This window comes from Artemia sp. Qi Xiang Cuo, chromosome 1, assembly GCF_049724085.1.
Source record: "Artemia sp. Qi Xiang Cuo chromosome 1, ASM4972408v1, whole genome shotgun sequence".
NCBI lineage: Eukaryota > Metazoa > Arthropoda > Branchiopoda > Anostraca > Artemiidae > Artemia > Artemia sp. Qi Xiang Cuo.
The window spans coordinates 36,514,102-36,635,997 of NC_142794.1; the positions used below are offsets into that span (position 1 = coordinate 36,514,102).

Consider the following 121,896-nt stretch of genomic DNA (forward strand, 5'->3'; position numbering starts at 1 on the left):
CAGAATCTAAGTATCAGAGTGAATAAATTGTTTTTCAATGTCTTTTGACAGACACGTTTGATAACACTGATATAGTTTAAGCATCAAATTGAACGAATTCTTTATTAACATTCTTTATCGATATCATTTGTCGGGTACGTTGGATAACATTGACAAAATCTATCTATTATAATGAATAAATTATTTATCATCATCTGTTGTCGGATTTATCATTATGAAAAAATTTTATATAAGTAAGTAACAAACTCTTTCTTGAATTCACCTCTTGGATACACAATAAAGAAATTATAAAAAAAATTGTAATTTCCATACTTCATTTGCATGCAATAGATACCGAGAGTTCTATGACTCCTCCTCGCAATGAATTCTAAGATTTTTGTGACTCCTCCCCACAATGAATTAAGATGGGGTTAGGACTCATCCCCCTAGCCATAATTCCATTCAACCGTAAACGAAGGTGTAAAAGTTTGTTGAAGTACTTCTCTACTTAATAACTATATTAATAGCTTCCAAGATGATAGGACTGTATGACACAGAATTTATCGGTTTGAAATAATCATCTTTTGGTGTTATATTCGAATGTGCATTTTTACTATTGTCTATGGAACTCGAAGGAATTGACTGTTATCATTGGATAGTGAACTATAATATGTTTGAGCATGATAAAATCTTATGGAGTAGTAAATTACGTCGTATAAACAGACTGGGATTCTACGATAGAGTGATTACACCACTTAATAATAGTGGTCAGGAACTGAGAAATGTTCAGTAGGAAGTCAGTAAAATTTGCAGCTTCTTCGGGGTTGAAGCACTCTACGTAAAGGGTAATGTACCTACAGATAAAGCTTTAATTTAAAAGTCTGGCCCAAGGATTCGAATTTCCAATCTAGAAAAATTTAAGTATAGTCAATTTGAAGGGGCTTATCACCGTACTGAACATGAGATCAGGTTCTTCACGCACTGGATACCTAAGGACATACCTGATCGCGATAAATGCATAAGACACGGTAAAAATCTATTCTATATCATGGGATCCTCTTTTCTGGATGTTTAAGAGTGAACTTTAAGTGTTATTTTTATGTAAATATGTGTTTTTTCTCAAAAAAATCTATTAAAATGTTTAAGCAATAAATATCTTTAAGCTTAACCCGTCTTCATTCTTTAGAATAGTTTTATTCATTTCATTAAGTTATGAAGAAATTGTATGTAAATAACAATCGCTTTCTTGAATTCACCTCTTGTATACACATTACAGAAATTTTATTCAAGAAATTATGAAAAAATTCTAAGTAAGTAACAAACTCTTCATTGAATTCGCTGTTTGAATGCACAATACAGAAATTTAATTCAAAAAACTATTAAAAAAATTGTAAACAAACTCTTGCTTGAATTCACCTCTTGGATACACAATATGCAAATTTCAGTCAAGAAATTATGAAAAAAAATTGGAAGTAAGTAAGTAACAAACTCTTTCTTGACTTCTCCTCCTGGATACAAAATACAGGCATTTCATTCAAGAAATTATGATAAATTGCAAGTAAGTAACAAACTCTGTCTTGAAGTCACCTCTTGGATACACAATGCAGAAATTTCATTCAGGAAATTATGAAAAAATTGTAAGTAAGTAACAAATTCTTTCCTGAATTCACCTCCTGGATACACAATACAGACATTTCATTCAAGAAATTATGATTTAATTCTAAGTAAATAACACTCTTTTTTGCGCTTTCTTGAATTCACCTTTTGGGTACACAATATGGAAATATCATTCAAGAAATTATGAAAAAATCGCAAGTAAGTAAGTAACAAACTCTTTCTTGAATTCGCTGTTTGGATACACAATACAGAAATTTAATTCAGGAAAATATGAAAAAAATTGAAAACAAACTCTTTCTTGTAATCGCTTCCTGGACCGACAATACAGCAATTTCACTCAAGAAAATATGAAAAAAAATTTGTAAGTAAGTAACAAACTCTTTCTTGAATTCTCCTCTTGGATACACAATACAGACCATAAAGGCGGGTTGATCTAGGTTCGCTACAACCCAACAATGACAAGCATTGGGACTAGCAAACACCCGCCCTGACTTAGAGTGGTCATACACGCAATCATAGTTAGACAGATATCCAAAAAGTTGGACAGATCTAGGTTTGCTTAGAGTGGCACGCCACTTACTTACTTGCGATTTTTTCATAATTTCTTGAATGAAATTTCCATATTGTGTACCCAAGAGGTAAATTCAAAAAAGCGCAAGAAAGAGTTTGTTACTTACTTAGAATTTTGTCATAATTTCTTGAATGAAATGTCTGTATTTTGTATCCAGAAGGCAAATTCATGAAAGAATCTGATACTGACTTACAATTTTTTCATAATTTCTTGAATGAAACTTCTGCATTGTGTATCCAAGACGTGACTTCAAGAAAGAGTTTGTTACTTACTTGCAATTTCTCATAATTTCTTGAATGAAATTTCCCTATTGTGTATCCAAGAGGTGAAAACAATAAAGAGTTTGTTACTTACTTGCTATTTTTTCATAATGTCTTGAATGAAATATCTGTATTGTGTATCCAAGAGGTGAAATCAATAAAGAGTTTGTTACTTACTTACATTTTTTATGGTTTCTTGAATGAAATGCCTGTATTGTGTATCAAGGAGGAGAAGTCATGAAAGAGTTTGTTACTTACTTACTTCCAATTTTTTTCATAATTTCTTGAGTAAAATTTCCATATTGTGTATCCAAGAGGTGAATTCAAGAAAGAGTTTGTTTACAATTTTTTTTAATAATTTCCTGAACTAAATTTCTGTATTGTGCATTCAAACAGCGAATTTAATAAAGAGTTTGTTGCTTACTTAGAATTTTGTCATGATTTCTTGAATAAAATGTCTGTATTGTGTATCCAAGAGGTGAATTTAAGAAAGCTATTGTTACTCACTTACAAATTCTTCATAATTTAATGAAATGAATAGAACTATTCTAAAGAATAAAGACGGGTTAAGCTTAAAGATATTTTTTGCTTAAATATATTAAAAGAATTTTTGAGAAAAAACACTTAGTTACATAAAATAGTACTTAAAGTTCACTCTTAAACAACCAGGAACGAGGATCCCATGATATAGAATATTTTTTTACCGTGTCTTATGCATTTATCGCGATCAGGTATGTCCTTAGGTATCCACTGCTTGAAAAACCTAACCTCGTCTTCAGGACGGTGATAAGCCCCTTCAAATTTAAGACACTTAAATTCTTCTGGATTGAAAAGTGGAATCCTAGGGCCACACTTTTGAATTAAAACTTTATCTGTAGGTACATTACCCTTAACGTAGAGTGCTTCAACCCCGAAAAGCCGCAAATTTCACTGACTTCCTTCTGAACATTTCTCAGTTCCTGACCACTATTATTAAGTGGGTTAATCACTCTATCTTAGAATCCCAGTCTGTTTAAATAACGTAATGTAGTACCACACTAGCTTCTATAATACTCAAATACGTTAAAGTTCACTACCAAATGGTAACAGTCTATTCCTTCGACTTGCATAGACAATAAAATAAATGCACATTCAAATATAACACCACAAGATGATATCTTCAAACCGATAAATTCTGTGTCATACAGTCCTATCATCTTGGAAGCTATTAATATAGTTGTTAAGTAGAGAAGTACTTTGTCAAACTGTTATACCTTCGTTCACGGTTGAATGGAGTTATGGCTAGGGGGATGAGTCACCATCTGAATTCATTGTTGGGAGGACTCATAAAACTATTAGAATTCATTGCGGGGAGGAGTCATAGAACTCTCGGTATCTATTGCATGCAAATGAAGTCTGGAAATTACAATTTTCTTATAATTTCTGCATTGTGTATCCAAGAGGTGAATTCAAGAAAGAGTTAGTTACTTACTTACTTACAATTTTTTCATAATGACATATCCAACAACGGATGATGATAATGAATTTATTAATTCTAATAGATAGATTTTGTCAATGTTATCCAACGTACCCGACAAATGATATCGATTAAGAATGTTAATAAAGAATTCGTTCAATTTGATACTTAAACTATGTCAGTGTTATCAAACGTGTCTGTCAAAAGACATTGAAAAAGAATTTATTCACTCTGATACTTAGATTCTGTTAATGCTATCCCAAGTATCCGTCAATAGATGTTTATAGAGAATTTATTCATTTTTATACTTAGATTTTCTCTATGTTAACCTATCTATCCGACATATGGTGTATGTAAATTCCTTTTCTTACATCCACGATGTTTTAATAGACATTCTAAACGTTTGATGTGCTAGCTTACTCTAAAAATAATGAACACATAAAAATGTAATGCATAACATATTTTTAATGAAATAATGTCATGTAAAATATTAAAACGAAAAGAAATATATTATTATACATTATTAATATCACTGAACAACTTTGGACATTTTGAATCTGTTCCATAAAATGGTTCACCATTTAAATGGTTCATAAAATGGTAAAATATTCACTAGTTTGGTGTTGCATAGACAATGCAATTTTTTGACTAATCGCAATAAAGTAAAAAAAAATATTTGTCAAGCAATTGCGATTAGTTCAGAAAGAAGCAATAGTCTATTTCTCCTGAAGCATTTCCAGTCGTATGTTTACAGGGATATTAAATAAGTACCATTTTTAAACCCCGCTCATAACTTAATTCCCCTTCCTAGCATTATCTTCACTAAATACTTGCCCCCCCCCTCCCACTCACTTGATACAAAGAAGTCAAAATAGAGCTTAGCCAATTCTTAATTTCATCATTTTTTTATGTTATTAATTACACTGAAAAAAAAATTGAACACCTAAAAAGCCCCGATAAATATTCGCTAGTTTGGTGTGGCATAGACAATGAAATGTTTTTACTAATAGCAATAAAGTAAAAATAAAAAAAATATTTTTAAAAGAATTGCGATTAGTTCAGAAATAAGCAATAGTCTATTTCTCCTGAAGCATTTCTAGTCTTATGTTTACCGGGATATTAAATAAGTACCATTTTTACACCCCCCTCAAAACTTAATTTCCCTTCCAAGCATTATATTAACTAAATACTTTCTCCATTGGGACTTGTTCATTTTCTTGGGTATTTTACGATTTCTCATAGGCTACTGGCCTAATTTGGCTTTTGCGTGTGCCCCATTCTTTTTGTGTGGGTTCCATTGTAACTGAATCCCCGTGTAACTGAACCCCAAGCAACTGAACCCCCGTGCATCTGAACCCTCGTGCAACTGAGCCCTCTTTAACTGAACCCTCATGCAACTCAACCCCTGTGCAACTCCAACCTAACCTAGCTCTTTTTTCCCTATTATTCAATTATTATCGTTCGTATAGTCCAATTCGCAAATGCTATACCCTTTCCTTTTTTTCTCTCCCTTCATACGATCCAGTTTGCAAATGCTATCTAGCGATACATTCCTAACAAACTAGTCTTGACTAAAGGGAATTGTCCAAAAAATCAGAAACCAGTCTGATAGCACATACTTCAAAGAAATGGAACACTAGATAATGCAAGGGTGATAGACAGCTTTTCCTACAAAATCATTCCTAAATACGCAATTCGATAGTTTCTAGTCTCTGGTTAAAAAAAGACAAAAAAAAAAACATGTTATGATGAAAGTGTCTCAAAAACCAGTCTGCTTGCGTTATACAATAGCAATTGTAATTCCAAAACGTGTTTGATCACTTTATAGGCATATAATATAAAAGGTTTGGTCACTTTTTACAATGTGCACGTCAAATTGCACTGCCTCAGGCGTAGATTTTCTTGTAAGTTTCGGACTGTGTATATAGACACTACTCTTTACTATAAAAATGTCAAGCCTTCCAATCACTTTTAACTATTAAAAAGGGTGCTAGGCCTCTCAATTTCCCATTGAATGATCCTTTTTGAATTTTTTACGACAATTCTATCTATAAGAACCTTATATGCCCACAGGGCATAAATTACAACCTTTACCCTGAGGGTTGTGGGGGAGTGACCTTCTCAAAAACATATTTTGTATCTGGAAATCAACTACGCTGAACAAAATGGGTATCTCAAAATTTTGATTGGATGTGGTTGGGGAAATGGTGGCCGTGGAAGGGGTGTAAGTTGCCTTCCAATCGCTTTCGACTATTAAAAAGGGCACAAGCCACTCCAATTTCCAATTGAATGAGCCCTTTTCGAACTTTCTGCGACAACTTCTTCGATACGAAGTGTCCTGGTCTAAAGGAAAAAAAATTACACATTTTGCTAACATCGTTCTTATATGCCCCCAGTGCATAACTTAAAACTCTTGCCCTAAGGGTTGTGGGGGAGTGACCTCTTCGAAAACATATTTTCTATGTACAAATCAACTACGCTGAACAAAACAGCTATCTCAAAATTTTGATTGGATGTGTTTTGGGAAAAGGTGGGCACGGAAGGGGTGTTAGTTGCCTTCCATTCACTCTCGACTATTAAAAAGGGCACAAGCCAATCCGATTTCCAATAGAATGAGCCCTTTTCGAAGTTTCTACGGCAACTTTTTCGACACGAAGTGTCCTGGTCTAAAGGAAAAAAAAATACATTACACCAACATTGTTCTTATATGCCCCCAGGGCATAACTTAAAATCCTTGCCCTAAGGGTTGTGGGGGAGTGACCTCCTTAAAAACATATTTTCTATGTAAAAATCAACTACGCTGAACAAAATGGCTTTCTCAAAATTTTTATTGGATGTGTTTCGGGAAACGGCGGGCGTGGAAGGGGTGTTAGTTGCCTTCCAATCACTTTCGACTATTAAAAAGGACACAAGCCACTCCAATTTCCAATTGAATGACCCCTTTTTGAAGTTTCTACGACAACGTCTTCGGTAGGAAGTGCCCTGGTCTAAAGGAAGAAAATAATAAACAATACATTGTGCCGACATCGTTTTTATATGCCCCAAGGGCATAAGTTAAAACCCTTGCCCAGAGGGTTGTGGGGGATTTACCTCCTCAAATACATATTTTCTATCTGGAGATCAACTACGCTGAACAAATTCCAGAACTTTCTACAACGTTGAAAAAAATGGCTATCTGAAGTTTTGATTGGATGTGTTTGGGAGAAGGGTGGGCGTGAGAGGGGGGTTAGTTACCCTCCAATAACTTTCAACTATTAAAAAGGGCACTAGCCCTCTCAATTTCCAATCGAATGACCCCTTTTGAATTTTTTACGACAACTCTGTCTATAAGAACCTTATAAGCCCCCAGGGCATAACTTACAACTTTTATCCTGAGGGTTGTGGGGGAGTAACCTCCTAAAAAACATATTTTCTATGTGGAAATCAACTACACTGAACAAAATGGCTCTCTCAAAATTTTGATTGGATTTGTTTCGGGAAATGGTGGGCGCGGAAGGGGTGTTAGTTGCGTTCCTATAACTTTCGACTATTAAAAAGGGCACAAGCCACTCCAATTTCCAATTGAATGAACCATTTTTGAAGTTTCTACGACAACTTATTCGATACGAAGTGCCCTGGTCTAAAGGAAGAAAATAATAAATAATACATTGAGCCGACATCGTTCTTATATGCCCCCAGGGCATAACTTAAAACCCTTGCCCTGAGGGTTGTGGGGGATCGACCTCCTCAAAAACATATTTTTTATCTGGAAATTAACTACGCGGAACAAAATGGTTATCTCAAAATTTTGACTGGATGTATTTGGGGGAATGATGGGCGTGGGGAAGGGGGAGGGCTAGTTGCCCTCCAATCACTTTTGACTATTAAAAAGGGCAATTTTAATTTCCAATCAAATGAGCCCCTATTGAAATTTCTACAACAACTTTCTTTATAAACTTTATGTGCCCCAAAGGGCATAACTTACAACCCTTGCTTTGAGGGCTATTGTGGGAAGGTGACCTCCTCAAAAACATATTTTCTATGTGGAAATCAACTATGCTGAACAAAAGGGCTATCTCAAAATTTTGATTAAATGTGGTTCGGGAAATGGTGGGCGTGGAAGGGGTGTTAGTTGCCTTCTAATCACTTTCAACTATTAAAAAGGGCAAAGCCACTCAGATTTTCAATTGAATGAGCCCTTTTCGAACTTTCTACGACAACTTCATCGATACGAAGTGCCCTGGTCTGAAGGAAAAAAATAATACATTGTTCCAACATCGTTCTTATGTGCCCCTAGGGCATAACTTAAAACTCTTGCCCAAAGGGTTGTGGGGGAGTGACCTCCTCAAAAATATATTTTCTATCTGGATATTAACTACGCTGAACGAAATGGCTATCTCAAAATTTTGATTGGATGTGATTGGGGGAACGATGGGCGTGGGGGGAGGGAAAGTTGCCCTCCAATCACTTTCGACTATTAAAAAGGGCAATTTTAATTTCCAATCGAATGAGCCCCTTTTGAAATTTCTACAATTACTTTCTATATAAACCTTATATGCCCCCAGGGCATAACTTACAACCCTTGCACTGAGGGCAATTGTGGGGAAGTGACCTCCTCAAAAACATATTTTCTATGTGGAAATCAACTACGCTGAACAAAACGGCTATCTCAAAATTTTGAATGGATGTGTTTCGGGAAAAGGTGGGCGTGGAAGGGGTGTTAGTTACCTTCCATTCACTTTCGACTATTAAAAAGGGCGCAAGCCACTCCGATTTCCAATTGAACGAGCCCTTTTCGAAGTTTCTGCAACAACTTCTTTGACACGAAGTGCTCTGGCCTAAAGAGAAAAATAATACATTGTACCAACATCGTTCTTATATGCCCCCAGGGCATAAATTAAAACCCTTGCCCTAGGGGTTGAGGGGGAGTGACCTCCTCAAAAACATGTTTTCTATATGGAAATCAACTACACTGAACAAAATGGCTATCTCAAAATTTTGATTGGATGTGTTTCGGGAAATTGTGGGCGTGGAAGGGGTGTTTGTTCCCTTCCAAACACTTTCGACTATTAAAAAGGGTACAATCCACTCCAATTTCCAGTTAAATAAGCCCTTTTTGAAGTTTCTACAATAACTTCTTCGATACGAAGTGCCCTGGTCTAAAGGAAGAAAATAATATATAATTCATTGCGCTGCCATCGCTCTTATATGCCCCCAGGGCATAAGTTAAAACTCTTGCCCTGAGGATTTCTGGGGGAGTGAACTCCTCAAAAACATATTTTCTATGTGGATATCCACTACGCTGAACAAAATGGCTATCTCAAAATTTTGATTGGATGTGTTTGGAGGGAATGATGGGCGTGGGGGGGGGGAGGGAGAGTTGCCCTTAAATCACTTTCTAATATTAAAAAGAGCACTAGCCAGTCCAATTTCCAATCGAATGAGCCCTTTTCGAAGTTTCAACGACAATTCCTTCGATACGAAGTGCCCTAGTCTAAGACCAAGAAAAATAAATAAACAATACATTGTGCCTACACCGTTCTTTACTTAGGCAAAATAAATATACCGGTTACCGGTCAATGGACCGGTAACTTGCTTTGACCCAGATATTGTTAATTTTGATAAGTTAGTAACTCTACTGATGATGATGACCGACTGTGTCATCAAAATATTTAGAGTCTTTGTTTTATATTTCCGTTTCACTGTCTAATAAAAGGACCTATCCCTATTTGGAATTCTTATTGTTTTCGTCATAGAAAAGGCAGTGTGGTCATGGAGAATAATAGTAACGTCGTATATATGGGGATGACAGACCAACATCCGAATTAGCTACATTTTCATTTGCTATTAGAAGAATAAAATGATAAATTTAGCACCTGTAAATTCAGCATTATTTACTTTTTAATTAGAAGAATATTCAGCGCAGTATTACAAGATTCAAGAACAGTTAGTGAACTTTCTAAGTCAATGGACCGGTAACCTGCTATATATATATATATATATATATATATATATAATATATATATATATATATATATATATATATATATATATATATATATATATATATATATATATATATATATATATATATATATATATATATATGTGTGATGGAAAAGTACTGAGTATATTTCGCCAAGTTTTCCAGAAGCGATTTTCGTAACTGAGTCTATTGCACATCCCGCTTTTCTCACTCACAAAACAAAATTGAGCACAGGATCCAATTTATGTTTTTTGCTTGTCATTTCGTTTGGGAGGGATTCCGGAGAGAGCAAAGTCCTTGGGCGGGGCCAGTTTTAAGTCGTCAATGAGAAGACGTTGAAGATAATGAAAGTGAATGAGATATGGTGTGGTGTAATACCAAAATGGAATGAAATACAAAATGCCGTAGATGAATAATATTTGACTACTAATGTGTGCTTTAAAACAGTTAACAAAACCTGTGGGAAGTGCCGGTACCTAAATTGCCTTTCCCCAGCAGTTTAAGGATTAACGTCCGGCCGGCACTGATACAGCTCTTGTGTTTGTTCCCGCTCTCTTCTGCACAGCCTATCACAGAATTAGGGAAAAATTGGACATGATTTGGCTAGTAAATTATTTTCTAGAATTTGAACTAAAAAAATTGCTGAACACACAGAAATGTCGATGCTACCGTATTATTACAACCAAACAAAGCTATCTGTCTAATGAATAAACAATTTCCCTATAACCTCAGAGTCATCCCACTTACCTATATCCGACAACAACAACAAAATGGAACAAGGCATGCTTATAAAAACAGATAAAAGACAATTTACAAAAAAAAACTTTAAAAAAATACGAGGAGTGACTTACAAAAAATGCACTTATAAAAAAACGACAATAAAAAATACGATACATCTTATACAAAACATTATTTTTATCACTTAAAAAGACCCCCCCCCGCCCGTTGGGTGTGGTGGCCACTGGTGGCGGCCGGCAAAAGACTAAGCACTCTCAATCTTATGTCTGTTCTGTCTTTGTAGGGTAAACTTCGAAAGGTTAGATTTTCGTGTTTTCTTTTTTTCTTTGTCTTCTTTTTTGTTTAGCACTGAGGACGACTTGGTGGAGGTTATTGTCGAAATATTTGCTTATTTTGTCTTCTTCATAGTTCGCCACTGGCTGAAAAAATCCTCGTTTTTTCACCCTTTTTGATTTTATTTTTCATTTTGTTAGTTTCTTTCCTCTCTGAGTTTCATTTCTCAATGTTATTAAACTAACTTTATTAAAAAGCATATCATATCAATAAATCTTTTTAACTTCATCTTTTCAACTGCAGAGGAGATTTGATGGCACATGCCAGTGTGAAATGTAAATGATTTTGGACAAGCTTTTCTTTATTTGTCGTACCTCGCAAATTATCTGTATTGCTAGCCGAAACAAATTAGCTGTACCTGTAGGTCCATGAGCCGGGAGGTTCTTGAGCCATGACAGGAAAAATGAGTTTTATTTAGTGAAATGGCAACCCTGAACGAAAAAACAAGAGCGAATGCAGTAGTCTAGCTTCTATTCAGTATGAACAGGCATTATAAATAAGGACAGGCGAGCCCCTATGGATTATTTTCTAGTTATATACTAAATAAGCAAGACGTATTATGACTTTTTCACTGACATTTAACACTTTGTTGAAAATATTTGTTCCTGATATTTATTTTAACACATATATTAATTATAGGCAGCGCTTAAGTAAAGAACGATGTTGGCACAATGTATTATTTCTTTTTTTCCTTAAACCAGGGCACTTCGTATCGAATGAGTTGTCTTAGAAACTTCGAAAAGAGCTCATTCGATTGAAATTGGAATAGCTAGTGCCCTTTTTAATGGTCGAAAGTGATTGGAAGGCAACTAACACCCCTTCGACGCCAACCATTTCCCCAGACATATCCAATGAAAATTTTGAGATAGCCATTTCGTACAACATAGTTGCTTTCCACATAGAAATTATGCTTTTGAGAAGGACACTCCCCCCACAGCCCTCAGGGCAAGGGTTGTAAGTTCTGCCCTGGGGGCATATATGGTTTTTACAGAAAGCTTTGTTGTAGAAACTTAAAAAGGGCTCATTGGATTGGAAATTCACAGGACTAGTGCCCATTTTAATAGTAGAAAGTGATTGGAGCGCAGCTAACCCCCCTCTCGCGCCTACTTTTCCCCCAAACACGTCCAATAAAAATTTTGAGATAGGCATTTTGTTCAACGTAGTTGAACGTTCTGGAAATTAGGTCTTTGAGGATGACAACCCTCCCCGAAGAGCCCTAAGGGCAAGAGTTATAAGTTATGCCCTGGGGGCATATAAGGTTTTCATAGAAAGCGTTGTCGTAGAAACTTCAAAAAGGGCTTATTCGATTGGACATTGAAATGACTACTGCCCTGTTTGATAGTCGAAAGTGATTTGAGGGAAACTAACCCCCATCTCACGCCCACCATTTATCCAAACACATCCGATCAAAATTTTGATATACCCATTTTGTTCAACGTAGTTGAAATTTCTGGAAGTTTGGTCTTTGAGGATGATAACCCCCTCGGAGCCCTTAGGGCAAGTGTTTTAAGTTCCGCCCTGGGGGCATATAAGGTTTATATAGAGAGTTGTTGTAGAAATTGCAAACAGGGCTCATTTTAGTGGAAATTAAAATTGCCCTTTTTAATATTAGAAAGTGAGTGGAGAGTAATTGACCCCCCTCCGGCTTCGGGGACTATTATCTAGAGCCTCGTCTGTACGTTTTCTGGACGGATTCCAAAAAGCCGGTGTGAAAGACAGCCATAAAGAAGACGGTTTTTAGCTAAAAATGTGCTACGTCTATCTAGCCATTTAGAAACGTAATTTTAAGTCTAAATCTATAGATAGACTTTTAACCAATTCTCGCTATAGTCATAGATAATTTTAATTGTTAAATGTAGATGCTGTATTACATTTAGAGATGGCAGACAAAAAAATCAGCCATTTTCCTGTTGCCAAATAGAAATGTTTCTCTTTCATCAGTTGACGGCATCCCTGGAAAAATGAGTAACTACTTTGGATTTACAGGAAATAATCAATATGTGTGAGTTGGAGGACTTAATTTAACTTAATTCACGACTGTATTAGAGTACAACTATATTAATATGTGATAGAGTTCCAGATGATTTTAAATGTCCTGAACGCGCATTTTGGTAATAGGCCTATAGCCTAAGGTTGTCAGTTTTTGAGCGGGGGGGGGTAAAGCTCAGAACACTTGGAAGTTTTAATAATAACCATATTGATGTATTGCTTAGATTTTTAGCTATTCATTGACATATACAGTTCTTTTAAATTCCTCTTTGGTAACAGGATGTGAGGGTTTGAGTTAGGGTAAAAGACCCCTTTTTGGGAAAGACCACTTTTCTTTGGCATTTTGGAAAAATAGCAATGGGTTTTTGGATTGCCCCCTTTTTACTACAGTTAGACACAATGCAAGTGTAGACCCAATCATCTCTCACTAGAGCCAGCCCAGTGGGAGTAATTTGTCATCATAAATATAATGTGTGGTCTCTGTTTTGACAAGCAAGTGAAATGAAAAAAAATATATATTTAATGTTTGGGATTTATAGAATAAAAATCAAGGAATAAAAGTTAAATTTTTAGAATCAGAAGACAATCAGCTTTCTATTAATATGTGAATAATACTGAAACACTAAAAAGATATTTACATCAAGATAGGATAATTGGTATTTCCAAAAAGAGGTCTTTCTAGGTAAGTCAATAAACTAATCATTTTCAGTGAATGATCTTAAATAATTTAATAATAACCATGTTGTTGCATAGCTTGGATTTTTAGCTATTCATTGGCCTATACAAACCTCTTCAACTCTAATTTGATAACAAGATATGAGGTTTTAAGTTTTACATAATTTTGCTCATTTGGATACTGGTCTTTTACCCTAGCTGATAGCCTACATAATTTTGCTTAATTGCACACTGGTACTTTACCTATCCTACGTAAAAGGGTAAAATATTTACCAAATCATATTATTGAGTTACAAATAAAGTGAATATACCACTCAATGCCTTGTTATGCTCTTTACAAATATAAATGCCTAATGATTTTGTTGGAAATAAATTTTAGCCCTCACCTCTATATATACCAATTCAGGGTATATATTGGTCCATTAGGGGGGTGGGGGGAAAGTTTAAACTTACCTCTCATTTACATCAGAAATGAAACTTACCCCCACTCCCCTAATGTACAAATAGGTTATATACCCTGTATATAGGCTAGTGTAAATTGGAGGGGTGGGGGTAAAATTTATTTCTGACAAAAATAATTATTATATTTGTATAAAGCATAGCCTAAGAAAAGGCATTTAGTGGTATAATCACTTTATTCATAACTCAATAATATGATTTGGTAAATGTTTATCAGTAAAAGCCTAGAATTGGGACTGTTTATATAGAAACATGTTAAGAAATTAAGTCTTACTTTATAGGTTAGCCTAATAGCCTACAGGCCTACAGGTTAATTGTAGTTAGGCTAACACATTTTGACTGTAAGTAGGCTACACTAGACAGTCAATATATACAAAATCATATTATTGAGTTAGGACTAAAGTGAATACACCATTTGATGCCTTTTTTTATGCTTATTATGAATATTATAAGCATTTCTATTTGAAATGAATTTCAGCCCCCCCCTATATATGCCAATTCAGGGTTAGGTTGGGTTAGGTTAGGTATAGCCTATATAGGGGGGGGGGGGCTGAATTTCATTTCCGATAGAAATGATTATTATATTTGTAATCAGCATAAAAAAGGCATCAAATGGTGTATTCACTTTAGTCCTAATTCAATAATATGATTTCATATATATTGACCCACTAGACTTTACCCCCAAATCCCCCTAATGTGCAAATATAGTCTGTAGCCTAAATTTGGCTATATATTTTCCATGCAGTTCACCATGTATTGCTCTTGCTTTTACCTATCTAGGCTACTTGTAAATTGAATCAATGCTGATAAAATCAAGTAGGCTAACAAAAAATAATGGCAAATTCAGGTAAAATATTTATTTTTTAATGCTTTTTCTGATTATAATAATTGTTTTGTTCTGAAATTTAACTTTTGCCCTTTACAGGTCCTTAAAGGTGATACATTTTTGGTTGTAGCCTTTAAAAGGGTAAAAATTAAAATCTGTATTATATTATATGTCTATCCAGAATAAGCCTAATATTAGGACAGTTTCTACATTTTAGATACTGTGCTATTAGCTATACACTACTGGGAAATTTGCAGTGTGTCATATAATTTAGCTAAGCAAAAAGTGGAAACATCATTTGATGCCTTTTTAGTTGCAGCAGTAAAATACACTCAAGTGTATTTCATTCAATAATCACTTCTGGGGCTAGTTGCATCTTGAGCCCTTAAAGGGGCCTCAAATGTATTTCATTTTTGTAACCCCACAAAGAGGTTGTTAACACTAGTTAATTTATTGAAAAGTGGTTAAAAATACATCACTAGTTTATAAATAAGTTGTTCAAGAGTAATACATTCCAAAATTATTTATAAAAAAAAATCAAACCTCATTTATTAGGCAACTCAAATATAAACAGTTTTCCTACCATTTCAATTTAAGGGCTTGTTTCAACAACGAAGTTTCCAATTACAAAATTCAGGACTATCTTAATCAATGAAATTTGAAAAGCATACCCTTAAATTGAAAAGGTAAGACAACAGTTTAGGTCCTATGTTTTAGTTGCCTAATAAATAAGGTTTGAATTTTTATAAATAGCCTAAGTATTTTTGGAATACATTACTCTTGAACAACTTATTTATTACCTAGTGATATGTTTTTAACCACTCTTCAATAACATAATTAGTGTTGATAACTTCTTTGTGTGGTTACAAAAACAAAATGGCACTGTTCTATTTACCAGGCTCTTATATATACAGCAATGCATACCAGTCATGAAAAAGACCAAGACACATGATGAAAACATGTTTACAATGCCTTCTGGGACATAAAACAAAGGCAAGAACTGTATTTAAATTGTTGTTTTTTGGGGTTTAGGGGGGGGGGGAGGTACCTAGGTTAGTTTTGGTTATTTATTTCATATAATAATATAATGCAAAAGAAATAGGCCACAGGGCCTCTACAAAAATCTTTTAAATTGAAAAAAATTATAGGCACTTTCACTGTAGTATTTGTCCAGTTCCTGCTTGAACAAGTTTAATGAGTTGGCATTGATGACTTCAAATGGTAGCTTGTTCTAGTGTTGTGTTACTCAGTTCTTGAATGCCCATTGGCTGATATCCTTTTGGAACCTCTCCTCTTGAAGCTTTAGGTTGCAACCACAAAGGTTTCTGTGGCTAAAGCTGAGAATATTGGTAGCCTTGATTTTTTTGTAGGCAATGTGCTTTGCCCCCCTCCCCCTCCTACCCCCCTAATGTGCAAATATATAGCCCAAATTTGTTTCTAAGCTATTATTTATTCATCCTATTCTATTTCATTAGCATTAACCAAATTAGCACTATATAATAGGGCCCTGTTAATAGAACATTACCAATGAAATTACTTTGGAACCCCTTTAAGGGCTTGAGATGAAAGTAGCCCCAGAAGCAATTATTGAATTATGAAAGAGAATAAAAAAAGCCTCAAATGACATTTGCACTTGCATGTTGGCTAAATTATATGATCCACTACAAATCTACATTTCCTAAATTTAGGAAAAACCTGTTGATATTGATGGCTTAAAAATCTACTCAAATAACACAACTGCATTTCCAAAACTATAAGGGGTTTTAGTTGACTCTAGATAGATAGTCTGTCAATTTTTGAATTAAAATCAAGTTGCCATCAAACCATGACTAATTAGAGAAAAAGCCAAGACAGATAGTCTGAATGAGAGACAAAGCTGGCATAAGTCTTTTTCAGAATCATAGGCAGTTCAGTAGCACTGCCTAAATAAAGAACAATGTTGACATAATGTGTTATTTAATTTTGTTTTCTTTAGATCAGGGCACTTTGTATCAAAGGAGATGTTGTAGAAACTTCAAAAAGGGCTCATTCAATTGGAAATTGAAGTGACTTGTGCCCTTTTTAATAGTCAAATGTGATTGGAAGGCAACAAACACCTCTTTTATGCCCACAATTTCCCCAAACACATCCAATGAAAATTTCAAGATAGCTATTTTGTTCAGCATAGTTTATTTCCAGATAGAAATTATGTTTGTGAGGAGGAGACTACCCCACAACCCTCAGGGCAAGGGTTGTAAGTAATGCCCTGGGGGCATATAAGATTTTTATAGAAAGCATTGTCAAAGAAAATTCTAAAAGAGCTCATTCAATTAGCAATTCAAAGGGCTAGGGCCATTTTTAATAGTCAAAAGTGACGGAGGGTAACCAACCCCCTCTCACGCTTACCATTTCCACAAACATATCTAATCAAAATTTTCAGATAGCCATTTTGTTCAATATAGTTGAAAAGTCTGGAAATTATGTCTTTGAGGATGACAACCCTCCCCCCATAACCCTTAAGACAAGGATTGCAAGTTTTGCCTTTGCGGCATCTAACATTTTTATTGAAATTTTTATTGTAGAAGTTTCAAAAAGGGCTCATTTGATTGGAAATTGAGAGGACTCGTGCCTTTTTTATTAGTCAAAAGTGATCAGAGAACAAATGTCTCCCTCCAAGCCTATCATTTCCTCAAACAGTTTCAATCAAAATTTCAATATAGCCATTTATTTAAGCCTATCAGAGGTCTGGAAATTATGTCTTTCAGGATAACAAATCCCCGCAGCCCTCAGGGCAAGGATTGTAAGTTTCACCCTGGGGACATATAGGGTTTGTATAGAAAGTTTGGTCATATAAACTTCAAAGGGGGTTCATTGGATTGATAACCAGACACTCTAATGCCCTTTTTAAGAGTCAAAGTAATCAGAGGGCAGCTACCAACTCCCCTCTACATGCATGTCATATTGTCCTGAAGTGAGTCTAATAAAAATTATGAGATAGCAATTCTATTCAGAATAGTCTTAATATCATATAACAAGGCTTTTGGGGCTGAGACTAACCCTAGAGACTAAGGGCAAGGGTTGTAAGTTATGCCCAGGGGGTATTAAAGGTTTTTATGGAAGGGATGGTTGTTTAACTTCAGAAGAGGCTCACTCTTTCTATATATAATGTAAAACAAACAAAAATTAATAAAAAAAAACATTGCACAAAATAAGTTTCTCCAAAAAAGTAAAGAACTCTATTAAACCAAAAATGAACAAAAATAGAATCAATTTATATATTTGTTTTTAAATAATCTTTTGAATATAATTTGTACTTTACTGAAAAAATTCTTTTTAAATGTTTTCACTATTATAACTTCAAGAAGTCAAAAATAAATTAAGATCTTAAGGAATAAACATCAGCATATGTATATTAAACTGACAATGCACATATTTTTCAGGAAATTGATTTGAATTTTTTCTAGTAAAGTACAAATCATGTTCTGGCTCTTAGAAATTTATAGGGTTTAGAACCCTACTCAGATTAATTACTGCTTGTTTTGGGTTTGACTTATTTTAATTTCTGTTTGTTTTTGGTTTCATTTATATATTAATATTGATTTGTGGTGGTTGTATGCTTGGTAGAGTATTTGATTATATTTTTGTTCATTTTTTGGTTTAATGGAGTTCTTGACTTTTTTGAAAATCTTTATTTTGCGCAAAAAGTTTTTTGATTAATTGTATAAAAATGATCCCAGTTCACTTGTTTATAGATATCCGTCTATCATAGGGCAGAACTCAGGTAGATATTCATGTCAGTGAAAATGATTTTTTTTTTTTTCAGAGAAAAAAAAAACAGAAAATTAAGGTATAATATAGTTTTGTCAAAATTCAAATCAGTTTTGCATACTCCATTAGAAATTGATCCTGTTTGGCAGTGTCTACTCTAAACCACAGAAGAGTGGTCCCTTGATAATACCTGTCTTGTCACTTTTACCAAATGGGCTTATATTACATCTATCCTTGCATTCTCCTAGTTGAAGGGTGCGCCACTGGGCTCTAAACACTGTCACAACCCTCTTTTTACATTTTGTGTAAAGTGTTTGAATTGCCATCTCAACAATGGAGCCATACATATGACATTAAATCTTATTTTGCCTCAAAGTGTGAATTAAGGTAATAGATAGGTCTCCAGACTGACCAAAAACATACTAAATTAAATTGTAGCTTGGAGCAATCTTGGATTTATCCTTGTGAAGCACTAGAGTTGATGATTGAAGTTGTGATCTATTTTATTTAGTGACCAGGTGCAGTTTGGTGATCAATAGCTTCCCATTTGAATTGACCACTCAGCATCCAGTCTTGATTTGAAAATGTTAATAGATTCTGCAGTAGCTGTGTGTCAAGTGAGTTTTTTCTAATCATTGACAATTCTTGAGGAAAATAATTGAGTGTAGAATCTGGATAGGATAGACTGCTTAACAAGTTGCAGTTGATGACCTCCAGTTCTTGAATTAGCACCAACAATTGGAAATAATGCTGGGAGAGTAGCAGCCTTCATTAAGTTAGAGATCAGAATGACATCCCCTCTATTTCTTCTGCATACAAGTGTTAGGAACTTAAGCTTTGATAATCTTGCAGGGAGGAAAGCTCCCACATGCTGAATATCACTTTGGTGGCACATCTTGTCCATCTTCCAGAACTTCTATGTCTATTAAAATAAGGGGAGGCTAGAGACATTTTAACTTTAAGCTTGAGCTAACAAGTCCCTTATACCAAAGACTGATGACTTCCAAGGATTTACTGGAAAGGGTATTGCTTAACCAGCCCTAGGGTTGAGAGTGCAGGTAAAGAAAATCAAGGATCCAGAGCAGGTATTTCTCTTCAAGCTTGACTGCATGTAGCTTAATTGCAAGTTGCTTGTGACAAACTTTGTCAAAGGCTTTAAAAAGTCAAGCAGTATCATGTCAACAGTCTATCCCAGTATCAAGTAAAACAGTGATGTGGTCACATGATTCAAGTAGATTGGTATTAACAGATCTTCCAGAACAAAAGCCATGCTGTGAGCTGTGCTAGAGATTATTTGTTTCACAATGTCTAATAACTGCAGAATTGGTTATGCTTTCAACTTTAACAACTGATGATGTCTAGCTAATAGTTCAATAATTTTTAGCATGGTTCTGTCTACCTTTCTTAAATATTGGAATGGTATTGGCAGTTTTGCAGTCCAGGGGTAGTCTGGATTGATACAATGATAAATTGAATAGCAAAGAGTGTGGTTGGCATAAAACTGTTTGACATTCATGAAGGATACAAGGATGAAGGCAGTCTGGACCAGTAGCTTTGCTCATTTTGAGGGACATAAGTTCTTTAGAACTATTGTATCAACAATCAAAAGTGTTTTCTGTTACTTAGCATACTTATTTCCATAGTTGAAAAAGGTAAACTTTTGGGCTGTTATGCCTAACAAATTCTAGTGCATGACTTAAGCATGAAAAATTTCAATTTTCATATTAGACAAAACTTGCATCAATATGATCAATAATAAGCTGTTTTCAACTGACATTGGCAAATCCTTTGGAAACTAGATTGTAATTAATATATTTTTATTGCTTAGAAAAAGGTTGTTCAGTTTGCAAACATAACTCACATAGTTACAACATGGCAGCTGTTATCAAGAAGTGTGGATATTACATTCTGAATAAGAAGATCTGGATTGCAAAGAATAACCAGATTAAGAAAATTAGAAGCTTGGCCCTCTCTGAAACAAATTGGTTGAGATATTGTTTGACAGAGATAATTATCAGCAAGGGCAGACATAAAAGGAAAATCCCTATTACAAAAATCAAGTCAATCAATCTATTGGATTTCAGGAAGATTAAAGTCCCCCAGAAGGAAAATATAATAATTTGCAAAATCAGACCTTACATGTGAAAGCATAGCAGCTAAAGTAGATTTGCAGTTTGAAATACTGGGAGTACTGAGGCTTCTATACATAACACCCACAATTATTGAGGATGTTTGATTATATATTTTTTATCAAAAAGGACTCAATCCCCTCAATAGTCAGAGATTTAAGATGAATGACATGTTCTGTGAAGAGAGTATCATTTGGTTTGCTATTATATTTGTAGGTCAGCATCATGTCACTATGCCTGTGTCTGAAGACAAGTGTTAGGATTTGTAGTTACTCCAGTCTCTTATTATATGGCATATTTTGCAGACCATTAATGCATTTTGTGGCATGCCTTTGAACAACTTTGACTAGGCTATTGTTACTCTTATAGGAGGGGTAGGTAAGACATGTCCCAAAATCTGGAATAGGACCAACAACAGCCTCAGGAAGACAGACTGAGAGTGGCTGGTGATTGTCAATTTGAGCAAGCCAAGACAAAGGTTTTCGATACTGCTGATAGCCAGTGTTCATGGAATTTAAGTTGGTCATCAACTATAACATCCTAATCTCTTTCATCATGGTTAGTTGGCAGCTGGATGTAAGACTGTGACCCCTTGTCAAGCATCATGTATTTATGGCATAGGTTGTTGTTGCCAAAGTGGAGGGTGCTGCACCTTGTGATGTTAAACTCCAATAGCAGCCAATCATTTGCCCAGGTTAGGATTTTCAGGAGATCAGACTGTAGGCTTTATTGGTCTGCTGTTCCAAAGAGCTTGGAATCATTAGCATAATGTGTGATGTAATTGGTGAATTCCTTTGTCATATCGTTGATGTAATCAAGGAAGAGGGTAGGGCCCAAAACTTTACCCTCAGGGACTCCATTGATGACTTCACATCATAGTGAAAAGACTTTGTCACCTTTATTTGCAAAAAGACAGACCTACTGCTTCCAATTTCTCTTGAAACTCATAACCCATTTGACCATGTCAGTATGAATGCCAACAGCTGATAACTTGCTTTGAGATTTTTGTGTGGTAGCTTGTCAAATGCTTTGGCAAGATCAAGTAGTGTCAAGTCCACTGGTATCCCCGTATCCAGGAGGCAAGTAATAATATATGTCTCAAGAAAGTTTTCTCTCCTGACTTACCCGAGAGGAAGCCATGCTGGTTTAAGGACAGAATGCTGTTGGACAGGAGATATGGCAGGATTTCTGTACTGACTATATTCTCCAAGGCTATGGCCTTGTTGGCTATGGCTTGATATGGTTGGCTTGTTGGCATAGCTCCAAGGCTATGGCTGAAGTCAAGTTGATGCATTGATATGTGCTGATGCTGTCTAGTTAATTAAAAATTGGATTTTAGCACAAACATTAAGATGCAAATTCAAAGTTTTGAAATACCACTTTTCATCATAGGCAGCACAATAGCCCTGCCTAAGTAAAGAATGATGTTGGCACAATTTATTATTATTTTTTCCCTCCATACCTGGACACTTCGTATTGAAGGGTTGTCATAGAAACTTCGAAAAGGGCTCATTGGATTGGAAATTGGAGTGGCTAGTGCCCTTTTCAATAGTCAAAAGTGATTGGAAGGCAACTAACACCCCTTCCACACCCACTATTTCCCCAAACACATTAAATCAAAATTTTGAGATAGCCATTTTGTTCAATGTAGTTGATTTCCAGATAGAAATTATGTTTTTGAGGAGGACACTCCCCCACAGCCCTCAGGGCAAGGGCTGTAAGTTATGCCCTGGGGGCATATAAGGTTTTTATAGAAGCATTGTCATAGAAACTTCAAAAAAGGCTCATTCAATTGGAAATTCAAAGGGCTAGTGCCATTTTTAATAGTCAAAAGTAATTGGAGGGCAAATAATCCCCCTCTCATGCCCACCTTTTCCCCAAACATATCCAATCAAAATTTTAAGATAGCCATTTTTTCAACGTCGTTGAAAGTTTTGGAAATTAGATCTTTGTGGATGACTACCTTCCCCCCCCCCCCCACAGCCCTCAGGGCAAGGGTTGTAAGTTATGCCCTGGGGGCATATAAGGTTTTTATAGAAGCATTGTAATAGAAGCATCAAAAAAGACTCATTCAATTGGAAATTCAAAGGGCTAGTGCTCTTTTTAATAATCAAAAGTGATTGGAAGGCAACTAAAACCCCTTCCATGTCCACCAATTCCCCAAACTCATTCAATCAAAGTTTTGAGATAACCTTTTTGTTCCATGCAGTTTAAAGTTCAGGAAATTATACCTTTGAGCAGGACACTCCCCCCACAGTCTTCAGGGCAATGGTTATAGGGCTTATAGGTTTTTATTGAAATCTTTGTCCTAGAAACTTGAAAAACGGCTCATTCGATTGGAAATTCAAAGGTCTAGTGCCCTTTTTAATAGTCGAAAGTGATTTGAGGGCAACTAGCCCCCCTCTCACGCCCACCTTTCCCCCAAACACATCCAATCAAAATTTCTAGCTTGCCATTTCGTTCAGCGTCATTGATTTCCAGATTGAAATTATGTTTTTGAGGAGGACACTCCCCCATAGCCCCCAGGGCAAGGGTTGTGTTATGCCCTGGGGCATATATGGTTTTTATAGAAAGCTTTGTTGTAGAAACTTCAAAAAAGGCTCATTCAACTGGAAATTCCACAGGCTAGTGCCCTTTTTAATAGTCGAAAGTGATTGGAGGGCAGCTAACCCCCCTCTCACGCCCACCTTTTCCCCAAAAACATTCAGTCAAATTTAGAGATAGCTATTTTTTTTAACATAGTTGAAACTTCTGGAAATTAGGTCTTTGAGGATGACAACTCCCCAAAGCCCTCATGGCAAGGGTTGTAAGTTATGTCCTGGGGGCATATGAAGCTTTATAGAAGGAGTTGCCATAGAAACTTCAAAAAGGGATCATTCAATTGGAAATCGAAAAGGCTAGAACCCTTTTTAATTTTTGAATGTGATTGAAGAACAACTAACCCCCCTCCCATGCCCACCATTTCCTTAAACACATCCAATCAAAATTTTGAGATATTAAGTTATGCCCTGGGGTAATTAATGGTTTTTGTCATAGAAACTTCAAAAAGGGCTCATTTGATTGCAAATTGAAAGGGGTAGTGCCTGTTTTAATTGTTTAAAGTGAATGGAGAACAACTAACCCCCCTCTCATGCCCACAGTCTCCCCAAACACATTCAAGCAAAGTTTTAAGATAACCATTCTGTTAAACATAGTTGAAAGTTCTGGAAATTATGTATTTGAGGATGACACACCTCAAGGGCAAAGGTTGTAAGTTATGTCCTTGGGGCATGTAAGGCTCTTATAGATAGTATTGTCATAGAAACTTCAAAAGGGGCTCTCAATTGGAAATTGAGAGGGCTGGTGCCCTTTTTAATAGTCAAAAGTGATAAGTCTGGAAACTATGTCTTTGAGGATGACAACCCTTCCCCCATAACCCTCAAGACAAGGATTGCAAGTTTTGCCTTTGGGGCATCTAACATTTTTATAGAAATTTTTGTTGTAGAAGTTTCAAAAAAGGCTCATTTGACTGGAAATTGAGAGGACTAGTGCCTTTTTTTATTAGTCAGAAGTGATCAGATGGCAAGTGTCTCCCTCCAAGCCTATCATTTCCTCAAACAGTTTCAATCAAAATTTCAATATAGCCATTTTGTTAAGCCTATCAGAGAGGATGTCTTTCAGGATAACAAATCCCATTTCCCCAAACACATCCAATCAAAATTTCTAGATAGCCATTTTGTTCAGCATTGTTGATTTCCAGATAGCAATTATGTTTTTGAGGAGGACACTCCCCCACTGCCCTCTGGGCAAGGGTTGTAAGTTATGCCCTGAGGCATATAAGGTTTTTATTGAAAGCTTTGTCGTAGAAACTTCAAAAAAGGCTCATTTGACTAGAAATTCAAAGGGCTAGTGCCCTTTTTGATAGCCAATAGCGATTGGAGGGCAACTAACCCCCCTCTCAAGCCCACCTTTTCCCCAAACACATCCAATCAAAATTTTAAGATAGCCGTTTTGTTCAACATAGTTAAAAGTTCTGGAAATTAAGTCTGAGGATGACAACGCCCTCCCCCCCCCCACAGCCCTCAAGTCAAGGGTTGTAAGTCATGTCCTTAGGGCAAGGTTTCTATAGAACGATTTGTCGTAGAAACTTCAAAAAGGGCTCAATCGATTGGAAATTGAAATTGTTATTGCCCTATTAATAGTCGAAAGTGATTGGAAGGCAGCTAACACCCCTTCCACGCCCAGTATTTCCCCAAAAACATCCAATATAAATTTTGAGATAGTCTTTTCTTCCACGCAGTTTAAAGTTCAGGAAATTATACCTTTGAGCAGGAAACTCCCCCCACAGTCTTCAGGGCAAGGGTTTTAAGTTATGCCCTGGGGACATATAAGTTTTTATTGAAATCTTTGTTCTAGAAACTCGAAAAAGGGCTCATTCAATTGGAAATTCAAAGGTGCCCTTTTAATAGTCAAAAGTTATTGGAGGGCAACTAACCCCCCTCTCATGCCCACCTTTTCCCCAAACACATCTAATCAAAATTTCTAGATAGCCATTTTGTTCAGCGTCTTTGATTTCCAGATAGAAATTATGTTTTAGAGGAGGACACTCCCCACCAGCCCTCAGGGCAAAAGTTGTTAGTTAGGCCCTGGGGTATATAAGGTTTTTATAGAAAGCTTTGTCATAGAAACTTCAAAAAAGGCTCATTCAACTGGAAATTCAAAGGGTTATTGCCCTTTTTAATAGTCTAAAGCGATTGGAGGACATCTAATCCCCCTCTCACGCCCACCAAGGGTTGTAAGTTATGCCCTTGATGTATATAAGGTTTCTGTACAATGTGTTGTCATAGAAACTTCAAAAAGGGCTCATTCGATTGGAAATTAAACTGGCTATTGCTCTATTAATAGTTGAAAGTGTTTGGAAGGCAAATAGCATCCCTTCCACGCCCATCATTTCCCCAAAAATATCCAATCGAAAATTTTGATTTTTGAGCCATTTTTTTCACGCAGTTTAAAGTTCAGGAAACTATACCTTTTATTAGAACACTCCCCCCACAGTCTTCAGGGCAAGAGTTATAAGTTATGCCCTGGGGGCATATAAGTTTTTATTGAAATCTTTGTCTTAAAAACTTGAAGAAGGGCTCATTTGATTGGAAATTCAAAGGGCTAGTGCCCTTTTTAATAGTCTCGAAAGTGATTTGAGGGCAACTAACCCCCCTCTCTCGCCCACTTTTCCCCCAAACACATCCAATCAAAAGTTTTGAATAGCCATTTTATTCAACGTAGTTGAAAGTTTTGGAAATTAGGTCTTTAAGGATGACAACGCCTCCACCCCCACAGCCCTCAGGGCAAGGGTCGTAAGTTATGCCTTGGGGGCATATAAGGTTTTTGTAGAAAGCATTGTTGTATAAACTTCAAAAAGGGCTGATTCAATTGGAAATTGAAAGGGCTAGTGCCCTTTTAATTGCCGAAAGTGATTGAAGGGCAACTAGTCTCCCTCTCACGCCCACCATTTCCCCAAACACATGCAATCAAAATTTTGAGATATCCCATTTGTTCAACGTAGTCGAAAAATCTGGAAATTAGGTCTTTTAGGATGATAACCCCATCAGACCTCAGGGCAAGGGTTGTAAGTTACGCCCTGGGGGCATATAAGGTTTATATATAAAGTTGTTGTAGTAATTTCCAAAAGGGTTCATTTGATTGGAAATCTAAATTGCCCTTTTTAATAGTCAAAAGTAAGTGGAGAGTAATTACCCACCCCTCAACACATCCAATCAAATTTTTCAGATAGCCATTTCTTCAACGTTGCAGAAAGTTCTGGAAATTATATATGTGTATATAACGCCCCTCTCACTCCCACCATTTTCCCAGACAAATCCAATCAAAATTTTGAGATAGCAATTTTGTTTAACGTAGTTGAGAGTTCTTGAAATTAGGTCTTGAGGTGAAACCCACCCTCATAGCCTTTAGGATAAGGGTTTTAGGTTATGCCCTGGGGGCATATAAGGTATATATAATCGAAAGGCCTTGTGCCTTTTTTAATAGTCGGAAGTTATTGGAAGGCGTGACATACTTATAGTAAAGATCAATGTGGGTATAATGTATTATTTTTGTTGTTTTTGTCGTTGTTGTTTAGATCAGGGCACTTCGTATCACAGGAGTTGTCGTAGGAGCTTCGAAAAGGGCTCATTCGATTAAAAATAGAAAGGGATGATGCCCTTTTTAATAGTCTAAAGTGATTGGAGGGAAACTAATCCCAAGACCCACATCCACCCTCTCATTTGCCTTTATGTTTAAAAACTAAATGTTGCCTTAAGATTGAATCAAAATTCACTGCGTTAATGCTAATTCCCAATAAGGCATCTCAGCAGTATCCCAAGAACGACTGAGGGTATTATGTTAAAACTTTGGGGGCTACTTCTGCTTTTAAAATTTAACCAATCAAAATAGCGTAAATGTATCCAAGCTATCAAAGAAAGTAAACAGATTTTTTTGCGAATGGCACCAAGTTTTCCATTTCAGGTCAACTAGAGGACATATGGAACTAAATTAAACACTACTATTTGTGTCCAGATTTTTAGAAGGTTGTACGTTGTTAAAAATTGCTGGAAATTTTTTTCGAAGCATACAAATAGCAGGCCAAACTAAAAAGTCTTAAAAAAAACGAAAAAAATTAGAGTATTATTTTCTTTTTCCCTGAAAAGACTGTCAATATAAAAAGAACAGAAATTAATTAAAAAAAGACTTTTCACAAAATAAGTTTTTTCAAAGCACAGTAAAGAATTCCATTAAACAAAAAATTAGCAGAAATAAAATCAAATTATCTACCAAGCATGAAACTACCACAAATCAGTATCGATAAATAAATGAAACCCAAAACAAACAGAAATTACAATAAATAACCGAGTCAAAACTCTTATGCCTTCTCAAGGCCATAACATAATTTGTACTTTACTGAGAAAAATACAAATGAATGTGTATTGTCAGTTTAATATACATTTACTGATATTTAGTGATCAAAATGTTAATATTATTTGATTTATTAAAGTTATCTAAGTAAAAGCGGGGGTTTGTGGGGGCGGCAGCCCCCCAACTGTGCCTCCTAATCCCTGTACGTTTTAAGGTTCGACCTTGTAACTCAGCCTCTTTAACTCTTTAGAAAACGTAGTTTTTTTCAAATAATTTAAAAAAGATCAAAAATTAAATAAAAAAAACAAGTTTTCAACTGAAAGTAAGGAGCACCATTAAAACTTAAAACAAACAGAAATTATTACATATATTAGGGGGTTCGCCCCCTAGTCAATATCTCGCTCTTAATGCTAAAGTTTTTTTTAGTACTTTCAAAAGAGCTATCTATTCTAATTAAACAGCCTTTGCGATTCAGGGGTTTATGATTCGAACAAACTTCGAACTTTAGCGTAAAGAGAGAGGTATTGACTAGGGGGCGAACCCCTCATATACGTAATAATTTCTGTTCGTTTTAAGTTTTAATGTTGCTCCTTACTTTCAGTTGAAAAAACTTTTTTAATTTAATCATCTGGTTGCGACCATTGTTACTATACCACATGTGCTATTAAATAGTTTTTTGCTGGAAGTATGTGTTTGCAATGAAAACGCCATGAGATTGGCACAAGTTTCTGTAGGTGATGGCTAGATTCGTTGAAATGGTCGGGAGATACGGGACCAATGATGCTGTGCCGGACTTCCATATCGTCACGCATTTTTGCATTAAATTCGTGTCATGTTTGTATCCAAAGCAGGCCTTCATTGGTCTTCTTTTATATGAAAATTTTTATTTATTTATTTTTTTTATATTTATTTTATTATTATTATTATTATTTATTTAATCTTTTTAGTAGAAGCTGAACTTTAAAAGTGCAAGTACAGGTGCATTGTGAGGCCACTGCTATATGTTTTACGAGAGACAAAACCCGCCAAGCGGGTTATTTACAAGGGACCTTTATAGAGAAATGGAATGCAAAGCGTGGTTTACATTGTGTTACGATATTTAAACTGTTGTTTTTTGTTTTTTTTTGTTAGGGTGGGAAAAAGATACCTAGGTTGGGTTAGGTTACATATTTAATGTATGGTATGCTTTACCCCTCCCCTTCCTGGCTATGAAGAAGGGCACTAGCCCTTTCAATTTCCAATTCAATGAGGATTTTTTTAAAGTTTCTATGACAAAATTTTCTATTAAAGGCCTTATAGCTTAGAATCTTAGCCCCGAGGGCTCTGGGGGAAGTGTCATCCTCGAAGGCCTAATTCCCTGAACGTTCATCTACGTTGAGCAAAATGGCTATCACAAAATTCTAATTAAACGTTTTTGGGGAAATGATGTGCTTGAGGGGGGGCTAGTTACTCTCCAATTACTTTCAACTTTTAAAAAGGGCACTCGCCCTTTCAGTTTCCAATTGAATGAACCCTTTTTGAAGTCTCTACAAAAGTGATTTCTATAAAAACCTTACATGCCCCCAGGGCATAACTTACAACCCCTGCCCTGATGGGTTTGGGAGTTTGTCATTCTCAAAGTCATAATTTCCAGAACTTTCAACTACTTTGAACAAAATGGCTATCTCAAAATTTTAATTGAATGTGTTCGGGGAAATGGTGGGCGTGAGAGGGGGATTAATTGCTCTCCATTCACTTTTGACTATTAAAAAGGGCACTGGCCCTTTGAATCTCCAACCGAATGGGCCCTTTTTCAAGTTTCTACGACAAAGCTTCCAATAAAAAGCCTCATATGCCCCCAGGGTATAACTTATAACCCTTGCCCTGAGGGGGTTATGATGTTCAAAGACCTAATTTACAGAACTTTCAACTACGTTGAACAAAATGGCTATATCAGAATGTTGATTGGATGTGTTTGGATTAATAGTGGGCGTTAGGGGTGTTAGTTGCCTTCCAATCACTTTCGGCTATTAAAAAGGGCACTAGCCATTTCAATTCCCAATCGAATGAGCCCCTTTTGAAGTTTTTATGACAACCCTTTCTATGAAAATCTTATATGCCCCCAGGGTATAACTTATAACCCTTACCCTGAGGGCTGTGGGGGGAGGGTGAGGTTTTCATCGTCAAAAACCTAATGGTCGGACCTTCCAACGACGTTGAACAAAATGGATATCTCAAAATTTTGATTGGATGTGTTAGGGGGAAAGGTAGGGGTGAGAGGGGTTTTTTTTCGCGCTCCAATCACTTTCGACTTTTGAAAAGGGCATTAGCACTTTGAATTTCCAATATATTGAGCCTTTTTTTAAGTTTATACAACAACGCTTTCTAACGATCTAAATAGTTTTTTTTTTTTTTTTAAACCCCTAGGCCTTCCCAAGGCCAGAACATAATTTGCAATTTGTTTAAAAAAATACAAATGAATGTTCATTGTCAGTTTAATATACATATAATGATATTTAGTAATCAAAATGTTAATATTATTTGATTTACTAAAGTTATAAATATTAAAAATATTTATATTTTGTCAGTAAAGTGCAAATTATGCTGTGGTCTTGGGACGTAGGCGTAGTGGTTTTGAGTCCTACTCATGTTAATTTCTGCTCGTTTTGAGTTCGACTCGGTTATTTATTGTAATTGCTGTTCGTTTTGTGTTTCATTTATTTATTGATGCTGATTTGTGGTAGTTTCACGCTTGGTTAGATTATTTGATTTTATTCTTGCTCATTTTTGGTTTAATGGAGTTCTTTGCTTTTTTTTTTGAAAAACTCATTTTGTGGAAAAAAGTTTTTTAATTAACATCTTTGAGAAGACAAAGTATGAAAAGACATTAAATTGCGTTAAAAACAAAAAACTGGTAATTGCACAAATATTTGTATATATTTTGACAAGGGATTACAACAACTCCAAAACCTTAAAAAAGAAAACCCAAAGTTTGATGCTTAGTAGAAATAATTGTTTTCAGGAAAATGGTCATACTGGTATGTTCTGGCCTAAAAAAACGATTTAGATAGGTCAGAAGTTTGAGAAAATTCATTTGTAGCTTTAATTTTGGGAAAAATAATATTTATGTGAGTGGCATCATTTTTACATACATCAGTATTGCAGTGACGTTACCACACTTTTGAGGAAAAATTGAAGACTTTCAGGCATGGAGAAGTACATTAAAGAGCAAAGAACTGGTTATTGCAAAAATATTTGTATATATTTTGGCAAGGGATTACAACAATTTCAAAACCTTAAAATAGAAAACAAAAAGTTTGAAGCTTAGTAAAAATCATTGTTAGAAATGAAACTTGCTGTAATAATCAAATATTTTTGAATAGATTCATTATGGAAAGACATTAAATCGTCTAAAGAACAAAAAACTGGTAATTGCAAAAATGTTTGTATATATTTTAACAAGGGATTACAACAATTCCAAAACCTTAAAAATGAAAACCAAAAGTTTGAAGCTTAGTAAAAATCGTTGTAAGAAATCGGACTTGCTGTAATAATCAAATATCTTTGAACAGACTGCAGTATGAAAAGACTTTGAATTGCAGAAAGAGCAAAAGACAGGTATACAAATTGCAATATTTGTATTGCAAATGTTTTATTGCAAATTGCAATATGTTTTAACAAGGGATTACAACAATTCAAAAACCTTTAAAAATAAAACTAAAAGTTTGAAGCTTAATAGAAATCATTGTTTAAAATTGAACTTGCTTCAATAATCAAATATCTTTGAAAATACTGCAACTTGAGCTTGTATGTGACAATAAAACTTCAACTCATAGTCAACAACAACCTCAAGGTCCTTATCCTCGCCAACTGCCTCAGGTTGGGTGTCTCCTAAACAACATGGATATTTTGAATTGGTACGAGTTCTACAAGATGTAGAACTTAGCTAGTCCTGCCAGTTATAAAGGCTTCCATCCAATCTGCAATATCTTAGTGCACTTCATATGCCTTTAATTTCAAAATTAGTAGTTGGTGTTGGACTTTGTTGAAGTCTGGCTTGGTTGAGCAATATTACATCCACTGGTAGACTAATGCCTAAGAGTCTAGTAACAAAACCATATGACTCAATTAGGTTGGTATTGATTGAACATTCTTTTTGAAAACCATGTTGGCTTTACTAAGCAGCTGATCTTTTTTAAGGTGGGATACCAGTGCTTTGTTTATGATGCCCTCAAGTACTTTACATACAACCAATGTGATACCTATTAGCTGATAATTGCTAGCAAGGTCCCTTTTCTCTTTCTTGTGTATTGCCTTAATGTTACCTTGCTTCTAGTCATTTGGAAAGGAGGGACATCTCAAACATCACTGCAATTGGTTAGGCAATGTCTTCTGCTATTTCTTTTAATAGTCTTGGTATATTCTGTCTGGTCCAACAGCTCTATTAGCATCAAGCTTTTAAAACCTATCTTTGATCTCATATTAGATAAATGACTTGACCATTTGTTCTGGGATTAATTGCTCTGGCAGGGGTGGGTGGGGGGGGGTTTTGGGCTGCCATGCAAAAAGTGGGATAGCATAGTAGCAATGCTACTTGGCTGTTTTCATGGCCTAGTGAAATTTGTTGTCGGCTTTCGTCTTAAATTACTTTTTTTGCATATGAGAAATATTTCTTGCTCAAAGAAAAGTTGTCAAAACAAGTTGAACTGCTAAAGTGTTGGGAGCTTTGGAATTATGTTGAATTCTACTGGCAGCTTTGGAACTAGGTTTCCATACCTGGTTGTGGGCAGAGTGGAGAAATTTATATTGAAGCTGGAGTTCAAGAGGTTTGCTTTCTCTCTTGTATCTGGAGGTGTTTTACCATTTTCTCTCATTAGGTCTAGAATATCTTGTCTGGGTGGATTAATTGTTGAAACATGGCATGAAAACGTCTTTGGGTTTATTTTCTAATCAGCTATAATCACCTCTTCATTGTCCCTCATAACCTTCCAACTCAAATTTCTGACTATGTTTCTGTGTTTCTTCAACCTGTCATGGTGATCATCACATTTACATTTTGTACTTTGATCACCTGTCTGGAACCTTTAGGATGTGCAAGTACTCAAATTACCTTTTTCCAGCAGTTTAAGGATTAATATCCAGCTGGGACCAATGCAGCTTTTCTTGTTCATTATTGCTTTCTTCTACACAAGCTATCTCCTAATAAAAAAGAAAAAACAGCTTGGTTCACTTATTCTAAGGCTGGTATGGCTTGCAAAAAAAGACAATATTTGAAATAATATGCAAATATGTAATGGAATTTCTCAAAGGAATTAAAAAAGATGCATATTAACTTCAAAGTCCAAATATATATAGAATATATCACTAAGGTAAAGCAGCTTAGATTTCCAGTTAGGGTACCTATAAATTGGGTTATAATATATGTAAGCTAATATGGAAAACGTGTTTATTTCATATTTGGGGGCTATTACCCAGGGTTTAATTTTCACACATCCCCATGAATTTGTTTGTAAACACCTTCTCTTGTTTTTACCTGGTCTATTATTTAACAGTTTGCAGTTTTAGAGATATAACAATCTAGTTGTAACCAATACAGTATTTGGTCATAAAATGGACTATTAGTCAACATGGCGTTCTCATGTTAGAACGACAGCTAACTTCATTTATTATGTTATAAATAAAAAAAAACAAGTTTTTTAAACTGAAAGTAAGGAGCGACATTAAAACTTAAAACGAACAGAAATTATTCCGTATATGAAAGGGGCTGTCCCCTCCTCAACGCCTCGCTCTTTACGCTAAAGTTTTTTATTGTTTTAAAAAATAAAGTTGTGAGACAGAGTCAAACTTTAGCGTAAAGAGCGAGGCGTTGAGGAGGGGACAGCCCCTTTCATATACGGAATAATTTCTGTTCGTTTTAAGTTTTAATGTCGCTCCTTACTTTCAGTTTAAAAAACTTGTTTTTTTTTATTTAATTTCTGATCGTTTTTTAGTTAATGCAGCTTTTATTTGCATAAAAATTTTACTCTTCTTTTGCTAAATGGATGTCTTTACAAATTAACTTACGTAACTAACTTCTATATTCGTATATTTTTCTTCTGACAAAAAATACAAAGTTGTAGATTTTTGCATATATGAGCTTGAAACCTATGTAATAGGGTTTTCTGATACGCTGAATCTGACGGTGTGATTTTCATTAAAATTCTTTAACTTGTAGGGGATATTTCCCCCTCTTTAAAAAGTCGAGTAAATTTTCTCAGGTTCGTAGCCTTTGATGAGTAATACTAAACTTAATAAAATTTATATATTTAGAATCAGCATTATAAACACATTCTTTTAATACATTTATTGACATCAAAATTCCGTTTTTAAAAGTTTCGATTACTATTGAGCCGTATCGCTTGTTTTTTATTTTTTATTTTTTTTGTTACGTATGTGTTATTACGTATATGAGGGGGTTCTCCCCTTAGTCAATACCACGCTCTTTACGTTAAAAGTTAAAAAAAAAAAGTTTTGATTCACAAACCCCTGAATCACAACGGCCGTTTAATTAGAACAGATATCTCTTTTTAAAGCACTAAAAAAAACTGTAGCGTAAAGAGCGAGGTATTGCCTTGGGGGACAACCCCCTCACTTACGTTATAATTTCTGTTCGTTTTAAGTTCTAATATTCCTTCTTACATTTCAGTTGAAAAAAATTGATTTTTTTTATTTAATTTCTGATCGTTTTTTAAATAATGCTTGAAAATCCGGCGCCCCCTTCATAGAAATGTCCCTTACCCCAAAGAAAAATCCTCCACCGAAATATTCTTCAGAGTAACCCCCTCCTCTAGCCCCCCCCCCTCCAGAAAAAATCCTTCCTGAAAATGGTTGTATACTTCCAAATAACCAATAAATAATGCTGGCAAGTCTGGCGCTCCCTTCATGGCAATTTTCCCTCCCCCATGAAAACTTCCTTCATGAACAGATCCTCCAACATAACCCCCGACCCACCCTTCCCTCCCACTACCAGAAAAAAAAAACTCCTGAAAACTTCTGTATACTTCCCAATAACCAATAACTACTATATGTTAACTAACATTGGGTAAAGTTCATAACTTTTAGCCCTCCCTCTGGGAACTTCGGGGGATTAAGTCATCCTAAAAGACATATTTATCTTATTTTCGACCATGCTGAATAAAATGGCTGTCTCAAAATTTTGATTGGACTACTTTGGGAAAAAAATGATCGTGGGAGGGGGCCTAATTGCCCTCCATTTTTTTTGGTTACTTAAAAAGGGAACTAGAACTTTTAATTTCCGTTCCAATGAGCCCTCCCAGAATATGCTAGGACCACTGGGTCGATACGATTACCCCTGGAAAAAAAAACAAACAAACAAATAAACACGCATTCGTGATCTTTCTTTTGGCAAAAAATGTAAAATTCCAAATTTTTGTAGATAGGAGCTTGAAACCTCTACAGTAGGGTTCTCTGATACGCTGAATATGATGGTGTGACTTTCATTTAGGTTCTATGACTTTTAGGGGGTATTTTCCCCTTTTTTTGAAAATCAGCCAAATTTTCTCAGGCGTTTAACTTTTGAGGGGTAGCACTAAACTTGATGAAAGTTATATATTTGAAATCAGCATTGAAATCTGATTCTTTTGATATATCTATTGGTATCAAAAACCCGTTTTCTAGAGTTTCGGTTACCATTGAGCCGGGTCGCTCCTTACTTACAGTTCGTTACCACGAACTGTTTGATTGAATAAATTAACTGACAGGATTGATACAAAGTACTAGGGTATATAGGAGTGCTGTCATTGATGTTGAGAGTAAATTAAAGTAAAGATTACCATCTCCTAGTGTCTATGGTTAATCTAAAGCTTTAATTTAGGAACAGTAACTACCTTCCAGGAAGTTATGATGTTGGTAGACTCCAGGATGAGAATTTGAGAGAAACGTTCTAGGAACAGTTAAATGCTAAATCGGAGAGTCTGAAACTTGACAATGTGGTAGATGGATGTAATAATTTTTGGAAAATAGTATGTGAAGTTGCTGATGGTGTCTTAGGGAAGAAAGTTAGAAACATAGCTAGGAATATTAGTGAAAATGCTTTATGTTTTAAAGATAGGAAGAGGATTTTACAAGAATCATATGAGTGACACATTGTGTGAAGATGAGAAAAATATGGAAAAAGTATTTAAATATGAATTAAGGAGATGTGAAGTGAAAGATGACCATGGGTGAAATTGCCAGAGATCTGGAAGATGCAGCCACATGGCATAATAGTTCAATATTGTACTGACATGTTAACAAATTGAGAGGGAATAGTCAATCAGGGTTTGTCCCATGAACAGGTCTATAATTATTGATAAGAAAAAAGTTAAACAGAACATTTTGAGAATTTGCTGAGTTATGATAGAGTTATAGGAAAAATGTCGAAAAGAAAGAAAAAGCTTATGAAACTTTTTGATGTGAATCAAGATTTATTTTGTAAGGAAGAATTAGTGACAGTACTAAAAGGATTAAAAATAATAATGGCTCAGGTGTTCATAGTGTGGTAAATGATTTTTTTTTTTTTTTTTTTTATTATTATTATTATTATTATTATGGTGATTGCGTGGTTTGAGATAAGCTGCTGAAGATTGTTAATATGATTTTAAAAAAGGGGGGAAGTACCTAACGATTTTAAGAAAACTTTTAATTAAGCCCCTCCATAATAAAGGTGTTTAAAGTGAGTGTGGTAATTATAGAGGCATAGCCTGGTTTCTGTAGGAATCTAGTTACTCTTTGTGATGATACTTTCAGACTTAGAGATGTTGTAGATGAAATTTTAAGAGAAGAATAGTTTGGTGTAGCAAGAGTAGAGGATGCATTGACCAAATTTTTAATCTTAGATTAACAATTGAGAAGTGCCTGAGTCATCAAACCTTTTCAGTCCTCAGTTATGTAGATTATGATCAAGCATTTGATTCAGCTGATGGAAGAGCTTTAGCAAAGATCCCATTATTATTAAATAAAAAAAACAAGTTTTTTCAACTGAAAGTAAGGATCTCAATACCTCGCTCTTTACGCTGAAGGTTTTTAGTAGTCTTGAAAAAAAGCTTCTTATTGTTCCAATTAATCGACCCTTGTGTTTCAGGAGTTGCTCTTAAAGAAATGGGACACAATTCAAACTTTTAGCAGAAAGAGTGAGGTGTTGAGGGGTAGGCAACCCCCTTCATATACATAATAATTTCTGTTCGTTTTAAGTTTTAATGTCTCTTTACTTTCAGTTTTTTTTTTCATTTCTAATCGTTTTTAAATAACCCAGGACATCTGGCCCCACCTCTATGGAGAAATACCTTTCCCATGGATATATCCTGTAGACAATTCAATCCTTGTGAAAATTCATCCAGGACAATTACCCTTAAAAACTCCATGCATAAAATTGAGATGGAAAAGAGAAAGCAAGAAATAAAAAAAAAAGAGAATTTAGTATAGGAATTTTGGAAAAGTCCCCCAGTGTATAATTTCCTCTGACAAGTTTACCCCCTAGAAACTTCCCTGTCCATGGAAAATTTTCCTGTGAAAAATAAAAAAAAACAGCAGAAAATTCTTCCCGCCCTGAAATGTATGTATTATTCCCAATAACAAATACTTTGCATAAACAATGGGTGATTTTTATAACTTAGACCTTTCCCCTGGGGATGGGGGGGGGGGAGGCATGTTATATGCAAAGGCATATTTATTGGGCCTTTCAAATATGATAAACAAAATGGTTATCTCAACATTTTGATCGGACGATTTTGGGGGAAAGGGGAGGGGGCCTAGTTGCCCTCCAATCTTTTTGGGCCCTTAAAAAGGGCTCTAGAACTTTTAATTTCCGTTAGAATGAGCCTCTCATGATATTCTAGGACCACAGGGTTGATACAATCACCCCTAGAAAAAACAAATAAACATGCATCCATGATCTTTCTTCTGGCAGAAAATGCAATATTTTGCATTTTTGCAAATTGAAGCTTGAAACCTCTACAATAGGGTTCTCTGATACGCTGAGTCTGATGTTAGGACTTTCATTAAGATTCTATGACTTTCAGGGGGTGTTTCTCCCTTTTTTCGAAAAGAGTCAAATTTTCTCAGACTTGTAACTTTTGATGGGTAAGACTAAACTTAATGAAACTTAGATATTTGAAATCAGCAAATACATTTAATTCTTTTTATACATATATATATATATATATATATATATATATATATATATATATATATATATATATATGTGTGTGTGTGTGTGTGTGTGTGTGTGTGTGTGTGTGTGTGTGTGTGTGTGTATCAAAATTGGTATCCGATTTTTAGAGTTTCAGTTGCTATTCAGCTAGGCTGCTCCTTACTTACAGTTCTTTATCACAAAGTGCTTGATTTTTTTATATTTTTTTTTTGAAAACCTGTCTTCATGCAAAATGAAAGAGCACTACAATGAGAAAAAGTTTAGCAATGGCTATAGTAGGGTCTGCCATGCAAAGACTATTGATGAGTTTTGAGTTGCATGTCCAAATTGGATATTTCAGTAGGAATTTTGCAAAACAGAAGTAAGTGGAGCAGATTTTCAATTTATCAGCATTAGTAAGAATCTTCTAGAAGGGTACAATATAGAGGATATGGGGGGGGGGAGTGACAGTGTTGGTGCATGCCTAATATGGTATGCCATATAAATACAATGAAGTGATTAGTTTGTGTATAAGAATAACTTTGCTGTAGTTAAGGTATGAAATGAGGTTAGCACTTGGTTTTGTAGTAAATCAGCAGTTAGGCTGCGTTGCTTTCTATCCCCATTAATATGGATCATTTTGAGGGACGTTGTCCTAAGCAGCATTGCAAAGGCAATGGGAGAAAATGGAGTCAAATGGGGAAGTAAAACTCTCATAAACTTAGATTATACTGATGACTTTAGCATCCTAGATGTAAATGTTAGCAAAGTGAATGAATTTTTAGAGGTTTTTCAAGTTTTGGATGCCAGAATAGGTTTAAAAGTTTATTGTTAAGAAGACTAAATTGTTAAAAGTAGAAATAATTGAAAATGAAGAATTGATGTTGCATAACCTGAAGATGAAGCAAGTAGGCAGCTTCAGTTATATAGGTAGTTTTATTAGTAAAGATGGTGTGTGCAGTGAACATGTTAAAAGTAAAATAGCCAAGGCCCAGGGTGTTTTTTTTTTTCACATTTTGAGTAAAGATTGGAATAATAGGAAGATAAGTCTGCAAACCAAGATCAGAATATTGGAACCTACAGTAGTGACAGTGACCAAGTATGGTTCCAAGGCGTGGACACTATAAAAATAGAGGAGGATTGGCTATATGTTTTCCACAGAACTTGCCTATGGATTGTTTTTGTTACCCAACTAAGTGATTATATCTCAAACAGTAAGCTATATGAAAAATTTAGTTGAATCCAGCTTTTTAGAACTATAAAAGAAAAAGGATGAAATGACTAAGACATGGTCTGTGGATGACAGATTGTCAAAGATTATCCTTGTAAATCAGCCGTCTAGGGCCAAATGAAAAGAAAGTCATCTCCAAATGGGGTAGGAGGATGATGGAAAATAAGAACTTCCTAGGAGGGTATAAAGGGGAAGGCTTTGAACACATTATGATGGAGCGTGCATAGCTGTGTTGGCTTCAGGCAGCTTGATGCTGTAATGAGTTTTTAGTAGTAGTAGTACTTTTATATATTTGTATTGGATTAGCAATGGTTCTTAACTACTAAGGTTCGTGTGTTGGCCCTGCAGTGTGCTGCTAAAGCCAAGTTCAATCTCTGGGCCTTGTTATACCAAGCCAAGGTCAAACCCACTTTGCCACCAAAGGACTAGTTTTGTAAATTTATATTGTTACCCTCTTTTAATTTCCCCCCCCCCAAGAACAAAAAAAATCTTTTATTACTTTATATTGCACTTGCTAGCAATAGGATGAATATTGAGTCCGCTAGCTTCGGTGATGATAGTTAGTCCATTTTGGGGTCCCAAGGTGTGGTTCATGGTTTATTGAAGCACTCCCTATCCACTGATGACTTGAAAGCAACCATGCTGGTAGATGTCACTGTTTTTCGCTGAGGGAGTTCCACAAGCTGACAACTCAATTTGGAAAGAATTTGTTCCTTATTCTGGTATTTGCTCGTTTCTGGAAAAGCTTATGAGGGTGACCACAAGTTCTCTTTGAATCGTCCATTTGGAAAAGGTCAGGAATGGTATCCTTAGCATTTTGAAGCTTGTGTGCTATTATCACATCGCCTCGTTTGCGTCTATACGCTAGAGATTGTATTCATTGGTGCTTTGATGCAGCCAAAGGCTGAAGGACCTCTTAATGTGTTTTTTTAATGATCAGAATAACATATTTTTCCACTGCATTGATCTAATTATTGAATAAGGAAGCCTAAAAATGGGATAAATAAATCAAGCAGGAGGTCCTCTTTGTAGCCCTGTCCTTGGATTGGCCAGTCCCTTTCTTTTCGTCGAAACAGACTAATCAGATGATGTGTATATTTCAGCAGACTACATTGCTTTATTTGGCCAAAACAGTGCAAAATTGTCAAAGGCAAAGATGTTAATATACACTCAAAGTAAACAAAAGAGGGGCAGGGGTCTTGAATTGGCAGTCTTCAGCTCTCAAGATTTGTAGAAGTGTTGCAGGCATATTACAAATGCAGGAAAATATCTCCAAGGCTGGTCAGTACAATCTCCAAGGAATTTAGACAAATCTAAATATAGAAACGTAACTTAGTTGCATCTACAGAGTCACGTCCGTCCAATGGGAAATAACTTGGGATTGGCTGGGACTGGTACTATGAAGTTCCCAATCTCTTAAGAACAGAAAACATAATTTTATGAACTATTCTTCCGTATTGAGGGTAGGGGGCTAGAAATGCAACTTGTTTGCCTCTATAAAGGTATATCTACCCAATGGTGGCAGCTGGGTTTCACCTATGACTGGTACAAAAAATTTGCCTGATATATAATAATAAAAAACAAATATTAACTAAGCTTCAAATTTATCATCTTTGAGGAGTAGATATTATTTTCTTTTTATGATTTAAATTTTGATAATTTTTTTTTAAACTGGAAAGGGGTTGTAGTCCAGGAAATTAATTTTCCTTTACAGTTGCCATTTTTAATATGGTTGATTTGATCTTCAGTAGCACTGTATTAAAGCACCCAAAAGTCAATTCGGAGGGTCACAAAGGTTTCTTGAGGTGTGGATTTGGACCCTTGCGAGACTCAAGATCTAGTTGAAGTCCTGAGTATTGATCCTCTAAGCCTATGGAGGATGCATTTGTTTATTTTTACATAAAAATTACCAAGAGAAAACAGTTTTTCTTCTTATAAGATTTACATTTCTAGCCACATTGCCTATCCACAATTTGCTCTATAGAGAAAATGCTAATTTCTTGTTAATTTTAGTGCTCAAAGTACAGCATATCCAACAGCAGCAACTAATTATGTAGCTGCTACTGCTTATGCTGCTGCAGCTGCACAACCCAGATCTGGATATGATCCTTCTAGTTTCACATCAACTGGATATGGAAATACTTCTGGATTTCCAAACGCATATGGAGGTATATATTTTGGAACTTTGATGAGATAGAATTGTTAATCTGTTAAATATAAATTAAGCATACTATCGTTTTAAAATATCAAATGTTATTTAACATCTTAATGTATGTCAAGATATTTTTACAGAGCTGCTAAATCAAGATAGCCAAGAAAATGATGCAAAGAAATAACAATAGGCATATTTAAAAAGGGTCCTATTTGAATTTTAGGAAATAAGACATTATCTCATAATTTTATTCTTGTATTGGCTGCAAGTTTTTTTTTTTTTTTTTTTTTTTTGCAAGACTTTTCTGGTTTTCTAATTGCTGCCAATTATGATATTAATTAAATTGGGTGTGAAGGCTACGCTGAAGCGCTTATGGTTATAGGTTTTGTTTATAATAAATAGATTGGCCTATGTGACTTCCTTCTCTCCATAAAAACTAAAAGTATATGCTACTGTGAGGCTTAGTCTAATTTTAGTTGTTATAATTGCCTAAGCAAATTTCTTCCCATCCGGCAAGAAAAAGACAAAAACAGAGACCTGTTTGCATTTTGAAATGCTTTGGCCCTTACTAAAGTCATTGCTCTTTGCTGACTCAACTCCAAATCCATGTATGACTGGTCATTAAAAGCAATTCAGTTGCCATTTGTTTCACTGTTAGACAAAATAAAATGAATAAAAAACTCCTTCCCCCATCCCCCAGAAAGAAACTGATTGTCTGAAAATACATATGAGAAAAAAATACTGTCAGACAGAAAAAACTAGGTCTGTTTGAAGGTTGTCAGTAACTTGCCCGCGGGGGATGTTACCTGGAAAACAGTAAAAACATCCAGTTAACTTATCTTTAATTTGAGGCAGTATCTTTTCATATATTACCTGAAAGTTAATGTGGATCACTATCCTAGTTTAAAATCATTTCTGGTTACTTGGATTGTACCTCAAAATGCACAAGAATTTTTTTTGTCAGACCTACACAAAAACTAGGTCTGTACAATGCAGGTTGCCAGTAAGTTGGCCATAGCCTGGAATTACTTGGGGCATTAGCTGGAAAACTTATACGAGGCAGCATCTTTCCATGTATTACCTGAAAGTTGATCACTATCCTAGTTTAAATCTTTTCTGGCTATTCAGAGCAGACTATATCTGACTGTCTAAAAATACACAAGAAAAAATGCTGTTGGACGTAGTGAGTGAGTGAGTGATACATATTTAATTAACTTTAACAAAAATTTAAATACAAAAATCAATGTGATTCACCCAAAACCAAACGGTTGACTTAGGGTGAAGCAGGTAAAAAAAATACATACATATAACGTCATTGAAATTCACTATAATAAGAAAGAAAGGAAAAAAAGAGAAAAATAAATAAAGAATAATGATAATACTACAGGGACAGCAACTACATACCATATTCATGCTGTGGGGTCGCACTCACAAACCAACAAGCAATTACTACTTATTTTAAATCAAATCAAGTCCCCACCAAGACAAACAAAACTAGAATTCATACTTACTTAATAATTTTTCTTTCAATTTTCCTTTTAAAATCACTAAAATTTTCTATCTTCTTCATATCATTATCCAAATTATTCCATAAATTTATACCCCTTATAATAAAAGAGAACGTGGACCTGGCAGACACTATAGGTGGAGTATAATAATCATTTTTACCCCTAGTATTTTGGTTATTTATATTCCATCGGCTGTAGAACCAACCGTTAAAGCACTCCAGCACCTGCATCATATTGTACCTACACATTAACACTAATATATAAAAATTGTGAAGACCCGCCGCCGGCAATATCCTAAGATCCCTATAGACTTCTCGAACTGATTCTCTTTCTGATTTTCCTGATAATACTCTAATAGACTTGTTTTGGATAATTCGCACAGGATTAACAATTGAAGAAAAATGTACCCATTTATACAAAAGAACAATACAAAATATAGGGATGGATTAACGAAAAATACAGAAGCCTAAGTATACTAGTTGGAAACATACATTTAAGTTTACGAATCATCCCCAAATTACGTAATAGAATCCGGGATAAAGTTTCAATATGGTATCTGAAACTGAGAGTCTCATCTATAATAATGCCAAGATACTTTACTGTCTTTTGACGAGCAATGATACCATCTTCATATGCTATATGTTCTATCCATGGATAATAATTCGATGTCCGCGAAAATATGAGAAAATCACTCTTAGTAGGGTTCACCTTTAGCTGATTCACTCTCAGCCATCTTGAAGCTTCATTTAGCGATTTTCTTACACTCTCTAGGAGCAATCTCTCTGACTTTTCGATCATCACTAAAGAAGTATCATCAGCAAACATAGGCACTGTAGCCGCGCTATCCTTTTTGACGATCTCACTCATTCTTGTTTCCAGTTTACTTACAGACTGTGGAAGATCATTCACAAAAATTAAAAATAATAAGGGTCCAAGTACCGAATCCTGTGGAACTCCACACTCAATACAATTTTCATCAGAACCCATATTTCCAATTTGAACATATTGTTTTCTACAAGACAAAAAAGAATGTAAAAGCGAAAGAGCTGGACCCCTAATCCCGTAATTTTCACACTTCATTAACAGAATATCTTGACTGACCTTATCAAAAGCCTTTCCAATATCTAAAAATACAGTTGCAACTTTAAATCCATTGTATAACGCCATATTAATAATTCTAGTCAAATATATGTTTGCTTACTCAGTAGCGTGATCTTGACGGAATCCAAATTGTGTAGGAGTAAATATTTTCTGGTCTTCCAGGTACTGGGTAAAATCGAAATTGGTCTATAATTTTCAACATCACCAGTATTCCCTCCTTCATGTACTAATTAAAAAAACTTTTTCCACAAAATAAGTTTTTCAAAGAAAAGTAAAGATCTCCATTGAACAAAAATGAGCAAAAATAAAATCAAATAATCTACCAAGCATGAAACTACCACAAATCAGCATCGATAAATAAATGAAACCCAAAACTAACACAAATTACAATAAATAACCAAGTCAAACTCAACACGAGCAGAAATTAACATAAGTTGGGCACAAAACCCCTAAGCCTTCCCAAGGCCAGAACAAAATTTGCACTTTACTGAAAAAATACAAAGGAATGTGCATTGTCAGTTTAATATACATATACTGATATTTAGTAATCAAAATGTTAATATTATTTGATTTATTAAAATTATGAAACTAAAAAACATTTATATTTTTTTCAGTAAAGTGCAAATTTTGTTCTGGCCTTGGGAAGGCATAGGGGTTTTGCGCCCAACTTATGTTAATTTCTGCTTGTTTTGAGTTTGACTATGTTCAAACTCATATGTTTTGACAACATATTTTCTATCTGGAAATCAACTACGCTGAACAAAATGGCTATCTCAAAATTTTATTAGATGTGTTTGGGGGAATGATGGGTGGGGGGGGCTAGTTACCCTCCAATCACCTTCGACTATTAAAAAGGGCACTAGCCCTTTGAATCTCCACTTGAATGAGCCTTTTTTGAAGTTTCCAAGACAACGCCTTCTATAAAAACCTTATATGCCCCCAGGGCATAAATTAAAACCCTTGCCCTGAGGGTTGTGGGGGAGTGTTCCCCTCAAAAACATATTATTCTATTTGGAAATCAACTACGCTGAACAAAATAGCTATCTCAAAATTTTGATTTGATGTGTTTGGGGGAATAATGGGCACGAGGGGGAGCTAGGTGCCCTCCAATCGCTTTCGACTATTAAAAAGGGCACCAGCCCTTAGAATTTTCAATCGAATGAGCCTGTTTTGAAGTTTTTACGGCAACGCCTTCTATAAAAAATCTTATATGCCCCCAGGGCACGACTTAAAACTCTTGCCCTGAGGGTTGTGGGGGAGTTTCCTCCTCAAAAACACATTTTCTATCTGGAAATCAACTAGCCTACGCTGAACAAAATGGCTATCTCAAAATTAAGATCGGATGTGTTAGGGGGAATGATGGGGGTGGGGGGGGGGATAGGTGCCCTCTAATCACTTTCGATTATTAAAAAGGGCACTAGCCCTTTGAATTTCGAATCGAATGAGCCTGTTTTGAAGTTTCTACGACAACGCCTTTTATAAAAACCTTATATGCCCCCAGGGCAGAACTTAAAACCCTTGCCCTGGGGGTTTTGGGGGAGTATCCTCCTCAAAAACATATTTTCTATCTGGAAATCAACTACGTTGAACAAAATGGCTATCTCAAAATGTTTATTGAATGTGTTTGGGGGACTACCGCGCTTGGGGGGGCTTGATGCCCTCCAAACACTGTCGATTTTTAAAAAGGGTACCAGCCCGTTGAATTTCGAGTCGAATGAATCTGTTTTTAAGTTTCTACGACAACGCCTTCTATAAAAACCATACATGCCCCCAGGGCATAACTTAAAACATTTGTCCTGAGGGTTGTGGGAGAGTATTCTTCTCAAAAAGACACATTCTATCGGAAAATCAACTACCGCGAACAAAATGGCTATGTCATAAAATCTGCTTGAATGTGGTTGAGAGACCGATGGGTGTGGGGGGGCCAGTTGCCCCTTAGTAACTTTTGACTAATTAAAAGGGCACTAGCAACTACAATTTGCAATCAAATGAGCCCTTTTCGAAGTTTCTACGACAACTCCTTCGATACGAAGTGCCCGGGTATGGAGAGAAAAAAGCACGCTACCTATGATTGGTATAACTTTCGCTTATTTAAAACAATTCGGAAACAGTCCCTCTTTTAGACACTGATTAATTGATGAAACTAAAGTTTGAGCAATCACTTCCCAAAATGTTTTCATTACTCTAATTGAAACAATATCAGAGCCAGAGGCCGTACATTTCATACCATAAACAATTTTTTTTAACTTCAGATTCCTGAACTCGGAGTAGATTTAAAGAGATTTCCATCTCCTTAGGAAGGTAATTTTGAAAAGCCTGGTCGCCTGGTTTGTTTATAATCGACTCTTTCACTCTCCATCTAACTGTCAAAAAATGGTTAGCACATTCTACACAAATTTCCTCTGGATTTGTAATACTGGTTCCGTCTTTGCGGAATAATTCCTGAGGGATTCCTCCAGATGATTGTCCTAAAGTGCTTCTTATTACATTCCATGTTTTCGACGGACTTTCAGTTGCTTTTTCAAATTCTATTTTATAATAATCTTGTCTAGCCCTTCGCAGGAGTCTGTTTAGGGCATTACAATAACTCTTATAAATTCGCTCATTTATATCGCAGGGATGACGTACCTTTTTCTCGTACAAATTATTCTTCTTATTTATCGATCTCAATAAACTCGGAGTAATACAAGGCTTCTTTGAAGTTTTTATTCTATTTTTCTTAATATTCTTAGAGCATTTTTCCAGGGATTGCTTAATTATTTGGTAAAAGACTCTAAACTTAGAGTCAATATCCGCAAAGACTGAAAACTCTGTATTCCAATCCTTATTGGCTAGGTCATTTCTACATTTCAGAAATGCATCTTTATCAAGTAGCATCCTCAGCTTGAGACTGCTCTTCTTTGTGGACTTCCCATTATCAACACATACCAAGTAACTTGCAAATACACCAAAATGATCAGAAGTATCACTTTTAAGAACACTCGGACTACCAGACATATAATTTGAAAATATATTATCCAGACATTTCGATGACGTCCTCGTAACACGAGTACTAATATTAAAAGCAGGTATATAACCAAATGAAATCATCAGGTTTAAAAATCGGTCTGTATTTGATCCATTATCCAATAGATCAATGTTAAAATCTCCCATTATAAAAACAGGACTTCGATGTGGGATCTTTTCCAATTGTTCTTCAAGTAATTCATAAGACTCAATAAGAGATCCTGACGGTGGCCTATATACAATCAGAACATAACCACAACGTCCAGACAGCTCTAACTGCAAAATAAAAGACTCAAAAACTTTCTTTGTATATTAAAATATCCTCTCGGACACTTGCCAGTATGTCAGAACGTATATACGCTGCCAGTCTTCCATGTCGGCAAAGTTGACGATTTTTCGTGTAAAGATTATAACCTGAAGTATGTAGAAGTTCCGAATTATAGTAAAATCTAAACTTGAATTCAATCCTTGGCATTTCAAATGGAACACATTAGATCTATCCGAAACATTACTACATGCCATCTGCATTTGGTTTACAAATAAATATTTAGAATCTTCACACTCCGGCCCATAATAACCACCAGGCCCACCACTTCCATCAAAAATTTTATTATACCTACTTTCAAAATTTAACCTTATTTTTTCCAGCCCCAATACATTAATTTGTCCTGGAGGAGACTCTAATCTTTCAGCCAACATCAAAGCCGTATAGACAAATTTGAGTACGACTCCACAGGGGACGTAATTCAATACATTCTAAATTTAAATTTATCACATGCTGCCCAATAACAATAATAACACCAGTAATAATAATGAGATGAAAAAATAACAACAGCAGAAAAAGAATAAAGAAATATTGAAAAAAAAAAAAAAAAAAAAAAACAGCAATGACTCAATACGGTACACCTTGCATATTGGGTGCCTTCTCATATGTTTACCTTTTTTACGCTACAAACAATCAAATATGAACTATATGAACCGTCAACTATGAACTCCTTCAATTTCCCGCCAAAATTTCTTTTTATCACTAATTAATCACCAGCTACTAATCAGCCTTAATCAATGGAAACATGAATTCGAACAGCTATTTTTCCTCGTAAGCTTCACTAATTGCCGCTATGTTGGTTACGAAATGAATGGTTATTTGGTGTGCATAATCAAGTTCAGGAATAAAATCGTCCAGTGAATATTTAGCACGTGTACCATTGGGGCGATTGAAAGTAACACAGGTGGAAAAGTTTTCGAGATCCAAGCGTCTAATTCTAATTTGCGTAGTTTCACCCTTATAATCAACAAATCATTTCTTGCTTTGCGAACTTCAGCTGGGACTTCATCACTGAGGTAAATATCACGGAACGACGACACTGCTTTACCTTTTAATTTCCTGGCATTTTTCAAAATATGAATTTTCGATTTTTTATCTGATACTTCAACACGAATAAATTTCTGTTGCTCACTCACTTGGGTTACCTTGAATTGTGGGACAGGAGCCATTTCCAGTCCTTCCGTAAGAACACTTTTGAAGATATCCTTCGCATTTTGTTCAGATTCACAAGAGACATTCCATACAATAATATTCTTTTCCAGTTTATCAAACTCCAGCCTGGCCAATCTCATACTCAAGTTATTTGATTCTTTACTCCGAGCTATACAATCATCAGCAATTACTTTTACTTGATTCTTTAGAGATTCTTTGACTTGCTCAAGCTGACTCACTCGCTCATCATTTTCAGTCAGCTGCCTTGCAAATCCTGCTTGTGATACCTCCAAATTTGCCCCTTTATCTTCAATTCCCTTAATCCTATTGTCTAAAGAATCTTGTTGTTTTTCCATTTTCTGTTACCAAACTGATAACAGTATTTAGACTCTGCAACTGCTGAAATCGTGAATTTATTTGTAGAATCAGTGCTACGAGCAGTAACGTTAAGATCATATTCACCTTCTCCCCTCCGAGTGTTTTCTGTATCATCTCCAATTTTACGAAGCTGATTTCTTTTACGTTCCATGATTATTTCCAGACAACAAAATTAAATATCTGCTTACCTCATTAAGGACCAATTATTTATTCACGTGGGTCCGTCACGTGCAATTTGCTAAGCCACCGTTAATTTGGGCACGGCTAACACCCCTCTTCATAAAAAGCTCTCAAAATATAATTTAAATTCCGTCAACTTATAATCCTTAGTTTCCGTTATATATTTAATCTGCTTTAGATGTTCACCTATTAGCAACTGAATGACTACTAAACTCAGAGAGAGGTTGAGTTGAGCATGTCTATTCAATGTAGGTTATCTGTAACTTGGCCATACGGGGTGATATACAAGGCAGCATCTTTTCATGTATTACTTGAGCGTTCATTTGGATCACTCCTGGTTTAAAATCTTTTCTGGTTGTTCAGACTATGCCTGACTGTCTGAAAATACACAAGAAAAATTAAAAAAAATGCTGTCAGAGAAAAAAAAAACTTGTCTATTTGATGTAGGTTATCTGTAACTTGGCCATATGGGGTGGTATACAAGGCAGCATCTTTCCATATATTACTTGAACGTTCAATTGGGTCACTCCTGGTTAAAAAGCTGTCAGACATAGAGAACAAAACGTGGTCTATTTGACTCAGGTTATCTGTAACTTGGTCAAAGGATCCGGATACCTAGAAAAGTGATAAAGCAATAGAAAACATCCAGCTAACTCATCTTTAATGCAAGGGTCTTTCCATAAGGTGATGCCAGCGAGTGGCCCAGCAATGTTTTCTGTGCCACTCCTGTTTTGAATCTTGTCTAGCTATTGAGACTAAGATTTCTGCGCTGCACATGTAGAAGCTTGGGCCCACAGTGGTTTAGGGATTTGTTGAGCATGTATAATGAAACAAATAAGAAACATTGGCCATAAAGCTGAACATAAATAAAAGCAGTATGAAAACTAACTGAAGATTAATTACTAATATAATAATATACTACATAACAAATAACATTCCGCATAATATAATTTTGTTTTGTATTGTGTTTATTATATGATAATTTTTATTTGAATAATTCATAAGGCTCATTTTTTATGAGTTATAGTGTAGACTAATATTGCTACGTAATTATTGTAAATTAGTAATCGATAATAGTATTGAAAAGTTGACCAAGTTTTGCTTCTTGGTCTGGCTAATTATTTTACTTTATTTTCTTATAGGTGTGACTTCAATAACTCCATCATATGACTACAGTGCATATGCACGAGCTGCAGTCAATACTGCTGTAGGAACTGCTGTAACAGCTGTAAGCAGCACTAGTGCATACGATAACGCCATCAAAACTCATTATGGATCGTATAATACAATACAGTCAAAAAGTCAGTCATATTCAACACCTTCTGTGACCTATTCAACTAGTTATTCTTCAACTACTGCATCAGCAAACCCAAGTGCAACATATACATCTCAGACTGCTCAAGCTTCAGCTACCCCTAAGCCTTACAGTGGCTATGAGGCTGCTCTTTATAATGCTGCAACTTCTCTTCTTGCTCAGAAGAGCCAGGAAGTCAAGAAAACTGGGGCTCCTATCACTACTGGGTGGACTACTGCTAAGAAGCCTTACCAAGGCCACCAGAAACCATACCAAGATCGATCTCAGTTGCAAAAACTAGGGTATTCTACTCCAAGGCCACCACCAAAGCCACAACAGTTGATGTACTGTGATGTTTGCAAAATTAGCTGTGCTGGACCCCAAGTGAGTGTTTCGTCTATGAATCCTAGTTGTTCAATATTTTTGTGCAAATACACGTACTCTTCGAAAGCAGCTCCAGGCCATGTTGTTGCCATTCAGTTCTTTATTTTTTAAGATTCCTCTTGTATTTTTGTTTTCTTCTCAAAATTATGAAGTTTTTATGGCAGTTTCACATTTTCATCAGCGTTGCCACTTTGAACCATGAAATTAGATAAGCGAAACTAATTAGTTGAGTTTGACGATACTTTTTATTATACAAATTCAAACATTAACAATCTGTTGGTTTCCAAAGACAACTTCACCTTCAAAAGATACTTTTTTATCATACAAATTCAAACATTAACAATCTATTGATTTTCAAAGACAACTTCACCTTCAAAAGATGGCAACGCCAAGTTTTTTTTAATTTGGCATAATTTTTTTTAGATATCATTTTTTCAAGTTTCCTTCTTGTCAATTCAGATTTCATTTTAACTGTCCTTGTGTGTCTGTTTTCCTACTTTTTGGCATATTGAACAGTTCATGGTAGCAAACTGTAAGTAAGGAGTCGATTTTCATGCTGATTCTAAATACATCAATTCATTGAGTTTAATGTTACCCATCAGAAGCTACGAGTCTGAGAAACTGCTTGATTTTCGTAAGGGGGTGGGGTATCTCCCAAATCTCAAGGGATCTTAATTAAAATCACATCATCATATTCAGTATATCAGAAAACCCTATGATAGAGGATTCAAGCTCCTATCTATAAAAATGAAAAATGTTTTTTTTTTGTTTTTTTTTTTTTTTGCCAGAAGAAATATCATGGGTGCCTGCTCTATTATTTTACTTAGGGTTGATCGTTTTGAACCGATGGTCCTTCAAGATCAGGAGAGGGCTCCTTCTAGTGGAAATAGAAAGTTCTAGTGCCCTCTTTAAGTGAACAAAAAGATTGAAAGGCAACTAGACCCCCACCCCCCTCTCCACGGCCCTCCTTTTCTCAAAGACGTCTGGTCAAAATTTTGAGATAGCAATTTGGTTCAGCATAATTGAAAAGTCGAATAACATGCCTTTGGGAAGGTCACGACCCTCCACAGCCCCTGGGGAAAGGGCTGTAAGTTATTGTTAACAAATAGTGTTTTTTATTTGAAAATATATGTTTTTTTGGGGGGAGGGGGGTTTCAATTGAATTATCTAGAGGGAGGGAATTTTTCAGAAATTTGTCATGATATTGACAAATTTCACGGAGGAAATTTTCAATGCATGGGAGGGGGAATATTCTGGCGTGATTTGAAAGACGGTCAGAAAAAAAAACAAGTTTTTTCAACTGAAAGTAAGGAGCAACATTAAAAGAAAACGGAAAGATATTATTCCTTACATGAGGAAGGTAGCCTGTTCAATCCCTTGCTCATTACGCTAAAGTGTTTTAGTGTTTTAAAAACGCTCCTTATTCCAATTCATGGCACCTGTGTTTCAGTAGTTGCTCAAAGAGTTTTGACAAAAAGTGAAACTTGAGCTTAAAGAGCGAGGTGTTGACAAGTAGACAGCCGCCTCAGGCACGGAATAATTTTTATTCTTTTTAAGTTTCAATGGTGCTCCCTATTTTCAACTGAAAAAACTTTTTTACTTTTTATTTAATCCTTATAATTTAGTTACATAGTAAAGGATACTTTCAATGTTAGCTCATTGTTGGCAAAAAAACATTATGGTGAGTGGTGTTATTAATTTTAGATTTAGGAGCTACTATTTTTTTGCAGAGCAACAATGTATTAGGTACTAATGTTCTACTTGTTGTAAACATAAATAAAAGGGCCTGATGTGAGGTTGATTTTTAAAATATTCTAAATTTTTTTCTTCAGACTTATAAAGAGCACTTGGATGGACAGAAGCACAAGAAGAAAGAGGCATTAGCGAAAACTGACCGAATTGCTATTACTGTACCCAAAAATGCTGCAGCTCTTCGTTGTGAGCTCTGCGATGTTGCATGCACTGGATCAGATGCGTATGCTGCCCACATTCGAGGGGCTAAACATCAGAAGGTTGTTAAACTTCATACAAGACTTGGTAAGCCCATACCATCTGATGAACCACAGTTGATTACTAGCAGCGGTGCAATTGTACCATCATCTGCAGTAGCAGCCACCACTGGCATTGTTTCAACTACGACAACGACGGCTGCTTCGACATTAACTACTTCTTCAGCTGGAACAGTTAGAGCCGCTCCGCCCAAAATAAGTTTCGTTGGTAAGTTTCCTCTTAGTATATTTTACTCTGGTTCCATAATCATTGCCAATATTATTTTTTTCATTACTGTCCCTAAGACTAGTGAGTTTACTTGGCAAATGATCTTATCGAGGTGAGATGGTTGAATCGGTATGACATAGGGTAAAGGTAAAAAGAAAGGATAACAAAAGTGACAGACAGTCCCTTATCCAGCCAGAATATCCTTTTATAACTTTTCTTGATGAAAATCTCAAAACTTAACCCTATTGTTATGCCTGGAAAACCCCTCCCCCACATTTAATGTTCAACTTCATTCACCTTACCTTTTCATATTTTCAAATGAAAATATGGAAAACATGGTACAGTACGATATCAATTGATCTTTAAATGTGGTATTGTCACACATTTTAAAGCCATAGTCCCTAAGACTAGTGGGTTTACTTGGCAAATGATCTTATTGAGGTGAGATGGTTAAATCGGGAAGGCATAGGGTAAAGGTAAAAAGAAAGGAAAACAAAAGTGACAGACAATCACTTTTGTGTATCAAAGTAAGTAAGATTTTATCGATATTAAAGTAAGTGGAGAAATGACTGCAATGTTGGCAGGCTTTTTAGTGCCTATATTTGTTGTCATCTGCTATTTGAGTATGAAGATAATAAAACGTAATTCTGATCATTTATATTTGTAAAGAATTCTTGTAAAAAATCCACGGCATGTAAAATTCGTCGTAAAAAAGATCTAATGTTTCTATATATATATATATTTTTTTTTCTGGGAAATACAACGTTTGAAAGCTATGGAAATACATCGGAACCCCTTAATTTAAGCAATAGTGTAATGTCTGGGCAATCGTTCGCTGTTTTAAATCAAAATAAAATTATATTAAACGGAAGGGTACTGAATTATGTTGCCATTTGTACTGAAGGGCAGGTATCTGTTTAATTAATTTAGTTTACTTGAGCAATCGGTTACTGTTGGAGGTGAAAAAATCCAATTTTTTTTATTTTAAACCATAAAAACTGCTTTGAGCGCCCTTTGTGGCGTAACTGTATTGCCCTTTGTATTGGAGGGTAGATGTCTTTTAAATTAATTCTATTTTATGTGTGCAATCGGTTACTGTTGGAGGTGAAAAAATACATTTCTTTTTAAACCATGAATAACCGCTTTGAGCGCCCTTTGTGGTGTAACTGTATTGCCCTTTATTTTAGAGGATAGACGTATGTTCGATTATTTGTGTTTTAGTTTTTCTATCGGTTACTGTTGTAGTTGAAAAAATCCATTATTTATTTTTTTACCATGAAAAACCGCTTTGAGCGTCCTTTGTGGCGTAACTGTATTGCCCTTTGTATTGGAGGGTAGATGTCTGTTAAATTAATTCTAGTTTACTTGTGCAATCGGTTGCTGTTGGTGGTTAAAAAATCCTTTTTTTTACCATGTAAAACCTCATTGAGTGCCCTTTATTGCGTAACTGTCTTGTCATTTTTATTGGAGGATAGAAGTCTTTTAAATTAATTCTAGTTTACCTGTGCAATCTTCTACCTTTGTAGGGTAAACTATACTTCTTTTTTAAACCGTTTTAAAATCATTTGAGTGATCGTCATTTCGTAACTGTATTGCCCTTTGTATTGGTGGGTAGAAGTCTGTTAAATTAATTCTAGTTTAATATTGCAGTAGTCGTATTATTGAGTTGAAAAAATCCATTTTTTTTTTTTTAACATTAGAAACCGCTTTGAGTGCCGCGTATGGCGTAAATGTATTGCCCTGTGTATTGGAGGGTATAAGTGGTTTAAATTAATTCTATTTTGTTTGTTCAATCAGTTGCCGTTGGAGGTGAAAAATCCATTTTTTTTTTTTTCATGAAAAACCGCTTTGAGTGCCCCTTGTGGCGTAACTGTATTGCCCTTTGTATTGGAGGGTAGAAGTTTTTTAAATTATTTCTAGTTTTCTTGTGCATTCTGCTATTTTGGAGGGGAAAAAATCCTTCTTTTTTTTTCCATTAAAAAACGCTTTGAGTGCCCTTTGTGGCGTAACTTTATTTCCCTTTATTTTGGATGATATAAGTATTTTGAATTAATTGGAGTTTACTTTTGCATTCAGTTACCGTTGGATGTGTAAAAATCCTTTTTTTTTTTTACCATGAAAAACTGTTTTGAGAGCCCTGTGTGGCGTAACTGTTTTGCCATTTATTTTGGAGGGTAGAAGTCTGTTAAATTAATTCTAATTTACTTGTGCATTCGGTTACTGTTGGAGATGAAAAAATCCATTTTTTTACAATGAAAACCGCTTTGAGCGCCCTTTGTGACGTAACAGTATGGCAGTGTTTAGTGGAGGGCATAATGCTTATAAATTATGTATTTATTACCTGTGCATGCGGTTACAGTTGGTGTGGGAAAATACCTTTTTTTTAACATTAAAAACCGCTTTGAGTGCCCTTTATGGCGCAACTGTTTTGTCATTTGTTTTGGAGGATAGAAGTCTGTTAAATTAATTGTAGTTTACTTGTGCAATCGGTTACTTTTGGAGGTGAAAAAATCTATCTTTTTTAAACCATGAAAAACCGGCTTTGAGCGCCCTTTGTGTCGTAACTGTATTGCCCTTTGTATTGGAGGGTAGAAGTCTGTTAAATTAATTTTAGTTTACTTGTGCAATCGGTTACTGTTGGAGGTGAAAAAAATCCATTTTTTTTTTTACCATTAAAAACCGATTTGAGTGCACGTTGTGGCGCAACTGTATTGCCCTTTGTAGTGGAGTGTAGATGTCTTTTAAATTAATTCTAGTTTACTTGTGCAATCGGTTACTGTTGGCGAAAAACTTGTTTAAACCATGAAAATATCGCTTTGAACGCCCTTTGTGCAAACTGTTTGTATTTAGGAGGAAGAACATCTTTGAGTGTGAATTCTAGTTTACTTGTGCAATCGGTTACTGTTGGAGGTGAAAAAATCCATTTTCTTTTTAAACCAATGAAAAACCACTTTGAGCGCCCTTTGTGACGTAACTGTATTGCCCTTTATATTGGAGGGTAGAAGTCTTAAATTAATTGTAGTTTACTTGTGCAATCGGTTACTTTTGGAGGTTAAAAAATCTATCTTTTTTAAAACATGAAAAACCGGCTTTGAGCGCCCTTTCTGGCGTAACTGTATTGCCCTTTATATTGGAGGGTAGAAGTATGTTCAATTATTCGAGTTTACGTTTGCTCTCGGTCAATGGTTGAGGTGAAAAAAATCCATTTTTTTTTTTTCCATGAAAAACCGCTTTGAGCGCCCTTTGTGGCGTAACTGTATTGCCCTTTGTATTGGAGTATAGATGTCTGTTAAATTAATTCTAGTTTACTTGTGCAATCAGCTACTGTTGGAGTTGAAAAAATCCATTTTCTTTTTCAACCATGAAAAACCAATTTGAGCGCCCTTTGTGATGTAACTGTATTGCCCTTTATATTGGAGGGCAGAAATCTTCAATTAATTCTAGTTTATTTATGCGATCGGCTTCTGTTGGGGTTGAAAAAATCCATATTTTTTTTTTATACCATGAAAACCACTTTGAGCGCCCTTTGTGAGGTAACAGTATTTCCTTTTATAGTGGTGGTCATACGTCTTAATTTTATTATATTTTCTAGTTCATTTTGGTAATGCATTTGTGTAAAAAATCCATTTTCTTTTTAACCCAATGAAAAACCACTTTTAGAGCCCTGTGTGGCGTAACTGTATTGCCCTGTATATTTGATTATAGAAGTTTTTTCAATTAATTCCGGTTGGCCTTTGAATTCAGGTGCTGTTGGTTGGTATAAAATCCTTTTTTTTACCATTAAAAAAATCTATGATTGCCCGTTATTGCGCAACTGTATTGTCATTTATTGTGGAGGATAGAAATCTTTTAATTTAATTCTAGTTTAATTTTGAAATCAATTACTGTTCGATTGTGAAAAATCCATTTTTTTTAAACCATGAAAAATTTCTTTGAGCGCCAGTTGTGACTTAACAGTATTTCTGTTTGTTTTGGAGTTCAGAATTCTTTTAAATTTTTTATAATCTACTTTTGCATTCGGATAATGTTGGAGTTGAAAAAAACCAATTTTTTAAAACCAATGAAAAAACACTATGAGCGCCCTTTGTGGCGTAACTGTATTGCCCTTTCTATTGGAGGGTAGAAGTCTGTTAAATTAATTCTAGTTTACTTGTGCAATCGGTTACTGTTGGAGGTGAAAAAATCACATTTTTTTAAACCATGAAAAACCACTTTGAGCGCCCTTTGTGACGTAACAGTATTGCCCTTTGTATTGGAGTGTAGAATTATTTTAAATTAATTGGAGTTCTCGTTTGCAATCGGGTAATTTTGGTTGTTAAACAATCCCTTTTTTTAAACCATTAAAAACCCCATTTATCGCCCGTGTTGCCGAAACTATATTTCACTTTAGACTTGATGCAAGAAGTTTTTTCAATTAATTCTCGTATTCTTGTGCAATCAGTTACTGTTGGAGGTGAAAAAATCCATTTTTTTTTAACCAATGAAAAACCACTTTGAGCGCCCTTTGTGGCGTAACTGTATTGCCCTTTGTAATGGAGGGTAGAAGTCTGTTAAATTAATTCTAGTTTACTTTTGCAATCGGCTAATGTTGGAGGTGAAAAAAATAAATTTTTTTTTAAACCATGAAAACCACTTTGAGTGCTCTTTGTGACGTAACTGTATTGCCCTTTATCTAGAAGGGTAGAAGTCTGTTAAATTAATTCTAGTTTACTTGTGCAATCAGTTACTGTTGGAGTTGAAAAAATCCTATTTTTTTACCATGAAAAACCGCTCTGAGCGTCCTTTGTGGCGTAACTGTATTGCACATTATATTGGAGGGTAGAAGTCTGTTAAATTAATTCTAGTTTACTTGTGCAATCAGTTACTGTTGGAGGTGAAAAAATCCTTTTTTTTTTTACATGAAAAACCTCTTTGAGCGCCCTTTCTGGCGTAACTGTATTGCACTTTCTATTGGAGGGTAGAAGTCTTTTAAATTAATTCTAGTTCATTTGTGCAATCGGTTACTGTTGGAGGTGAAACAATCCCATTTTTTTAAACCATGAAAACCTCTTTGAGCGCCCTTTATGACGTAATAGTATTGTCCTTTGTATTGGTTGATATAAGTCTTTTAAATTAATTCTAGTTTCCCTTTGGATTCAGCTAATGTGGGTTTGTAAAAAATCCATTTTTTTTTTAACTTGAAAAACCTCTTTTAGCTCCCTTTGTGGCGCAACTATATGGACGTGTGTTATGGAGAGCAGAAGGCGGTTAAATTAATTCTAGTTTACTTTTGCAATCGGTTACTGTAGGAGGTGAAAAAAATCCTTTTTTTTTTAACCATTAAAAACCGCTTTGAGCGCCCTTTGTGGCGTAACTGTATTGCCCTTTATATTGGAGGATAGAAGTCTGTTAAATTAATTCTAGTTTACTTGTGCAATCGGTTACTGTTGGAGTTGAAAAAATCATTTTTTTTTTTCTATGAAAAACCTCTTAGAGCGCCCTTCGTGGCGTAACTGTATTGCCCTTTCTATTGGAGGATAGAAGCATGTTAAATTAATTCTAGTTTACTTGTGCAATCAGTTACTGTTGGAGGTGAAAAAATCCCTTTTTTTAAACCATGAAAAACCGCTTTGAGCGCCCTTTGTGGCGTAACTATATTGCCCTTTGTAATGGATGGTAGAAGTCTGTTAAATTAATTCTAGTTTACTTGTGCGATCGACTAATGTTGGAGTTGAAAAAAATAAATTTTTTTTAAAAAAGTGAAAACCGCTTTGAGCGCTCTTTGTGGCGTAACTGTATTGCCCTTTATATAGAAGGGTAGAAGTCTGTTAAATTAATTCTAGTTTACTTGTGCAATCGGTTACTGTTGGAGTTGAAAAAATCCATATTTTTTTTTTTAACCATGAAAAAACGCTTTGAGCGCCCTTTGTGGCGTAACTGTATTGCCCTTTGTTTTGGAGGTTAGAAGTCTGTTAAATTAATTCTAGTTTACTTGTGCGATCGACTAATGTTGGAGTTGAAAAAAATCAATTTTTTTTAAAACCGTGAAAACCGCTTTGAGTGCTCTTTGTGACGTAACTGTATTGCCCTTTATATAGAAGGGTAGAAGTCTTTAAAATTAATTCTAGTTTACTTTTGCAATCTGCTACTGTTGGAGGTGAAAAAATCCTTTTTTTTTTTACATGAAAAACCGCTTTGAGCGCCCTTTCTGGCGTAACTGTATTGCCCTTTCTTGTGGAGGATAGAAGTCTTTTAAATTAATTCTAGTTTACTTGTGCAATCGGTTACTGTTGGAGGTGAAAAAATCAATTTTTTTTTTAACCATGAAAAACCGCTTTGAGCGCCCTTTGTGGCGCAACTGTATTGCCCTTTGTATTGGAGGTTAGAAGTCTTTTAAATTAATTGGAGTTTTATAGTGCAATCGGTTTATTCGGTAGGTTAAAAAAACCATTTTCTTTTTAAACCATGATATACAGAATTTAGCGACCATTGGTTTTTATCTTGAGGTCCCTGGAGTTAGGTTTGTTGTTGCCTGTTCATTTAATACTGTTTTTCGTTTTCAATTAGCTAATTTTTTATGTGAAAAAAATCCTTTTTTATTTAACCATGAAAAACCGCTCTTTTCGTCCGTTGTTGTTTACCTATATTTACCGGGAGTTTGGATGGCAGATTTCTTAACAATTATTCGAGTTTACGTTTTAGATTAGTGAATTTAGTATGTTACCAAATCTCATTTTTTTACAATGAAAAACAGATATTAGCGCTCTTTGTGGCGTAACTGTATTGCCCTTTATACTGGAGGGCAGAAGTCTGTTAAATTATTTCTAGTTTACTTGTGCAATCGGTTACTGTTGGAGGGGAAAAAATCCATTTTTTTTAAACCATGAAAAACCGCTTTGAGCGCCCTTTGTGGCGTAACTGTATTGCCCTTTGTATTGGAGGGTAGAAGTCTGTTAAATTAATTGTAGTTTACTTGTGAAATCGGTTACTTTTGGTTTTGAAAAAAATTAATTTTTTTTTACCAATCGAAACCGCATAGAGCTCACGTTGTTGTTTATCAGTATGTCATTTTATTAAGGAGTTCAGATGGCTGTTTATGTATTGGTCTTTTACCATTTAAAATGTTTGCATGTGGATTTGAAAAAATCCATTTTTTTTTTAAACATTGAAAACCGCTTTGAGCGCCCTTTGTGACGTAACTGTATTTCCCTTTTTTTTGGAGGGTATAAGTCTGTTAAATTAATTATAGTTTACTTATGCAATAGGTTACTGTTGGAGGTGAAAAAATCCATTTTTTTTTACCATGAAAAACCGCTTTGAGCGCCCTTTGTGGCGTAACTGTATTGCCCTTTTTATTGGAGGGTAGAAGGCTTGTAAATTACTTTTAGTTTACTTTTGCATTCGGTTACTATTGGAGTGGAAAAAATTCCTATTTTTTTAAACAATGAAAAACCGCTTTGAGCGCCCTTTGTGGTGCAATAGTATTGCCCTTTATATTGGAGGGTAGAAGTCTGTAAATTAATTCTAGTTTACTTGTGCAATCGGTTACTGTTGGAGGTGAAAAAATCCATTTTTTTTAAAAATGAAAAACCACTTTGAGCGCCCTTTGTGTCGTAACTGTATTGCCCTTTGTATTAGAGGGTAGAAGGCTTTTAGATTATTATGGTTTACTTGTGCATTCAGTTAATGTTGGAGGTTAAAAAATTCTCTTTTTTTAAACAATGAAAAACCACTTTGAGTGCCCTTTATGGCGTAAATATATTGCCCTTTTTACTGGATGATAGAAGTACTTTAGATTAATTCTATTTTACTTTTTCACTCAGTTACGGTTGGAGTTTTAAAAATCCATTTTTTTTTTTAACCATGAAATACCGCTTTAAGTGCTGTGTTTGGCGTAAATGTATTTTCCTTTGTTTAGAAGAATAGAAGTATGTTAAATTAATTCTAGTTTACTTTTGCAATCTGTTACTGTTGGGGTTGAAAATATCCCTTTTTTTTTAAACAATGAAAAACCGCTTTGAGCGCCCTTTGTGGCGTAACTGTATTGCCCTTTGTATGGGAGAGTAGAAGTCTTTTCAATTACTTGTGGTTAACTTTTGAATTCTTTTACTTATGTAGTGTAAAAAATCCTTTTTTTTTACCATTAAAAACCGCTATGAGTGCCCTGTATGTCGTAACTGTTTTTTCATTTGTATTGGAGGATAGAAATCTTTTAAATTAATTCTAGTTTATTTGTGCAATCGGTTACTGTTGGAGGTGAAAAAATCCATTTTTTTTAAACCATGAAAAACCGCTCTGAGTTTCGAGGGTGGGTCAACATTCTGTTCCGGGGGTTTTTATTGCTTTTGTCTGTTAATGTTAGTCTAGTTTCCAGTTCTTTTGTTTAATTCTTTATTGTATAATTAACTTTTACTTTTAACCAATTGGAAACAGATCATATCTTCCTTGGTTGCTCCAATTAATTGCCCTGTGGAGATGAGTACAAAAGTATGTTAAATTTATTCTAATTTGCTTTTGCATTCGGTTACTGTTGGAGTTGAAAAAATCCATTTTTTTTTTTACCATTAAAAACCGCTTTGAGCGCCCTTTGTGGCGTAACTGTATTGCCCTTTGTTTTGGAGGGTAGAAGTCTTTTAAATTAATTCTAGTTTACTTGTGAAATCGGTTACTGTTGGTGGTGAAAAAAATCATTTTTTTTTTACCATGAGAAACCGCTCAGAGCTCCCTATGTGGCTTAACAGTATTGCCTTGTATATTGGAGGACAGAAGTATTTTAAATTATTTCTCTTTTGCTTTTGAATTTGGTTGCTGTTGGAGGGTAAAATTAACATTTTTTTTTACCATTAAAAACAGCTTAGAGTGCCCTGTATGGCGCAACTATATTGTCATTTTTTCTTGATGATAGAAATCTTTTAATTTATACTGTTTTAATTTTTCAATCATTTAATGATTTGGTTTTAATAATCTATTTTTTTTAAACAAATAAAAACTGCTTTGAGCTCTCTTTGTGGCGTAACAATATTGCCCTTTGTATTGGAGGGAAGAATTCTTTTAAATTATTTATAGTTTACTTGTGCAATCAGTTACTGTTGGAGGTGAAAAAATCCCTTTTTTTTAACCATGAAAAACCGCTTTGAGCGCCCTTTGTGGCGAAACTATATTGCCCTTTGTAGTGGGTGGTAGAAGTCTGTTAAATTAATTCTAGTTTACTTGTGCAATCGGTTACTGTTGTAGGTGTAAAAATCTTCTTTTTTTTACCATGAAAAACCGCTTTGAGCGCCCTTTGTGGCGTAACTGTATTGCCCTTTGGTTTGGATGATAGAAACCTGTTAATTTATTCTAGTTTAATTGTTCAATCGGTTACTGTTGGGGGTGAAATAATCCATTTTTTTTTAAAAACACATGAAAAACCGCTTTGAGTGCCCTTTGTGGCTTAACTGTATTGCCCTTTCTAGTAGAGGGTAGAAGTCTGTTAAATTATTCTAGTTTATTTGTGCAATCGGTTACTGTTCGAGGTGAAAAAATCCCTTTTTTTTAAACAATGAAAAACTACTTTGAGCGCTCGTCGTGGTGTAACTTTTGGGTACGTTATTAAGATGTGCAGAATTCTTTTAAAATTCTTATAACGTAAGTGTGAAATCTTTGAATTTTTTTTTTTGAAATATCCATTTTTTTACAATTGTAATAGTCACTTATCTTCGGTTTTGCTTCCAAATTATTTCCATGGGGCTTGTAGGGCCGTAATACTTTCAATGAATTCTAGCTTTCTTTTGAATTAGGCTTCTGCTGTAGTGTTAAAAATCAATTTTTTTTTATACCATTAAAAACCACTTTGAGCGCCCTTTGTGGTGAAACTGTATTGTAATTTGTAGTAGAGGGTAGAATTATGTTAAATAACTAACGTTATACTTGTTCAATAAGTTAATGTAGGAGGTTAAAATATCCATTTTTTTTTAACATGAAAAAACACTTTGAGCGCCCTTCGTGGCGTAACTGTATTTCCCTTTCTTTTGGAGGATAGAAGTCTGTTAAATTAATTCTAGTTTACTTGTGCAATCTGTTACTGTTGGAGGTGAAAAAATCCATTTTTTTTACCATGAAAAACCGCTTTGAGCGTCCTTTGTGGGGTAACTGTATTGCCTTTTATATTGGAGGGTAGAAGTCTGTTAAATTAATTCTAGTTTACTTGTGCAATCTGTTACTGTTGGAGGTGAAAATATCCATTTTTTTTACTATGAAAAACCGCTTTGAGCGCCCTGTGTGGAGTAACCGTATTGCCCTTTGTTTTGGAGGGTAGAATTCTGTTAAATTAATTCTAGTTTACTTTTGCAATCGACTAATGTTGGATTTGAAAAAAATCACTTTTTTTTTAAACAATGAAAACAGTTTTGAGTGCCCTTTCTCTAGTAACTTTATTGCCCTTTGTTTTGGTGGGTCGTAGTCTTTTAAATTAATTCGGTTTTACCTTTTATTTAATTTTAGGTTTTTGGGTGTATATTACATTTTTTTTTTACCATTAGAAATCTATCAGAGCTTCCTGTATTGGTCAACAGTATTTCCGTTTTTTTTGTAGTACAGAATGCTTTTATAAATTTTTTCTATTCTAACATTTCTTTCTGTTAACTCAGGGGTTGAAAAAATCCAATTTTTTTTATCACATGAAAAACCACTTTGAGCGCCCATTGTGGAGTAATAGTATTAACCTTTAGCGGTGTGGTTAGAAGCCTTTTAAATTAATTGTAGTTTACTTGTTCCATCGTTTTCTTTTTTATGTTAAAATATATATCTTTTTTAAAAAATTAAAAAACGCTTTGAGAGCCATTTGTGTCGAAACTGTATATCCCTTTGTATTGGAGTGTAGATGTCTGTTAAATTAATTTTAGTTTACTTGTGCAATCGGTTACTGTTGGAGGTGAAAAATCCATTTTTTTTACCATGAAAATATCGCTTTAAGCGCCCTTTGTGGCGCAACTGTATTGCCCTATTGTATTGGAGGGTAGAAGTCTGTTAAATGTTAATTCTAGTTTGATTGTGCACTCGGTTACGTTTGGTGGTTAAAAAATCCATTTTTTTTTTTACTATTATAAACCGCTCAAAGTGTCCGTTTTGGCGCAACCTTATTGTCAGGTGTTTTGGTGTGCTAAAGTCTTTACGTTTAGTTCTAGTTTACTAGTGAATTTAGCTACTTTGGGGGGTGAAAAAATCTATTTTTTTTAAACAAATAAAAAACGCTTTGAGCGCCCTTTGTGGTGTAACTGTATTGCCCTTTGTATTGGAGGGTAGAAGTCTCTTAAATGTGAATTCTAGTTTACTTTTTCAATCAGCTACTTTTGGTTGGTAAAAAATCCATTTTTTTTTTTTTAATATTATAAACCGCTTTTAGCGCCCTTCGTGGCGTAACTATATTTCGCGGTGTTTTGGTGGGTAGATTTAGTTTAGTTTAATTCTATTTCACTTTTGAATTCGGCTCGTGTTGGAGTTGAAAAAATCAATTTTTTTTAAACCAGGAAAAACCCCTTTGAGCGCCCTTTGTGGTGTAACTGTATTGCCTTTTATATATGAGGGTAAAAGTCTGTTAAATTAATTCTAGTTTACTTTTGCATTCGGTTACTGTTGGTGTGTAAAAAATCCATTTTTTTTTTAACATGATAAACCTCGTTGAGCGCCCGTTGTGGCGTAAATATATTGCCCTGTTTATTGGTGGGCAGAAGGATGTTAAATTAATTCTAGTTTACTTTTGCAATAGGGTTCTTTTGGAGGTGTAAAAATCCATATTTTTTTTTTAAACCAAGAAAAACAGCTTTGAGCACCCTTTGTGGCGTAAATGTTTTGCCCGTTGTTTTGTAGGTTAGAATTATTTTAAATTAATTAGAGTTTACTTTTGCAATAGTTTAGTTTTGGTGGTTAAAAAATCCATTTTTTTTTTACCATGAAAAACCGCTCTGAGCGTCCAATGTGGCTTAACTGTATTGCCCTTTTTATTGGAGGGTAGAAGTATTTTAAATTAATTCTATTTTAATTGTTCAATTGTTTTCTTTTGGTGTTTTAAAAATCCATTTTTTTTTTAAACCATGAAAAACCGCTTTGAGCGCCCTTTGTGGCGTAACTGTATTACCCTTTGTATTGGAGGGTAGAAGTCTGTTAAATTAATTCTAGTTTACTTGTGCAATCGGTTAATTTTGTAGGTTAAAAAATCCATATTTTTTAAACCATGAAAAACCGCTTTGAGCGCCCTTTGTGGCGTAACCGTATTGCCCTTTGTATTGGAGGGTAGAAGTCTGTTAAATTAATTCTAATTTACTTGTGCAATGGGTCACTGTTTAAAATGAAAATATCCAAGTTTGAAATGTTTGTATTTAGGCGGAAAACACTTGATTGTTAATTATAGTTTACTTGTGCAATCGGTTACTGTTTGAGGTGAAAAAATCCATTTTTTTTTTTACCATGAAAAACCACTTTTAGCGCCCTTTGTGGCGTAACTGTATTGCCGTTTGTATTGGAGTGTAGATGTCTTTTAAATTAATTCTAGTTTACTTGTTCAATGGGTCACTGTTTAAAATGAAAATATCCAAGTTTTAAATGTTTGTATTTATGCGGAAAACACTTGATGTTTAATTATAGTTTAATTGTGCAATAGGTTACTGTTGGAGGTGAAAAAATCCATTTTTTTTTTTTACCATGAAAAACCACTTTGAGCGCCCTTTGTGGCGTAACCGTATTGCCCTTTGTATTGGAGGGTAGAAGTCTGTTAAATCAATTCTAGTTTACTTGTGCAATCGGTTACTGTTGGAGGTGAAAAAAATCAATTTTTTTTAAAACCATGAAAAACCACTTTGAGCGCCCTTTGTGGTGTAACTGTATTGCCCTTTGTATTGGAGGGTAGAAGTCTGTTAAATTAATTCTAGTTTACTTTTGCAATCGGCTACTGTTGGAGGTGAAAAAATCCATTTTTTTTTTTTTTTTTAACCATTAAAAACCGCTTTGAGAGCCCTTTGTGGTGTAACTGTATTGCCCTTTTTATTGGAGTGTAGAAGTCTGTTAAATTAATTCTAATTTACTTGTGCATTCGGCTACTGTTGGAGTTGAAAAAATCTAATTTTTTTTTTCCATGAAAAACCGCTTTGAGCGCCCTTTGTGGAGTAACTGTATTGCCCTTTGTATTGGAGGGTAGAAGTCTGTTAAATTAATTCTAGTTTACTTGTGCAATCGGTTACTGTTGTAGGTGAAAAAATCCTTCTTTTTTTTTACCATGAAAAACCGCTTTGAGCGCCCTTTGTGGCGTAACTGTATTGCCCTTTGTATTGGAGGGTAGAAGTCTGTTAAATTAATTCTAGTTTACTTGTGCATTCGGTTACTTTTGGAGTTGAAAAAATCCATCTTTTTTAAACCATGAAAAACTGCTTTGAGTTTCCTTTGTGACGCAACTGTATGGCCGTTTGTATTGGAGTTCATAATGCTGTTAAATTAATTCTAGTATGCTTTTGAATTCGGTTGCTGATGTAGTTGAAAAAATCCTTTTTTTTACCATTAAAAACCGATGTTAGCGCACTTTATGGCGCAACTGTATTGCCCTTTGTATTGGAGGCTAGAAGTCTGTTAAATTAATTCTAGTTTACTTGTGCAATGGGTCACTGTTTAAAATGAAAATATCCAAGTTTGCAAATTTTGTATTTAGGAGGAAAACACTTGAGTGTGAATTGTAATCCTTAAGTTTATCCGAGGATTGACAGTCTGGCATGCTAAATGGACACTTTTAGTGCCTTTTGGACACTTTTTCACTCTGAGGGACACCGGGACACTATTGGGTCGAAAAAGGCAGCTTTTTGAGAAAAAGGACACTTTTTGGACATTTTTCCAAATCAAAAACCAAATGTCTTTATTTTCTTCATTTTTTTTATAAATACGACTGCTTTTAATTTGTACTTTACTTTTAAGCTTTGGCAACGTCTTGGGGATTTTTCTTAGATGTTTTTGGGCCCTGCGCGAACACTATTTATCAACCGAAGAGGAATAGGACCTAAATTCTTAAACAATATGGTATGCTAGAACTATCGAATCCATCTTTTTCTTCTATATTACGGTTGACGTTCGTCATCAAGTCGGTCAACTTCAAGGACCCACCTACTGCTGGTGGCAGAGTCACCAAGGCCGCTGAGAAGGCTGGAAAGAAGAAGTGAATGGCCATTCCCTTCTTGCGTGTTCCACGTAAATCCCTGTGACGTGTAGCCGTGTGCATATGGCTATTATTACACTGCTGTCATAGAAAGAAAGGAGTTTCGCAAAAAATCTGTGTTGTGCCTCAATTTTATTTATAGCCGCTAGCGAATGTTTCTGTTTTTTATTCTATACTTTCAGCTGTGATTTTTTGTTAAACGCTAGTTGCCAGTTTCTATCGAGAATAACTAAAGTGAATTTATTTCAATCGGCCTTGTCTTCTCACTTTTTAGTTTTCGAAAACGTCATTTTTGCTCAGGGCTACTTCTAAACAGTGTTGCCACCCTGACCTGAAAGAATTTACTAGATCTGAGAGGAAAAATTTACTAAATTGCATCTGTTTTTACTAAATGTTCAAAAATCTTTTTTGGTGTGTCCAGCTATCACCGCTCACGCACCATCAAGCATAGATTTTTATTATATAGGGATCATCAAAAGGATTTACGTAAACTTATTTCCCTTTTTCTCGTTCTTTTTCTATTTTCCTTATTTTTTTCGTTTTCACAGTATGGTTAAAAATTCCGGAACCTATAAGTTCAAAAATCCTTTTTCTATTATTATTATTTGGATGTACTACTGGATAGGCGTCATATTCCACATGCGGTGCATCCAAAAATTCAAAAAATAGTCTGGAATCTTGGATTCTGGAAATTCAGCTGATGGAGCCTGGGTTTGATTTATCAATGGTTTTCAGGTATTAAAATTCAGATATACTGAAAAACTAAAAAACACTCAGTGAAGAAAAACAGCTACAACTCATATTCACAAAGTACTTCAGGTGATGGTGTTCTGAGAATATGTGATGTGTTGGAAAGTGACGGCTTTTGAAATTGGTCCCCCAGTTTCCGTTTTTAGGTTTGAAATCTAAATCCTTCAATTTTGCAATTTTAAGAGGAAATTTGCCAGTTTTAAAACACTAATTGGGCTGGTTTTTAAATAAGGGATAAGCTGCTTACAAAGAATTCTGGCAAATTTTAAAGCAATTAATTTAGGATTTTTTTTGAACTGATTTTTTTCTGGATTCTCTCTCGTTCGTATTCAAGGGAATCAAAACCCAATACAATCTATGTCCCTTCAAAACGGAAATGACTTAATAGGCTACCGGTTTAGTTGTAGAATTATTTAAATTAAAAAGTACACCTCAAATTGGACTAGGGTTGCCAAGAAAAAGAAAACTTATGTAACATAAAATAATTAGTTTAAAAAATATCATTGTGTCAATAGTCTTCATGTCAGACAAATCATACAAATTGAAAAATAAGAAGAAAAATATGTAGCCACAATTAAAAAAAGTCGTACTTAAAAGGCTTTAATCGTACTCGGGCTCATCCGAATTTAAAGTATCCATAGTGTCGAGTTCTGACTGAAGGGATCTACTTGTTTCCATTTCTTGATAGCCCGAGTCAAATCGCTGGGGATCACCCAGTCATGCACTCCACTTGACCTGAGAACAAGTTGCTTCGTTTTCATCAGAGACGAAACACTCGAGACATTTAACGTATTCGGGTTTTTAGTTTTGATGACCGATAAAATCAAGAACTGTCTCTCTGTTCCAGCAATTGAATGGGGCAAGCTGCAGCGAGTCAGAAAGAACTTGGGCAAGTATGGAAAAAGTTCGTTTCCAACAGCGTCTTTAAAGGGACAAAGCTAACTAACAAACGTAACAGCTGTTATGAGAGTCAGGGAAAATTTTCTGAAAGCAAATTAAGCTGGCATACCAGTCCTGATTTTAAAAAGTTTGCCTTTCAAAGCAAGTATCAAGAAGAAGCCTAAAGAAAAGTAGAGATTTTTAAGCGCTAGGCTTGACGCGAAATCGCAAAAATGACAGAAATGGTAGCCATAATATTTAACTTAATCGAAATCAGGTTTTGTAATGAACGGACCCTAATTGTTTTACTGAATTCATGGAAAATAAAAAAAGTTTTGTTTCCTAAAAATCAAGACTTTTTACTAGATTTCGGAAAATTCACTAGATCTTTTAAACTTACTAGATTTCTTTTTATTTTACTAGATCTAGTAAAATCCTACTGACGATGGCAACCCCACTTCTAAATGTTCAGAAAACGGCAAGATAGAGGAGTTATTAAACGATTTTAAATCATTTGAACAACCAGTTGGCTGAGTGGTTAAGGTGATCGACGTCTTTTGTTTAACTTTAAAACCATGTAGGTCAAAATAGAAATTTCGTTTCTACAGCCGTTCGTACCTTGTCGCACACAAAGATCCTTAATAGCTACCGAAGATCAAAGACTCGTATCTTTTTCGCATAACTTATGAAAATGCCGAAGTGAAAATAAATCTCTGGTTGGTTCTTTCCTTTTCGACTAAAATAGGTAGCGGTATCGATAATCGATATGACATTTCACTCTGTTGACATTCTCATGACGAATTTTTCTCTGCCATCTCTTCAAATTGGACTAGCACTAAACTTAATTTATATGTAGTGTTAATGTCAAAGCTGGAAATACCTGCAGATCTCATGCAGGTAACAGACCGCTAGGTGGCAGAACTAAGAAGGACGAATTTCAAAGGTTTTTTGGCCCTTTTTCACAGGTTTTGAAAATTCTTAGTGGCAACCCTGTATTTTGGCTAATTACCTAGAGCGACACTAAAAGTGTCCATTTTTGGCTGATTTGGACACTTTTGTCCCTAAAAATTTTGGCAACCCTGCTGACAGTTACAGTTCTCAAGCAAAAGAAGTTAAGATGAAAATTTACAAACGGGTTTAAAGGTGCACGAGATTTTACTGACCAATATATTTTATCTTCAACATCAAATTAGTGAGTAAGAACAAAGTGGATGTTCTGTTCAACAAGTCGCTCAAATGTATTCTAGCGTGCCTGTCTATGAAGAAAAGGCGTTTTAGGGTGATCTATTTACTGTAAGGGAGAACAGGAGGGGGCAACACCCCTCGTTTACAGAACAATTTCTTTTTGTTTTTAGTTTAAGTGTCGTTCCTTGCTTTTATTTAAATAAATATAACTTGTTGCTTTTTTTAAGTTAATTTCTGATCGTTTTCAAATCCTGTCTAGACATATCCAAGATTTAAGGGAAGCTACCGCCGTCATAAGCCCACTGCCTGTAGTTTAATTACATATAATCAATACTTTGAATTGATTGGTAGTGTCCTACATTGGTGACGTGAAAATTAGCCTGAGAATTAAGACATTTCACTGGCAATTAATTTATTTTAATGAAGGGTGAGGGGTGCCACACCGCAAAGGGACGAAACCAAAGCCGCGTTTTCAGGCTCAGCGGGTTCGAACACGAGTTGTTGTCGTCTAGTTTCAAGTTTCTAGTTTTTCGTCTAGTTTCAGCGGGTTCGTAGTTTCAACCCCGTGTTTGATGCACTAGATGCACTAGACGAGAACAACCCGTCTTTAAACACGGGTTGTTCTCGTCTAGTGCATCAAGCGTTGTGCATCAGTGCATCAAACACTGGGTTAAAACTTCGAACCCGCTGAAACTAGACCAAATTCTACAAACTTGAAACTAGACGAGAACAATCAGTGTTCGAACCCGCTGAGTCTGAAAACGCGGCTCAAATCTTCGATTTTTTTTTTTTTTGCTGTCTCCTGTTCAAATTGTTGCGAAAATAATTAATGGTAGATGGCCTCTAAGTATTGCAAAACGAGCATAAGTTTCAAATCATTTCGATTAGTAAAAATAACCCGTTTTCCTGGTCTGGTTGATTGGGTTTGACTGCTTGGTTATACGGGGCCCAGAGATCGACCCTGCTGTAGCGACAACCGCAGGGCTAACGCAGGGACCTTATTAGTCAAGAAGTGTCGTTAATCTGATTGCTAACTTACATAACATTGTATGGCCTGTGGTTGCGCAGTGGGTTTGACTTCAGCTGATAGTTTGCTGACTTCAGCTGACAGTGGGTTTGTCTTCAGTAATACGAGACCCAGAGATCGATCCCGGCCGTATTAACGCACTGCAGGGCTGACGCAGGGACCCTAGCAGTCAAGATGCGTCGTTAATCCGATTACTTATTTCGTACCTTGTTTTCCAGCTGGCAAAGGAGCTTCAACTGCCGCCGCACCTGCTGCTGTCAAAGATGCCACTCCTGCAGCTGATGCTGTTAAAGATGACAAAGTAGCCAGTGAAGTTGCTAATGCTGTTCGTATCCTTGAAGAAGAAAAGAATGTTCAACCTATAGGACAAGAATTTGTGGAAGAAGTGAAGACGGACGACGGACGCGTTGTCAACTATCATTGCAAGTTATGTGATTGTCGCTTCACCGATCCTAACGCCAAGGATATGCATATGAAAGGGCGTCGTCATCGTTTGGCTTACAAAAAGAAGGTAAGCATACCTGCTATGTATTCTGCTTTTGGAATTAGGAACATGGTACGTTTGGAATATCGGAATGTGAGCTATTCTTATAAAACTTTTTTTTTATACTATATATATAGATATATATATATATATATATATATATATATATATATATATATATATATATATATATATATATATATATATATATATATATATATATATATATATATATATATATATATATATATATATACTATTTCGTTCTCTATGTTTGTGCCCAGGCAGCAATTTTGACCGAGACCGAGTCTGTTGATTTTGAATTGAAAATCCGGTATTTTGTAGTAGGTATCAAGACATGGCTAATTTTAGAAAAAGGCAAGACGGATAGTCCGAGCAATTGAGAGGCAAATGTTTCAATGGTGGGGGTAAGTATAACTCTCTTATTGGACAAATACTTGTGTGTTAGTTTTTGGAAAGACACGCCTGACTAGTCTTGCTGCCTACTGCAAGTCATATATATATATATATATATATATATATATATATATATATATATATATATATATATATATATATATATATATATATATGTATATATATATTAGTAATTATTATTTATATTATTATTAACTATTACCTTATCGTATTACATTTTTATACTGTTATTTTTATACTATTTTTAACTTGAGAACCTTTTTTTTTAGGATTTAATTTAAATCACTTGTTTTGCTTTTAGTATAGAACGTTTGTGAGGACATTCTAAAAATGAAAAACAATTATTAGTTAATTCTTTTAAGGATTAAGATAAAAGTGACACCTGCTTTCTATATTGATCTGAATGATATTCTTATGAAAAGACGCTATCAAAGTTCGGCTTATAAGAAAAGAGCAAAGATACTTATTATTGGCCTATTTATAGAATTAATTGCAAAAGTGGAATATATGCACTTCAGATGTAAGGTGAATCAAGGCGATCTGAGCTGTTTTTTTTTTTTTTTTTTTTTTTTTTTTTTTTTTTTTTTTTTTTTTACATTCCTTAAATATTTGATTAATACGAATAATTTTGACTTTTGAATTAATGGTTGCTTTTTTAGAATCCTTTTGTCTTAATTCGTGCAAAATAGTTTTTTATATTCAAGCACATAATTTTGTGCAAGAAATATCGAATTAACCATGGACATCACCGGGTGATTGATGTATTAAAAACCAGAACCAAAAATTTATTGTTTTACACAGTTTTCTTTAACTTTCAGACTTGTCGAGAATTTTTGACTTGATAGTTTCGACTTTTTCCATAAGTTTTACCTAACCTAATTAGAAGTACCAGAAAACTGAACAGGATCGATCCTAAAGTCGTCATTTTTTTTTCTTGAGTCCCTTTAGGCAAAAAAGGTAATTGAATGTTTTCTTTATGGCAAGATTTATGGTGTCGTAAATATACGATCAGTTACTACTAACCTTGAGAATTAGGTAATTACCAGCTGTAGGGTCAACCCACACAACAGACTAGAACTCCAGAGACAACATAGCTTTATAGTTATACGTAAACTGGTACAATCGGGGCACATGGGCGCGCCATATCCCCCTGTTCTTAAAACCTATTGTAAGATCTCTGAAACACGTACGTTGTCAAATTATTTGGCCCAATAATATTCAGATATAGCCCTTAACCTGAACTAGTGATGTTTGAATTTTCAATTCTTATATAAAATTCCTTGCAAGTCAATACAACTATCCCAGTACAAACCTTTTCTGCAATATATCCCCTACCTCTCCACAGGAATTATTTTCATACTAGGTTTTTTTCTTCTTTTTTTGTAATTTAGGGTTATGCATCCAGTACTAATATCATTCTGTACTTACATATGGATATTTTACTTACTAAAAATTAAAGTTCGTCCAACCACTTTAAAGCAAAAGGTCAGCGCTATAATAAAGTGAAAAATACAGTAAGGCTCTAGTTAATTGTTTGTTATTAACTTAATCCTAAAATTGCCATTAAATTAAGCAAAAGTTGTTAACAGTTGATTTTTTTTTTTTTTTTTGTAATACAAAAATTGAACATGTTGTTTCATTATCTGGTGCAGTGGAACGTAATAACAAAATAGTTACATTAATTATTTATTAGTTAATATTATTGTAAAAGTAATAACAATTATCATTCATGACAATTACCTTCCGCACCGCAGCCTAAGTGTTAGTTCTAGTGTCCTTCATTTTAAAATAGTTATGTGAATAAGCTCTAACTTACCAACCAGTTTTGAAAGAAAAACCGACCATCAAAAAGATTCAGTTTGACACTTGGTAGTAAAGTTCTGAACTATTACTAACCACTCGCCGCAGCACCAAGCCACCTGAGGCCGACGCAGCTACGCGCGCTCCTCTATTACAATGTATTCAGTGCCTCCCTCTTTATAGCCCCCCAAAAAAAAATTCAGTTTCCCATAAATCTTTCCTTAAGGCCTCCAACCTTATTCGGGGGCGATCTGCTTTTCGTTGGGCCCTAGATGGTTGTTAGAAAAGGATCATCTTGGATAATATGTCATTCTTTATCTGTAGTACGTGTTCTAGTCATGTAAATGTTTCTTATAGCCCTACATTATAGCCCTAGAAACTGGATCGGTACTGAACGGGATCTACTACACGGGAGCTCTAAAGGTGGGGCCAGTAACACGAGTTAACCCATGCCTTACCCAGATTGCATTATTGGTCAGTCTATAGGATCCTTTTATGACAATATTTATTATTACTTCAGGTTGATCCAACTTTGAGTGTTGAAATGAAACCATCGTCTCGTCGCCAAAAGGCTGAGTCTGAAAGAGAACGTCGCCAGAGACTCAAGGAAGAGGCCATGAGAAAACGCAGAGAAGAAATGTAAGTATATGATACTTACTTCTAGTTTTGTTTTTGTGGAGGGTAAGAAAGCAATCGATTTTCTTTCAAGAAAACAAGAATTGGTATATGTATTTGATGGATTTTTACTGGGAAATACGGCAAATTCCTTATTGAGACAAAAAGATTGATTCCTTGATTCCTTTTTTAAATTCTTCAGATAAAAAATGACAGTTTCAGGCCCCAAGTTTCTAATCAGGAAGGGGCAAATAGTTAGTGTTGTTGTTAGTATAAGTCTATTCTAGGACGCTTAAACAAGCCCTGACTGGGTACTAGACTTACCCCCCCCCCTCCATCCCCCCACATACTACACACGGACAATATTTAATAAACTACCTTAAAAGAAAGAACTAGATATGTAGCAGTAAAAGATTAACCCAAGTATTTTAGAGTGGACCCAGAAAAACTTAATGATTAATATTTTCTATCCGAGTAATTGATCTATTTATCACAATTTTTCCTAAAGTGTTTTACTTTACCCCGCGACATACAAGTTAAGTTTTGGGGAGGTACGTGTTGCACCAGTTCGGTGAAGATGTATATATATATCTCATGCGTCTCAGTTTTATGTCACAGGCTAAAATTAACAACTGGAGAACGAAATTACGATAATTTTTTTTCTGCACTAACAATTTCATTATTCCAGAAAAAGTTATTCATAATGCAACTCATTTATTTTATATAAAAAAAAATTTGTTTTAATAAATTTATTTATTCTTTGTTATCACCTTCTGTATTTACCAAAGAATAAAAAAAAATATTGCTTTCAAAATACATCTTTTTTTCCAGAGGGGCACTCAGTGTTATGAAAATTGTAGAAGTCTTTTAGAATCAGTGTTTGAATTTGAATAATTATTCCAGGGTTGCCAATATGCAAGAAGACGAAGGAGCAATGTGGGACCAGTTTCGACGTCATGAAGATGAAGTTAACTACATAGAATATATGGAATGGTGCCGCCAGTATGGTCCTGGTTTTAGAGGACCACAAATGGGACCTCGTATGCCAGTCGGAATGGGACATCCTCCAATGGGCATGATGCCGCCTATGGGTATGGTTGGTATGCCACCTATTTTTCCACAGTCATATGATGACAGGCATGTCAATGCTAAGCATCAGTCACTCTTTCCAGAGGTTAGTTTGTGTTCATAAATTTTCGGTTTTATCTAGTATGCTTACAATATGTCCTCTAAATCCTTCGATAGACCATTTTACGAAATCGAAATTCCAATGTTGTTAAAAAAAAAAAACTTATAAATAATTATAGGGAATGAAAAAGTTACAATTTTAGATGAATACCTAAAATTGTCTTGAAAGATAATTGCCTGGTCGATTCAGCAAATGACGTTATATACTATAAACCAGCCTGATAGTAGTTTCCGAGATATCGCTGTTATTATCTCGTTCAGTCTTCATTGGAAATGTTTCATCCCTTAAACTAACAGCGAGTATTATAATAATCGCTAACTTACGTTTTAACTTACCTTTAGAAGGCAACATAAGTTTAAGGGTTAGCTTACCTTTCTTTTCTAAAATCGTTTTTCTAAAATCCTTTTCTTAATTATATAATTTTCCCTTATATTCTTTAGTGGTGTAATAATTTATCAGCCTTTTTTCCCTTAAAACTTCTAGTTCCATTCCAGCTATCATTGTTAACTATAGCCTAAGGCTGATAAGGCCTTGAATCATTGAGTTAAGTCTCTGAGAATGCTGAGCCACAGCTATGTCAACTATTTTTTCCGAAATACAGGAAAAAAAGTTATAAACACCTGAAATTAAATAAGTTGTATAACATACTTGAAATCGCCCTGACAGGATTCTAGAAGCTCGTCGATGTCAATGGACTTAATTGTGTTCAAAATAACAGAATAGAATGTTATATCAGTGTATTAATGCAAAGAGTATGGGTAATTTGTAAGAGTGGAAACTGGCACTAGTGTCGGCAAAAAAAAACTGTTGACGCTATCTAGCGTTTGGCGACACTTGCCATTTCTTAGTGTAATAATAAGAATAATTAGTGTAATTAGTAAAATTAGGGTATTAATAAGTGTCCAATCTCAGCCAGTAAAATGAATACAGAGCTTGAAAAAGCCAAGCGTTTCCTAATGCTAGATGGGGTTGGTAGTGGGTTTTTTTTTTTTTTTTTTTTTTTTTTTTTTTTTTTTTTTTTGTCAACACGCTCCATTTTTCACTATTATACTCTTCAGGTTAATATAACAAAAGTGTCAGTAGAAATCGGAAACATGTCATGAAAGTTCGCAGGATTTTTATTTAACGTGAGGAAAGAATATTCAGCGGGGGATCAATCAACTTAAATAAACGTCACAAGTAGACGAAGTGTGTGGAAATATGTATATGTAATTTTGGGAAGAATTGCGGAAATCGTGAGTGTGAGAGTGAGGCACGGGTTGAAATGATCCTCTTGTGATGCATAGGGGCTTGAAATATAATATGCCTCTACTGATTTTTTTTTTTCCAAATTTTTTTTTAACCTCTACTTATAAATGAAATCGACCTATGGAGTAGGGCCCATCATGAATAAGGGAGCTGATTGTTTAGTCTTGTTTAGTCTGGGAAGGTATTAATAATAGAATACTAATTGCTCATTTTATGACTTGAAAGTTCAGGGTATCAGTTATAGTAGTATATGCCCCTGTAGAACCGACTGACGGAGATACTAGTGACTCAGAAGAATTTTACTTACAGTTACAGAAGGAAATTTCTACCTGGGACAGGGTCGCAGGCAGAAATGTGATGTCTTTACTAGATTTTAACTCCCAAGTCGGTAGAGTTAGGGATAGATGGTATCCTAGCCTAGGTAAATTTGGTATAGGAAAAGAAAACAGTGATGGCTACGGACGTTTGCAATTTTGTAGGTATAGCAATCTAGTTATAACAAATACGGTGTTTGGTGATAAGATGGGCGATAAGTTAACATGGTATTCACGTGATGGTAATACAGCAAATCTTTTTGATTATGTTATAGTAAACCGAAGACTAGTAGGATCAATACAATATAGTAGGGTATACATGAGTTCTTTTATTGATGTTAAAAGTAAAGATCACCACCTAGTAGTGTCTAGGGTTAATTTAAAGCTGAAATTTCGGAAGGGTAACTACCTCCCGGGAAGTTATGATGCTGGTAGACTCCAGAATGAGAATTTGAGAGAGAATTTCCAGGAACAGTTGAATACTAAGCTTCAGAGTTTAAAATTTGACAATGTTGAAGATGGTTGGAAAATTTTTTGAAAAACGATTTATGAAGTTTCTGATGGTGTCTTAGGGAAGAAAGTTAGGACTGCAGCTAGGAATATTTGGTGAAAAAGCTTTATGGTTAATAGAGAGGAGGGTCATGTACAAGAATTAGCAAAGGTCTTATCCTTGCATGGTATACCAGACAAATTCATTAAAGTAATTAGTGCTTTGTACTGGAATAACACTGCTGCAGTTAAGGTAGGAAATGAGGTTAGCAGTTGCTTTCGTAGTAAATCAGGAGTTAAGCAGGGTTGTGTTCCATCCCCCTTTATATGGATTATTTTGATGGACTCTGTCTTAAGGAGCACAGGAAATGCAATGGGAGACCGGAATCAAATTGGGACAAAAAAATCTCCATGACTTAGATTATGCTGATGATTTAAGCATCCTAGATGAAAGTGTGAGCAAAATGAATGAACTTTTAGAGGTTTTGCGAGTTGAATTACAATCAAGTATTTTGCAGGCATCAAGACATGGCTAATTGTAGAAAAAGCCAAGACAAATAGTCCGAGTGATTGATAGGCAAATCTGGGATATGCCCTTTTTAGGATTGTATAAAAATAATTTCATTTCATTGGTCAATAGATAAGTCTATCTATCACCCGTCCGTCCATATGTTGTTCCTAGGACAGAACTAATGTAGATGGTCATAGAATTAAGGGATGAAAGATGGAATTGATTTTGGGTTGACGTGTGACTGACAATTAATGTTAAGAAGACTAAGTCACTAAGGCTAGGAATAAGTGAAGATAAAAAGGTGACGTTGGGTAACGAAAAGATTGATCAAGCATGTAGCTTCACTGAACTTGGTAGTATTATTAGTAAAGACGGTGGGAACAGTGAAGATGTTAAAAGTAGAATAGCATAGGCTCAGGGTGTTTTTTTTTTTCACAGTTAAAAAAGTTGGGAAGAATAGGAAGATAAGTCTGCAAACCAAGATTAGAATATTAGAAGCTACAGTGATGACAGTGGTCAAATATCGCTCTGAAGCACGGGCGCTCCGTAAAGCGGATGAAGATTTACTATATGTTTTCCAAAGAAATTGCCTACGGATTGTTCTGGGTACCCGGATGACTGACTGTATTTCAAACTGTAGGCTTTACGAAAAATGTGCTTCAATACCGCTCTCTAGGGCTATAATGAAAGAAAGGTTGAGGTGGCTAGGGCACATTGTGCGGATGAAGGATGACAGATTGCCGAAGATTGTCCTTTTCGGCCAACCGTCTAGGGCTGAATGGAAAACAGGCCGTCCTCGTCTGGGGTGGGAGGACGTCATAAAGAAAGGTTTAAAGGAAATAGGAACTTCCTGGTGGGGTGTAAAAAGGGAGGCGTTGAATAGATTGGGATGGAGGAGGAGCGTGCGTTACTGTGTTGGCCTCAGAGGGCTTGGTGCTGCGGTGAGTTGTTAGTAGTAGTAGTAGTAGTAAAAAAACCGTCAAATCTGAAAGCTGAACGAATACATCTTTACTTAGTTCAGTAATACAAATAAAACACATTTAGGAGTTAGGTTTGGATATTAAAAGTCTTAAAGTCACACAAACTGGCTGTGAAAATAAGTCCGGTTATAAATACTATCTGGATTCAAACTAGAATTGAATTTCATCTAGAGGACTCAACATGTTGGATTGCAATGAATTTAGCTACTTTCTCTTGAAAGAAATTCCAAGTAAGAAGAGAAAGGAAGAAATTCAAAGGAGAAGAGATGTTCGTCGCTGCAGCTACTACTACCTTTTGTTCCTTGTTCGTATTCTGACTGAGAAAGCTATAAGCCGTGAGTGAGTTGCGAAAAAAACATCAACACCGTCTAGCGTTTCTTTGCGTCTTTTTCAGTGTAACAAGAAAAATTATTTAATTGGAGTAATCGGTAAAATTAGTGTAGTAATAACTGTCTGATCTCGGTTTCGGAGAAAACAACAATTACAAAGTTAAAAAAAGGCAAGAGATGCCCAAACGCTAGATGACACTGGTGGTTTTTGTTGTCGTCACTAGCGCCAGATCTAACTCGTATAAGTTGCCCATATTCTTTGGTTCGTAGCTACGTCACTTCCGACGATTAGAAGAAACCTAGTTAAGGATGAGGCACTCTTCCTCTATGTAACAGGATGTAAAAATACGTCCTGTGCACTGGATGGACCACCCAAGTCGAGTGGATGGCACGCTGAGCTTGTAATTCTATGTCCTTTGGGACGAGGGCTTGATTCCAGATTTATCAAATTCTTTGGTTTGGTGTGAGGGTCAGTGATTTGACTCTGCAAGCCCTGCCGTCGTGGGCCTTGGAATCCTACAGTTAAGTAAATTCCCACGTAATATCTGAATTTCAGATATCTTTGATGCAGAAAGCGCCTGGGGCTGCTGTAACTACAAGTAAGTAAAGATGTATTCCATAAAGTATGCTGCCAGAAAAAAAAAGAAAGGGGAAAGCTTTTATCTTAACTGAATTCGGGAAAGAGATAAAGTAGGCTACAAGAAAAAAAAAACAGATAAAGTATTCTGCAAGAAAAAAAGAAAGCTTTTACCTTAACTAAATTCGAAATGAGATAAATTAAAATAAGTTTGACTTTTTATGCACCTTCTTTAAAAGTATTAAAACACCTTTACTCTGCTGTTGATAATCGATTTCCTCAGAACCTGTCACCAGTGTGTATTTGCTATTTTTACCGGAGATCTCAACTCTGAATGGGTTGAATAACGTGTGGTGCTCCCCAAGGTACCAAGCTGACTGCCTTTCTGTTCTTGGCTATAATCAACTACATTCTCGTTGACTTTGATGAACGCTTTAAATACGTCGATGATCTGTCCGCCTTAATCAAATCTCTCATGGATAAATCCCAAGAAATAACCCAAGTTCAAAGGTGAATTGAAAGACAGTTTCACTGATCAGTGCAGGAATAATGGACTTCAAATTAATGTCAATAAAACAAAAGGGATGTGTTTTAATCCGCTTAAAAGGGACGGCTTGTCCTGAACCCTGGTTCCCTACCACTTCAACAGTAATTATTCTTGGTGTGACTTTCAGTACAAACTGTTCTTTGAGCTACCATGTTTCTAACCTTGTGAAGAAAGTCAACTACGCTTTGCGATCACTGACTACATTCCGACGACTAGGTTTCCCAATGAATCAGCTCCGAGTAGCGTATATCTGCTATATATGTCCCTTGCTAGAATACGCGTGCCCTGTTTCAGGACCACAGGTGCACAACATTGACTACTTAAGTGACGATCTCGAGGCTGTTCAAAAACGTGCGACAAAAATCATACTGGGCCCCAAATATGACATGTATGTAACTGCGATTGCAACGCTGAAAATACCAACTCCGAGAGGACGGAGATTCTATCTCATGTGCAAATTTAAACAGTCGCTCCTCGCTAGTGAAAAACACAGTACGTTGTTGCCTCCTCTTATTACTCACGCCGACAATACTCAAAACACAAACAAGCTCGAGCCAGTAAGATACAGAATAAATCACATCAGCAATTCTTTTATTCCGTCTTATACAAGTGTCATTAATCATGCTTAGTTTTTTTTCCCCTTTTTATGTTCTAAGAGATAGTGCTATTTAGTTGAAAATAAATACATCTTGAATATTTTTTTAATGTTCTTCCTTTTCCTAGGAGAAAGAAATGGAGTATATGCAAAAGACAGTTACTATGATTGAAAAGGCTTTGAAATTAGTCTCAGATCAGTTTACTACAGAAGACGAGGCGAAGGCAAAGGCTGAGGCGGCTGCTACACCAAAGACTGAGGTGACTGCTGCGCCAAAGACTGAAGCTGTGGCTGCATCAAAGGTTGATAAGCCAAAAACCGAAAAGGAATCTCTTCCAGGACTTGAGACAGAAAAAAAAGAGTACGTTAATTGCCAGAATTTTATTAGTATTTTTCTCAATTATTTGGCATCCGTTTGATATGCCTTTCAATTTTATTCGGGTTAAAGACTACTAATTAAATTGAAATTATGAGGCAATGCATGCTTAGTGCTTGGTAGTATGGTAGTAAAGAAATAAAAACATTTTTGTTTATATAATTGTATCGAAAATTGTTTGCAGTAATTGGGATTGTGGGGGGAACAGGAACTCAAAATTGGAAAAAAGACAAATTTCCTAGATACTAATTCTCGATTGTTTCAGGTGATTAAACTTAATGCCTGTTAGTAAGAAATCAAACGTTTATGTTTATATAATTTTACCGGAATTTTTTTTCAATAATTCAGATGGCGGAAGCGGGAGGGGGGGGGGTCAATATTGAAAAAAAAAATTAACTGCTATTTCTCGATTGTTTCAGATGATCATACTTAATGCCTGGTGGTAAGAAATAAAATGTTTTTGTTTATAAAATTTTTGCAATAATTCGGATGGCGGAAACAGGGGGGTCAATATTGAAAAAGAAATTTTAACTGCTATTTCTCGATTGTTTCCGGTGATCATACTTAATGCCTGGTGGCAAGAAATAAAATGTTTTTGTTTATAAAATTTTACCGGAAATTTTTTGCAATAATTCGGATGGCGGAAACAGGAGGGTCAATATTGAAAAAAAAAATTTAACTGCTATTTCTCGATTGTTTCAGGTGATCATGCTTAATGCCTGGTGGTAAGAAATAAAATGTTTTTGTTTATAAAATTTTACCGGAAATTTTTTGCAATAATTCGGATGGCGGAAACAGGGGGGTCAGTATTGAAAAAAAAAAATTTCACTGCTATTTCTCGATTGTTTCAGGTAATCATACTTAATGCCTGGTGGTAAGAAATAAAATGTTTTTGTTTATAAAATTTTACCGGAAATTTTTTGCAATAATTCGGATGGCGGAAACAGAGGGGTCAGTATTGAAAAAAAATTTTTTACTGCTGTTTCTCGATTGTTTCAGGTGATCATACTTAATGCCTGGTGGTAAGAAATAAAATGTTTTTGTTTATAAAATTTTACCGGAAATTTTTTGCAATAATTCGGATGGCGGAAACAGGGGGGTCAATATTGAAAAAAAAAAATTTTAACTGCTATTTCTCGATTGTTTCAGGTGATCATGCTTAATGCCTGGTGGTAAGAAATAAAATGTTTTTGTTTATAAAATTTTACCGGAAATTTTTTGCAATAATTCGGATGGCGGAAACAGGGGGGTCAATATTGAAAAAAAAAAAATTTTAACTGCTATTTCTCGATTGTTTCAGGTGATCATACTTAATGCCTGGTGGTAAAAATAAAATGTTTTTGTTTATAAAATTTTACCGGAAATTTTTTGCAATAATTCGGATGGCGGAAACAGGGGGGTCAGTATTGAAAAAAAAAATTTAACTGCTATTTCTCGATTGTTTCAGGTGATCATACTTAATGCCTGGTGGTAAAAATAAAAAGTTTTCGTTTATAAAATTTTACCGGAAATTTTTTGCAATAATTCGGATGGCGGAAACAGGGGGGCAGTATTGAAAAAAACAAATTTAACTGCTATTTCTCGATTGTTTCAGGTGATCATACTTAATGCCTGGTGGTAAGAAATGAAATGTTTTTGTTTATAAAATTTTACCGGAAGTTTTTTGCAATAATTTGGATGGGGGAAACAGGGGGGGGGGTCAATATTGAAAAAAAAAATTTAACTGCTATTTCTCGATTGTTTCAGGTGATCATACTTAATGCCTGGTAGTAAGAAATAAAATGTTTTCGTTTATAAAATTTTACCGGAAATTTTTCGCAATAATTCGGATGGCGGAAACAGGGGGGTCAATATTGAAAAAAAAAAGTTTAACTGCTATTTTTCGATTGTTTCAAGTGATCATACTTAATGCCTGGTGGTAAGAAATAAAATGTTTTTGTTTATAAAATTTTACCGGAAATTTTTTGCAATAATTCGGATGGCGGAAACACGGGGGTCAATATTGAAAAAAAAGACATATTTTTTAACTGCTAATTTTCGATTGTTTCAGGGGGTCTTTCTGGTTAATATCAGGTGGGGTTTATTCTCGCCCTTTCCGTGAGGAGGTTGTGGCTTTACCTTCTTTGTGGAGGTATGATATATAGTATCATCTTCCGTTCTCCCATTAGCGTGTACTTCTTGCTTTTAATTTCGATTCAAAATTAAAAAATACTCAAACTATGTCAGAACGGAAGCGATGTAATAGTTTCTCGAGTTTCCTTTTCTGTCTAAAAATTTTGGTGTTTCAGATTGTTGAAAGAGGTGGTAACTGTTCAGATTGGCTTTATAATGCCTGTATATATTCTGAATAAATAAAAATATGTAAACAAATTTTTTCTGATCAAAACAGTTCAGTTCTTGATTCTTTGAATTTTTTCTTTATTGGTCTTGATTCTTATGGTGAAGTAAATCCAAAAATGGATAAAAAGTTCTTTTTATTACAGTGGAGAAAAGAAGGAGAAACCTCAAGCATCTAATAGGATTCTCAAGGGTGTTATGAGAGTTGGTCGACTTGCTAAAGGTTTAATTCTCAAAGGCAATCGTGATGTTCGTCTCATCGTATTCTGTGCCAATGTTCCTACTATACAACTCTTGCAACGTCTTAACGCTTCTGTGCAGCCGCACTTGAAGGTAATTTGTGTTTTTAATTATGCAACTGTTGCTACTTCTTAACACTTGCAACCGCACTTGAAGATAATTCGTGCTATATAGCTATATAGATTTTAATGTGTCAACTCTTTTGTGTAGCCACACTTGAAGCTAATTCTTGTTTTTTAACTGGAAATCTTGCAATGTATTAACACTGCTGAGTGGTCACACTTGAAGATAATTCATGTGTTTTTTTAATATGCAACTCTTGTAATGTCTCAACACTTCTGTGCAGCCACACTTGAAGGTAATTCTTGTTTTTCAACTGGAATTCTTGCAATGTGTTAAAACTGCTGAGTGGCCACAATTGAAGATAATTCATGTTTTTTAACTCAACTCTTTTGTGCAGCCACGCTTGAAGGTAACTCTTGTTTTTTAACTAGAACTCTTGTAATGTATTAACACTGCTGAGAGGCCACACTTGAAGATAATTCATGTTTTTTAACTGTGCAATTCTTGCAATGTCGTAACACTTCTGTGCAGCCACACCTGAAGGTAATTTGGGTATTTTAATTGTGTAACTTTTAAAACGTCTTGACGCTTCTGTGCAGCCATACTTGAGTATAATGCGTGTTTTTTAACCATAGAATTTTTAGCAATTCATGTGTTTACTTGCTAAATCGGAAGGAATTAATAAAAGAATCGCATGGGAAAAGTCGCAAAGACCATGCAGTGTTTGTTTGATTGCTGCACCAATAAGCTTCTGCGGTCCTATTTTGAAATATCTAGAATCTAGTATCTAGATACTAGATCTAAAAGTGTCTAGGAAGCATGAAAGAAATTTGTTTCAGAAGTGTATTATCTCCCAAATACCGCTTTTAGGCTTTAAAGTAACTTATAAGCAAATATAACCCCAACTTGTCGCTATGAATGGGTCATTTTTGTTCTTTCTTGTTGAACTTCTGGTGAACGGTGTCCGGACATGGGAGTGTGTTTGAGCATATGAAGATAACTTATCCGACAAAACTCGATAACTTATCCTAAGCGTTTCGCGAGACGTACTTGACGTCAGGGATTAGGAGGATAGCTACTTTAAACAGTCTGGATTATTTGTCGGATAAGTCACCTCTGCTAGCCCGGTGAGTTCTGAATAAGTGACGTCATGTGTAACCAAAAATTCAATCTTATCAAAAATGGAGAAACTATGTAAGATCATATGCCGAGTACAAAATGGGACAAAAACCGGGAAATCTTGCACAACTGCAAATTTGGTTAATATGAATGCGGTTGATATTTTATCCGCCTTGTGCATCGCGTTTCAGTTCACAATTTGCCCGATAAGTATTTTGTGTTATATTCATTAGCGGTTTTAGGCCTCATAATTGGGGTGGGAGGGCAAGGTATACCCCAGGAGTGTAAAATATATAATAAAAGGAATTTAATGTCAGATAACTAAAAACTGGGGATGGGGGGGGGGGCATGTGCCAATTACACATGTGAAAGTAAACTTTGAAATATTTCACCACAAAAAAGAAAATATATATTTGAAAAAAAGAAGCACGATCCAACATTAAAATATATATATATATATATATATATATATATATATATATATATATATATATATATATATATATATATATATATATATATATATAAATGACTTACATATTTTGGGAGTTTGTAATGTATCTTGTACTTCCTCTGAAGTTTTACTTGCTTTTTTCTTTTCTTTTTTTTTTACAATTTCCATTTTCTCAATTCTGTGGTCAATCCTGTGTTTTCAAAAATTGTTAGTAAAAATCTAGGATGGTTAGAAGATTCATCCCTTTATGCCGGATTGAAAAAATATTAATGTTAATAAACTGCAATGGAAATTTGCTCTTTGATACTAGTAGGAGTGCCTCTAAAGGGGTTAGGGTACAGAACTGACGAATCTGTAGAAGTGTCTGAAATAAACAAACTTCCTGAAAACAGGTGTAAAATAATTTTAAGCATCCCCACTCCCCACTGAAAAACTTTGTTATGCCATGTCGGCTGTAACTTAATCAATCGAGCTATGATAAGCCTTTTTTTTAGTCTAAGAACCATGCCAAATTGGAGTTGAAGGCCGACATCCCTTCAAATTTTTACTTCTATTTAGTTTTTGCTTTAATTTTTATATAACTACATAATTTAAGCTTAAACTACTTAAAAATTAATTTAAACTATTTAATCATTACTTTTAATTTTTAATAAATTTGTTTACTTAAAATATGTGTATAGTTTCCATTTCTTAAGCTATGATGAACTCAGACTGTTGTTTCAATGGTCTTAACTCAAACTCAGATATATCCTTTCCCCATACCGATTAAATTGCTTGATTGAAGGAATTCCGCCTAGAATTTTGGTTGCTACAAACTTATTCAAAGAGTAACAAGATTTGAAAGTCGGTTAAGAATTCTTTTTTCCATTAAATTTCTTGGTACTGTGAACTACTTCATAGGCTACTACTCGTGGTAATTTGGCCGTGACCACGTATATGTGTATTCTGTGAATAGACTGGAAACGGGACTATAAAACAAAAACAGATGAAAATAAGGCAACTATTGTAAAGAAAACTGAAATGTCCGCCATGTAGAAAGAATTTGTTCGATAAGTAAAATAAGCATCATGCATGAAAGTATTGTGAGAAGAAAAAAAACCTCCAGGGACAACATCGCAGTATATAATAAAATAATCAACCACCTTGTACGTAAGTTCATCAAAAGGGGGTGATGTTCAACAAAGACGGTGATGACTGAATGCTCATTGTTGGTATCTTGGATCTATATATTTAGAAACTGGAATAAGTGCCAGTTGTTTTCTAACACATAGCCAAAGAATTTCCACTAGAACGTTTTTTGCTGGGCCACTAGTGTTTACTAAATGCTCATTAGTATGAACGGTGGTATGACGTACTATGTACTGAATTTACGTATTACTTTCAACGGAAAGGAGGAGAAATATGTTAAGAACATAAAATAATGATTTAAGTTTGTTTAATATTACATTTTTTCATCTGAAAATGTTTATCGTTCGACATCATGCATATTTTTCATGTTTAATATTTTTGTGTTATATTGGGTGAATTCTTTTCACTGGTTATTTTTAGAACGGTTTTGCTCGTTTGGACTAGGGACGCAATTTGCTATGGGGCGGAAGGGGGGCAATTGCCCCCCCCCCCCTAGATGAAGTGTAGTGTCTTCAAAAATCTTGTCAATACTAAGATAGGCCTGCATTATTCAATTCAAGCATCCACAGAAACAGATCATTTTTCACTGTTATTTTCACTTGAATTGGAAAAATTGGCTCCAACTTGCCAAAAAACTAGAAATGATTTACAAAAAACAAACTTGAAACGGTTTACAACAATAGACATCCCTCCATCCCCCTTTTGATTTGAAAATATTAATTTAAAGACTAATTAAGACTAAAACTCTTTAAACCATAGCTTGACCTTGCTGTAATTTTAAAATTCAGATTATTGACAAACAAGTAGGAATGTCTTGATAACATCCCTTAAAAAAAATATTCGGAGAGTACTTAATTTAAAACTGGAGTTAAGAAAGATTAGAAATAACTTTAATTACTTTATATTGAAGTTTCTGTAGGGCTTTATACAGTTGGAAAATTTGAAGCCCAAAGCTAAAGTGAATAAATAAAAGTTAAAAAATAAAGGGTTTCTGGCAGTTAAAGAAAAATGTTGCAATTATGTTTTTTAAGAAATATTCACACTACGCAACTATTTCACCCAAATATCCCTATTTATACAAGTTCATTTTAGATTTATAATACTAATATGATGTGTAGGATTACTCATAGAGAACATTATACGCCTACAATTGGCAGTGGCATTGATCGGGGGAAAGAGGGGAGGATCAAATGACCCTTTTGGATATTTTCATAGAAAAAATGACAAATTTTACCCCCCCCCCCCTAAATCTCCGTGGTTCGACACCACTGATTATTGGAGGCATTATGAGTTAGAATGTCTCTATTAATTTAACAAAATTGACACGAGTGACTAACTAATGAGATAAAACTGACTGCCGATATTCGAGGGCTATATAAATAAAGGGTTTAATTCAGAAACTTAGATTTTAGCAATAGGAATAAAACGTGGTAGATATAAAAAGAACAAAAAAATCCCATAATATCCTGTAATTTTGTGTATTTCTTAAATAATTTATCTATTTTGGAACTCTTTTTGGAATGTTTTCCCTGTCTACAAAATCTATCCCACATGCCTGGTTAACTTAACTGAGGTATTTTGCACTATTCATAGAAAAATTTATCAGTTACTATGACCAAGGTTTATTCTTTGCTAGGGAATGAAATTTTCTTGTTTAATATTTCTTTTTATTATTATTATTATTTTATATGTTTTTTTTTTTATTTAAAAAAAATATTAGTTTGTTTTTGATCTTCGTTTAATATTTATAAGTACTTATTTTTTTTATCTAATTGCTATTGATTTAATTTTTAAGATTTAAATGATTTTATATTATTTTTAATATCAATATGTATTATATAGTAAGTTTGATATTTCCGTAAAATTTATGGAAATTTCCATGTGTATTCGGAAGCCACTTATGTAAAAAATTTCTTTAATAACTGAAAGATTCTAGAAATTTAAGGAAATTTGGAAATTCTGTATGAAATTTTTCGTTTCATATAATTCTCTTGTGTATTTTTAGGCTGTGGATCCCGATGGAAAGTACTCAGTTAAAAGTGATCCTAGAACAGCTGCTTTGATTATAACCAGAGAATCACCGGAATACGTTGTCTCTGTTCGTCTTACTTTGACTTCGCCAGTTCTTCGTGAGGGACAAGGTGGTATGTGTAAAACAACCCACTTGGCTTTCAGATATTTATATTTTATACCACTTTCTAGTAGTAGGGCTGGGAATTCGAATAGCTTATTGATTAAAGGCAGCGCTATCGCGCTGCCTATGATATCCTAGTTCCTTCTTATTTTCAAAATGCAATTCCTTTTGAAGTGTTGATATTTTTCCCTCGCAAACCAGTCGATCCAATATTTCTTCTGCCTTAGGGGAGACGGTTGAATTAGAAGAATCTGTTATAATTGGATTGTATGTGCACAAACCTACAAAAGCAGCAACGTACAAAAACCAACAATACCGATCTACAAATCTATAATATTAAAGCATCTAGATCAGTTTAGAAATAAAGTACAGAATAAAACATTGGATACATTCATCAATGATAAAATCAATTGCTTCTACTTTGTATGTGTCATATTTTCTGCGGTGCACCAGTCGTAATCTAGGTTTATTAGTTTCTGGAGTCTGAGGTGCACCAACAGTTTCTGAGGTGCACCATTCGTAATCCAGGCGCATGGTTAGTTTTTAAAGGTTTATATTCCTGTTGCACTAGGAAATTTTTTAAAGTTAATATTAGTACCAAAATCCAATGGGGGATCTTCGATTGGCATTGTATTTTCCAAGCTGTAACTTTTTCTCTGTAGTCTACTATGAATGTTAAATCATCTTTTTTTTTACAAAATGGAGGTAAGGGCAAAAGCATTTTATGTTCTAATTTCAGTAAGCGGACAATTTCCGGATTAAATAGTAAATAGACAAAACTTGAATAATTTTTATTTTTGCTAATTGTTAGAGTTGAGTGACCCCCCCCTCCTCTCCATTTCGATTTGGAGTTTTTTCCGTACATTTGTGTAACATTTCTAGTATAAACTACCGCCCTAACAAAAGTATCTAATTTGCGAGATTAATCTGTCACATAATCTTTTTCTAATAAGAATTCTGAGATATGGATAATGTAGAAAAAAGTAGTGAAAAATTTAAAAACAAGAAATTTTTGTATGTTTTATAAGAAGAAATAAATTCTGTAAAATGTAGAATTGAAATTCAATGCAACCCGACTTATCGCGGCTGCTGCGTGTACACCTGCGTGGCTGCTGCGTGTATAATCAATTTTTACCGAAAATGACTTTATATGTGTCTGATGCAGTTTATCATGCTGCGTCGTCCGGTGACAACGCAAAAATTCTACCTTAATGGCAAAATGAAAAACACTTTGTAATATCTCTGATAATCTAATTACACCTCGTAATATCTTGTATATCTCTGATAATGTCTCGTATATCTCTGATCTACGTAAAAAAAAAATGAACGAGTGATATAGAATTATTAGATATTTCTATCTAAACAATTGTACCATCATTTTTATCGTCACCTGAACAATTTGATTTTCTCCATTATACGTGGTTTATTTTAAAAAACAGTCTTAAAATCCACAGGTTAAGAGAAGTTAAAAGTTCAAAATGTAAATAATTTTGAGGTTTAGCAGCCACAGAATTTTATATTTATCTTTTTTCTATTTAGAAGTATTTAGAGACTAATAAGAACTTATGATTCCTGGTGACATAAGTGAAGATGTAATTGAGTTAAGTAATGTAATTTGATAAGTAATAGAACTAATTTTTAAGTAGAAATGTTCAGATTCTAATTAAAACTTATCACACCTGGCGAGATAAGTGGAGATACGCTGAGTTAAATAATTCAAACTGATTCTTAACCCTGTAAGAATGATTTGTCACCCGTAGTCAGAACAGGAGAACTGTATATCCAGAACAAAAGTTGTAGAAGTGGATTGAATATAAAGCGTTATTGTGCACGATTATTCTTCCTTAGAAATAGTGTTCTCAGAACGATTCTAAGATATCACTTTATGTTTTCTAATGGATACCCTGTGTAAGAAATATTAAATAATATTTGAGTTATGTACATTCATTTTTCCCTCTCGTGTGAAAGATCTTATAACGGTAATTGTGGTATGCTGTAGTACTTTCAGTAATGACAGCATTTCAGAGTATGTCATGCCTGCAATTCGGGTTGGGAGGGGCCACTACTCCTATTATTGATCCAAAGGGTGCCTGTCTTCTGAAATTTTTATTTCAAATGCACATTTTTTTGCCTTCGTTCTCAAATTTTCTCTCTTTTTTTCAGAAAAAGGGAGAGTTTATAAAAATTTATAATTTATAAATTTACAAAAATTGTAAATTGTATGGAATTTCTGGGTAATCCTTTTTCAAATTATTAAATATATGCATTACTTATAATTATAAATAATATGGCTATAACCTATCATAGTCTATAGCTTATGTTCCTAAATTTTCTCTTTTTTTTTCAAAACTGTTAATTTTTTGTGTTGTGTTGGAATGATCTTTTAACTTGTACATATGTATATAATGATAGTTTTTTGTTATGTGTAAACATTTTTCTTGTTTCTTTTTAGGTGTTGGAATTGGGACGGCCAACCAACCCAGTTGTGTGGTTGGCTGTCCTCTCCTTTACCATTGTAAGGCAATAGTGTCTGTGGATCAACTGCTAGGTCTTTAATCACTACCCAAAAAAGCAGGATAAAACCCACTTTGCTCAAACCTTCTCTTGTTTTCATTTCTTTTGGTTTTGACTCTTTAGTTAATTCATGGTTAAAATTCTGTTTATTGGCTCCAGGAATATGTGCCCCAAATTACATCCCACTGTATAATTTTCTTAGTTGGACCCACTTTGAAAGGAAATGCTTTAAATTTAATGAACTCCCTGAAGAACACAGTTTTTGTAATACCAGTAACATTAATAATAACATAATAGAATGTATAATAAAAAATTAATTTTAAAAATTACAAATAAATATAGTAATAACATATACATAAATAAATGATAAATATTATTATGTATGTAAGTAAGTAAGTATGACGGAACTAGACCCTTAAGGTCCAAACCGGCGGTGCTGGTCTTCGTTTCGTGGTCCTTCAGCCAGGAAGTACAATGGGGGGCTGGGGGTGAGCCCTCCTGTACTTTCGCACACCCTTCCTGCTTACCTTCCCAAGATTTTTCCAGGTACCCATTTAAAGCTAGGTCGACTCTGGCTAAGCTTACAGAGTCACGCCACTGATCCGCGTTCCAAACCAAATAACTGGCCATGCCAGGGATCGAACCCGTGCCCTTTGGACAAAGAATTCTCAACCCAGCGCACGTCCACTTAGCCAGGACGGCTGTATGTTACCGTGAATGTCCGAAATCAGGTTAATGTCAACATTCACCAGTGAACGTTAGATTAGGTTTGATTATGTTAGGTTAGGCTAAATTAGGTTTTAAATCTCAGAAATGGATTAAAAACAAAACCTAATCTAACCTAACCAAACCTGTCATCATCAAACCTTCCATTAAATTGAAAAAGTTGACTGGTAACGCTGATTAAATTCAATGAGAAACAACGGTATTTCTGACATTCATCGGTGAATGCCTACATTCACGAATATCGAACATTCACGGTAACATATGTATATATATATATATATATATATATATATATATATATATATATATATATATATATATATATATATATATATATATATATATATATATATATATATATATATATATATACTGCCCTGGCACTCGGCACGTTGCAGGCTTCTATTTATGGATTTTCATTGTCGCTTCTCTTCTAAACGCTGACAATTTGAGCCTTTTCTTGGTGTCATGACGTCCAAATAGACCTTAAATTAGTAGTGCCTTTGTAAAATTACTTTTTTTTATCACACCTTTAACTTTTGCCTCAGCTTGTCTTTTGTCATTATGAAAGACATACCGCCGAACCTTTGTATCTTTTAATTATTCATGTAGTGGGACAAAAACTTATTTTTCTTTCAACGATTTATCTAGTCCAGGTTTTTGATTAAAAGTTATGGTAGGCATTGATGACCTTATCCATGTCAAATCCAAAACCAAATAATCATTGCTATCATTTTCAATTTGTTTGGTTCGTTTTACCTGGGTTGTCTCGTCAATATGAAATACATATCGCCGAACTTTTTTTTTTTTTTTTTTTTTTTTTTTTTTTACAAAGGTATGGTAGGCATTGATGACCTTAACCATGTCAAAATCCCAAATCCAATCATCATCGCTATTGTTTTCAATTTTGACACGTTTTGATTCTCAATGTCCAGGTTTTTCATTGACTCGCTCACATGCTCTGTATTGCATGTCTTCCAACCGCGTGTGTCTTGGCTCTTCGTTTTTTACTCGCTCGCATGTCTTCTAACCGCGTGTCTTTTTGCTCTTCATTGATTACTTCAGACAATTTAGCCATGGCCTTTGCTTTAGCTACCTGTAAAGGTGTTGTCGCAATTGATGGTGCAAATTTTCGTTTTTTAGGCCTTTCCAAGACATTATATTATATAAATAACTGATGCGTTGGAAACTCAACAATCTTATTTATGTCATATAAGAAAATGCTTATATGATGTACTAACATAGTACATGACGTTATTTGCAACAACCAAAATTAACTCTCTTAATGAATTTTCTCAGACTTCTGACTTATCTAAATCGTTTTTTTATGCGAGAATATCCCAAGATACCAATTTTCCCGAAAAAATATGGAGCTGTTTTCGAGGAAAAATACATAAATATACAATTATTGCTCGTTTGTAAAGATAGCATATATATATATATATATATATATATATATATATATATATATATATATATATGGGTATTGAAATTTATAAGACTGTCTTTAGTTTCATTTTCTGTTGTTGATCTTTTATTATTCTTTAATTTCATTTTTGATTTATTTATTTTTCTGAAACAACGGAGGGTATCTGTCCTTATTAATCTTTCATGCTTATATTCTGTATTTATAGATATTTGCACGTGTAAGTGCCAAAGATCTAAGCAAAAAGTACCAAAACGTAAACAAAATAATTTTTCCCTACTCAATAGTCGTCCTGGAAACTTATAATACCTAATGCTGCATATGTTTACTGTTGAATCGGTTTGTTCAAAACGCTAAATTCCAAACTTCTGGTTTTCTACCATTTTAGTCAGCCTGACGTTGACACATGGGTGATCGGAAATAAATCCCAGAGGTTTTGTGGTCTTTTGCCCTATTTTGCGCCTTGTTAAGAGCCTGAGGGTGACCTATCGGGGAACGGAAATGAATCCCAGAGGTTTTATAGCCTTTCACCCCATTTCGCGCCAGTGTTAAGCAGCTTGATGATAACAGATTGGTGAACTTAAATAAAAGATAGCATATATATATATATATATATATGGGTATTGAAATTTATAAGACTGTCTTTAGTTTCATTTTCTGTTGTTGATCTTTTATTATTCTTTAATTTCATTTTTGATTTATTTATTTTTCTGAAACAACGGAGGGTATCTGTCCTTATTAATCTTTCATGCTTATATTCTGTATTTATAGATATTTGCACGTGTAAGTGCCAAAGATCTAAGCAAAAACTTATAATACCTAATGCTGCATATGTTTACTGTTGAATCGGTTTGTTCAAAACGCTAAATTCCAAACTTCTGGTTTTCTACCATTTTAGTCAGCCTGACGTTGACACATGGGTGATCGGAAATAAGTCCCAGAGGTTTTATGGTCTGTTTATAATCTCAATTCTTTCCAATTGGGAATGTCTTGTCGTTCTATTGTAATGTTAATCCCTCTTCTTTTTTTTCAATAAGATAAAAATACTTCTCAGGCAAATTCAATTGTGTTTGAGTAGGCTTTCTTCAAGGAGTGTGACAAAAAGTCCAACTTCAGCGAAAAGACTGAGGGATTGAGGAGGGGGTAGTCCCCTTCATATGAAGAATACTTTCTGATCGTTTTAAGTTTTAATGTCGCTCCTTACTTTCGGTTGAAAGTTCTTTTTATGTATTTAATTTCTGACCGTTTTCCAAATTATGTCATGAATCCCCTCCGTGTAAATCTTCTCGGAAAATTTTCTCCCTGTAGAAAGTTCTCCCTGAAAAACCTCCCCCCCCCCCCCAAAAAAAAAAATAAATAAACATACATTTTCCAATAACAAATACTATATGTATTTGTGATTTTGCCCACTGTGAACAGTAGGCAAATTGTGTAACTTACAGTTCTTTCTCGGGGACTATGGAGGGCCTTGTCATTCCCAAAGGCGTAATTATTGGACATTACAACCATGCCGAATCATATGGTTATCTCAAAATTTTGATCACATGTCTTTGGGAAAATAGGGGCATGGGAGGCGGGCTAGCTGCCCTCCAATCTTTCTTCATCACAAATGGGCACTGAAACTTTTGATATCCATTCAAATGACCCCTCTTCGAATCTTCTAGGATCATTGGTTCGTATGATCACCCCTGAAAAAAAAACACGTATAAATAAAAAATAAAATTCCAAATAAATAAAAAAAAATACAATTTTCCACTTTGTTCTAGATAGGAGCTTGAAACCCCTACAGTATGATCCTCTGATATGCTGAATTCAATGGCGTGTTTAAACAATGAATTAGTCGCACAACATAGGATATTTTCTGTCTGAGCTAAATACAGCCAAGGAATGTGGGTCTTTTTTGCTGACAGGGATATGCAAATTAATTTGGTTGAATATTTCAGATATGTAACCGATAGCCATCCTTATGGAAAAAGGAAATAACTAAATAAAACTCACAGAAAATACTCGTGATTCCAGACAAAAATAAAAGAGCCTTAATGTCATCAAATCCCAAGGAATTTAGGTCAACTTCCGCTAGGGTGGTTGTAATACGTCTCATTAAATGTTCGTTAATTCTTATTAAACTTCTGTGAACTTCCTTTAGGGTGGTGGTTTTGAGTCTTAATTTTGTTCTCATTTTTAGTCGAATAATTTTTAAATATGGGTTATTTTAATGGGTTTTAATTAGTTATTTTTGCTAATTACGGCTATTGGTTATATAGCCGAAATATTTCTCTGAATCAGTTCGCCTATCTCTGCTAGTACAAAAAGTCCTTATTTCTAGGAATAATTTTGATCTGTAGTACGGGAGCGCAGAGTGAAATTCGTAATGGCAAACTACGCATATGAATTCCCCTGGAGTTGATCTATAGACTTAGCAGCTTTAATATCACAGACACTAATGCCTCATCTCTCAATTCCAGCTGAAAAAGAAGGAACTAATAATGCGAGCCAAGCTAAGACGCCAGCTGTGAACGTCAAGGGCGCACTTGATCGCCAATCCTGTTTGGAAGCATTGGCTTCGCTTCGTCATACTAAATGGTTTCAGGTGCGACCCTACGGACTTTAGACCTAGTTCCTATCTAAGCTATTTGAACTCACATGTCGTATAAATGTTCGGTACTAAGCTAATCCTAGGTTAGATAATATTAATTTTTGGATTCGGGGGGCTTCGAAAGTGGTCGTACTAGGGGTTTTGTAGATCAAGCCAAAACACATGATCATCACATAAGCACTGCTCCTGTGTGGTTTTAGAGAGCTTTTTCTAATCATAAATACAACCATATATGGGGTTTCTGTTTAGTCTGCCCTAGCCTTATAGCAGCTTCTTGGTAACATTTTTGCGTAATGTTGTTAACTGTGAGACGAAATATTTGTGTCATTTCGGTCTGATTTCTTATTGTAATGTAGATCATTGGCAGCTTATACACAGAATGAGGTTATTACCTCCAAATTCTGTCGGTTTGAGGTATGAAGTCGATCTTGTTCGATTTTTTGCTTCTGATAAGTAATAACTCAATAAATGAGCTTTTTGACTCCAATTCTCGTGATTTTTTTTAAAATAACCATTTTTTCAATTTTCAAATTTGCTTTGATTCCTTTTTGAAAATGGTATCCTATTAGCTATATGAATAGCTTGCCTCTTTTGAAATCGTATGTAAGGCTGGCAGTGCTTATCGGATGAGTGAAATTAAATGGTCAGGTACTATGAGACGAAAGAAAAACTTTTCTCTTTTAAAAAATTTTAAAAGCATATTGTCCTACCCTCATTTTTTGTTCACTCTTTTAACAAATTTTAACTGCGTATTTCTTGGTACCGAAATTTTGTACGTCATTATTTTTGAGGGTGACGTCATTATTTTCGAAGCTCCGTCAAATAAGATTTATTTATTTGCTTTCTGCTTCTCTTTTTTGTTATTCTCTTTCTATATTGGATCACTGTTATTTGTGATACAATGTTAAAGTTGTTTTTCGGAGCTTTTTAGTTGTGTCACCCTCGAAGAACGCCATGTTAGTGGCGTGGTACGACCACAAGATTATACGGAGTGCCGTAGCTTTGTGTTCTTATCATGTCATTCTTTTTTTTTTTTTTTTTTTTTCACTTACCTATGTCTTTTGATCAGTTTACTGGTTTTAGGCTAGAGCTGTTGGTCTGCCCTGCTGCGTTTTGGTCCTGAGAGTTCTTAGAGACATGTCGATGCGCATCCCTGCTCTTCGTCCCTTGAAGCACTGGGTATGTTTTTTTTTTTTTTTTTTTTTTTTTTTTTTTTTTTTTTTTTTTTTTATGTATGTATGTATGTATGTATGTATATACAGTGTTTGAGGTTTTGCTTATTTAGAATCTGGAACTAAAGCTGGGCTCTGGTCGAAATCTAATTTTGCTTTTGCATTTAAAGAAGTTTCACCTCATGAGGGGGAGTTGTATTTGTCAGAAGAGCCCCCACCCCCTAAAAGAACTTGGAAACTTTTACCGGGAACTGTATAATTTGCTGTTTAAGTCCCCACTGATCCCTCACTGTCTTTCACCAGAAGAAATTAATATTGAAGAGACGCGTAATGTGATCCCATCCCTCCTGATAGATAGATTTTGCGTGTTAAAAGAAGTATTGCAGTAGATGCATACTTACATGGAGGAAGTTGTTTGTAGGATTTACTATTTTGATAGGTTTAGAGATTATTATGTTCTGGGTTTTACATCGCCTTACGAATGTCTTCCTGTGAGCGAATCTTTGGTTTACGTCCGCTTTGGTTTTGAGCTGAAAGATTCGCTTCCCTGACTGGGAAATTCGTCTTTGAAATAAAAAAAAAGTTTCCTGATTTTGCACTATTGAAAATGAACTTTTAGTATCCTTTTTTGGATAACTAGACAAGTAAAAGAACTAAAGCCGAAATGGCCCACCATGACGAAACCAAAGAAGAAAAATTTGTAAGACTGTGGGTCTATGGCCAGTTGGACAAAGAAGAAGGCGAATCACAAAAACATTTTGCCTGTATCCAACAAGGCGTCCTCGGGTTGACAAAGGAAGAATCTAAATCCCGAACAACTTTAAAAAAAGAAAGAAGTCAAAGATTAAAAAAATAAAGAAAAGTCAAACCGGTATATTCAATTGCTACTCCATGAGCAAATCGTGGAAATAGAATACTTGACTTAACGCTCTTGCTCAGCAGGGTCGCCAGCGTAGATGGAACTGGCTGACAGCGCTGTAGTTAGAATAACTACAGTTGAATGAGGCGCTTCTAAAAGAACTGATTGTTGCTTCTCCTTGTGATTGCAACTGGCTGTTGAACCATATTTCTTACGATATCCTTCTTTAGTTTTAGCAATAGGCTACAGGTTCTTTTTAGAATACTACTCGAAAATATTGAAGAATTTTGCTATAGATAGATTAAAAATGAATGTCTAACAGCTTTAAGCTAAGATCATCTTGCCAATATTGGAAAAACATAATTAAATAATGCACGAGCTCCAATAAACAGCAACACTGAAAATAAAAAAAAAATGCAAGTACTGCTTAAGGGTCAACACCCTAAGATATAAAGTGATACACAAATGAAGTAGAATGTTTTTCTGTTACTGAAGTCAATTTCTCTTGAAGTAATGGCCTACTGAAAATCTTTCCAGTTAAGTCTAGTGTGGTCTTTAGTTTCCATTTTGCATCGGTAGGGAGGAAGAATGTGACGGAAAGAGGCACCTAAATCAATTCTGATTTTTTGTCTTCTTCTTCTTGAATTCGTTAGTAGAAAAGACAGATCGTGATATAGCTGCAACCAAGTAAAGACAGAACCTGGCCTGTAGTGACCAAAATTAAAAGACCTGTTGAATTACAAACCAGTTCTCATGGTTAAAACTAAATTCATTTTATTTGTAGCAAGTTACATTGTAAAATAAGCAAATATCAGAGCCTGTCGTTGCGACAGACGTAACAGAGAAAAAACCCATGACGTACACGTTCTTGTGAGTACTAGGGAATCCGCTAATCAACGTCAAATGACCGAATTGGTATTTAACATTCAGCAGCTCTAAATTAGAAGTACCAATTGATGCCCTCTCTGGGGCATCAATAGAGAGGAGCCGGGAAACATAAAGGATTTAAAACATGTAAAAATTGGGAAAATTGGTCTAGAGGAATTTCAGTGCGAAGTGCATGGTAAGCTTGTGTCGTCTTGTTTCCAAGGAACTCGGGTGAAGCTGATTTGCGCCATCTTCACGAACAGCATCGATTGTGACGGTGCTTTTTGCTTACTACAATTTGCTTAACATACTTCTGTCTAGTACTCTAATCATCTGTGCAGTTGGTTGTTTGGGTTGAGGGGGTGAGGTATTGGTTTAGATCTAAATTATTAAAATAGAATTTGGATGGCTAAGTGTAACTTATCTAATTATCTTTTTCTTTTTTTGAAGTTTGTGAGTCGTGAACAGTAACTAATGCATTAAAAAATGCTGCATTGTTGTGCCACACTCAACACACATCGGTTAATTCCAGTGTTTCCACCATAAAATTGGACTACAACCTTAACATTATTCACCACTTAATTCCAACGAAAAAAGTTGTACTTCAAGACGTTAAACCTCCTTCAGAGCCAGGAATGGCGCATAGGTCGTGTACGAAATCTCTTCGGAAATTACCCGTTACATGTCGAGTTAGCGCTGACCTCGAAAAGTCCGGGAATAAATGAGCCACTGAATATGCTCATGTCTCTTAGCGTTTTCTCCAATACGTTGTCATTCGAACGCTATCGCAATTTAGATCTTAAATATACAAAGGGGCTAATCGTTCAAGGCTCTCTGAAAAAAGAACAATTGACGAAAATGGACTAAGCGATATAACGGTAAATCCGTATTTCTGACCCTTTTAATATCTTGATTCTAATTATGCTGAAAGGAATCATTGAATTTCAAGTGGCAATGGTTGACCAAATGATAAAGCGATCAAATTAACAGACTGAATTGTGGAACTTTCTTCTATCTAATATGGTACTACAACAGACTACAACAAATTCAGCCCACATATATTCAGAACGGTTAACATTAAAAGGGCTATAAAAAACATAAAAAAGGGCTAACGAGATTGTTCTGTACTTACCGAAATAAAGATTGTTTAAAATTTTCTGGTTTCCCTTGCCTCGTTGCTGAGGTTGCCATCCTAGCTGAGTGGTTGGAAAGCTAGACTTGAAATCATTCGTCTATGGAGATGGAGACTCGAGTCCTGGTATCACTGGTGACTTTGTTTGGAACGGGCGTGACTTTGAGCTCAGCCAGAGTCGACCCAGCTCTAAATGGGTACCTGGAGAAGTCTGGGGAAGGTAAACTGGAAGGGTTTGTGAAAGCACGGGATGGCTGGCAAGTCCAATGCCGTGTTCTTTACCTCTTCTTTTACCTCGTCTGGGAACGAAATTTATTGCAAAAATTATTTGTTGATACAGCACCTTCGCTTGTCTAATTAATTCTGTTTAATGATTTTTTTTACGGTAGAATAAATTCAGGAGTATTGAGTGTATTTGCCCCTTTCATGGTATAGGCTTTCAAGTATCCTAATGCCACATTAGGTTAGTTTTTGCCAATGAGGAAAGGGCAATTCTAATTATATTCCCGATTATATATCATCATGCTAATTCCCATTAAAAATATGGCTGTTTTTTTTTTTTTTTTTTTTTTTTTGTTGTTGTTTTTCTACAAGCTTTTGGAGTTATAAAATTATAGTGTCATTTAGGTAACCGTCGTCGCTATCACTATTAATGCTTTATGGGAGTTTTGTAGGGATTATTGAAAGCTTCCTTCGACACAACGTTATACGTCTGATGTTCATTTTCATGTGGTTGTAGGAACTTCCAAGCTAATTTGTCGTTTAACACAGGAAAATGACGTTCAACCAGCCGTAATTATTGACAGGTGTACGAAGGTCGACGCCAGCAAATTCGAAAGGTTGCCCTTGTGATTTATGTATAGTCATCGCAGACGGTGGTCGAAGTGGAAATTGGTTTCGTTGTACTGTACATCAAAGTTGACCTTTACTGGAGTTGAGCATACCTCGTTTACTTTAATTACGCTGTTGCATGTAATTCAATAACAGCCAGGCGTGTTCCATTGCACATACCCTCTGAAATATCTAAATTGCGTATTGGCATATTTAATTCAAATCCTATTTCGTGTTCGTTATTTATATCAAATGTAAACTATTAAAATTTGATTTAAATCCTTTTAGGAGGGTTCTTTCCAATAATACAGAGATATTGATAGAAGGATAGAGATTTTGGCAGGATTTAACTTTGATTGGATTTGTATTCTTCTGGGAGACGATCGACAATCTTAGCATCAATTATACTTATTTTGAGCCGTATTAAAATAACATGTTCCTTCATTCCAACGTAATTTTGGTTTGCAAGGTGATTTCTAAATACTTTTTCAATTAGATTACCACTGCAAATTATATCCTCAGGTAGTTTCATTTCGTTAATTCATTTTTTGGACAATTTCCATTCCCCATCCTCAGGATCTTTCCTTTGCGAATGCTTCCTGCTCAGGATCGACACGCATATTTTTTTATTCCAAAAATAATTCTGAAACACTTCCAGAGATGCCTTTTTTACGACAAATGAAAGTGTTTCACTACGGCTGCTTTGGAGTTGAACTGGTAAGCACTGAGGGAAATCACCACCAGCGAAAAAATTTTCTCCAAACGGCAAGTTCGGATTTGCAATAGACTGTAATAGCTAATCCATGTTTTGTAAACCTTACTTTGGTAACTTTGGTGCCTCATTCATTAGGAAACCATCAATTTAGCTAGTTCTATAGCTTTTACTGAACAACGTTTAATTCTGGAAAGTTGTCCGATAAAAGCGGAAGTTTCAGGTTAAATGTCTCGTGTGTTGTTTATCCAACAGGCAATAGTTAATGTGATTCAGCTAAACGTACACATTTCACTTTTTTACCACAAAGTAAATGATACAAGGTTTCATACACGAAGGTTTACCGGTATTGCCTGGTCCATCTATTAAAAAAAAAATTCTTTCAGTATTGTTTGAAAAATTGGCTGCACTTAAAATACTGTCCATAGTTTGTTTTATTTCCCATGCACAATTTGATACATGCGTTCTCCAGCAGTAGCTGACTCATCAGAATTTAGAACGTCCTTGGTAAATATTAATGTCGTGCATACCATTCCACAGGGAAACAAAAATTTCTATATTCCGTTGCTATCGTATTTACCTTGAATACAATGAAGTACGTTTGATTGCAGGATCCTGGGATTTAGTATGTCGTCGTGCTTGCAGAATAACATCTTTAGCCAACTGATTTTAGAATTTTAGCCAGGGACTTTTGATCTGCGGGACATCCAAAAACAAGGAACTAAACGAAGAATATTTTCACTGCAAGACATTTTTGACAGTACGGATTCTTGTAGACCATCTAACCACGGTTAATCTTCCACCCGAGGCCATGAGCTATGCGAGCTTGTTTGTGTGTAGCCTACCGAATGTCATTCACACCACGGAGATCTTCAATACTTGTTGGCATCCTTCATATGATAGAGAAGCAATAGCAAATGGAAGCATGCTGGTTGAGCCATATAATATACGTTGTGTATTCTATCAGTGACACGCAACCGACGGATTCGGGGCTCGAATATACTCGTTTTGATCCCATTTAAAATGGTTGGGGATTTGCCAATAGTAGTAATAATTCTGGTTTGTTTGCATTTGCTTCAACGCCTTGTTATGTCGAATATCATTATCTTGCATACGGTATTGGCCATATAAATGAATATTCAAAGCTTTAACGATATGACTCTTTGGATTTCGCGGTCAAGTAACCGCAATCATGCTTCAGTTAGTGTAATGCAGCGACCTTCCACGGAATTATTGCTAGTATAAAGATAAAGTACCGGTAGACCGGCGGCTTCGCTGCTGGTCCCCAATATGGCTACGCGGCGGGCTTTTATATATTGATTCTCATTATCGCTTGTCTTCTAATCGAGACCACTGGAAGACATGATTTCTAATTGTGAATCGGCAGGTCGATTTACATCATCCTCCATTTCTCGGATTTTCATGTAACCATCGGTATAGTTGTTTTTTTTCGCAATATTCCTTCCAAAAGATCTATTAGGTCATGAGAGATCCCATAATTTAAAGGACGTGCAATGTGTTCTTCAACCGCGTTTCTGGAACTCTTTAGAGAGAAGGTGACGTCCTATAAAGATCAATGACGTATATATATATATATATATATATATATATATATATATATATATATATATATATATATATATATATATATATATAATACTCATGGGAGTATTGGAAATCTACGGACTGATTGTAAAATGAGAAATACTCGCTTTGGGTACATTTTTTGTAATGTCGCACTGGGAGCTTCAGGTACTTTTCAAGTATATAGGTGAATATTTTGTACAAAGTGATATCAGAGAAATTCGATAACCTGTATTGGGTTATATTGCCTCCTTACGCAAAATAACTTTACTTGGTCTTATTTTTTCTATTCTGTTTCACTGCTATCTTCAATTACCAACTTAAATTATATAAGGTAACTGTTTCGTACAAAATAATACCAGGCAAGCGTAGGAACCTATTGAAGATTATACAGGCCTGATAAAGGCAAAAATAATTTTATTTTGAATAAATTTTATCTCAACCAATATTTGGAGTTATTAACTTTTCAATTATGAAGGTAGATGGTTCGCCCCCTCCTCTCCCGATCCTTTTAGAAAAGATATTTTGATAGGGGACTTGCAATCCTTTTATTATTTCGTATTCGCATTTAATTTTGTTTCTAAATGACTAATAGTTTCATATGGTTTGTAGATCTCTGTTAATTTTTTGAGTATTAATTTCTTTACGCACTCCATAGTCCATTTTATTTCTCGCAGGAGGTAGTGTAAGGCTATTTATTTTATTTGTTTTTGTTTAGGCTCTGGAATTGATTGCTGAAAAGGTTTTGTTTAGCGCTGGCGCCCCTCTTAGTCCCGGTGCGGCTCTTAGAAGAATACTAGAGGCTATTGCATCTGGATTTCTTCTCGAAGGTAAGGATTTTTCAGACATTTATCTTTTTTCGTTATTTTTCTGATTTTCTTTCTCTACCCTATCTCATCACGATTTTTCTCTAAAAGAATTTCTTTCTTCTTTTTTTGTGAAAAATTATTCCTGTATTCTAGTGGGGTTCTTTTACTAGAAATCCTTATTCGTTTTCAAATATAATTTTTAATTTGCCTTTTTTTTTATTGTTATTATTATTATAAGCAGCCGTAAAGCTTGTCGGAAGAGAGGCGAAAAAAAAACAATGTATACTCATTTGCGAGGATTGAGGAAATGTTTTGTCCCCTTCTTCCCAGCAAACATTTTTGAAGTTCCTTTACCCCCCCCCCCTCCCCACCTTCCTCACTCCCAAAAAACGGCACTTCTCATGAAAGTCTACTCAAACAAGGTAGGATTTCCAAAACTAGGGAAAAAAATTTTCACCATCTTAATTACACCTACTGGCTGTTTTGTATCGCGAGAAGTACTCGCTTGGTTGCACATAGCCTTTGTAAAATACCAAAGATTACTGATTGGTTAGAGTTATGGACGGACACTTACCTATTATATTGGCCAATCATCTGACACTTCTCGATTATATAATATTTTGAATAGATTGGAAACACAAGTTATGGAATTTCGTGTGTGGATTCAAATGTTATAATATTTCTCTTATTCTTTCTAGGCGGTCCAGGTCTACTTGACCCATGCGAGAAAGAGCCAACGGATGCTGCAGGAAATTTAACGAACCAAGAAAGGCTTGATATAACCGCTTACGCTCAGGTATTTTATTTTTATATTTCTTTATACTTTTTTTTCTTCGATTATAAGTTGTTGAAAAATATGATGAAAAAAGTTGGTGAAAATGTCAATGGAATGATAAAATTACTCCCGAATATAAATTCAGCAGAATAGTCATGCAGAATAATGTTTGGGAATAAAAAAAAATTAAATAGAATATAATAATATAAAAATAGAATATAATATAATAGATATATATGATAAAATTACTCCCGAATATAAATTCAGCAGAATAGTCATGCAGAATAATGTTTGGGAATAAAAAAAAATTATATATATATATATATATATATATATATATATATATATATATATATATATATATATATATATATATATATATATATATATATATATATATATATATATATATATATATGGATATAAATAATAGTAAAAGTAGAATACATCAGGACTGCATTTAAAACCAGGAATTGAATGATAAACTAGACAAAGTTGACGATTAGGAATAATTAGTTCTTCGTCCGAATTAAAGTTTGCTTTTAAAATGCATAGAAGGACAACTGGTATATTTATAGGCCTAATGGAGTATTGATCAGGCATAGGAAAAAGCTTCGGGGGAAAAAATCTACAAAGCTCTGTATAAACTGATGACGTTTTAGACTCATTACGCGTGTTTTAGCATCCCTAAGATCAATATTTGGCAGTTTTCCTCCAAGGTCAGGTTTTGGCAATGAAAGGCCCATTTAAACCTGTCATGTCTGTGAATATACCAACTGATTGTGTCCTCGGCCCTTTTTAAATGCTTTGCTTCAGCCGCAATAATCATTTTTTTATTAGTGCTAATTTATCTGTTTTCCCGTTCCTAGCCGTAGTGTAAGTGTTAAGTACCCAGCAATCTGTTTCAAAGGGTTACTTGTACCAGTCAAATCGAGTATGATCCGAAATTAAACAATCCAAGCCAAGCCTTGTTGAAACATTCTATCAATTTCTTAAAAGATTTTAACAAAATCTGCTCGTTATAAATACTTCCATATACCATCGTCTTTTTAGGTCAATGAAGACAAAACCCCAAAAATCTTTTCAAAGTGGCTGCCCAATGTTACAAAAGGATTTTTTTCCTGGGAGGTGGGTATAACAACATAAAAAAACGCGTGAAAAATCTGTTATATATTCATTTTTGTTAAGTTTTTACGAGTCGGACAAACATTTTGTGGGGGGGGGGGAGGGTTCGACGCCCCTCCCCCCTGGATACGGCTTTGGTATAGGGGATCGCATTTCCGAGGAGGGGCATACGAACAGACACCGTTTTTGCGTTTAAAATGAATTAATCACTTTAAATCTGCAAGTAAAGGGGAACTTTTTTTATCTTGGAGTCTGTTACTAACAGAATGTTTGTTTCTAGGGTGTTCCAATTAATGTACTCTATAAAATATATCTGTATTTCAATTAATAATATGCCTATAAAACATAACGTTTTAAATATGTGGTATTATCCTAGGTAGATCTGGTATTTTACTGATTCTCAGAAGCTTTTTAAATATTGTTCTGAAAATATTATTGAAAAATTTAAAAGTGATAAAAACGCTTTTTTTCGTTTCAAATTCAAATATGCCATATTTTATAGGGGTTTGGTTCGAAAGTTGAATGATTGTCAGGCACTCCTGAAAAGGGGGCGTTTATTACAGCTCATAAGCCCAATGTTTTTCAGTGACTAAGGCAAAAAGGGAGCAAATGTGCCATATTTTATAGGGGTTTTGGTTCGAAAGTTGAAAGATTGTCAGGCACTCTTGAAAAAGGGACGTTTATTACCGATCATAAGCCCAATGTTTTTCAGTGACTTTAAGACCAAAAAGAGAATAAGACACCACAGATAGTATGACCATAAGGCAAAAAATAAAAAAGTTAAAAAAAATTATTCTTCATAATGAACATCTACTTTGAAAATTATCCAACGCAATCGATATATTTTGAAGCACTGTCATTTATTCAACCCACTACTTGTCTATATGAAGTAGGAAACTGCTTGTCTTTCTTTTTTGAAACCGTAATCTACTGCTAAAAATTTTTTCTATCACAAATCTTTGGATTATTGAAAATGAGGAGTTTGCACCAAAAATTATACCAAAGATAGCTTGCAAATATTGGATAAAGATCCTCCTGAGCCATCGCTGGCGCATAGGGCGTTGAGTTCGCGTTTCAGTTGCTGGGTGTTTTTACAGGGACAAGTAGCAAGCTTGTCGTCCAGCCCTTCTGCGGCGGGGATCGAATCTGGTGCTCCGGATTGGCAAGCAGAGCATTAATCCACTGTGCTACAACAGGTTGAACCAAATATATTGTTGCACTAAATATGGCTGGAGTCATGCGTAGGAAAATTAAAGCCAAAGTTGCTAAACTACACACTTTTTGTTGCTCCAACCAAATCCTACAGGAAAAATGTTTGTGGAAAACTCGAAAGGGGTCACTCACTCACAAATTAGAACTTCTGTTTTCCTTATTAATGGTCAAAATCTATTGGCAGGCAGTCAACAATGGGGCAGCACGCATTTTTTCCATGGTTTGTCCCTTCTCTGCTCTCTTTCCTTTTGTTTACTTATAATTACTTTATAGTCCAAACTTTTCAGGGGGGTAATAACCCCCCCCCCCCCTGCTGTCGCCGTGTACACTAACGACTCAAATGTCTTATGTAAACATTTTAGTGAAATGAGTGAACTTTTGGAGGTTTTGAGGGTTCAGGATACAAAATCGGTTTGAAACTTAATGTTGCGAACAGGGCCGTATCCAGGATTTTTTTCCTATCTAATTTTTGTGTAATTAATTTTCCTATCGAAAAATTGTGTGCAAGTTTGTTATTTGACTCATGAAATTTTCCCTACGTGCATTCAAGCCATTCACCTTCTGTTTCCTGAGCGTAGATAAGACTTAATTTCGTAGAACTACAAACTATTATTAAAAGGCTAGAGTCCGACTACTAGAAGTTGAAGTAACGGGTATAGTTGGAGGGTGAAAACTCTTAAAGACAATGGATTTGCGATGCAAGTTGTAATTTAATTGGAAATGATAAAGATTGTGGAAACTTTAAAGAAGTTTAATAGAGAAATTTCGCTGGAACAACGCTGTACATGATTATCAATTGCCCGTTTAAGCTTTCATTTTATTTATTTATTTATTTTTATATGCTTATTAAAACCAAAAAACTTCCTGGTAGAGGATAATCTTTGATCGAAAAATGATAATAAATTTTTATCTTGAATTAGTATTATTAGATTTAGAAGAGCTTTGAGTAGAATATGAAATTATATTTTCCCTTTCTTGCTAGCTAATGTCTGGGTTATAAGGGGATATTACTTGGATATAACTGGGTTATAAGGAGTATCCCTTGTCTCTTTTCGAGCACTCTAACATATTCAATGCACTGCTTGACTATATATCAAGCAGAAAAACCAACTGTCTTTTCTTTCAGCCAAATGCCATCGTGTGCTAAAAAAAAAAATGAAGTCATAAATTTTGATTAATATTTTATTCAATTTTTTGCAGAAAATAAATTGTCGTTTCTAAATTAAAAACGCCAAAATTGCCAGTCTAGCAAGATAAATTAGTTTTTGAAATCAAAATTAATTTTTAGTCTATATGGATGATAAAGCGAAGATAATATGACGCGAAATTTGGACAATAAGTGATAATAATATAGTCGAGAATTTATGATTTTAATGTTATTTTTATTTAGCATGCTCTGCGTTTGTTTGCTTTCCGTCAAGTTTACAAAGTCCTTGATATAGAACAGCTTCCAGCTCCAACTAAGCCGAAGGGAGGCCGAGGAGGCTATGGAAATCGTAAAAGGAGGCGCGAATCAGCTGGAGATGCTGAAGAGACATCTGCTGGTAAGCTTATCCTTCTCTTGTTGACTCTCCCTTCCTGTATCCCTCAATTTTATTTCCTTTTCATTGTTTATTTTTTAACTTACCTTTCTTTGTTTTTCTTTTTTTCATTTGTTACATGCTTCATTCTTTTCTGTCTGCTTTTGTCATCTTCTACAGCAGGCACAAAAAAAGATTTGTTTGTTTGATTTCTGATAAACAAAGTTGAATGTTGTTCACTTTTAAGATGCAAGTTTTCTTTTCTTCTGTTTTCACTTTTTCACTTTTTCCACTCAGTTAATGTTTTTCCTCCTTTTCTTGATATATTTTGTTTACCTGTTTACCTGATATACCTGATTTACCTGTTTACCTGATATACCTGATTTACCTGTTTACCTGATATATTTTGTTTTTTATAATTCGGTTTCAATTTAATTATAGACGTAAAGGCAGTGTGGTCTAAGCCATTATTTACATGTCATTCTATTCAGTAGCATAGAATGAAATGAAATGCTTATTTCGATAAGCAATCGTTTTAGACCCGTAATTCTACAATCTGTGATATCTGTGAATCTTCCAGAGTACCCAAAAAAATTGTCCATTGATGCAAGTTTTTGCCCAGGCCAAGGGTGGTGGTTATGTTAAAGAAGTTGAAGTTGGATTCAACTTTTGAACACAATTATCTATCAGAAAACATTGTACTAACCGAAACTCGTTGGAAATACAAGTTTAAAAAATGTGTTGATAGTAAGTCTTTACTAGTCAAATTCAATTTATAACAAAACTTATTTATATCCTAAATTTTGTGACAACGGGATGGGTTCGATATACAGTAATCCACATTCCTATCTTCTCCATTGAAGAGTTGCCGGGCACATCATATGTCATATATATATATATATATATATATATATATATATATATATATATATATATATATATATATATATATATATATATATATATATATATATATATATATATATATTCATTTTAGCTCGCATTAACCAAGGGGACAGCAATGGAGACACTTGGATAATTGTAATTTTTTGATTCAGTGTGGTGATTATTTCATTGGAATTTAGCTAATTCATTGGATAACAGTCCACTGACTGCTATATCTCAACTGAACTTTTTTGGGGGTGATCTTGTTGTGAATTTTAGAACTAAATGACCTTTGGCTTGTTGAATTCTGTAGACTGGTACAAGGATGTATCAGCAATCGTTGAGCCACTCTTGAGGTTTATTTTGTAGTCTCTGGATGATTGACGAAGTCTTTTATTGACCCTCTCTTTCAGACGTTTTTATTGTCTATAAAATGGCGTCTTCCGAAATGATCTGAAGCAATAATCTTCCTTCGTGAGCAAAAATTAAAGGTAACTGAAATAGCAAAATATAGAAAGATAATGAGTATGGCACAGTATGAAATCCGTGGTTCTAAATAAAAAAAGAGGAATTTGTTGGGTAGGGGCGCGGAGCTGTGATCACCTTTTCAGTATTGCAGTGAATGTATGTTTCAACAAAAAGTCTTTCTGACAGGGGTTGAGGTTGGGTTCTAATTTCCAAGAAGATCCAAAATAATGCAAATTGATCCAACTAATAATGATTAAACAATATATTCCCCCCCCCCCCCTAAATAACTTGCCTTTCCCTACTGAAAATTGTGTGCAAGTTTGTTATTTGATTCCTGAAGTTTTTCCTACATGTATTGAAGTCATTCACCTTCTGTTTCCTGAGCATACGCAAGTATACGCAAGTACAAGTAATACTTATTTTAATATTAGTAATAACAGTTATTATATTATTTGCATGGGGTATGGGCATTTCTACACTTGCTAATATTGGGCAGTGATTCCCAAAGTAGGTGCTACCGCTCCCTAGGGAGCGCTGCAGGAAACGGGAGGGGGTGGTGATGGGCACAGGTGCATTTGCGGGCTATGATTAGCTGTGGGGCGCGGTGAAAGCATAAAAGAAAGAAGAAAATAATCAGAAAAATGGTAACACTTATAACACATTTATAAATAAAATAATGTGAGGTAAGATTTATTAATGTGTTCAGTTGTTAACATGGCTTTGGTGTTGTTATTTTTTCACTTAATTTATTTTAACTTATTCTACCTTAACTGATTTATAAATCGGCCAATATATATATATGGTGGTAATAATAATATAAAACAAAACAGAAAAATGTAATACGTAAAAAATATCTGTTGTATTTGAAGACTAGATGACTAAATTATAAGATTCTTACTAATTCTTAGAAAAACAATCCTTACTTCATAATATGCAGATTAATCCTAGGTAACATATTTTGCAGGGGGAGAACCATTATCTTCACTTCTTTTCTTGTATTTCCAGTTTTTCTATCAGATTTTCCAATTTTTATGTCTATTTTCTTAGTCTTGAAAATCGTTTATAAACAAACACCCAAGTGCACCCATGTGAAATTTAGTGAAAACGCCCAAGTGAAATTTAAATACTTGGTGAGTATTATTATTTTTTTGTTGCAATTATATGTGCTTCACAATTAATGATTTCATTTGTATATATATTTCATTAAATACCTCCATAAAAGTTTTATTTTTTCTACAGATAATAATGGCTGAACCAAATAAAAAATACAAACAATATAATATCGAATATTTGAAATATGGTTTTATTGAGCCGCCTGTAAATATTACATTGCCAATGTGTTTGATTTGCCAGAAAACATTATTAAACGAAGCTATGAAGCCTTCTAAACTACAAGAACATTTGACTAAAATTCGTGGTGATAAAAAAGATAAGGATTTAAGTTATTTCCGTACACTAAAAGAAAAATTTAGCCAACAACCGACAGTGGCAAAACTCTTCATCCGCAACCTCACAAGATGGCAATGGCTTGCTTGCTTCTTATAATATTTCACTAATGATTGCCAAATCGGGAAAACCTCATACTATTGGTGAAGAACTAATAATACCGGCTATAAGTGAAGTAATACGAATTGTGTTATACAAGCCAGCATTTGATATTATAAAAAAAAACTGAGCAATAATAGAGTGCAAAGAAGAATTGATGAAATGGCACAAGATGTTGAAGATTCTTCGTGTGGCTATGTAAAAACATCTAGGTTTTTCTATTCAGCTTGACGAATCAATTTTGCCAGGAAACGAAGCTTTGCTGTTAGCATACGTACGGTTCATAAAGGAAGAAGAAATTTGCCAAGAATTATTATTGCTAAATATTTGCTAACTGACACGAAGGGGGAATTGATATTTCTTGCATTAGATGAGTTTTTTAAAGAAAAAGGAATACCTCTGGGTAATATTTAGCCACAGACGGTGTTCCAGCGATCGTAGGGTGATCCGTAAGTTTCTTGCATATTTAAAAAAAGATGTACCGAATGCATTCTCAGTACAAATGTGTCATTCGTCGCCAACATCTAGTTGCCCAAAATTTAAGTGCACGCCTACATAATTCATTATAATATGTAATTAAAGCTATCAACACAATTAGAAGCAGATCATTGAAGGATAGATTTTTTAAGCAGCTTTGTATTGAAAACGATGAAGAAATAGATAGTTTGCTGCTTCATACAGACACTCGATGGTTGTCAAAGGGTGCGTGTTTAGATAGGTTTTACAAGCTATTTAACTCGGTGCTGGAGTTGTTGAAAGATAAAATGAGGATTTGCCATCCAAACTTATTCAATCCAAAAGTGACATCGCTTACTTGACCGATTTGATTCAAAAAATTAATGAAAGAAATCTTCAACTTCAAGGTTTTGATTTGAATTTAATAAAAGTGAAATCTGTCGTTTCTGCATTTATGACAAAACTTCTTGTGTACAAGCAAAATTTCGGACAAGGGGAATTTCCAAATTTATCAGGAACAGAAAAAACTGGCGACATGCTTTCTTATTCTTGAGCCCTTAGATTCACTCCATTCGGATTTTCATAAACGATTTGATGATATATTAAAAATGAATATACCTGGTTGGATTTTGGATCCTTTTTTAAGCGCAAATAGAAGATTTTCTACAGTTACAAGAAGAATTGATGGAAGTAACTACAAATGATGAATTGAAATTTAAATTCAAAAGTGGCTACCAACAATTCTGGCTGCAAAAGGAGATCCCTACGGCTTATCCACAAATTTAGGCTGTCATTCAAAAAAAATTTGATTGCATTTCCGTCGTCATACTTAGTGTAACGTGGATTCAGTGCGGTAGTCAATATATTAACACAAAAAGAAACCTATTGCAAATAGTCAATCGCGGTAATTTGAGATTACTGCTGACTAAGATAGAACGGAAAATTGTTAGAATTGTTTCTGCATACCAGGTTCATCCTTCACATTAAAATTAACATACTTTTTTGTATCATCTTTATTCTGAATTTAATAAATAGTTTCATAATTTCAAACTTCGATGTCCGTAATTTAAAACTTTCTTCACTATATTATACGAAAAATGTACATATAATAATGATGTAAAATAATCTAACAGTCTTGCATAGAATGTAAAGACTGAAGAGGAGTTAACGAGTAAAAGATTAATTTTGACAATGATCATTATTTTAATAAATAAATCATCAAACGTTTCGGGAAAAAAAATCTCCATTATCATGGGTGTATTAATTTTCTAGGACCACAAGTGACTATATTGGATTTTACAGACATACTATATTTTATTACAAATGTAATATGTCGGTAAAACTCAATATACTGACTTGCGGTCCTAGAAAACTAGTATTTTAAGTGGACAATATTTTAGGTGCAACCAATTGTTCTAACGATATTAAAAGAACTACATGCATGGAAGCCATTCACCTTCAATTTCCTGAGCGTAGATAAGAGTATACGCAAGTACAAGTAATACTTGTTTTAATGTTAGTAAAAGCAGTTATTACTTTATTTGGATGGGGTGTGGTCATTTCTACGCTTGCTAATTCAGAAGCTTTTTCAAAATTTTACGCATTGCCATGTAATTCGGGATTTGGGGTGAATAAAAAACAATTCAACATTCATTCTGCATTATTACTACTACTACTACTAAAAACTCACCGCAGCACATGCCGCCTGAGGCCAACACAGCTACGCACGCTTCACCTCCACCCCAATCTATTCAACGCCTCCCTTTTTACACCCGCCCATGAAGTTCCCGTTTCCTTTAAATCTTTCTTTATGACGTCCTGCCACCCCAGACGAGGACGACCTGCTTTCCGTTTAGCCCTAGACGGTTGGCCGAAAAGAACAATCTTCGGCAATCTGTCATCTTTCATCCGCACAACATGCCCTAACCACCTCAACCTTTCTTTCATTATAGACCTAGAAAGTGGTATTGAACTACATTTTTCGTATAGCCTATTGTTTGAAATACGGTCAGTCAGCCGGGTACCCAGAACAATCCTTTAGCAATTTCTCTGGAAAACATCTAGCAAATCTTCATCCGCTTTTCGGAGCGTCCATGCTTCAGAGCCATATTTGACCACTGTCATCACTGTATCTTCTAAGATTCTAATCTTGGTTTGTATACTTATCTTCCTATTCTTCCAGACTTTTTTTAACTGTGAAAAAACACCCTGAGCCTTGGCTATTCTATTTTCAACATCTTCACAGCTCCCACCATCTTTACTAATAATACTAACAATGTAAGTGAATCTGCCCACCTGACCGATCTTTTCATTACCGAAAACGTCACATTTTCATATTCACTTACTCCTAGCCTTAGTGACTTAGTCTTCCTAACATTAATTTTCAAACCAATACTAGCAACCTGAACTCGCAAAACCTCTAAAACATCATTCATTTTGCTCACACTTCCATCTAGGATGATTAAATCATCAGCATAATCCAAGTCCATCAGACTTTTTCCTCACTATTTGATTCATTGGTCTCTCATTGCCTTCCTTGTGATTATTAAGACAAAGTCCATCACAATACTCCAAATATAGGGGGATAGAACACAGCCCTGCTCAACTCCTGATTTAATACCAAACCAGCTGTTAACCTCATTTCCTACCTTAACCGCAGCAGTGTTATTCTCGTACATAGCACTAATCATTTTAATGTATTTGTCTGGTATACCATACAAGGATAAAACCTTTACTAAAGCTCCCCTATCAACAGAATCGAACGCTTGCTCATAATCTATAAAACTGAGGACCAAAGGTGTTTGAAAACTTAGGCACTTCTCAATTATTAACCTAAGAGTGAAAATTTGGTCAACACATCCTCTACCTTTTCTAAAACCGCACTGCTCTTCTCTTAAAACTTTGTCTACGGCATCTCTCAGTCTAAAAAGTATCATATTACTAAGCAATTTGCTACCTACAGAGACAAGACTAGTGCCTCGATAATTACTACACTCACTTTTATCACCTTTCTTATAAAGTGGCTTAATTAAGGTTTTCCTAAAATCGTTAGGTACTTCCCCCTTTTCAAAAATCATATTCATAATCTCCAATAAATTATTTCTAACCTCAGAGCCACCATATTTAAGAAACTCGTTTACTACCCTATCAGCACCTGGAGCCTTATTATTCTTTAATCCTTTTAGTACTGTTGCTAATTCCTCCTCACAAAACAAATCTTCCTTCACATCCGAGGTATCAAACTTTTTCATTTTCCTCTATATTTTTTCCTGCAACTCTATCTCGGTTAAGCAAGTTCTCAAAATGTTCGGCCCATCTCGCTTTAGCTTTTTCCTTATCGCTAATTGCCACCCCATTCCTATCTTTAACTGGGACAAGTCCGGATTTACTACTACCTCTCAATTTGTTAAGGTGCCAGTACAATATTTTACTATTATGCCGTCTAGCTGCATCTTCTAAATCCTCGGCAATTTTATCCATGGCCTCCACTTCACACCTCCTTAGTTCATATTTCAATGCTTTCTCCACTTTCTTTACATTTCTTTTGTTTCCATGCGATCTATCACTCAGATAATTCTTGTACAAGTCCTTTCTCCTTTCTATTAAACATAAAGCTTTTTCACTAATATTCTTTGCTGCAGTTCTAGCTTTCTTCCCTAATACACCTTCAGCAACTTCACAAATTATTTTTCTAAAATTATTCCAACCATCTTCCACATTATCAAATTTTAAACTCGGCTCCTTTGTAATTAGGGATAATAAGATAAATAAAGCAATTTACATTTTTGACCGTCTTTCCGATGAATAATACAACCGTCCGTATATTCATTGGCTAGGGTTCAACATCCGCTTTCGTCTAAGGAGATTCGTTCCTAAGTAGATTCGTATAATTGTAAGTAGATCCGTCTAAGAAGATTTGTATAATTCGAAGTAGATTCGTTTAACGCTTTGGTAGCTTCTGTCTCTTTCCAAATACTTTCTAACTGTATGTTCAGCTTGTCAATCAATGGTCAAATCTTGAATAGCATGTCCTCATGCCCTTTGGGTATTGTATGGTTGTCATTGAGATGGATAAATCTTCGGATTTGGCAGAATCTATCTCTAGTCGTGCTCTTACAGATAGCTGGGATCTGCATATCGTCAGAGCTCTAGTCAGTACATTTTCGTTTCTGGGAGTATATGATATGACGTGATTATGTTGATGCTTAAGCAACCCAAGAGTTCAGGCATGGTTAGGGGTTTAGATGTCTTGTAGGAGTCTAATTTACCCATCTTTTGCTGAGAGTACATGTTATTTTGCTCAAAAATCTATTCCTGTGTGTCAGAGGGTGGCGTATCAAACCAGTGTTGGTAAATTATCGGGATATAGCTCACTTCAAGAGATTTGCCGTTCTAGTGCCCCTGTTAAATAGCAAGAGGTCAAGATTTTGTCATTTTTCCCGCGAAACAACAATCCTGGTCCAAAGAGGGTGAAAATGCTATCAAGCGAAATGCCTGAGCTAGGCAATCAATTCAGAGCAATCGAAACAGTTCGTGAAAAGTCTCACAGTTTCAGGGACCTGAAAAGTTGCTAGTGTCCCCTAAACGCCTGTGAAGTACATAAAGAAAAAAAACATTATTGTAACCCGATTAATGCTTGTGTTTGAGAAAGATAGAGGGGAAAGGGGGGGGGTGAGTATTTTATGTCACTAAAAAATGTATTCTTGGGCCCATATTTACACATCCGTGTTAATTTTCGTAAGAAAATTCCTGTCCCACAACCAATGGAAGAAGTCAGTTAATGTGGTACAATCATCAAATAGGCCACTTTCTTCCAAAAACGCTTCCATTGTTGGGGCTGCCAGAATTCGTTTCTTCCATTTGGGCACAAACGTATCGAAAGAAGAATCTCCGTTTGCAGTTAATGTGACAATAGAAGAGATAGAAGCACCAGTTATGTTAAGCTTTTATGGTAAGCTTTGCGAAGCTCTTGCAGAACTTAGGACCAACTGTAAATGCCAGTAGTATGCTTTGAGATCGACTGTTGGTGATTAAGTTTGAGTTAGGTGGCGCTGTGCCACTTTCTGGTTCGTCAAAACCAATATCCAATAATTGAAGTGCATCCACCCTTTCAATGGCGAGGCCAGACTGAAGCAAGACACCTAGAATATGGGAGAGCTCGCAGTCTGACTCTTAAGTCGGTATCGGAGTCATAATCAGAGGACAATTCATCTAGTAAAGTTAGAAGGTCTCCTGGGGCTACCTTCTTATTGTTAAAAAAAAACATTCTGTAACAAAACAAAGGTATGGGCACAGGGCCTACGGATCTTTCTTGTACATACGCCAGGAAAGCCTGGTAATAATGTACACAATAATAAAGATAATAGACGATATTATAAATTAATTTTAAGAAATAAAATAAAGAAATAATATATGTATAATTAGTAACATGTAAATATAGCCTATATTTAAAAAAGTAAAAATGAATAAAAATTAAGTAAAAAAAAAATATACTGTAGTGGAATCAAAGGCAGCGCAATCGCGCTGCCTAAGTAAAGAACGATGTTGACACAATGTATTATTTATTTTTTGGTTCTAGACCAGGGCACTTCGTATCGAAGGAATCGTCGTAGAAACTTCGAAAAGGGCTCATTCGATTAGAAATTGGAGTGGCTAGGGCCTTTTTTAATAGTCGAAAGCGATTGCAAGGCAATTAACACCCATTCCACGCCCACCTTTTCCCCAAACACATCCAATCAAAATTTTGAGATAGCCATTTTGTTCAGCCAAGTTGATTTCCAGATAGAAATTATGTTTTTGAGGAGGACTCTCTCCCGCAGCCCTCAGGGCAAGGGTTGTAAGTTATGCCCTGGGGGTATATAAGATTTTTACAGAAAGAATTGTCGTAGAAACTTCAAAAAAGGCTCATTCGATTGGAAATTCAAAGGGCTAGTGCTCTTTTTAATAGTCAAAAGTGATTGGAGGGCAACTAACCCCCCTCTCACGCCCATCTTTTCTCCAAACACATCCAATCAAAACTCTGAGGTAGCCATTTTGTTCAACGTAGTTGAAAGTTCTGAAAATTAGGTCTTTGAGGGTGAAAACCCCCCACAGCCCTCAGAGCAAGGGTTATAAGTTAAGCCCTGGGGGCACATAACGTTTTCATAGAAAACGTTGTCGTAGAAACTTCAAAAGGGGCTCATTCGATTTGAAATTGAAATGGCTAGTTCACTTTTTAATAGTCGAAAGTGATTGGAAGGCAAATAACACCCTTTCCATGCCCACCATTTATCCAAACACATCCAGTCAAAGTTTTAAGATAGCCATTTTGTTCAACCTTGTTGAAAATTCTGGATATTAGGTCTTTGAGGATGATAACCACCTCAGAGTCCTCAGGGCAAGGGTTATAAGTTATTACCTCGGGGGCATATAAGGTTTTTATTGACAGCTTTGTTCTAGAAACTTGAAAAGGGGCACATTTGATTGGAAATTCAAAGGGCTAGTGCCCTTTTTAAAAGTCGAAAGTAATTGGAGGTCAACTAAACCCCCCCCCCACAGCCCTCAGGGCAAGGGTTGTCAGTTATGCCCTGGGGGCATACACGGTTTTTAGAGAAAGCTTGTAGAAACTTCAAAAAGGGCTCGTTCGATTGGAAACGAACGAGTCTTTGAGGATGACAACCCTTCCCCCATATATCTCAGGACAAGGGTTGTAAGTTATGCCCTTGTGGTATATAAGATTTTTATAGAAAGTTTTGTCGTAGCTGCTTCAAAAAGGGCTCATTCGATTGGAAATTGAGAGACCAGGTGCCTTTTTCAAAGTGATCAGAGGGGAAATTTTGATATAGCCATGTTGTTCAGCCCATCAGAAAGGTCTGGAAATTATGTCTGAGGATAACAAATTCCCCCAGCCCTAAGGGAAAGGGTTGTAAGTTATGCCATGGGGACAAATAGGGTTTTTATAGAAAGTGTGATCATATAAACTTCGGAGGGGGCTCATTGGAATGGTGATCAGAGGGTGGCTACCCTCTCCACCTTACACTCTCGTCGTATTGTCTCGAAATACACTTAATAGAAATTCTGAGATAGCCATTCTATTCAAAATAGCGTAAATATCATGTAACATGGCTTTTGGGGTTGAAACAAATCCCAGAGTTTAGGGGCAAGGGTTGTAAGTTATGCCCAGAGACAAGAAAAGATATTAAAACAACCTTGATGAATAATAAGGGCAATTAATAAAAAAATAGATAATAAGACCACCCAAGCAGAGGACTTCTGCGCAGGGGCAGACTCCTAGAAATTGGGAAGGGGGAGGCTAAATGTACTTAAAAATCTAGGGTAGATATCTCGTAGGTTTCTCTTGTTTTTTAATGAAATGCCAAAAACATTGTTTTTCAAAGAAAATATAAAAAAAAATGTATGTTAAGACGAAAATCAAATCTAAGGGCCCTTCTCCCTCCGCCACTCAGACATCTCCCTGTGTATTAGCTAGTTTCAAAGATCGTATGTCCCCAATTTTTGCAAAAACTGATCAAAAACACAGTTTACTCAACAAGTACTGTTACTGACTGACGGGACCGCAGGGTCTAAGAGAAAAATAGCCCTGTTATGACGGACCTAAAAGAAATGGCCAAATTTTATGCTACCTTAACTACAAATCAGTGTTTGTTAAATTAGAGGAGAAGGGTCATGTTTACCTACCTATATCAGAACAGCCAAAACGCTTAATTGCAAAATAGGATATCTTCGTGTCTAACTTTCTTATATATGACACACTTACCGACTGTGTTATACAATTTGTATCCAATTTTAGGGGGAATGGACATATAAATCTAATCGTCTCTTAACGGAGTATCCGACGGTATCTTTAAAATCTTGCCATTTTTACTCTGAGGTACCAAACACAGCTTTTGTTCAGCCGGGGCCTATAAATTCCGTCAGTCCCGAAAGGGTGTATTAATATGCTCTAGGAAAAAACACTCATGGTAAACTTTTATTGTGATATCTATTGTATAGTGAAAATGCTCAATTAACGCTTTTATTGTTTGATAAGTTAACGTATCTTAATGGGGGAATTCGGAAGCTTTATCGGAAATATAGATTTTGACATACTTATGGCAAAATTCAAAATTTTTCGAGGGACCTGAGTTTTTTTTGTGGGGGGAGTGGGTTTCTGAAAATTTAAACATTTTTGGGGAACCCAGTTTGAAAAATTATGTGTAGGCTATTGTATTCACAGAACTTTTCCGGATAAAAAATATCATTGTGAGATATGAGGAAAGTGTATTTTTTGAAAATAAAAAGCTTTGTAGCTTTGTTCATTTTAAATAATGTCCTGTAGTGGGAAAGTGAGATTGGTCTCTGGTTCCCGGTGACCCAGGGTTCGAACTTTCCTGCAGCGACCTGCTGCAAGGCCCGGAATCAAATTACGGTGATTAGATTATGCGATAGCGTGTCCATAAGAATACAAACAAAAGACGAAGAATTTAAATCAATAACAAGAGAATTGTATTTTATTTTACTTGATGAATATTTTTTTCCAGAAGGCAAGAAAGACAAGCGTGATGAAGGCGCTGAAGGAGCTGTTGCTGAGAAGGCCACTGGGAAGATCACAGCATAGACTAGTATGAGCAAATAGTTTACTCTTGTTCTTTTCCCAAGTGATGATGTATCTCTTCTGGTGTTTGAGACGATTATCTGAGAATGTGTTCTTCATTTGATTTATCTTTCTGATTATTCTTTGTCCATTTAATTACTTGGCATCCATATATCTTGTCATAAATATAAGTGTTTCTAAAACGACATTTTGGTAATTTGAAGTATATAGGGAAGGTGGTCCATATTGAGCAACTTTTTTTCTTTAATTAAGTTTACTTGCAACCAGTTACATATTTTGTAGCTTTCTTTATATCATGCAGTAATATCTAGTGAATAGTTTTTATGAGTACATTTACGACTTTTAGCCGTTACCCTAGCTGATGGAAACTTCTCATGGTCTTCTATGTACCATCTGGCAGGGAGTGGTCCAAATTTAGCCAGCCTATGGCCCATACTTGGCCACTGAAAGACGCATGCAAGTATTAATTAGTTTAATGAACAAAGCTGAAGAAAACTAAATATAAAAACTGAAACCTTTTATGGTCATACCAATCTTCAAAAAAGAGGACACAGGATGGTCTTGATAATGTCCCTTTTGCAGGGACTGGGTTGGAGATCATCTTAAAAATATCCTCGCGAGGATAGATTATGGGATCTTCCTTTTCAGGCCACTTCCATTTACGTATCATAATCACCCTCTGCAATAGTATCAAATACTTCGTCCTCTGCAGGCTGTTCGTTTTCTTCCTTTCCTAGGTGAAGAGATGAGTCATCGCTGTCATCATTCGTTGAAAAACTTTGATTGCTCTCCAGATCATATTGCAATATTTTTGTTCACCACTACTTGCTGGACTGCTTTTAGCCTTGCAACTTTGATTCTTTTCCCCATTTTTGCTTTTTTCTCAGCTTCAATTTGTTTTTAACTGGAGTATCAGTCAATACTTCTGTTGAGCGACACTTCCTTCCCCAGGTAGATTGTTTCCTATGAACAGCTTTTGTAAAAGTTCTGACTTGCTCTGGAGTGATAATGAAAGAGAAAAGTTGCTCACTGTCAGTGAAACCTGTAATACCCACTTTCGGATATGCATACTTGGGCAGCCCTTGAGGTTGGTCTTTGTCATTTTCATTAGTCATATGATCAGACAACACGCTTGGTCTGTCACTTACATACGATGAAAAAAATCTTCCTCGGTAAAGACGTCCGGGTTGAAAAGCCAAATTCTAGATTTGGCAAATCCACTCTGGACATTGGAGGGGGTGAATGCACGTGGGAAGGATATACCAACCAATCCTGCTATATTGCAGATCTCAACCGTTTTCCCTGGACTGTTTAGCATCCAATTATCCATCGCTCTGTTGTAGTGAGCTTTGAATGGGGAAAAAACACTGACATCTAGTGGTTGTAGCCTATGGCTACTATTAGGAGGAATGGTAAGAAGGA

The 121,896-nt window shown here is 35.1% G+C and overlaps 1 protein-coding gene across 2 annotated transcripts; it reads left to right on the forward strand.

Annotated features, from left to right (window-relative positions):
* Window positions 1–12,846: 12,846 nt before the first annotated feature.
* On the forward strand, window positions 12,847–120,659 carry Zn72D (Zinc-finger protein 72D). Of its 2 annotated transcripts, none has more exons than XM_089100543.1 (16): window positions 12,847–12,921; window positions 41,024–41,178; window positions 49,955–50,490; window positions 52,323–52,707; window positions 70,919–71,211; window positions 73,943–74,061; window positions 74,941–75,211; window positions 80,945–81,177; window positions 83,676–83,862; window positions 88,539–88,677; window positions 95,799–95,923; window positions 97,013–97,108; window positions 103,805–103,916; window positions 104,594–104,691; window positions 108,398–108,551; window positions 120,401–120,659. In XM_089100543.1, exons 1-16 carry the CDS (start codon window positions 12,881–12,883, stop codon window positions 120,475–120,477), a joined length of 3,021 nt encoding a protein of 1,006 aa, XP_088956669.1. In that variant the 5' UTR covers window positions 12,847–12,880; the 3' UTR covers window positions 120,478–120,659. The 2 variants fall into 2 exon arrangements, with proteins under 2 accessions (XP_088956669.1, XP_088956719.1); XM_089100593.1 differs by having other exon boundaries at window positions 120,404–120,659.
* The last annotated feature ends 1,237 nt before the right edge of the window (window positions 120,660–121,896 follow it).

What these genes read in the sequence shown, in the direction of transcription:
- Zn72D (XM_089100543.1), top strand. Translation starts at nt 12,881, where the DNA reads ATGAGTAACTACTTTGGATTTACAGGAAATAATCAATATGT. An exon ending in ATTTCCAAACGCATATGGAG is followed by an intron (nt 41,179 to 49,954) that starts GTATATATTTTG and finishes ATTTTCTTATAG; the next exon opens with GTGTGACTTCAATAACTCCA. An exon ending in TTCGTCCCTTGAAGCACTGG is followed by an intron (nt 97,109 to 103,804) that starts GTATGTTTTTTT and finishes GTTTTTGTTTAG; the next exon opens with GCTCTGGAATTGATTGCTGA.